The sequence below is a fragment of the Hibiscus syriacus genome, unplaced genomic scaffold (assembly GCF_006381635.1).
Source record: "Hibiscus syriacus cultivar Baekdansim isolate YM2019G1 unplaced genomic scaffold, ASM638163v2 tig00113548_pilon, whole genome shotgun sequence".
In the NCBI taxonomy this organism is placed as follows: Eukaryota; Viridiplantae; Streptophyta; class Magnoliopsida; order Malvales; family Malvaceae; genus Hibiscus; species Hibiscus syriacus.
Window position 1 is genome coordinate 364,708 of NW_024063465.1, and position 115,159 is coordinate 479,866.

Consider the following 115,159-nt stretch of genomic DNA (forward strand, 5'->3'; position numbering starts at 1 on the left):
ACCGGGTTTGAATTTGGGGAAATGAATTTCGATTCAGAAATACGTCAAAAACATAAAATATGACTTTTAAAAAAGTTGACTTTTGGTCAAAGTCAACAATCAACCCTGGTAAAGTTAAAGTTAACAGTCTGGGTCAAAGTCAATAGGTCAGATTGGTTCGAGTTGACTCAGGCCGATTCAAGTTAACTCAGTTCGGTCCGAGTTAACTCAGTCCAATCCAAGTCTAGAACAATTTGACTAAAGGAGCTGCCTCACGTGTAGGAGGTGCGTGGCGGCACGTGCGGCGACGATGAGGTCCGATTCAGGCAGCCGATTACTCCACAACTTCTCATTTGATAATTTTAACTCAAATCAGATCAAAAATCAACCAATAGAATAAGAAATAATGGAGATAAACGAATGAAGGCTCACCCTTAACAACGATTGATGGAGGATCGACGATGGGGCGACAAAGCCGATTGGGTTTTGATTGAGAAGACTCAAGGAACTTAATGTGAGGGGCAGTGTGGCCAACAGACGCTTATTTCGGCTTGAAATCGATGAAACCCAAGAGAGAGCATGGGTTTTCTGACAAACCTTCAACATAATCTCCATGGCATACGACGACGAGTCTCAACGGATGATCACCAGGGTTTCGATCGCTACGTGCTAACAAGTACGCTAGTGTAGACTGTGCACGACAATGTCGGACGATGACCGAGATCGAAGACGGGCTCTCGAACAAGCTTTTCATAATTTATGAACAACGACTGTGAGTTTGGGTGGCTGGTTGACGGGGTTGGTGTCACGGCATGGTGGCAGAGGTGTACGCCACCACTGGTCAGAGGGTGGCGGTCGACACTCGTCGATGAAGGATGGGTATAGTTGGGCTATTTTGTGAGCATTTGAAGTTATTGGGTGTTTAATATCTAACAAATGTCGATGAAATAAAATAAATATTAATTTCTTACGAGTAATAATAACCTAGATTAGTGGTAGGGGAATGGGCTCTCAGGCCTTTGGTTACGTATTCAATCCCTAATGACCTCAACTTCTTCATTTTCCTCTTATTTTTTTCTTGGCTGAAAGGATATGGGAAAATGTAAGCTCAAGTCCTTGAACTTTCAGGATTTCAAAAATTATCCTTAAAATTGCAAATCCTCACAAAATAGTCCCCGAAATTTAGGTAATTGAATTTAAATTAAAAACAACTGCAAATTGGGGTGTTAAAGGTTCTTAGGCTGATACCAACTTGCTTATTGGCTTCGTAAGGACCAACTGACAATGTTACTATTTATTGCAATTGTAGGTTATATGCTCAGTGCTTCAACTTATTAATCAGATTGTGTGAGAAAATACTGATTTCCAGAAGAATGCTTGTCTTGTTGGCTTTGTAAGTTCTACGATCATTTAGCTTTATTTATTCACATATATAAGAGTGGGCAAGGTGTGCAGTTGCTACATATTCCCTCATTAGGTCGGGACCTGAAAAAAGAGTTCCATTTTATTTTCCTTTCCCCCCTTTTGGATAACAGTATCATGGCACTTTCAGGACATGTGCAGTCTTCTTGTTACACACTAATGCCTATTACCATTAGAACTTCTAAGGAGTTGGTGGAGAGAGTCAACTGTTAATGAGGTATCTCCATAGTTTTTAGAATCCTTTGGTTGTTGCAATTCATGTGCATAAATGTTGTTGTATATATGTTTCGGTTATGTTTCTATCACCTTTTGGATTCATCTTGAACTGAAATGAGATAGGGGAGGGGGAGAGTGATTATTGTAGTATTTATAGTTTATTCACTTTCAAGTTACCTTATAGATCCCTTTGGTTATGAGTTTTGCGGGGCCGGATCGTCCTCAGGAAATTAGGATGGAGGCAGCTTATTTCATGCAGCAGCTTTGCCAATCGAGGTGTTGAGTCATCTCTTTTATTTATTTCTGTGCTTGATATCATTTAACTGACAGAAAGGAATTATACTGACAATTGGTTCCTTCTCCATAGCTCATTGACTTTGCAGATGTTCATAGCTTGCCTTGGAATCCGGTTTTGGTTGGCTTTCTAGAGGTTGATTACGCAAAGAACGGGTTTGTGTGTTGTATATAGTTTCGGTTATGTGTTTCTATCACCTTTTGGATTCATCTTTTGAACTGAAATGAGATAGGGGAGGGGGAGAGTGATTCTATTGTAGTATTTATAGTTTATTCACTTTCAAGTTACCTTATAGATCCCTTTGGTTATGAGTTTTGCGGGGCCGGATCGTCCTCAGGAAATTAGGATGGAGGCAGCTTATTTCATGCAGCAGCTTTGCCAATCGAGGTGTTGAGTCATCTCTTTTATTTATTTCTGTTGCTTGATATCATTCTTAACTGACAGAAAGGAATTATACTGACCAAATTGGTTCCTTCTCCATAGCTCATTGACTTTGCAGATGTTCATAGCTTGCCTTGGAATCCCGGTTTTGGTTGGCTTTCTAGAGGTTGATTACGCAAAGAACGGGTTTGTGTGGAACTCTAAAACAAATTGCTGAAAATTCTTATTCTCAACTTTATGATGCACTCTACCCGTTTTTTTTTATTCTTCTACGCTTCTCCTTTTTGCATATTTATATTTTTAAATGCTCCAGTGTGTTTGCTTTCTATACTTGAAAAATTTGCTCATTCCCCGCTCCTTACACAGGGAAATGGTTCACCTAGCAATCGATGGCATGTGGCAGGTCTTCAAGCTTCAGCTATCAACCCCAAGGAATGATTTCTGTCGGATAGCTGCTAAGAGTGGGATATTACTGAGGCTTATTAATACTCTGTACAGTTTAAATGAGGCAACTCGACTTATAAATTTGGGAGCATTTAGTTTCACTTTGATAAACGTGTTTCCAGGACCTGAATTTGTGAAAATCAGCAATGTTTAAATTCTGTAATCTGTCGTTGTTATTTGATTAATTCCCTCATTGGTTATTTAATTCCATCAATCAAAATAATATTTACAACCTCAAATTGGAATTTCATTTTTTTGGGGGAAAATGAAATGCATGCGTGCATCTATTTACCATTGAAAAAGGTTAGATGTAGGGTAAATTAAAGGGATAAGGAACTTGGAATCTTTGAATTTGATACTCTTCTCGATTTAGTCCATTGGTCCTCTAACACTAAAATTTTGGTTCAACCATTCAAGGTTAAAACATTCACATCCTTGATATTCATTATGTTCGAACCTTAATCTTAAAGAATAACAACAATTCATTTACTATCGAGGTCGCTTGTTTACATATTCATTCCAAAACTATTGGTATATTATGGTAGGAAAAACATTCCAAAACACATGAAATTGCAATTTCATGTTGAGACAATGTATAAACCATTGTTACAGATTCATTCGACCAGTTCAAATTTATATATTTTATTGTATTTTACATTTTTAGTAGCGGAAACCCGTCAAAAGTTTATGGTTCGAGGACAGAATGCCCAGCTACTCAACAATCTCACTCTCACACACAACAATAAGTGAAAAAGCAATCGTAAAGATACCAGTAATAAGAACCAAGAACCAAACCACTAACATCCTTCGACTCATGCAACCGGAGGGCGAAGAACGTGATCCTGTGATGTGTCTACTGCAGCAGGCGGCATGAATTGCCACATTGCGACACTAGGAAATCCGATGACAGGCATCAACTTGTTTCCAGCAGCTTGCCCTTGAGCAGATACTGCAGGTAGCAAGCCTGGCCCTGCACTCATGGCTTTGAGTTGCTGTTCTAACTTCTCCTTGTCTGCTTTCAGCCTCTGCTTCTCGTCATGAAGCTCGTTCTTCTCTGCCTGTACAGATTAACAATCCACCAAGCATGCACATAAGCCATAACCAGAATCCCACACAACCATGTTCATGTTCATGGCGTATCATAAGAACAATCCACCAAGCATGCATATAAGCTATAACCCGAATCCCACACAACCATGTTCATGTTCATGATATATGCATAAGAAGAAGCATTTGATGAATTAAAAGTCTTATCTTCCATTCGATCTGGTTTTCGTTTCGATTTTCGAGAAATAAACTTTACCTTCAATTCTTTGATTTTCGCTTGCAACTCCTCATTAGATTCATTCAACCTCTGAGCTTCACTACGTAGTTGATGCACCATTCTTACAACATCACTCAAAATAGCAACCTTATCTGCTTTGAGTGGCCTTCCCGGCTCCAAAATGGAGCCCAATTCCAAGAACCTTGACAATTTTAACCAACTTTGAAGTGAGAAACAACAAGGAACAGGCCAAGAACATTGAAGAACATAACAGAAACAAATGATTGAAGAAAAGAATGGTCAAACCATACTTATCGTTCAGCCTATCCCTCCGCAATTTCTCCCGGCATGCTTTCGATCCAGATCTACCGCATGATTCAGATTTCAACCTGTGAAGAACAATAACTAGCAAAAATTAGTCAACAATCATCATCATAGAGTTTCAAAATCTCCAGGGAAACTGGAATTATCAACCTTTTCCTAGACGCAGCTTCCCTCAAGCTATCTGAATCAGCAAATGAGCAATCAACCGCAGCTCTGGGCAAATCAAAATAAATAGCAGTGGCGTATCAAGAGATATTTCATCATAAAAGAAAAAAAAACTTTATTACTAGCAATTCTCAGTGGAAAATATCTACTTTCAAATTGGAACTAACTAAGTCAAAATCTAAAGAGAGCGAAATCTATCGATCTTGAACGAATGAACAATTTACGCCGAAACTCATTCTCAAGAAAAACTAAAATAAAATTGCCGCCAAGACTAATTCCCTTCTCGGGAACCAAACAGAAAAGTTCGTACCGGACATTAGAGGGAGTATTGAGAGTAGATTGAGAGGACCAAGTGAAGGCGGCAGCTGGAGGCGGGAAATCAGGTATCCCATAATCCAGGAGCCAATTGGGGTTATCAGAGGAGTCCAATTCCATGGAATTTTCTTTCACTGCCAAAAAGAAAACTGAATTTGAATAAGGAGATTATATATAAAAAGCAAAATTCTAAAAAAATCACTGTTTTCTTCGGTGATTTTTCCGAAAAATCACTGTTTTTTATTATTTACATGTCAAATATCGTTAAATAAAATATTACGAATTTATCATCTTTAACAGAATGTGACGTCATGTATGAAAGTCGCGACCTATAAATCTCGTCTTATGTCAGCTGGATGTTAAATCTAAAAAAAAATTAAAATAATATCTAATAGATAATTAATTTCTGTTCGGATAATATTTTTGTAAAAACGTCAATTTTCTTTTATATATTTTTTTGTGTAAAAAACAACTTTATACATTAAAATCTTTAAATATGCTTTTGTAAATTATTTTATAACTCTACAAATTTTAGTTTTTACATGAAATTACACAATAGAATTATGTCTATCAATTACCACTTGGCATTTTCTAATATTTTTTTGACCCTTTCAAAATCTTATATGTATAGTCTAGTCTAGGAACATTTTTAGAGTAAGTAATTTAAAATATGAATAATTTTATAAAAGTTTTATAACTTGTATTTATTTTTCAAAATAATGATGATGATAATAAGAAATATTTTATAATTTAAAAAATTATAAATTTTATAAATTTTTGAAAAAAAATTTAACTTTTAAAATTAATTTTTTAAAAATATAAAAAATATTAAAATAAAATTTTAATTACATTTGAGGGATCAAATGAATTATTATTCATTTTTAAAATTAAATATTATGACCATAAATTATCAAAATTATTAATTGTTGTTAAAAAATAATAATTAATGAATAATAATTTATTTTATCCCTCAATTATAATTAAATATATAATTTTTTTTAAATTATAAAATATTTCTTATTATTATTATCATCATCATTTTGAAAAAGAAATTCTTAGTTATAAAACTTTTATAAAATTATTCATATTTTAAATTACTTACCCTAAAAGTGTTCCTAGACTAGACTATATGTATAAGATTTTGAAATGGTCAAAAAAACATTAGAAAGTGTCAAGTGATAATTGGTAAACATAATAATATTGTGTAATTTTATGTAAAAACTAAAATTTGTCGAGTTATAAAATAATTTGTAAAATCATATTTAAATATTATAATAGAGAAAGTTTTTGTAAAAAATAAATAAAAGAAAGTTGATATTTTTACATAAATGTCACTCTTACAAAAATTTATTACTTTTTGGGCACCATTTTAAAAAAATGTACGAATTTAGCACTCAGCTGACATAAGGCTCATTTATATTTTGTACATTTATGCAAATAGTGTTAAATTCGTAATATTTTTTTTAATAGTATCTAATACATAATTAATAAAAAAATCAGTGATTTTTGGAAAAAAATCTCCTTTTTCTTCTCGCAATAGAATAAAGATAAAAATAATAATTAAATGAAAAAGGAATGCGTTGAGTTGTGTATGACTGTGTGGCTCGTCAGGTTAAGATATTACTAAATAAGTTTGGAACTTTCAAATAAAAAGGCAGACTGATCTATTTAGTCCCTAACTTTTCCAATTTAATCATTTTATCCCTTCAATATTTATTGCATTCTTCTTCACCCTTGAACTTTTTTTTATCAAATTTACCCAAGTATAAATGTATCATCTTCAAACGTGAGAACAGCAATTTTAGGATTAGGAGGGAGACTATGCTGTATGTTTCACTTACACAACAACGTAGGCAAAAATACTTATAGATACTTCTATTATAGTGATTGTATCAATTTAGTATCTCTACTATTTAATGAATCAATTCAATACTTTTAATTAGTTCTTCTAGTATTGTATTGAGCAATTCAGTCCATATGCAACTAACAACAATCAAATAAGGTCAAATATTTCATTTGAAGAACCATGATAGTTATTTCAACTCTGTTAAAGAATAACCGATATTTTCTCAACAATAAATATTAATTTGAAATAAATTAGCTTTAATTAAATTTTTAATATTGTAAGAGGCTAAATTGATCAGTCTGATAGTAGAATGATTAATTTGAACTATTTTCTAAAATAAAGAACTAATTTAAACTCGTCCTTTTAACAAAATGACTAGATTGATTTTTTTTATGTTAGGGAGAGTAGATTGATATGCTCCCTATAATAGAGGGACTTGATAGATACTTCCTCAAACAAAATTAAAATAAGAAATGCTAAGCGGTATGTTTCATGCCCAAATTGGAATTCTTCCAATGACGAGCCTTCAATCGCACTGTTTATGTCAAAAATGACGCCATGAAAATTAATAGGAGTATTAATAAGTTTATTATTGAATGATCATCGTGATGATGACGTGCCCAAAGATTCCATTCTAGCTTAATGTTCCAGCGCAATTACGCAAGCCATTATTTTTTTAAGGCCTAATACCCTATCATCTTCCCGGTTATATGTCGTCGTAATTGTCATCGATTGGTCGTTAGAATTGTTTAGGATTTCGATTTTTATCCTAGGTTTCGCATGGTATAAAACTTCAATTCGTCATCGATCGATCACGATTTATATGGATTTTGGTCACCGGGGGAGGTGAGGTCGGGTGGGACTTCATTGACGGCAAAGGACGACATCCGGCATGGGTCTAGGGGTTGAAATGAAGGTTTTCAAAGTTTTGGGTTATTTCAAAATGTTTATGTTTTTTAAAATTTATATAATTTTAATTTTTTAATTTTAAATAAAATTATCAAATTATGATACATATCACTTAACTATGAAAATTAACACCGTTGATGGCCCATACACCTAAAGTTGTAATGTTTGTAATGTTAGGTACCGAGATGAGTAAAAAAATAGTTTAGGAACCTATTCATAAAAAGGATATAGTTTGAGCACTTATTTTGACATTTAGCCATTTTATAATAATTCTTTGGTTAAACAGTACTCGTGGTCCCTTATTTTTTTGGCCTATTATTTTGGTCACTGTTTTTAAAAGTTTGATTTTAGTTAATTTTGTTTTTAGATTAATGAAGTGATAGATAATGATAAGACAAGATTATAGGCAAATACAAAAGATGTTGAAAAATAATAGTTTTGAGCACAAAAAATAAATATAAAATATTTAATTTAGATAAATAATATGATAATTTCAGAATATCAAAGTGACATTTTTAAAAGTATGTTGATGATGATATAAAATGTTTAAATAGATTATGTTTAAATAGAATTAATATTATCAAATGTTTAAAAGTATTTTCACAACATATGTGTATTTATTAATTTAGGGTGAATACAATACAATATATGTTTTAAAAAATTAATTATTTAATAATAAACGTTCATGAACAAGAACGCTATACCTTTTTATGTCTCACCCTTTAATTTAGATATAATGTCGCGTGTATTAGTAAGTTTTATTCAAACTAATTAACAACAATTTACCGTCAGTTTTCTGTACTCTACCTTTTACTTAATCTTTTTTCCTGCTGATTAGTCATCTTTTTCACCCTTCTCTTGTTAATAATCTCCATTGATGAGTTAATGTTTGATGCCTATATTGATTGCATATCTTCACAACTTGAAAACTTCCAACTTCGTATTCATGTAGGAAATTGAAAAGATAAGATTGTGGAATGAAGGTGCCAAAGCTACAACCCAGACTATATATGCTTCGAGAACCGGAGCATCTGCAGCGAATACAATGCATAAAGCAATATGTAATCAATATTAAGTTGGACAATTGTGATAAATTGAAAACTTTGAGGCATATTTTCTAAGGGTAAAGATGAAGATTCAAATAATAAATTTACTGATTCATATTCTACTCTATATCTTTACAACTGTATCTCATATGTTAAAACGGTTAAATGATGAATGAGAAATTGAGGCTCAAAGCAGGGTACATACGAATTGTGTTGTGTAAGCAAACCGTGCAGCTACATGCCTCAATAAGTTTCTAGATCATTATTCTATCGACATTTGGGTTTTTATATTCGATTTTTCTTTTCGTTTTCGTCTCGGATTATTATACTTTCAACATATTATTTCCTTGTTACCTGAAAATTTGCTTTTGAGTTATTTTTTTCATTGATTTTATGCCTTGTACTGTCACTGCAATATTGCTGAAGTGCGTTCACTTGCTATTCTCCCCCTTTATCGAAAATGGCTTTCTTTACAGGAATCGAGATGATATTGACAAAACAATAGATGAGATCCAACTAACAAACTAATAACATAAAGCTTATTCATTAAGCATTTTCAGCTCCTATTGGAGTTGCTGCTAGTTTCGACGAGGTTAATATTTTTTGAGTAATGTTTTTTTTCTTACTTCATTGCCTGCTGTAATATATGTTTACACCTATCAATCATCATGACTAACAGATATATGAATCTAAACAGGACTTGAAAACTTTTGACACTACAGGATGAATTGGAACCAAATTTGAAAACTTGGAGTAGCGGATTCTCTAGTCTACAACCGTACGTCTGGCCGGATATGAGTTTGCCGGTTGACGACGCCGTAGGATTAGAAAATGAGCCATAACCTTAACGAATCAAAAGCTTGACGTACAGTTGGGGAAGATAACATTTAAGAAAAAGGGTAAATTAGAACTTTCTCCTTAAATTACTTTGAATTTATAAAATGGTCCCTAATCAGTATTTTATATAAAATTCAGGGGTTAAAGTGAAAATTAAACCCTTTCACAAAGGTACCACATCATCAAACAAACTAACGGAAGCAAACGTTTCAGTGGCCACATCTTTATTAACACAAAACGAAAGTGATCGCGAATTAAATTTTTTTGAATCGAGTGACCATATGCTTAAAAAAATAAAACAAAAGTGAACAATATGTAGTTTACCCATATTTATGTTATTAACATTATGGAAGCCGTGACTTTTACCCTGCTTAGAAGAACGGCAATATTCCAGTCATTGTCTTCTATATAATTAAAAGGTACGATGTTGAACTAGGGTTATATTATTTGTCAGGGTTAATCATACACCATTCAATTGCTTTACTTAAAATCTAATGCTCCTGAGTTTTTTTGTATTAGTTTTTAGGGTCATATAATTTTAGGGTTAATTACACTATACATTTTTAAATTAATCTCAAATTTTAAAATATTTTATTATAATTTTAAAATACTACCTATTATATTAATAAAATATTTCCATCAATTAAATCATTAAATGGTAATTCAGATTTAATATTAGATATATTTAAAAAAAAATGATTAAGAATTTAAATTTAACATACCAAAACAATAAACTTTATAGATAATGCTTAATTGTGTGGTCTAACATCATCATAAACTTAAACCCTAAATCCTACAACGATAAATATTTTATATGCAAATAAACAACTTCGAGTATTAAATTGATGTGAAAATATGATAGAGATGAAGATAATAAATTAGTTCTACTGCAGGAGTAAAAATAACCTTCAAACCAAAATGTTAATTTCATTTAAATTTTGTTTAAATAGATACAATCATAGTAATTAACTCACAAGCAACGAATATAAAAAATATAAGATTTGGATAACTTCAAAGTTAGTTTGGTACCACTAGCAGGGTTTTGTTTTATATGTTATGTTTTCACTAGTGGCAATAAAATAAAGTGAAATGAAATAGCTATAAATAGCGAGGTTGTGGTAAGCAAAGCACGGCAGCAAGAGAGCAAATCACTTGGCAGAGATCATCATCCATTCAAAAAACAAAGCCTAGCGAAATGGCATCTGTCGTGCCGAGGTTTATAGTCATCGAATCTTATCAGGATGTGGGTTACCTAAGTTATATTCATGAAGGCGGAGATGCTGATGGGTTTATGAGATTCATGAAACTTGAGGTTACGAGCCCTTATGCAAAGTTCGAAGTGGAGAGTTCGAACACAGAGGGCTTGGTGCATATAAGAAGTTGTCAAAGCAACAAGTATTGGCAACGAACCTCTCTTCCCTCCTTCCCTGCGGGAGCCTGGACCGCGACAACGTCAAAGGAGAAGGAGGAAGATGAATCAAAGGAGTCATGCACATTGCTCAAGTTTATCTCCGTAGACCCTGCTGCAAACAAGTTCAGAATCATGCATGTGCAATCGGGATGCTATGTATGCAAATGGGGATCGGAGGATCAAAAGTTTGATCAGGGCATGTTAATTAGCTACAAGGAGACCGATTGGCAAGGCGCTGATGTCTTCACAATTATTGATTGGACTTCGTTAGTGATTCTACCCAGGCATGTTGCCTTCAAGGGATGCAATGACAAGTATCTGTGCCTTTACAAAGTCACATCTCCGTATTTCGGAAGTGATGACATCGGCGAATCGACCGTCGCATGCGAGATTATCCCTGTCAAGGACGGAAATATTCGCATCAAGTCCTCAAGTACCGGGCAATTCTTTAGGTGTGACGCCAAGTGGATCTGGGCAGATACCTACGACACCGCCACCGACCATGTCGACAGCTTGTTTCGCCCCGTCAAAATCGACAATGACAAGATAGCCCTAATCAGCTTGTGCACCAATAAATTCTGCAGGATGCTATCAGAAGATGGATTCGGTGATGCTCTTGCTGCGGTTGAGCCCTCCGTTATCAAAGAAGCCCAAATCACGGTGGACGAGCCTGTCATGACGAGGAAAATTTATGATGTCAAATATGATCTCGATAATTCCAGGATTTACGACAATGCAGTGATCGTCGTGGCCCAGAATTCCGCTAGCAACTTGACCGAGGAGCCCTCCACTCTGGACGTCAAGCTTACATATACAGATACCAAGAGTAGTTCTTGGAAGTCTGCATTTTCACTAACGTTGGGCATGAAGACATCGATTAACCTCGATGTTCCGGAAATTTTCGATGGGAACATCGAATTTTCCACTCAAGTTCAATCAGGAGTCGAGTGGGGAAAGGTCTTCGAATCGACCACTGATCTCGAAGTCTCGCACAGCATCGTCGTACCACCGATGAGTAAGGTAACGGTTAATCTAGTAGCAACCAAAGGTATGTGCAATGTTCCTTTCTCATACAGGCAGAGCGACACTCTCTATGATGGGAGCACTGTCTTGACTGAAGTACAAGGTGGCACGTACTATGGTTCTAATTACTACGGCATGAAATTTGAGGACAATCAGAGGAGATACCTCCAGGGACCAAAAAGTAATCTGATATATATACTCCAACAAGAAAGATGGGTGTGTCTGCATGTGTTGTCTTTGCTGGGGTTTGGTTTATAACTGTTGTTGAGGTGTAAAGTGTGTTTTCTCCTTGGGTTGTTTTGCTTGATTGTGTATTGACATGTAGTACTCTTTTTCCTCCGTTTATGTATAAGGAGGTTTTTTAACGAGGCTCATGTCAATGTCGTGTTTTGTTGTATGTCCTTTTGATATTAATCATACATCCATCTTTCAAAAAAAAAAAAAGTAATCCGATATCAATTATGTTAGAAAACAATTAAAATTGATTTCAACCAGGTCTTTTGGTATACCAATCAACTTGGACATCAAATCCAACTTAGATCTCAAGTTCGCTACAAAGTCCGCCTATGCTATGCGTTCAAATATTTTAATTTCGTTAGGAAAAGTTAATAATAACTATGAAAAGCATTGAAAGATTAAATTCATAGAATATAAGTATGTTTATAAATTATTTAATGAACGTTTAAGTGTAATTTTCTCTTATTAAAATCATTTGAATGATGATCCGATAGATTTTTTCAATGAAATATTTCTTATTTTTAAAGTTTCTTTTGAAAGAGGTAGTTTTGTATGATATTATTCGAGTAAAACCCTACAAAATGAAACCTTACAAATCATCAAATTTATACCCAAAACCTTGAATATACCTTCTCCGAAAAATAATTACAAATTTATTAAAGAAAAGGAAAGTCTCACTTAGACAAATTTATTTTTTAAGTGAAAAAAAAGATTGTGAATGAATTTGAAAAGGTTCAGTTAAATTTAAAAAATATTTAATAAGTATTTTTCAGATTCACTTCAATTTTAAATTGTATTTAATATACTTAATTAAGTTTAATTTGAAAAAAAAAAGAGACGACTAAGGTTTTTTCCGTTGAAATTAAAGAATGTAAACTAAATCTAATATATAAAAACTAATAGTGTATATTAACTTTATAAATTGGATGATTACTGTTTGTGTGAAGATGAAAATTTTAAAGATTAAAAAACACAATAACTAAAAAATGATTACACAATCTACACATAGAATAAGACTAATAGCAAAATTGTCCTATAAATTTCGACTGGGAATCTAGTGAAGAAAGGTCTTCGAATCGAACACCTATCGAGAAGTCCTACACAAAGTCGTCTTGCCCTAAGCTAATACATGAAACTTTACTTGAGGACTATACAAACACTATGAAAGGAGGCATAGCATATAGATATGATGGATCATTCATCATTAAGTCTAAATCATAAATTATCTAATATTTAATAAAAATAGATAAATAATATAAGTTTTAGGCATAAGAAAACAAATTTCAACACTTTTAACATGTCGGTTTTTTATAAAAAAAAAACATGCATGTTATGGGTTTTTTTTTAATAATTAAAATTATTTTAGAATTTATATTTACATAATTCTTTTACCGTAAGTTTTAATTATGAAATAAATACTTAAGATGTAATAACACGATAAATTGTACTATAAATGCATCTCCCAACTATACATTTAGTTATTTAACCTCATCTTTATTTTGGGTTAGGGATGATTACCCCAGTCGGCCAAGACATACTTAATACCTAATTGGGTTTTACATAAGATTTTACAAATTGTCCACTAAAAGTGACGGTAATAAAAATAAAATTTAACATTAGAAGCTTAAATTCCCGAACTCCAATCAGATTTTACCAACACTAGGTTTGAAGTTCCATAATTTTGTCTCCTGCTTAACCAAACAATCCTACACCATTAGATATGCTCGTAATAAAACAATTTAAGAATATATTGATCCCAAAAAGGACTTTAAAAAAAGTAAAAGAAAATAAGTAGCAAAGTGGGTAGGAAACTAACTAAGAATGATACTTATAATAAAATAGGATAAAAGACAAGATTCGATCCAATAAACTATAACAAGCTTGGGTCCACGGATTACCTACTTTTTTACTTCTCTGCTTGGAATATAATTGGCAACCAAATCCATCTATGAGCAATTAAATAAAAATATATATTTACAGGTGTGTTAGCTTTCTAGGAATATCCACAATCTATTTTTAGATTTCATTATTTCGAAATACTGAAATTAGAAAAAATAAAAAAAATGGAAATATTTCTCTCATTTAAAAGGGGTAAATTACGCATATAGTACATAAACTATTAATTTTAGTCTATTCTAATACCTAAACTATTAGTTTTTATCCGTTTTAGTACCTAAACTTTCGATTTTAAAAAAAAAACATACCTAAGGTTTAGTTTTTATTTCATTTTATTACTCGTCGTTAAAAAATGTAGTTTTTATTTCATTTTAGTAACATGTTCAAAATTTAACGATAAGTTTTGAAAAATTTGAATGTTTAGGTACTAAAAAAACTAAAAATAATAATTTAGGTACTAAACATATTAAGTTTATAACGGAGGGATATTAAAATAAGAGAAAATCGTCTCAGTGACCAAAAATGCCTTATAATATACGATTTTAACCAACTTTTTTGGATTTGCCAAAATGACCAACAAAATCACAATGCGATCTCTAATTCGCAACTCGATCTCCAGTATCGCAAATTCGCGCTGTATTTCGCGTTGCGATAGTTGAAAATCGCGTTGCGATTTTCCATTTCGCGTTGCGATAGTTGATTGCGATAGTCTACAGTGTCGTTGCGATTTTCCATTTCGCGTTGCGATAGTGTACAGTGTCGTTGCGATTTTCTTTTCCCGTTGCGATAGTCGTTGCGATTTTCCATTTCGAGTTGCGATAGTCTACAGTAAATTAAAAAAAGATTTTGTTTCTTAAGAATTTTCTCTAAAAAGATGTACCCGCGAACGTGTCGAAGATATTTCGCGTTGCGATAGTTGAAAATCGCGTTGCGATTTTCCATTTCGCGTTGCGATTTGTTGCGTTGCGATGTGTTGCGATCATTGCGTTGCGATAGTGTACAGTGTCGTTGCGATTTTCTTTTCCCGTTGCGATAGTCGTTGCGATTTTCCATTTCGAGTTGCGATAGTCTACAGTAAATTAAAAAAAGATTTTGTTTCTTAAGAATTTTCTCTAAAAAGATAGTATCCGCGCGAACGTGTCGAAGACATGTATTACCACGACCACGACCCGGGACGAGACGACGGCGGCGGCGACGCGCGAGGTACCCCCTTATTCTTTTTCACTCAACAAGGAAATGGGAAATCCAAACCTTAAATACACTTCCATATAGTGTTTCCAATACTATGTGTGATTGAGCATTACTCAACACTTCAAAGAAAATATAGCAATTTTTGTAGCATGTTTCCTACTTAATCCATATCTAAAAATATTAAAACATTTTATCATATTAAAACTATATGCATAAAACATGCTAACATGACGTTAGCCATTCAAGAGATGAACATGAAACTGTGGGGCAGGGCATTTGAGGTCTGCCAAAATGAAAGCCTAACATTAAATGGAAAATTAAATGGAGTTTCACATGTGGAGATGCATGTAATTAGCCAATTTTCACATGTGGTATTGTACAGAAGATTTTGCAAAATTAAATGGAGTTTCACTAATGCATCCATCAATCATTCCGCTCCATGAAACAATATTCCTATCGGGCATCTGTTCGAACATGAAAACGTGCAAACTTAATCTCTCCTTGCTTAGCCGAGCCAGTGATCATCACATTCCAAGTAACATGATTCTTCTCAGGCATTTCGTCGAACACTTTCTTACACTCAACCAAACACTTCAAAGAAAATATAACAATTTTTGTAGCATGTTTCTCACTTAATTCATATCTAAAACATTTTATCATTTTATCAAAAGAATTAAAAGAGTTGTAGATATCTACATTTCAATTCAAACTTATACATATATTTTTAATATGATAAAATGTTTTAATATTTTTAGATATGGATCAAGTAGGAAATATGCTACAAAAATTGCTATATTTTCTTTGAAGTGTTGAGTAATGCTCAATCCCACATAGTATTGGAAAAACTATATGGAAGTGTATTTAAGGCTTGGATTTCCCATTTCCTTGTTGAGTGAAAGAGAACAAGGAGAACTCTCGCGCGTCGCCGCCGCCGTCTCGTCTCGGGTCGTGTGGTCGTGGTCGGGCTTGGATTTCCCATCTCCAGTATCGCTATCGCAACGCGAAATGGAAAATCGCAACGACACTGTAGACTATCGCAACGCGATTTTCAACTATCGCAACGCGAAATGAAAAATCGCAACGACACTGTATACTATCGCAACGCGATTTTCAAATATCGCAACGCGAAATGTAACGCGAATTTGCGATACTGAAAATCGCGTTGCGAATTAGAGATCGCATTGCGATTTTGTTGGTCATTTTGGCAAATCCAAAAAAAATTGGTTAAAATCGTATATTATAAGACATTTTTGGTCAATGAGACGATTTTCTCTTAAAATAAAATGAAATTTAAAAAATTTAAATATTAAAATAAATCAAAATTAATAATTTAATTATTAAATGCATAGTTTACCAAGTGATAATAATTGAGGTTTGGAGCCCTGGACAGGAAGATCACGTGATGGTCCAACCCTGTCACGAGTAGAGAGCAACACGTACCCATTTTTGTAGTAAACGGACAACAATGCCCCAGAGGCCAGAACAAAACCTAATAAATAAATAAATTAAAAATAATACTAGCAATAATGGTTCGGTAGGACCCGCATTGAATGGGTGAGTGGGCCCACGATACACCTATTGGCTGAATATTACTGGCTATCTTATTTGGTTCCATATAAGCATGCCATCTGTTACTTCCCCTTTGGGCTACACCTTATCAATTTCTCCTGCTATTTTCGTGATAAATAACGAACACTACATTATATATTTGCTTTTCGGATTGATTGAGAAACAGTTATTGCACAAAACTATAATTTTTACTTTAAATTAGTCCTTAAACTTTAAATTATTCTATATTACTCCTTAAAATTTTAGTGTTATTCCATTTTAAAGCAAATTCACCTTATATATAAAGCAAATCATATTTTAAACAAGTAAATCAAAATTTTAATTATTGTGCACATGCTTCATGATAACTTAAATTCGATGTATTAAAAATCAACCTTATTAAATTTTAATGACATGCTTATTTATTACATGAAATATCCAAAATTTTACACGTCAAATATAACTTTATCGCTTCATATGAGACCCTAATTTTCATTTAATGTTCAAGAAATTTCATATAGTAATAGAAGTACGTAGTTGAAATAATATTGATAGTTTAAGAGCTTCATTAGAATATTTTTCAAATTCGAGGATCAAGTTAAAATATTTGCATAATTTGGGGATACCTAGTGCAGTTAACTCTTTATTCTAGATAAGGTGAGAGAAAACTGCTTATGAACCGCGGGAAGTTGTTTCGTGATGAAAATCTCGTTTGGACACTAGCAATTATAAAACCACTCTTAAAAGGAACAGTATCCGGTTTTTTTAAAACCACTTATCCTTTACTCTTTATAAATAAAGTTCCCGTCTTCTTGCTGGTTTCCTTCATCTCATTCTCCATTTTGAAAACAGCTCATAAGCTTAGTGAAAAGAAGAAGAAGAAAAAAACGATCCGAAGCTGAAAGAGTGTAGAGAAGAAGAAGAAAATGAGTTACCTGAGCCGTGTTTGGATGGCTACGAGCGTGGCGGTGGTGCAAGGCCGAGGCGAAAACCAAGGTCAAAATTGGAAATCGGGCATCAAGTTTCTCCAACAGGGCCAACGCAGGCTCTTCGACGGGGAATCTTCGGATCTACGGCATATTTCCGGTAGGATCGGATCGGATCTTTCCGGGATGATCGGGAATCGAGAAGGTCAGGCCGATGAGTCGATCTGTAGAGTCATGTATCTTAATTGTTGGGGTCAAGGATAATGGATCCGACCTTTTCTCAGTTTCACAACCTTAAAAACAGAGGAAATTAGAGGGAAATGTTGTTTTTGGATCGATGGAAGAAATCATGAACATCAGATGAAACAAAAACATTGTAATCGTTTTTGGTTTCAATCGATTTGTGTACATATCTGATTATCCACCTGGGATTTGAATAAGATTTAAAATTCAGGCAAGAAGCTGTGATTTGCATGCGGCAGCTTAAACTAATCGATGTTCGTGATCCAAGTTGGAGATTGAATGAAGTTCCGAACAACACTGAATGTATTCAAGCAAACTAAGAGCAGAGAAATACTATTGCTAAGCTTTGAATACTTCAACGCGATCATCAGACTTTAAATATTGTATTAGGAACATTAAACAGAACAGTCATCTGTTGACTTTACCATTCATAAAATCAGGGAACATTTTGAGATGAGGATTATCTAAATATCGTATGTTCTATACTACTTTACGTGTAATAACATACAATACTTTTGATTTTATATAATTACAATTTTTTTTGAATTATAAAGATTCAAAAAAATACATTAAAGTCGTGTTAAATAATCGGGTAAAGAAAATAGAAAGACTCAAATTCAATGTATTAGGCGGTGTTAATTTTTTCATTCAATATCTCGTAAGTTTGAGTTACATCTCATTTTATAATAAATAAATCCTGATACATATTTAAAAAAATAACCTTGTAAGTAAAGCGAGTAAATTTGGCGGTGTGGAGGCAAACACAATCATATTAAGAGAGTTCGGGTGTGTGTTCTACAAAAACATCAGCTACCATGTTACTTTCATTGGGTTAAGGTTACCCAGCATTTTTGTCGTGGACTATAGATTGCCCGGACCAGTGAACATGAATTTGAAGCTCCATCTCCATCCTCTATCAGACGAATAGCATCAAGGCTATCTGATTGAATTATGATGCGTTCAAAGCCTTGATCCCATGCTAGCTTTAAGCAGAAATATACTTTAGTGAATCCAATTAACCAATTCCCTTCACAATCTCGTATAACTCCCCAAGCTGAACTGCCATGATTGTTCGGAGACGAGACTCCATCGTGTTTAGACAACACCAGCCTTGAGGGGGTTTTGCCCATGATATTAGATTGCCCATGCGAATGTTGAAATGTCAAAGCATGGGCGGCTGGAAATTAGTCCAAATTAGGCACCAAATATACAATGTCAAAATTAGGTGCAACAATAGTTGAAAATTAAATGAAAAAACTACAAACTTTAGTCACTAAATTTTAGGGTATTTATAAGAGAGAATTATCATTGTTTTCTCTTTGGTAGATCGAGAGGTTGTAATTCATATTTTCTCATAGTGAAATTCTTCTACCGTTGCCCTGGTTTTTATTCTATATTAATTAGGGGTTTTTCACGTAAATTTTGTATCTTCATTTTTATTTTTTCAAATTATCAGTTGCGATTTTGCTCTATCCGATAGTCGTATTCCGCAACATCGAGGACATTTCTGAGCATGGAGTGTGGAGTTGAAGCAAGCATTAAGATGCTCAGCACCTATGTTGCATTGATATGGATATGGGGATAGCGACGGGATGGGAAACGATAATTTCTAAAATTACAGGATACGGAGACGGCTAGAGCACCACATATAAAAAAATTAAAATATAAATAGATGTAAAAAATCATAAATAAAGTCAATACTTCATAGAAAATTAGTTTAACACCCTAATTTAGCACTAATTAAAAATCCTAACATTGGTGATTTTTCCCAAATCCAAAATTAATTTTGGCGGTCAATTTGAAAATACTACAAAAAACTTATTGCCCAATTCGAAAAACCTATAAAGTGTATGGATCAAATAAATAGTTAGACCAAAAATTCTTTAAAACCTATCGTAACTCTTTTTTCTCCCTACGCGGCCGCTTCCTAATTGTCGTTCATCCACTCCTCGACATGGCCGCCGTTTTTCTATTTTCGGGTAAGAAAGGTTGTCGGTGATAGTCCTACGTTCACGACCTTCTCTCTTTCTTTTCCCTTTGACCGTCGTTTAAGATCTAGTAAGGGAGGGTCGAAGCTTCTCTCGTCGCCATTCGCAGAGTCGCGATTGCCAAGTGCCTTCCCCGAAACGTTCCCAATAAGCATCAAACATCCCCAAATTCGTTCAGTCGTACCCCGCTACCATGACACGTCCCCGGGTACGTACCACAGCCATCCCTGTGCCAAGACCTGTCGAGTACTTGAAACGGGGTTATCTGCCTCCCCGTTATTCATAGCTGACCTCTGTCTCTGCCAATCTGGTTATTGCAGAGTTTAATAAAATTTTAATTTAATTGCATCAGTTTATGCATATAATCAAAATTATGAGAAAAGAAACATAAATAATCAGATTACACGGTCCACCTCCAGGCTGATTACATTAAAAAAAGAAAGGAAAAAATCAAAGTTGCAACACAAAAAGGAAAACAGAAGACAAAGGGCCATGGGAGGAAATGCAAACGATACGATAAAGAGAAAAACGAGAAGAATGGCAAAATGTCCTCAATCTTTAGTAGGCCATCTGTTTCCTTGAGAAATGGCATTGCCTTTCCTATATTCTCCCTTTTCCAGCTCAATAACATGCTTGGCAACCATCAGCCAAAGCTTCTTTCTCAAGTCTTCATCATCTTCAACCTTGTCAGCTTCAGCCATTGCTGGCTCTGGATCAGCCTCGCCTTCATCATTGCCGAACTTTTTTCAGTCTGCAGTTCACTTTACATACATGAACATGAACATGATGGTCAAACAAAATCTTGTTTATTGCTGACCTGACCATAAACAATGGGAAATAAGGCACATCCCAATGTTAGTCGTCCTTGAGAATCAACTATTCTTTAGCATGGGTTGAAGTAAATTCCTGCATTTTCAGCGGTTTGACTAACCCATTCATTGCCCTGCAGAATTTACTTCTCCAAGCAATCACTTTTCCATTAATAAATTAATCAAATTCTGCAATGATGATCAAAGGTTTAGCAAGTTGTTACAATAAATGATCAAAGGGGTATGTCATTCAACTGCTGCAATTCTACCTTAAAACCCAAGTTGTAAATAAAAAGGTTGAAAATCCATTTAATACCAATATTGCTACCACTCTCCATCATTAATTTAAATTGCCCACATCGTCAAGACCTCATTTTATAGCACTTAATTCAGCTAAGATTGAAGGACATTAACCAATAGATTTAGAGAACAACGTCAATATCAAGCCATCCCTATTACTTAACAAACCTCCAATCCCATCCTAACCCTTCGCTCCACGATAGTGGATCCAGAAATATTTTTTAAGGTGATCACATATATGTTAACATTATAAAACTTTTGAGGTAGAAACCATCAATCAAATGGGTCACTAATCAAAGAAAATTCAAATTTCATGGTGGACACAATAAAATTTTCTGGTGGACACCATCAATAAAATAAGTGACTAATCAAAGAAATTTCAAATTTCAAGATAGGCACGTGTCCACCCTCAGTCATAAGTACTTCCGCCACTGTCGCTCCATCGACATTCATTTTAAGAGAGCCACTAGGAGGAGGGGACCAAACTAATGGAGGTGACCGCTTACAAAAGTTAAGGGGATGCAAATCAACAATCATCGAATCAGCTACAATATCTAATAAGAAAGTCTGAAAATTTAGCTTTAAACCATGAAGTTAGCCCAAATTTGATCAACATGAAGAGTTATAACGTCAACTCATTTTAAACTTATATTTAATATAAACTTATATCATAAATAAGTAATTAAAGTATATTATTATTTTTGCTTATATTTAAAGTATATAATAAATATTTAAATTATTTTTTGATAAAAGAATAAGTCTATCAAATTGTTTTTCGCTCCAAATAAGTATCTAAAGTATTTAGTTTTTTTCATCCAATTGCCTAAAGTATTCTTTAAATAATGTCATGTGTCAATTTTTTTAAAAAAATTAGATGAAAAAGATTAAATATTTTATGTACTTATTTTGACCAAAAAATATTTTAGATACCTATTTTGATTAAAAAAATATAACTTTAAATACTTATTTTGACCAAAAAATAATTTTAAGTAATTTAATAAAAAATGATACACTTCAGATACTTGTTTTGTTTAGGATTTGGGGGAATTGTTTTTATTATAATATCAAAGACATCCCTATTTCTTAACAAACCTCCAATCCCACTGGCACTTCCATCCTAACACATTGCTCCATCAAAATTTATTTCAAGAAAACCACTCGGAGGAGGGGTCCAAACCAAACTATTGGAGGAGGGGACCAAACTAATGGAGGTGATTGCCTACAAAAGCCAAGGTGCTGCAAATCAACAATCATCGGATTAACAGCAATATCTTGCAGAGAGATAAGAACCCAGCGGTTAACATGTGACAAATTTATTTATTAGGCATGTGCAATGTTCCTTTCTCATACATGCAGAGGGACACTCTCTATGATGGGACCACTCTCATAACTCCACTTCAAGGTGGCACCTACTATGGCTCTAATTACTACAACCTCAAATTTGAGACCACACCAGAGGAGATACCTCCGATGAGCTAAATCTAATCCATATTGGCCTCCGACAAGAAAGATAGTGTGTGTGCTTTTGTTGTTTTTCTCTTGTATTGTTGTCCCCTCTTTTGCTTCTTGTTATTCTCAGTTGTTTAATTGTGCCCCTCGTTCTTCTTCTTTATCCTCACTGTGGTTGGTTTATTCCGATTGTACTCTATATGCAGCACAGTACCTCTATGTTTTATGATTTTGAATAAATCTTATCTTTCTAATAAAAAATCGTCATCCATAACTATTCTCCTTTATATTTTATTATAAAAGTATTTGAACTTTTTGCTTCAATCAATTTGTGTGTGTATATATATATATATATTTATGATCAGTGACGGAACTTATGCTAGAGTTTGGAAGATAAAACTTTAAAAAAAATCAGAGGTTTAAATTAAGATTTTTAAATTTTTTGAAGGATTTAGTTTATATTTTTCTCAAAAAAAAATTAAGATCTAACTAAAATGTTGATAGGCTTAATGAGAATTTCTAAAAATATGGGAGGGAACTTAATTAAGAACATTAAAAAAATTTAAAATTTAATATGAATTTCTAAAATTTTGGGGGCAAATTAATTTTTTTTTAAAATTTAAGGGTTTAATTTAAAATTTCTAAAATTTGGGTGTGGGGGGGGGGCATGGCCCCCTCTAGTCTTGCTTTAGTTCCGCCGTTGGATATGATTATCCACCTGCGATTTGAATAAGATTTTAGCTTGTTTACCGCTTAGATTCATGCAAGAAGCTTAAACCTACAGTAATTTGCAAGAGGCAGCTTAACTCAACCGATGTTCATGATCCAAATTGCAGATAAATGTTCAGATCAACATTGCATTTAATTATATATCAATATAATGTGTCAATTTTTGCATATATATATACACATGACATACTAATCACAATTATGACACACACAAAAGCATAAATAATCAGATCACACGATCCATCTCCAAGTAACAAAAGATTGGTTGATTACATAAAAAAAATCCCAAACTTGCAACACAAAAAGAAAAACAGAAAACAAAGGGCCATGGGAGGAAATGCAAACAATACAATAAATACGAAAAACGAAAGGGGGAAAAACATAAGTACGAATAAATTACATGAGATAAGCAACCATTGCGGCTCAAGTGATGCTGAGAAGACTCGAAAACTACATAACCGGCCCTAGGATGGCTCAGGGCGGATGGACCAGAACGTGTCGGTGGACATACATAATCCAATCATACAGGCAAAGAAAAGCTTCTTTGGTTTCCGAGGTTCTGCGGTTTTATCTCCCCATGTATTAACCTGCTGGGCTTCCTCCGGCATGATGAAAGGCAAAGAGATTTCACAGATCATTAACTCGCCACAAAATGGGCATTCACTGGCCACTGCATCATCTAACTGGGATCGTAGCTGCCCACGGATCAAACAGAGATCTCAACTAAACTGCCGAGTTTGGTCTACTACTACAGCAATTCGGAGGATAGAAACAATCTATAGATTCAAGGCAAGTGATGTCTGTATACCTTATCGGTAGCGCTGACGCTAGTAACGGCTTCGTTTGCCATACCACCATTTGATTCCCTTCGGACTTCGCCGCTAAGTAAGGTTAGTTGCTTATGCAAACTCAGTATGTATTCCGCCTGCCATACAAATTTTACTCGTAAAAGGTTAAACAAGGCCCCGAAGAAAGAAACTATCCAGAACCAGATATTGTGATATTTTGGCCAACATGCAAAACATGAACATATGAGAACTGAAAGAATGTTAGGGAAACAACTTACTTGAGATTCGTTGGTGCAACGTGTCACGTGCGAAATCAGGCAGTGGGCATGAAATGCATGTCCACAAGGAAAGACATAAAAAGGAGCCATCGTTCCTACAGCTGTATACCCGCTAGCCATTCTGTAGTCCCCGCCAACGGCCAAAATTTTACGCCTACAGACCTGATAATTCAGATGAAGTCGACTAATCAAGCGGTATTTGATTCATAGGCTGAGGAATACGAGTATTCCAATAAATTATAATATTTCCAACATGAAAGTAAATTAAAATATCAGCCAAGGTACTGTCAATAAAATTAATATTTTTTGGCACTCAAAGTAAAAGCAAACCCTCTCAATGTGCGTAACATTACAAGGACTTCTTGTAAAATAATGCAGAATGCTAGAGCAGACTGAATGAAGTACGGAAGGCTTTACTTCCATAATCCAGTTAAGATATGGAAAAAATAAATCTTAGAATGCCATCAACTTCTCAATGGAAACTAAGAATTAGGAAGATCAATTACCCCACAATCCTCATCGCGGTCAACCACAACATATCTCTGAGCTAATGCACTAATATCATTTCTAATGTTGTCTGCACCGTGTGTTGCATCATTCATCTCCTGCTTCAGTTGCTCAATTTGCTTGTTGTAATCATCCAGTGAGGAGCAAATTGCCTCCTACATACATGCATAAAAGAAAAATTATTTGACAGGTACATAAGAAAATGTTAAATGGTATTATCCTACATCTATTAAATCTTGGGTTTCCTACGGTCTTATATTCAAGTTGAACCCCTTCACCTATTACCGATTGGTTTTAGCCTTTTAGGTCACATGCTTAACATGGCATTAAAGTTCATGAGTTATTTTGCGCCTAACTAACCCCATTTGAGGTGAGAGAGTGATATATGCACCAATATAATTAAAATGCCAAAATCCCACCTTGAAGTCATCGATTAAGGCAAAGTCGGGAAAGAATGGCAATATGTCCTCAATCTTTAGTAGGCCATCTGTTTCCTTGAGAAATGCTATTGCCTTTCTTATATTCTCCCTTTTAGTTCCCTTTTCCTGCTCAATAACATGCTTGGCAACCATTAGCCAAAGCTTCTTTCTCAAGTCTTCGTCATCTTCAACCTTGTCAGCTTCAGCCATTGCTAGCTCTGGATCAATCTAGAGAACCAAAAATAGAATAAATACCGATGTGATGTAAAATCCAGATGAACTATTTTTGATCAAATATCCCACCATTATACATCACACATATAAATAACATGTATAAGCTACAAACATTTATTTTGGAAATAGCAAATTAAATGACAGTAGTAATAATAATAACAAATCCATACCTAACTTGTCTGAGTGCATGCTATAATTTCTAACTCAAATTCTCATAGTAATAATACAATTTCCAATGTATATGGTATGAGAAAAATTGTTATGAAGGAACTATCAGACGCATTGACAGAAATATTACCTGCAGAGCAAGAGCAACAGCTTCCTCATGCATTGCCATCATGCTATATATATGAACGCAGGCACGCATCCGTTTTTCCTTGAGACAGAGGCGCAGGGCGTACTTAGGGTCATAAAAGAAATCAGGCCCGTTCTCTTGCCCTTTTCCAAATTTGCATTGTAGGAAACGTAAAAGGGAACTATCATCTTCCTGCATAAAATATAAAAGAAAACTAAATATTAAAAAAGACAAGGTAAACCCATGGAACTATCATCTTTTAATTATTAACATGCCACCTTATGCACGTGCCATTATAAACTTAAAAGGAAGCTTCTAAATTCTAAACCAACTCCGCCTGCTTAGCATACAGAGAGAGCAACAAGTTGTGGATTCCTGGATCCTCATTATGCAAATGATGAACACAGAATTCCAAGTATTTAATTACTTCGTGGGTTTCATTCCTGCATGTTGCACAAAGTTGCTATAAGAAGTCATTCAAGATCCATGTAAGACATGGAAGATTAAATAAGCAAATATAAGAAGACCATTACTTTGCATGTGGTTCACTTGAATAACGCATCATTGCAGGAATAAGTTTCCTTGGGTTCAGGTTGTTTGAGGCCATCCACGACTCGACAGTCTCATAAGCATCAAGAGTAATAAGATCTGGGGCAAACTTGTACTGCAGTGCCCAATATTGTTACTTTTTTCAATAAGAATGAACTAGAACTGAGAGGTGATGCTATCACAAAAGAACAGCTAGCTTGTATAGGATAAAACTGAATGAGGAATCCAATCAGATGAAAAAATGAAGAAAATAATATACGAGTAGTCAGTACCTGCTGACCAACCAGCAGAATGTGACGGAAAGGATGTTAATGACATGATTGTTTACCTGAAGATCTACTGGAACAGCAGGTTTTCGAAGAACTTCCAATGCCTTCTTTGCTTCCCCTTGCTAGAGGTAAAAAATAACAGCTTTAAGGTTCAAATAGAAAGACAGAATAAAAAAGTAAAAATATCAAATTAAATATCACATAAAAAGTAAATAAAAGTGTAGTTTCTTTCTAATCTTAATAAATGACATGTTACAGCTCCTTTGTTCTGTTACTTAATAAGCCACTAATAGAAGGGGGAGGGGGGAGCAAGAAGGAAATAAGTCTATCATCCATCGGATTGATGAAGACTAAATGAAAAGGTTCCGTATCAGAATTATACACCCTATAATACACTTAAGGTTTGGACAAGCAAACCCAAAAGCATTATACCCCCCCCCCCCCCACAAACACACACACAAATCAGAAATAAATAAATAAAATGGAAGCATAAGGAAAGAATGTCCTAAAACCTGAATATGGTAATGAATAACAATTTCATGCTGTTCCTTCAGACTAGCAAAAAATACTAATTCTTCAACCCTCCCATAGCTGCAGAAGTTTGCAAAAGAAAATTATTGATGTTGGTAATGTTTCAATACAAAAAGGGTTAATAGATAAAAGGAAACAAATACAAAGTCAACATAAGCACGGTAATGCTTATAGAAACTGCAGCAAGTAAGCAGACATTTACAGATGATACTGAAGCAAATGACAGGGCTTCTAGCCCAAACAATTGAAAATTATGGGTCTAACCACGAGAGTCCAAGAAAAGCAGCCAACTCTTGAGGACAAATGTTAGTTTTCTGTTGTTCATTTTGCACATTTGGCAATAAAAACATCAATCATTTGTTCATGTGAGAGTATGCAAGAAGTAATCCAATGTTATTATTGACTTAATATGGTAATTAACTTAGGATGTGCTTTGAAGGAGTCAATGTTCTTTTTTATATTCACACTAAAAGAATATCACCAGTGACATATTTTCACACAAGATAAACCTTAATTGTTGAATGGAGGCCCAAACAATGAGCTCTGCTTCTAATTTTCGACCTTAAGCTAATGTGAGAGGTCCTTTATCTTCCCAAGGCAAAACTCTTGAAAAGTAAAAGTACATAACCATTAAGACAGAGCAAACATAATACATAATATTGTTGAACCATGAAAGATTAGTTAAATGATAATGTAGAGACTAAGAAATGATTGTTTGGCCCCAAAAAAAAGGTTCATAAATCACAGATTATTACCTCTCCAGAAGTCTCATTGCAGTCACCTCATCCAAGACATCTTTGCAGTCACTAAGGAAAGCACGAAACTCTTTAATGATCGACTGATATTCAGAATTACGATTCACCAAAGCTGTATCATCTTCTAAAAGAAGGCGATTTATCTAAAAATGTTGACATGCAAAACCAAGGATTAGAGCTGACTACTGGTTCTTGGTTTTCTTGCATCAAGGGAGAATTTTTTTCTCTTACAACAGTGCAATCCACAAGGCAAGTAAGGAAAAGTATTAATTTCCCAAAAAGTAGATGCATTTTCAAAGTTACTTTGCTCATTACTAATCAAGTTCAAAATCAGAAAAATAATAGATAGTACTGTTCATGACATAAAGGCGGAGCAAAATAGAAAATGCATATAATCGATTGAAAATGACAAATATGAAACATTTATATTGGGCACTTATCTCATGTAGCCTTTATTGTCATTAACGGAATGTTTGAGAAACCTAGCCTCTACACTTCTAACCTGATGCTAATCACACATTTCAGTTTTATAAAGCCACTAGCATATCAGAGTATATATATAAATATAAAAGCTAGATAGGTTATGCATCTAAATTCATGCATGGAAAAGGAAAACTGGAACCTTGTCCAGGTACAGTTCTGTCACCCATGTGGAAATCATTGTTATTTGGCATTTGTCGTCCTTTGAAAGATTGTCAAGCTTCCTTAACAAAAAAGTTCTCAAAGCATCCTGAAAACAGAGAACATACTAGTTTATCAATGAATGTCAAATGCAAATGCTTGACATGTGTGTGTATAATGGAGTAGTGTTGCCCAGTATATCGTATTAATACATAGAAACTTGAATCTACAGATGCTTTAGTTGGGTTTTGTTTTATGCAAAGGCATACAGACTGAAGATTATTGTTTGTTCAGCACTCTAAATTGTTACCATATTAAAGAATAAAAACCACTCAGCTCAGCAAGTTTACGCTTCTGCCCTCAAAAAATTTCAGTCTCAGGTTTCAGCAAAGTTAATATGGTATAAAAAATGTATAAATCAACTTGATTAAGTTTCTACAATGTCTTAACAAAGACAACAAATGTAAAGTTACCAGTTCAAAAACTAAAGGGGGAAAAGGGTAGATTTCTCAATTGTTTTCTTCAGCAAAAAGGATCAGAATAATAAAATGGGGCAATCCAATTTATCATGGCTATTCAATAATTTCAATCTTTGAATTGAAGTTAGTTCATAGAGTAAGATCTGATGTTTTCATCGTTAGAAATACTTTTCTTGAATAATTCGTGATTTTTTCAAGGACGGTGCTAAAGATCTTGTCAAAGGGTAAGAGGAAAAAGAGAACAAGGATTACAGGCATAAATTCTAAACTGGACTTAAAAATGTGCAGGACTCAAGCTATTTGGCAGATAAAAATTACTCAGAGAAAGGGAAAATTAAAATAGATACGAATCAAATTAAAGATACAGCACTTGCCTGTTCATTGACAGTGATAAACTTCAAAGTAATCTCCTCAAAGGATAATATATAGTTAATCTGCAAAACACAAGTGTTGGTCAAAAATTTCCTTCACATGGAAAATAAATAAAAACGCACACAACTATTCAGTGTTAGGATGTACAAGATCAGTGGGGAATAATTAAGGTAATATATAAGATACATGAAAAAAAGCAATATCAAGAAAGAAGGAATTCACTTTTGCATAAAAGGATGCTGCCCTGAGGAAGTCCCTGGAGCTGAATGCAGCTTCAGCCTGCTTAAACAATATCCCAATCATAGACAATTAGGATGATAACAAGATTCTCTACACAAAAGCTGCAACCTAGGAGTGGCTATTTATTTAAGCTTTGTGCTATGAAATTAAATGCCAACAACCAAAAGAGCCATTACTTCTAGACAGGACCTGAACTAAATAAACTTGGTCTTTCTGGAGAGGATCACGAGAATTGGCTAAAGCTGCAGCATACTCTTTCATATCTAGATAGACCTTCCACATATCTCGACCTTCATCATTCACAGAAACCTAGAAGATGTTTTCAATCCAGAGGTCAGACAGTTAGCCAGGTATAGCTTGGACTGAAAGATAAGATGAAGTCAAATGTAAGATACAAACCTGAAAGATAGAGTTCTGGTCATACGCATAGAACAACCCTGCAGTTGCATCACTACATAGTCCAATAATTCCTCTTGAAGAAGAGTCTGAAACCTGATCGAACTGAAGTTCCTCTATGATTTGCTCGCTAATTCTATTTACAACCTATGCAGCATTTAGGAACAAAGGTTACATTACTGTAAAAGCTAAAAGAACAGAGAAAAAAAAAGCAAATTAAACAATCCTAAATGAACACCAACAAATCTGATCCCAAGATCCTTCAGACATAACATATAGGGGGGCCTAAGTAAATCTCATACTCGTTAGAAAACTCATTACTGGGATGGATGTAACTGAATTCAGAACACTGCAAATGGACACCATCGGCATTAAAAACATAGCGTAAGTAATTATCAAAACACACCTTAACCTTATTCCCAATAAGAAGCAAAAAGTGAAATTCAGACACTGCCATGGAACTGGGTTTGACTACTTCTGCACCATTAGACAACTTTGCATAGTCCAGGAGAGCCTTGTTCTCCACAAAGTTTTCATCGCCATTTGGAGAGCTAGATCAAAATATATCACAATGGATGATAATGAGATCATGTCCATAAATATTTATCAGATATAACAAGTTCAAATGCATTATGGTTAGGTTTAGTGAAATGAAATGCATCCTAAAACATACTCAAAAAGTTAGCTGCAACTGAAGCATCAAACATGAAATAGATTTTGGAATAGAAATTAACAAATGAAGGAGTGTAAACAGATGGTTAAGAAAAAAAATAACAAGTCTTTAAATCTTTACCTACGCTGTGATCCAAAATTTAGGCTGCCATGGTAGATGCCAGCTCCAGAAAGCCATGCGAAATGAACAGCTCTTTTTTGCTTCATAAAGAAATGCAAATCACTGAAAGGATACAAAGGCAACAGAAAAATCTCATATTGAGAAAGCACCATAACCTTAATATATACACACACACATCAGAAAGGGTCAGTGGCGGATCCAGAAATAATTTTGAGGGTGGGCACATATGTGTTAACAATAAAATTTTTGAATGGTTGAGCGCAAATAAAATTTCAGGGTGAGCATCATCAATAAAATAGGTGACTAATCGAAAAAAATTCGGATTTCAAGGTGGGTACGTGCCCACCCTGAGTCATGAATGGATCCGCCACTGGAAAGGGTAGATAGTAATTCTCAACCAATAACAAAATGTAATTTTGTTAATCAGAAAGAATAAGCTTAATATGCTGTGCAATAAGTTCTGCAAACACAATATTCCATTCTATCTTCTGAGTATATGAAACAGTAAAACAATAAAATCATTAAAAGGAAAACTTGCCTGTTTGGTATTTCACCAGGAAGTTCCATGAAATGCACAGCCCGGTTCAAGTAACTGGCAAAAATTGCCTAGCAATGGAAAAACAAATTGAATAAACAAAAATTATATATCCACGATATATTGCACTAAGCTAGACAGAATTATATAAACCATTGCAAGAGAACCTCAAAGGAAGAACACATTTAGGAAAACAGAAGAAGTTATGAACATGGTAGGCATTTAAATGAGAAACCCATTTCACTTGCATTGCAAAAAAAAATTCGCATCTAAACAACTGTTTAGGAAGAAATAAAACCTATCTTTGATGGCATAATAGGTGGGTAGAAAAAACGGCATTTCTTGGGCTGAATAGAATCTGGCCCAATCATTAATGAATTAATAGAGTGGGAAAAAGGGATGTCCATCTATAGGTAGAAGTAGCAGCAGTACAACAGGGGGAAAGGCATTAGAGCTCAGCTTACTTCTAGTGATCCAACTCCAGTGAAAGAATAAAGTCTTGTGGGAGTAACAGCCATCACATAGTATCTAGATACATTGCTCAAGATAGCTGTTTCCATCTGTATACAGCAACAATGTCAGTTTAAGGAGAAGGTTGTACGAATGCCAGTCTCCGTGGCAGTTTCTCAATTCCTTTGACATTATCAAGTGATGGTACCCAATCTTAAGCAGCAACCTGTTTCAGCTAGTTCACTATAAATTGTCTAGCAGAAAATAGCATTTCCACCCAAACCAACTAAAGATTTAAGATGCACATTTGCAGACAAATAAGAACATCATTAGAACTTTGACCATCCAAAATGCAATGTCTAGTTGCTTTCAAAATGCCATGTTCAAGCAGAACAACTATATCAGAAGAAAGGATTCTCAAAATGAAGAAAGAACAGATAATTAAAGTCCATTCCTGATTTAAAGATGCAAAATAGTGTACCTGCAAACCGATGATAGCTTCGGGAAGTTCTGCTAATTCAAATAAAGGCTTTATATACTTTTCCTTTTTTTCCTTCTCATCTACAGCAATTTCATACAGTTGACCATTCTCTGTACCAAGAATGACTTCCTTTGTAGAAGCTGCATTAGAAAACATGAAGAACAGAATTGTATAACTAAATCAATATGTGCAAAGCTTGGTTCCCTCAAAGAAGCAATGACCGAGAAATAAAATTACCTTCAGTTATCTGTTGCCTATTCCAGGCAACAGCATTTACAACTAGACCTTTCAATCTGCTTAATACACGAGGTTTGGTCCACTTTGCATGAGTGTAGAATGTATCAGCACCAACACTGCCCACCACAGTAGCAATACAGTGGCTGCCCCCAGGATCAACAAAAACTCTATGGATTGATTGCTCCCCAGGTCGGCCAGCAGAGAGATCGATTTCTAAAATTCCAAATGGACAAGGAAAAATTATAACATTCTTCCATCATTTACATATGCCACTAAATCAGTTCTTAACCTCTCATTCGACATGACTCAACTTAATGCCTTAAATGCCAAGCTGAATCAAATACCTTATATCAATGAGTTCCAGTTCAATTAACTTCAAGCTAATTAATTAACGAACAAGGAGTAAAAAGTAACTAGAAACTAGCCTAGAATATCAAAATTGGTTCATAAAAAAATTAAAATTATAATACTGAAAGTGCATTAATCAATAAAAGAGGATATCATACCACTAGAATCTCCGACGCCGAAATCATGTCTGATAATCCAACCTTTACTTGTTCCCAGCACAGTCACATCATTTCCAGCTGCCATACACGTAATCACGCCGCGGCCTTTAGCCGCATATCTCTCGAGAAGATCTACTGTGAACACTTGTCTCCCTTGATTCATCTGTCCGCGTCACCGTCCTTTCCCGCTGTTGATTTTTATCGCCGATAGCTGAAACTAACAGAAAATTTTCACTTCAAATTGATGATGGAGATGAATTGTCATAATGATCGATCAACTGAATTGCAAGTAAATCGAAGTAATGCTTCGTAAAAAAGCAATTAAGCCTAAAACATTACCTGAATTGTATAAAGAGATCGACTGGGGGACTTTCGTCTCCTATCGTAATCGTACTTTAGACAGAAAGAAAACTGAAATTGAGCCCAAATCAAAACTCCTTGAAAGGAGACGTTTTACTGTAACCCGGATCTCAACACTCGCTATTGACTCGGGTTTGGCTCCGTACAGCACTATGGGGTAAGTTGAAGGGTATTTTTAATGCACTTGTTATTGAGTTTTTTTATATAAAAAAACAATTAAGATATAATTTGTTACTAGAATAAATTGAATAATAAATTTAGGATGAGTAAAATTTAAATCGATTCAAAAAATTGATTTTTTCAACTCGACTTAAATTGACTTCAAGTTATAATTTTGACTAAAAAATCAAATGCAAACCGAGTTGTAAAATACAACTCGAATAACGCAAAATTTTTAGTAATCAATATATTGATTTTTGAGTTTGAGTTAAAGTTTTGAGTCAAGCCCCTCGACTTTGTATGGTATATGTAAATTACATATAAAAAATACGATATATATATATATATATATTGTATATGGTTATAAAATACTATTTAAATTAGAATCAAATAATGTAATGATATTATAAATATCTACAATTAAATTTAAATAGAAATTCAAAAATTTTACCCTACTCAACTCAAATTTTATAAACTTGACTCAACTAAAAAAAATTTCTAGTCAACTTCGAGTTATAATATAGGATTCATCAATTCGAATAACTCAATTTTTTGACTCTACTCAACTCTATCCGATCGAACGCTCACCCCTAAATAAATTAGTATAAACGTCCATTTATTAATGTTATTTCGCTTGAATTTTCGGTCCAAATTGAATTATAATTTTTTTAAAGTAAAAAAAATGCCATAGCATTAATTTATAACTATAACTATTGAGAGGATTAAATTATAGTTTTACTATTTTTTAGGACAAAAATGAAACCACCATTGCATTAACTTAAAACTTTGCAAATCTAAAGGACTTAAACTGCAATTTTGCCATCAATTACCAAGTCCCCGTGACTAAAGTAGTCGTATATCGAATATCCATCGTTGTATGCTTACAAACAAAATTCCAACTACGCATATATATAGCCATTTACACTTGGGAGATTATCTGATCCAACTCTATACCGCTATCACGAACACTGTTTTTTCCGAAATTCTTCGGACAATAGCGTGTTTACGAGTCGTTGCAGCCTCTCAGCGCCGGGGCCTGGCCTAAACACGGAATCATCACCACGTACGGCGCAAGGGTCAGCTCCACCCTCTGAACTACCTATACACCATGCTCCAGGTGCAAAACGGCCTGTGCGAGCAAGAAGCTCTTTGTCGATTTTATCCAAGACCGGATCATTCTTATGGAACTTCCGAGCAAAGGGCGCATTGCTTTTTACAATTTTGTCAAAGTCTTTCATCGACAACGAGATTGGATGTTGCTTCGGAGGAGTGTCCCAAGCAATGTAGTGGAGATCGTGGCTTAATGCGGTGCTGCGAAATTCGTTGGTGTTGCAAATAACAGTGTGGAAATAGCCTTCCGGAGAGGAAATGAAGTTTGTATAATACATGAGCATGGTTCTTGGGAAGTTATCCCAACCCCATATGCAATACTCAGCGAAGGTTCGAGTAAGTGCTACCCATGCAGAACCTGCACGAAAAACAAAAGCCGAAACAACCGTCTGAAAATTTCTTTATTCAAGCTTTGGAGTTCAATATAAATATAAAACGCAGTAGTATTGAGTTTATATGCATATCGAAAAGCAACAACAACTCGTCCGATAAGGCCAGGAAACACAAAGCAGAGTTGATTTAAAAGGTGCATATGAATTATGATGGAAAACAGACCTATATTGCTGGTCTCAGCTACTTAAGATTCAAATATCAGTATGTCACTCCTCTCAACACCGGCATCTGATGTAGGCGTTGGCACCAGGCAAAAATATTAGTTTATTCGGCACCCAATAACAAAATCAGCATAGGGAGGAACCCAAAAGATCAATTCCAAAATGCTAAAAAAAGTTTCCTACTCCAATACTTAAGACCTAGAATGATCCGATCAACGTAACTCCAAGTATCATTCCAGCATTTACTACTACGAAACAAGCTGCATCGTAAGTATAAATGATCCTTATTTAGTACATAAACTTCAGCTGATATTTCAACAGTCAACAAAAATGTCATTCGGGATTACAAGATAAAAGTGATCAACATAAAAGCATTACGACCTTTAAGAAAACAAAAAGTGGCAGAGGGCAAGCAAACTAGCAATGACTAGAGAAAGTGCAGGGTACAGTGTGCTCGATAAAGTAGGAAAAATAGCCAACCTGTATATAACTTGAAAGATGCGGGTAGTGATCGACGTTGTGTAGTCCAAGCAATGTCGGACTTTTTGGACAAGTAAAGGCCGGGATCAACAATGATTGGTCTTGCCCTCTGGTTCCTGCAAAAGCATGTAATTAGACAAAGAAACTGGGGACATTACAGCATAAGAAAAAGGAAATTTAGCTAGTACACTAGGTATTCAACTTACAACTTCCAACCAGTAATCTGCGTATGTTCAATGAAATTGAAATTTCTTGACAAATTGGAGAAAACATGCAACAAATCTGCATAATTGAAACATACATCAATTAGTCTTTCGCAAACCAGCCAGAGAACGCAAAATCTCATTCAGAAACACATCTAAGTTTCTGAAAACACTCCATAAATCAACAAGAAATGCATGTCATAATGTCCAAAAGAAAGATACCAATGGAGCTCTTTCAGATATTTTAACCATAAATTAACATAATAGTACAAAAGGCATTTATTGAATGTGTCTCAAATGTACCCGACTGCTTATGCGATGGCCAGGCAGCTAAAATTCACAACGATTCTCTTTCGTGAGAACCTGGAGTAGCAATTTAAAATACTATGATAGAACCCTTTTTCCTTTACAATTAGAAATGTGTTAAAAAGACAGCTCAATCTCTTGATTGAGCACCCTCAAAATAATTTGCGGTTAAGCTAAAAGTTTCCTATAGAAACCGGAAAACATGCTTGAGAGAGCGATGCAAATACCTAATCAACCATATTTACATTTGAATTTCCCTAAACTATACATATACATAACATATTGTGATAAAAATAAGTGGCAGAAAGCAAAGTCCCTGAACAAATTCAGCACTATTATTCGCTACAAGCATAGCAAATGTGCATTTACATTAAGCCTATCAAAAGCCCTCGAACAACGCCAAATATAAACTATAACCATAAGACCATAAGAGCAATATAGCATTGATAATGAAATGATAAAAAGGCCAAAATTTATTGAGACTAACCATCTTGAGTCACAAGTGGATAATCCGAGGCACTCAAGTTTAGAAACCAATCCCACTCCAAGCTCTCCTTCAACAGTATGGCAATCGCTTGAAGCGTAGAAGCGATCATCGTCGGACCTTTATACGTCACCAAGTTCGATTGCGCCATTACACGAATGTTTTTTACTTCGGCAAAAGTCGGATCATTCTTCACCGCATTCGCCAATTCCAACCTTTCCCTAGGTGGAGCCTCGAGGTCCAAATGTAAAACATACTGATTCCTAGGATGATAAACAGCCTGCAATGTCCTCATCATCCTATTACTATCTCCTTTAGTCCCTGAAATAAGATATGCTAACCTAGGCGCCTCGAGACTCGAAGAACCCATGGTGTTGAACAATTTGTTCAAATCAGATTCCACAAAGTACCCACTTGAATCCTCCGTTTTTGCAACGGAAACAACGTCAAGTGGCATTGGCAACTGATCTCCACCGTGAGGAGCATTGAAAACCCCAAAAATGGCAGAGAAAAACAAAGTAATCGACATTAATAAGCTTGCGAGAAATGGTATAATCCATTTCCTATCGTTGAACACTCTGCTCGAATGCCTTGACAACGGGTTTCTCATCAGAACCAGTTTCCTATAAAGCTTTTTCATTTTGGGTAATCAAAAGTTCAGCAATAAACACAAGATCCGTGAGGAACAAAGCAAAAACCCAGAAAAGTTACTAAGAAAAAAACATGGGTTTCAAGCAAAAAGATCATCACTTTGGAAGGGAATCGAAATTCAAATATAAATTTGATCAATATACAGCAGGAAACAGTAACCGACACAAACAAACAAAAAACATAGAGAAAAAACAAAATGATTTCGTTTTCGCCACTAGATCTAATCACTAATCAATTCCAGAAAACCGATAATGAAGAACCGGAAAATGATTGACTTAAAGTCTAAGTTTTTTGATACTTCGAGTACACGTCGTGAGAGGTAGAGGGGAAAAAAGCTTAATTTGAAACATAAATGGCTAAGAAAATGGAATATAAATGCTTAATGAGGGGAGTAATTGTTGGTTCAAAAGATTAAGCTTTGAGATCGACCATTGCGAAATGTAAATTAATATTTGGTAAACTACATAAATGACCACGTAATTATATGTTAGGTCGCGAAATGATCATCGTTTTTAAATTTACATCAATAACCACTAAACTATTAAAATATTAAAATATAATCAACTACTGTTAACACTTAACGGAAGTGTTAAAACTCATCTTGGGACCCAAGTTGGATATCCTTGGGCGTTAAAACTCATCTTTATTTATTTTCACTTTAATTCAAAAGGTGACATGTGTGATCTTTTGATTGGATTGAAAATTTATTAAATTAAAATTTAAAGAACCCTCTAATTAGATTGTAACATGTGTCACGATATGATTGGAGAAATAAATTTATTAAATTAAACTAAAATTAGGACCTAATTGAAAATTAAGAATTAAAGTTAACATTGGTGATCAAATTGATTAATTCTAAAATCTAAGGGATTTAGGGGTTGTTTGTGTACTTCAGAATGATTAAGCGCTGAATAATTCAAATGCTTAATGATTCATAGGCTCTATATGAATTAGATCTGAATGTGACATGTTGTTTGATAATGACTCTAAATCATTCAGAATGTACTTCTGTGCTGAATCATTCATCAATGTTTTGTTGAATCAGTCAGCACTGAATCATTCAGAGGTGAGAAACAAATAGTATGAATGCTGAACGGTTCAGCATTCAACGCTGAATGGTTCTATTCAGAGCCAAAACAAACAGCCCCTTAGTATATAAATTCAATATATGATTAGATTAAAAGATTTTTAAAGTTAATGCTCAAATTAATTCATTAGACAAATTAAAAACGGAATCATGATCAAATTTCATTAAATGAATATCCAAGGAAAGAAATCATACACAAGTAGTGACCAAAATGGAAAGCAGAGTTCCGTCGCAGTGAATACGTAACTTTACAATGATCTGTGCCCTAATTATATCAATTTTGTTAATTGTCACGTAGACACTTCCGTTAAACGTTAACGACATGTTACTATATTGAAACCATTTAAATAATTCAGTTTTCATATTAACGTAAATTTGAAAATACTGGTCATTTCGTGACCTAACTCATAGTTATGTGGCCATTTAAGTAGTTTACCCTTAATATTTTAATTCTCTTTTTAGTTTTTATTTAAACTTATTATACTCATTATTATTCCTTATAATCACACAAATGAAACTGATGAGATATTAAATAAAAAAAACTGATATATTTATTTAAAAAATTTAAATTGAGTTTAACTGATTTCTCAATTTTTCTTTGTTTTATTAACCGATAGGGATTCAATATTCATGCTGACGTATAACATTAAATTTTAAATTAAATGTGTAAAAATATTTTTTCCTTGTGCCTCTTGGGCGGAGTTGAGGGCATTGGAATTATGTGAGGCATGGCCCACGAAGAAAGCTTGACTGCACCAATCATCTCATCCTGTACACGTGTCGGTTTCCTATTTGCACTGATCTTCGCATGTTATATGAATCCAAATAAAGTATCTTCATCTATTGAATGTTTTAATTGTTATCCGAAAATGAAGAATATCAAATTTTTAAATAGTTAAATATGTCTTTAAAAAATATTAAAAGCTTTTTGAGAAAATATCAAATGAAACTTTTTGAGACGTGACGACCGCGACGGCAGCGGCGCGTGCGAGAGTTCCCCTTGTTCTCTATCACTTAATAAGGAAGTGGGAAAGCTAAGCCTTAAATACCATTCCCAATAGTGTTTCCAATACTATGTGGGATTGAACATTGTTTTCAATACAATGTGATTATTCAGGAAACAATTAACAATCATGCACCTTAAAACAACTAAATCAGCAACCAGTTACATTAGTATTATACGATTAAATATGTCATAATTAAAAGTCAATTTACAATCAATCGCGATTATTGCAATTTTAAGCAAAACATTCAAAAATAATATCACTATTTAAGGCTCAATCCCACATAGTATTGGGAACAAGTGTTAGTAATGCTCAATCCCACATAGTATTGGAAACACTATTAGGAATGATATTTAAGGCTTGGCTTTCCCACTTCCTTGTTGAGTGATAGAGAACAAGGGGGACTCTTGTGCGCCGCCGCCGTCGCCCCGTCTCGTCTCGTGGTCGTGGTCGTGGTCATACGTGTCTTCGACACGCCCGCGCGAATACTATCTTTTTAGAGAAAATTCTTAATAAACAAATACAATACTGTCGTTGCGATTTTGGACTATCGCAACGAATTTGGAATAAATCGTAACGCGAATTTGGAATAAATCGCAACGAATTTGGAATAAATCGCAACGCGAACTTCGACTATCGCAACGAACTTGGAATAAATCGCAACGCGAACTTGGACTATCGCAACGAATTTGGAATAAATCGCAACGAATTTGGAATAAATCGCAACGCGAACTTCGACTATCGCAACGAACTTGGAATAAATCGTAACGTGAACTTGGACTATCGCAACGAATTTGGAATAAATCGTAACGAATTTAGAATAAATCGCAACGCGAACTTCGACTATCGCAACACGAACTTGGACTATCGCAATGCGAATATGTAAATCGCAATGCGATAGTCAAAGTTCGCGTTGCGAATCTGGAAACTGATTTGCGATACCGGAGATCGCATTGCGAATTATGGATCGCATTGCGATTTAGTTGGTCATTTTGACAAATCCAAAAAAAATTGATTAAAATCGTATATTATAAGATATTTTTTGTCACTGAAGTTATTTTCTCTTTAAAAAATACACTAAATACATTAAATAAAGGTATTGTTTCATAATTATATTATAGCCTAAAATATATTTAATTATATTTTTTAATTAAAATGAGAGACTAACCATAATTGATTTAAGCTTTACCATTTTACATCCATCATGATTAAGGATAGGTATGGATAGAATCAGGTTTTTAGTAGATTCAAATCCAACTCGAGTATTCTATCTCTCCATCGTCATCTAATCCAACTGAGTATACGTATATATATATAATTCTCATTTTCATTATGTGGGCTATATAAAGATAAGTATTATTATAATATGATATTAGATTAAATTAAAATTTATTACTCTAAATTTAAACCCGATCAAATATAACTTTTTAAAAGTACTCGTCGAATCAAAATCTCACACCCGTGTTAGGTAAAGTGTGGCCAAGATTGATGGAACAAAAAAAGTAAGATGAGATTAAGGATGGACTTAAAAAGATATAGTCACATCTAAAATTTAAAATTATCATATATTTTAAATTTTTATATATTTTTAATTAAAAAATTAATTTCACTCTATTATATATATTTAAATTTATTTGTTAAAATTTTATAAATTTAAATTTATTTCTTTAATATAAAATATTGCGTGATAGAATTAATGTGTTGGAGATGGGACCTATTAATCCATTTGCCGCCGATTGAATTTGATGATACATAGATGGAACCGCTGCTGTCCTTTCTTTCAACACACTTGTGCAGCTTTATTAATTTATCATCTGACATGCAATAAAACCACACAAAGACACACATTAATTGATGTGCAGTTCCACCCATAGCATTTAAAACTTTTGTAAAAAAGTATAGGGTAAATTGCATGTTTAATAATTGAACTTTACTTTTTCTTTCATTTCACTCACTGTAGTTTATTCACTGAATTTTATAAAAAAAATATAAATTTTATAAATTTAAAAATTTTTAAAAAATATATAAATTAAGTATAATAAAATTATAGTAGAATTCAACTTTTTAAAAAATAAATATATAATAAAGATACTTTAATAAAATATACATTCTAATAATATTTTATTTCTTTAACCAAACAATATAATTTTACATTTCTACTAAACGAATGAAACACAACAATGCAACATTCCCAGTAATCTTATTATCACCGGTAATTTTACATTTCGTGAACGAAACACACCCTAAGTGTGTTTTTAGTGGTTCCGATTCACATCCTAAAAATGTATTTCAATTAATATTGGTCATATGATACTATATATTTATTTATGTCTAAAGATATAGGTTTGAATATTTGAAAATCTAACTTTTTATCACGAATCAAATTATTTCAGTGGTTAAAAGAATGATTGTTATTTCTAGAAATCTCAGGTTCAAATACTAACAACTACAACATAGATGATTGAACATTTATTGTCAAATAATTGAGAATGTTTAAAATAAATACAACTTTATAATTATCGTAGTAAAAAAAAAAAAAGGAGAAACCGGCTTTTCTCAATGCATTGAGCGAATATTATGTTATTTAATGAATAGGAAATGAAGGAACCGATGACTCGGGCAAAAAGATAAACAAATAAGTGAATGAAGCGATGGTAGAAGAAACTCAAGCCAACCTACAATGCCTGCTTCTGGTGATCGGAATCATCGCGCTGTCGCAACGGCTTTCTTTGCAGCCTCGTGCTTTATTTCCTCGGCTTTACCGCTACTTCGGAAGTGCCTTAAAACTTGCTGCGCAACCGAAAGAGATGAGCGAAGACGAGCGGTTTCAAATGAAAAGGTGATGAAAGAAAGGGGAGTACGGATTACCGGACCTGAATAACCCAGATACTAAACAACGATTCGAGGCAAAAGAATGCGAAACCGATGAAGTAGAATATCTGCAATGAAGCATGAACATGTCAAGCCTTACTCGGAGATGCAATGAACAAGTATCCCGGTATAATTCTACACATGGATACATCGTAAAATCGGGATCCTGAACATAAATCACGTCATCATAACATCGTAGCCGCATCGAACTTACCCCAGCTGATGCACTATAGCTGGAAAGGCTTATTGCAGGCATAACGCCCCTGCATGAAGAATTACACACCATAAAGACATCAGTCCACAAGTGTAGAACCGCGGAATACGGAATGTGGCCGAATGTTCCGACGAGCAAACTTTCATAGGAAGGGAAAAGGTTAACTTACGTTAAAGAGTTCCACTCGAACATAAATGGAGGAGCAACTGCAGCAAAGACACAAAAGGCGATATGGAACTGCAAGGCAAAACAGAAAAGTCAGAAACGAGGGGAGCTCCGACGTATTTTCAATTTCTACAAACAATTACAGTGAGAAAGCTGTAAGCTTACAGAGTAAAACAAGAAAAACCATCCAAAATTGAATGAACTATCAGTCCTGTAAAAGATCAGAAATATAATTATATAAAATCATACTAAAGGTTGAGTGAACCTAAATGTGTACTGCAAGAGGCGTGTCCAAAACATTGGCTGAAGAATAAGTGAAATCTTTGAAGAGTTCCAGGCTATAGACACTTAGAAGATTGCTGAAAAAATAGACTGATATTACAGATTTCTTTTTCCTCATTTTCTCTATAGTCTATAAATAGGATACATGTAATAGGCATTATCTGTGGGGATTCAAGTTAGAAAATAGAGATGGACGTAGAATTTTATGTTACGGGGGAGAATTTATAAAATTTTAGGACTGCGAAAACAGATCATCAATAGAAAATACAATGAAAAATCTAAAATATAAAGGAATTTGAAAATTTTTGGAACCACCCCCTCTCTCTCCCTGGTCCATCCTTTTTAGAAAACTTTCAGATACTATTGACATTGAATACTCATATTCCTGGTACTCATGATGCTCAAACCCAAAACCTCAAGGGATAACAACTCCTCTTTTACCACCTAGGTTGCTTGTCTCTTTATTTTTAGCGTATACAGATGCAACTTTAAATGTGAAACAATTATAGAATAACCAAGAAGTGGTACCTCATGGCACGATATAGAGGCCGATACCACACATAGTAGGCTCCGGGAACCCCAGTTATCAAATAAATGATGGCAAGTAACCATATTATTGGACCTGGAATGAATGAATATATGCATTTGTAATATGATTAGAAACACCAAATTAACAATAATGATTAAGTACTAAAGTGAGTGACTTTCAGGTTCCACCTTGTCCTTCGATCCAGGCTGTAGTAACAGCTATTACATTCCATGTAAGGCACAGAAGCAAACCTGTTGATGTAATAGAGCACCTTAACAATTTAGCATTCAGACATTTTAACTAAAAGGCTCACCTAAGGTTTATATGTTAAAAAAAAAGAGGCAGGGAGGAAAAACGTAGAACAGAGAACGATGGGCTGAATTAATAAAAGAATCCAAAACTAATTCCAAGCAAAGTCCCACTTAAACTATTGATTTCAGAACTTATTTGAGTTATTTCAAAGCAGAAAACCTTAGTTCACCTAACAATGTCGTGAAAGCAACATATTGCATATGTTGTAGGTGGATGGGTATTTCCTTTGCAATGTTGTGATGAATAATAGGAAAGAATGGCGGCCAATTTTTCTCCTCTATTTCTACTCCAGCTGCCAAGACAAAGGCAAGAATATATGGTGAACTCAGATTGGTAATGCACAATCACATTAAGTCTTCAATAATAAAGCAAAAGAAAAAACATACATCGTGCAAGTGCTTCCTCCTTCCTTCTCAGCTCCTGCGTGATAGAAAGATGACATTAAACTAAAATATTTTACAAGCATTCACATAGAAAGAAATAACTTAAACTAAAATATTGAATTAAATTGATATAAAAACATGGTTTTGAATTTTAATGCCAAGGTGCCAGTAATTAAATTATTTTGGAGAAGTGTCTTGCTCATGTATGAACAAATAACAAGAAATCACCTCTTCTCGCCTTTGCAGTTCAGCCTCTTTCTGTCGAAGTTCCTTCTCCTTTTCTTTTAAACTCTACAACCGATGAGACAAAAACGATGAAAGAAATTCTTTTGCTTAAAGAGAATGTTTAGAACCATCACGCACTGGAAAGTTTTAGGAAACCTTGGCAGAAGTATCAAGAGGAATATCTATTGGCGCACCACGTTCATACGATTCAGGAGGAAGGGGTGAAAGCCTTGACGTTGCGGGTGGAACGCCACCAAGAGTCTAGATTTTTTGTTTTTTAAAAAGCACAGGCAAGATAGTTAGCACTAGTAAGGGTCACCAAATCATGCATACATAAAAACAACTCAAGCAAAACTGTATATGCACAGATAAGAAAGGAAGCCACACCAGAAACAGCCAAACAATTACACAGCAAGAAACATCGCCAAAATAATTCCTTCGCGAAATATGAAAAGTGACAAGAATTTCGGTACTAGTACCATTACTATTAAGAGTAACAACCACCACTAAGAGTAAGACCACTAAAAGTTCGAGGCATTTCCATCACCAAATTCATTAGCATCAACTCAAAGCATGACCACCATCATGAGATAACCAACAATTGCCTTTAACCAGTCATCACAACCAACCTATGCATTGTAGTCTCATAAACAACTAAATAAGAGCTCAATATGTTAACCACACTTTATCTACCAGTATCAAACTTTTTGCAGATAGAACTCATAGAAGTAACCGGACAATTGTAGGGGAAATGTACTTACTGTACCATAATTGTCAGCTTCACTTTTCCTAACTGAGGGATTCTGCAAAAAATAAAATCAAACGCCCAGGTCACTGTGAGCCAAAAAAATCAAGACTCCACAAGGTAAATCACCATTTTCAGGAGATACCAGGGCAAAGTTCCTTGTAGTTAAGCCCAAGGGAAACAAGTTCAAGATATTCACAAAAAGATCCATGAAGCTTATCTATCTTGTTCTACTGAGGAAAAACTCAGTCATAAATTCATATTACACGACTATGTTTAAAACGAACAGCTCTGGAAACGGCAATACGAGATTCTTAACATTCAGTTTCTTTCAATTCTTAGCTTATCAATTCAAACAAAGAAAGCGAAACCAAACAAACACAGTCGCCACTAGAACTAGAACTACATTATGGAACACAATAAATTCCATTCTGAATGTAAGTAAATACTGGCATCGGAAATGAAACAGATCTAACACCTAGGCCAACCAATCATCTAAATCTCTCGAAAAAGGAAACAGATTAACACATTTTCAAATCCAGAAACAGTCGTTTCAATTTATAAAAAGTGAGATACATGGATACGTAAAGAATACATGAGATTACGGAACTTACTGAGAAAGGATTCACGTCGTCCTCATCGAAAGCACTCATTGAATCAAAAAGATGAAATTACTTACACTGGAAACAAAGTACACTAGATTAAACAACAAAAATAAAAAGTGAGAGATGGATTCGAAGGAATTGGTTGATGTTAAGTTTATTTTTGGAAATGAAGAGTGACTGTTTGTTTGTAGAGAAAATATGACGGAGAAAATTCGGCGGGCCTCAGCTGGGGTTTTTAAATTATAGTTGAGAAACGGACTTGATTTTTGGGCTAGTAATAGGGTAAACTACGCATTTAGTACCTAAACTATCAGTTTTTATTTGTTTCAGTAACTAAACTTTCAATTTTTTCAAACCATACCTGATGTTTTAGTTTTTGTTTATTTTTGTACCCATTGTTAAAAACTTAATGCGTTTAGTACTTAAGCTATCAGTTTTGGTTCATTTTAGTACCTAAATTTTCAATTTTTTCCAAAACTTAACGTTATATTTTGAACATGAATACTAAAATAAAACAAAATCAAAACTTTAAGTATGATAAAACGGATCAAAATAGATAGTTTTGATACTAAACACAGTGCAGCCCTAGTAATATGATGGTATTTGTTTGGTTTAATTATTCCACCAGTCCCTTAATCTTTGTGCTTTTGAAATTTATTCTCTATACTTCTAATTTAATTAATTTAGTCTTTAATTTTTTTATTTAAAAAATAAAGTCTAATTGATTCCAGGAATTTAGGAATATTAGAAATCACATCACTAACTAAATTTCTTATGTGCATACATTAAAATTTCAATATTTGATTTTATTTAAGAGATTCAGTGCCTCGTCTCACTAGCTCATATGGTTGTTGATTATTTTAATTTTTTTTCACACACTAAAAATTATCTCATTTCTCTTATATGTAGATTGTGCTACTTTATTCTTCTTAGGAGAGCAATTAATTTGAGTTTTATCTTTCTTATTAGGGTATATGAATATGAAAGTATTGGGTTAGTCCTGAGACGAAGTTCATCTCATAATTATACAAATAAAATAAAATTATTTATAAAATACTAATCAAAATAATTATTCAAATATAATTCAATAATTTTGGGATACTTTTACTAGAATAAAACTTGAATGAGATTTCCATGGACAAGACTTGAAACACATACATGAAATGAAAGCCTCAAATCTCTTGCCACTTTAGACATTGGTAAATCTATATGAGATCTCATTGAATCCTATTACAGCCATTAGGGCTCAAAATTTTGGATAAGGAGATAAGGCCACGTGGCACTAACCCATTTCTCTTTACAAACACCAAAACACAAATTTCCCACACACAGCAGCCCGGAAAGGAAAAAAACACACCATGTCGTCCCCAACACTACTAACACCAACTTCCAAGCTCAAACCCCTCCCCCCCATCAAACCCAAAACCACCTCCGCCGTTCCGCCGCCCTCCTCTCCTCTGCAGATCCACCACACTTCTCGGCGCCACTTCTTGTCCCTCGCCGCCGTAACTTCCACATTATCACTTTCATCGCTTCTGCCAGTGACACAACCGGCGTTAGCCGCAGACGACGAGGAGTACGTGAAAGAGACATCCGATGTCATCAACAAGGTGCGGAGCACCATAAGCATGGACAAGAACGACCCCAAAGTGGCGACTGCGGTGGCTGAGCTTAGAGATACGTCGAACAGCTGGGTGGCGAAGTACAGAAGGGAGAAATCTTTGCTGGGGAGAGCTTCGTTCCGTGAGATTTACTCGGCGTTGAACGCAGTTTCCGGACATTATATCAGCTTCGGGCCGACGGCGCCGATCCCGGCGAAGAGAAAGGCGAGGATCCTCGAAGAGATGGACACTGCCGAGAAAGCTTTGTCGCGAGGAAGATGAACAAATAACCAGTACTGCTTGAAATTTCGACGTTTAAACGGCTGTAGTGTTTAAATTTATCGAGCTTTTATTAAGATTTAGACTCAGTTTGTGAATTATGGGAAAGCAAATTTCAGAGTCAATTATTTGGGTAAATTACACTTTTAGTACCTAAATTGCCCGTTTTAGTTTTTCCAGAGTACCTAAACTTTTAGTTTTTTAAAACTATACCTAAAGTTTATTTTTTATTTCATTTTAGTACTATCGTTCAAAATTTAATGTTAAATTTTTAACGGCAGGTACTAAATAAAATTAAAACTAAACGTCATGTATGTTTTTGAAAAAAAAAAAGAAAATTTAGGTACTAAAACGAATCAAAATTAATAGTTTATATACTAAATGCATAGTTTACCCTTTTCTTTTCTCTGAAAATTAGCGTTTATTACTCTAATAGGTCAAATTCTGCTATCTAACCTTATATTTTGCATAAATTATAAATTTAATCGCTATACTCTAATAGGTCAATTTTAATCTCTAATTTTCAATTTTTTTTGTTATTTTCTTCCAATGCTGTTAGTTTTGATCAATTGAATAAAAACAATATGAACCAAAATCACAATAACTGGAAAAATTAAATAACACTTTAAACTCGATTATAACAAAAAAATTATACAAACACAAAAATCCACAAATTACAATTGACCACGTGTCATCATCCCACTGGAATTTGATAACCAAGAATATCTTAATTCATATCTACAAACAAACGACCAAATATACTTATGTCAAATGCATCTACCAGAACTTCAATGATGCTCTGCAGATTATTTCTGTAACTTGAGGCCATAACTATCACAGGCTTGATGGTGCATAACAAATGAAAACCGAGTATGTGTGCCAAATGGTTGCGTCCGAGGCGTCGTTGGTTTAATATTCGGCGGCGATTTAGGGTGTGAATCTCGGTCGTGAATCATCGGAAACCGTAGCCTAGAATATGAATTACATATTTTTCAAGTCCTTTTTAACAAGTCAGTTACTAGCCATCAGATTTGAAACATCCCCATCGTTCGGGAAACATATACAAGAACGACGATGGCTCTTGTCGGAGAACTGTCGAGACCGGAGGCTACTGATATAACAAGTTGTATGCCGGTAGATCCTGTATCCTACGCACAGTATCCAAACACAGGTCTCTCTCCAGCTGGGAGCCCGTTGCTTGTAAAACCTTCTGCAGGAATGAGCATCATAGTAGTAATTGATATCGGAATAAAAAACCGGGCCGGAGGCGAAGAGATCCAGCAAAAATTCGGGATGTAATGTGGTTTTTTCATCTACTTGTCACATGTCAAAGGAAGATCAAAAAAGACAGGCAGGATACATACTGCCAATTCTCAATAAAACAAGATCATTCGATATGCTCAAAATAAATGGACGATTTTTGTGGTTCAAGTGCATGTAATGCAGCATCTGATCGGAATTTTTATCGAAACAAGAATGCGGGAATGCAGATTCGAGAGAGAGAGAGAGAGAGAGAGAGAGAGAGGGTACATTGAACTCCATGTAGGAAGCGCGCATAGCAAGCCACTGAGCATCGACCATTTCAAAAGCTATACAATATAGTACATCGAAGGCTTGTTCGTCTTCTGCAATTTCTAATGTTTAGATCAAGAGATTGAATACAGAGAACAACGAGGCTCGAGAGGAAAGTACTCAAATCGACAGTTTCGTTACCTCCTAATAGTTTCAGGAAGTTCAATCCGGGGAGATTACTCGGTTTCTCTGCAAAAGAACAATAGAGCATGAGATTATGGAAGAGCTAACACGGATCCTCTGAACATTCAGAAACTTGGACTCTACGAAAAGAAATCCAACAAACCTGATAATAAACCCAACATTTGAATCAACATAAAGATATATTGATGCCGGCGACGGCAAAAGGGTATTCCCAAGTTGCTCGAGTTCCGTCTTGCTTAAGTAATAACCTACGAAACGATGCCTTCATTTTGTATTTTATACATTAGTAAATAATCCAATCTTCCTGTAGAAATCTAGACATGTAAAGAACAGAAACGAGACCGAAGGCTCACCGGGTATGTTCGGCCATAGAACAGCAAGTTTTCCAGAGATATGAAACCGCAAGCCCTGAGAGAAGCTCACTTTTAGACAACAGAAGGTAGATTCTATGTTAAGAAACTAGAAAAGAATCAAATGAAAGAATCGTACCGAAAATCGGTTGATGGATTAGGGCCTTGCCACCCCATTTCTTTCCACTGTTGGGAGACCAATCCTTTCAGAGCAACATCAGGAAATGCAATGTGCCACAACTCTCTGAGAGCTTCCTGTCACAACAGAGGATTATAAGGAATAACCAAAGTCGATATTTATGATGCATAACCAAGTCCGATCAAAATACCTGATGATCAGGATGAGACTCGTCGAAAGGTATCCGTATTCGTTCTCGAAGCTTTTGAAGTCTTTGTTCCTATTACATCAACATTACAGGGAATCAGGTAACTTGTGATGCAAGATACAAATACATTTTCAATTACCTGAATAGGTGTCAAGGGGTACTCGATGAACTTCTCGTGGCGCTTATTGCTTAAACGATGAAAAACCCCTTCTATCCAAGATCGTGATCCGGCCATAGCATTAGCTACAACAATGAAAGACCGATCAGATGTCGAAATGGTCGACAAAGCCTAAAACATTGCAGTTAGACGCATTTAAACATATGCTATGCCATAACGATCGCTTAAACATCGAATATCGATCGAGCAAACATATAGCTTCAAGGCGAACATACAAAGACAATCAGGAACAAAAACCTTGAGTCGACTGCAATTACATGCGTCGAATCGGCTGTCCATTCCAACTCTCACCTTGCCCTTCTTTTGTCTCCGGTAAACTTGGTCCTCATCAACCTACATTTAGAGGCTAAATCATTGTAGATTAAGCTTTGCAACATAGAATGCCACAAAAGATCATTAAGCTTGCCACAATGGCGAAAACTTTACAACAACATTAGGCAGAGGCAAGCACAGAAAAGCAGGCATTAACATATCATAATGATCAGCTAGTTCACATGTTACTCGGATTCTTCATTTTTCTCTCGAAATATCCGTATCGGACACTCGTGTCGAACACATGAATCTTCAACATGAAAACCTTGGGAAAGTCTAGCCATAACCTTATTCGACACACCCAAATCCGAGTAACATAGGCTGATTCAATCAAAACGTACGAATTACAGAAATGGATTCAAGAACAAACTCAGATTAAGCCTGACAGGCACCATTCAATTAACAGCCTTGCAATGGCAACATTGATTCAACCCCTCATCCCTTTCATCTCCCTATACAATGATCACACAAATACAAAGAAACCCAGAAAAAAGGAAGAAAGAGATGAACGCTTTGACAAGCAGAAGGCAAATCAAGAAGAAAGATGAAAACTTTGGAAAATGGTATTTGGCTGGATGAAAATGGCTGCATGTTGTGTTTTCATGGTGTCCGTCACTTTGATCTGCCATGATATGGCAATTTGAAAGCCATTCAGTTCCCTGGTTACTTGCCTTCATCGTAGCATACATGAATATAATTAGTATATATCAAAATATTTCATCAAGAGAATTCGTTTTGCTTCGTTTTACGTTAGGAAGCCAACTTTGGTACATAAGAGGGTCGGTCCAATATGTGACTGCCATTAACGTTTGATCCAAACCAAAAGATAAATGTGTATTTTATATGGGTTAGAATTAGGACGGTTATGGCTCAGGTTGGGTTCTTGTTCTATCCGAACCTTATTCGAATATAACACCCATCCGTCCGTCATTCAATTCGAATTTAGAGAAGTTCCACCCGACTAGATTTTAAGGGTAAAATACTGCACTCAACCTGAAACAAATATATAATATATAATATATAATTCTTATTTTTCTAATATAAAATATGGACATAATTGAAAAAATATATAGAGAGAGGGGTATTATAGTGACTATATCTAAATATATAAAGGTCAATTATAGTATTATTCTGAGTCGAATTGATATTTTTCACCATAAATTGAACTTATCCTGACCTTATCCTTCAAAAAACCCTGAATTGAACTCAAATTTTCAAAAAGAAAAAATAAACTTAATCTTATAAAATTAGATCAAATCAAAACCTGTCGAGTTCAGATCAAATCAAATCTGCCAAGTTCAGATCAAATGACCAACTCTAACTAAAATTTGTTATCGGTTATATTATACTCAAGTTGAGGATTCAATCTTTATTTTCTATCTCAATCTAAGTTTTGTACTTCTAAAAATTTAAGATACCAACCCAAACCTAAATCTTAAATTTTCTAAGCCAAATTGAGCTATTAATAGTCTTTATACAACCAATAAGCTATTGCTTCAGTTCATATTTTTAATTTAGACATTTTTAGTCCTTGTAGTTTAGTTATATTTTAAAATTCAAAAACATTTTGTAAAATTTAATTAAATAAGAGTAAAGACTAAATTCATAATTTGCGCATAGTATAATGGTTAATGACAAAATTTGACCTAGTTTTTTCTTCTTCAAACTTATGAACTTGGCATGCTAATTAGGATGCATCATGTGGTGATAAAATATGAACAATCATAAGAGAGTAGCCTCATCGACATTTCAAGATCAACTTACCAACAATTGAACTAAGATATCCAAATAAAAATAGAAGGATCTAGTTTCACTTTTGAAATACAGGGATTATATATCAAGTTTTGTAAAAGTATAAGGGCTGATGGTATGTTTTATACATTTTATGAATTATTGAAGAGTGAAGCTAAAATACAAAAGATGCACACATTAACTTTTAATATATGGTTTATTCCAAAAGATCAAATGGACCTCCCAAGTATAATATATTTTTTTAATTAATTATGTTTACAATTAGTAATATATGTTATAAAGACTTTCAATCATTTGATAATGAACGGTCAAATACCTTGCGTTGTTGATGCTCGAACCCTGAACATCTAATAATAACAACGATCTTTTTAACTACTAAGATAATTTAATTCCTAAACTTCCCAAGTAAAATATATATACAAAATTGAGAGTCAAACACTTTGATTTGTCATGTCTTGCTTTTAATAAATCAATAATGTTTAATAAGATGTAATCACTTTATTAATCAATTATAATGAGAAAAATATTTTACTTAGGATTGGGTGTAGACTCGAGACTTGTATGAAAGAGGTGTAAGGCCTAATCACTCCACCAAATTGGTTAATTATCACAAAATTAATAAGTTAATATTTAGATTAAACTATGGTTGAAATTAATCATATTTATCTATAAAATATATTAATTTTACAAAAAGAATATATAATTAGGTTACAAAACTAAAGGATTAATGAAGAGGATGAGTTAAATGCAAGATTTAAAGTTATTTTAAAAACATCAAAGTTATTTTTGGTATTGATATTTGGGGTGAGTATCGATACCCAAAGGTCAATATCGATACTGCTGACACAGTATCGATATCATTGTCTTGTTTTTAGGCAGTTTAGTTCATTTGGGTTGAGGGTTCCGACTTAGGTGTTTTGAGATCACACAAGCTTTAAGTACTAAATACAAGTGAAAACATCAAGTTAATTGAAATCACACCTAGAAACCAAGCAAGTTAGGATAACATAAGATTGGTCTCGTATGATGCTCGAGAAACGGTCAAGACACCCTAGTTACTCTAGCATTATAACGATCGTCCTTTGTTTGTGAAATATCTAGATATTATTGACCAAGTACGCATCCGATGCACGTAAAATTTTGGATCGTACCCAACACTCGAGAGTCGATATGTGGGTTCGAGATGTGAGCTTCTGATGCATTTAAAATTCTGGTCCTCACCCCGAAACTCTCGAGTAGGCGAGATAGGATAGGGAAATAAGTTCTGATGCACGTACAATTCCAGTTCTTACCCCGAGACTATTCTGTCTCAAGATAGGCTGGAGTATTGTCTGAGATGCACATAAAATTCCTCCGACCACATCGCTAGGCGTATCTCATCTATGTGATGTACTTTCGCATATTCATGACTTTACGCACCAACATGTTCATATAATGAATGCATGTAGTATTGCATAGTTATTTTCATGGCACTGAGCTTGTGAGCTCAGCGTATGAAATGTGTTTCCGTGCGCAAATTAGTAGAGGATCGACGAGGAGCCTATCGTATAGATACATTCCAGATAACCGTATCATAATATGTCTTAAGTCTGTTAGAGGGCATGTATTTTATGTGGACATTGTATCTATTTTAGTCATAACTCTATTTGATTTAAAACTTAATGGTTGTATTTGTACTTATTGGGAGACTCCCGTATTTGTAAACTTTGATTATGACTTCATTTTATGTTGATGATTATTTTTGATGTTTTACAAATGTTTTAAAAGAATTTTGGGTTGACCATTTCGGTGGTTCCTTGTGACATCGTAATATGGATCTTCGGGTCTGACTAGATTAGGGTGTTACATTTTTCATGTAACCCCCTCATACCGATGTGGATGACCTGATCCAATCCAAAGTGTCACATAAGAGTCATAGGAGATATCCACTATAAAAAACATGGTTATAATATTAAAACCCAATAATATTGCAAGTTAAATAAAATATCAGTAACTAATGTTAATATAGTCCATACATCGGAGGTGGTAAAAAAATGTGTCATAAAACCAGTATACCAAAATAATAGGCATATGTCACCAAAAAAGTATATCAGAATATTGAAATTACAACAAAATTTCTATACGGAAAGTTCGGTCCTCCAAGTGTCTGGTCTAATATGTCTATCCAAAAGTATCTAAAAAGGGGAAAGTTTAAGAGAGTGAGCTAGGGAGCTCAATGTATTCCATCTGTGCAGAATAAAACATGCTAATACTTTTTCAGAATCAGATTTCAGAAATCATAAAGTAAAGATGACAATAAAGTTTTATTTAGAACATATAACTACCCTCCACCCATACACCAAATGTAATTCCCCATAACAGGTATTCAAAAGATTTACCCTAGACCCATAGAATCTAGAAATCCAATATGAATGATCAGATCATAAATTACTGCAGGTTGGATGGCCTTGATATCTCAGAGAACTTTTTTTGGAGTTCTTGCTTATCCTTTGTCAGACTCTCAATTTCCTGCTCCATCATCTGACACTTCTTGCAGTATGCACCTCTTCCCATTTCTCTGAGAATTTTTCTTGCATTGGCTTACATTTCCATAAAATATATTAAATTTACAAAATAATATTTAATTAGGTTACAAAACTAAAGGATTAATGAGAGTAGGAGTTAAATTATTGATTTAAAAGTTTAGTGATTAAAGTGAAAGTACCCTAAATATTTAGGCACCAATAGTGTAGTTTTACCCAAGAATCATATAAAATAGAAGTTTATGGTATTGCTATTGTTGCCATCTAAGACAAACACTTTCACTACCCATTTGTGAGTTGACTTTCATTTTATATATTTTTAATTGAAAATATCCAAAAGCCTATGAATATTGTAATATATAAGTTCCACTAACTCATTTTTTTTGTATAATTACGTGTTGTTTGATCTATAGATTGATTAATCTAGATCGAGTACTGTAGAAAGAAGCGATCCTCTCAACCCAATTTACTCCATTCGCAATCACCAAGATTCAAACTCTGACTTTACTTAGGAGATCTAATGTCTCATCCACTAAATCAACTTATTGTTGATACTCCCTCTCTTTTATTATGTCTAAATTTAGTATCGAATTAAATCGAACTTTATTTTGAAATATGAATTTAAAGATAAAGATAAACCATTTGAATTCAGTTAATTACTTGAATTTTAATTTACTCATATATACATTATCTATAATTATAACTGTTTCTTGCAATTAAAATTTATAAAAATATATTGACCGAGATAAAGCTTTATTCACATGTCTTTCATTGGCCAAGGTTGAGGCACTGAAGTAGCAGTGGCCAAGCTTTATACTCCACTACTTTTTACATGGAATCTCAATCTCTACTTTCTTTGTGTATAATATTATACAAACTAAAGGTTTAATTTACATTGGACCTTCATGTATGCTCGTGTTTTCCATATGTATCTTAATTTAGGGTAAACTACGTATTTAGTTCATAAACTATCAATTTTGATCTGTTTTAATACTTAAACTTTCATTTTTTTCAAAACCATACATAATATTTAGCTTTTGTTCAGTTTAGTGCCCTACTGTTAAAACTAACTCATTTAATACCTAAACTATCAATTTTGGTTTGTTTTAGTACCTAAAGTTTCAAAAAAAAATTCAAAACTCACGTTAAATTTGAGCATGGGTACTAAATGAAACAAAAACAAACTCTATATATGATTAAAAAAGTTAAAAGTTTAAGTACTAAAACCACAAAAATTGATCATTTAAATACTAACCATAGTTTATCATAAATTTATTTATTCATGTTGACCCTTAAAGTATACTATTTCCATTTTGTACATTAGAGATTGGCTGGTCTAAATTGTATCATGATACAAAGTGAAAAAAATAGTATAATTTAAAGGTCAAGTGGGATATTTTTTATCCGTTCTTATGATATATTATTTTCTTCTTTAAAAGATTAAATTTGGGGGTTATTGATATTTATTTGGTATTTTTTAGTAAATTATAAAAATTAAAAATAATCATAAGCTTTTGCATGATATGGAAATTATTATTATTGGTTATATAATTATTTTTGGGTAAAGCACCCAAATTGTCCCCGACTATAAGGTACTGCTTTATTAAGCCCCTAGATTGTTAAAAGTTACAAAATGATTCTCAGACTATAGAGTGTTGCTTTGTTGAGTCACTTGACTATTAAAAGTTACAAATAGGACCCAACTATCATTATGTTCCAAACTCGTCTCTTTCCGTTAAAACTTGACGGTTGTTTAAGCTAGATGTTAAACAACTGCCAAGTTTTTAATGGGAAATTACGGGTTTAGAACTTAATGAATAGTCATATGACTATTTTGTAATTTTTAATAGTCGATTGACTCAACAAAGCAACAATCTATAGTGTCGGGACTATTTTTTAACTTTTAACAGTCGATCAACTTAATAAAGCAGTACCATATAGTTGGTGGATCATTTGTGTACTTTACCCTATTTTTTAGGGATGAATTGAAAGGGTGTTAGAAGTGAGGTCACACCACTAAAAATTTTAAATTATAATTTATATATTTTATTTATATTTGATGATCTAATTTTATATCCCGTATAAAAAGAAAAAATTAAAATTTTACACCCTTTAAATTTTAATATATTTTCTTAAGTTCATATATCCTTACATAAAAATTTATATCAATTCTCATATCTCTCACTGAATAATTAACTAACATGTACTCAAATGAGTAAAAGGTAAAATGGTGGATCTGAAAATTATTATAGGAGGATTTTTGTCCTCCGTTCAAGGGTTCAACTTAGTTCGATTTTAAATATAGAATTCTCATGCATTAGACATCGAATCTAATCATAAGATAAATTAAAAATATCACAATATCTTAACTTTTAGTATAATCATCGATATCTGATCTATTAAACGATTAATATGGATCGTGTACTACATAGATTTATTATGTGAGCGATCTTTATAATCTAATTATTCCATTTACAACGCTAAAATTCAAATCCCTGACTTTGATCGAAAATTTATAACTTAATCTTATTAGACTAATTAATTATCAATTTAATTCATGTAAGATGAAACCTTGCGAGATTAAGGGATAATCATGAATTAATTTGGGCATGAATGGTGAGTCAATGAGTATGCCCTTTGTGGAATAAGCTTGGCCTCAAAGTAAATGAAGAAATAAAAAGTAGGGTAAGATATTTATTGTTAGCCAAGGGGAAACAATATAAAAAGAGAAAAGAGGAAGAGAATGATGACGCGGCAACTCGTGATTGGTTGGACCACCGACACTTGCCGATCCGCACCGACTTTCGTAGACACCCGTTATATTCACGACATAACGAGACGACTTTCACCATTGCCATTCATTCATTTAATAAATATATTTTTACTATTTATGATATCGCTAGGATCAAATTATTATTTTTAAATATTTAAATTAAATTGTCTTTAAATTATTGGTTCAAGTAATTGTATATATAGAAAATCTCCATTGTGAGACTCATCTATCAAAGTCACATGAGTAACGTAGATCTGTCCGGATTAATCAGAGTAAAACCTAGAATCGAGAGAGAAAAAACTTAAACTATGCTATTTTTTGCTTTAGATACCTAAATTATTTTCTGGTCAAACTATATATTTAAATTGTCTTTAAATTATTGGTTCAAGTAATTGTATATATAGAAAATCTCCATTGTGAGACTCATCTATCAAAGTCACATGAGTAACGTAGATCTGTCCGAATTAGTCAGAGTAAAACCTAGAATCGGGAGAGAAAAAACTTAAACTATGCTATTTTTTGCTTTAGATACCTAAATTATTTTCTGGTCAAACTATTTATTTAAATTATTATATGTAGTCGGTATCTTAACTATTTTTTTTTATCAAAATAGGTCCCCTAAACTATATCCGTTTTTGCTTTGAGCCTCTAATTTTTTTTTTTTCAAAATAAGTACTTAATTTTATATGACATGTAAACATTTTATTGACCATGAAATAATTTTCTAACTAAAAAAATATTAAGACTTAAAATAATTAGATATGATAGTTTAAATACTTAATTTAACCAAAAAGTAATTCAAGTATCTAAAGTAAAAAAATAATATAATTTAGATACTTATTTTTACTTTAAACATAATTTATATTGCCGATGTTTATTTAACCTGTAAAAGTAAATTAAATATTCAATGAACAAATGTATATTGATTGGTTAAAAATCAATGATTTAATTTGTTTGGTCATCAATGTTATAAGACATCAATTTAAATTAAATTTGATGAATTGTGCGAATGTATAGATTGGAGTTCGAATCTTGGCGTTTGCGTATGGAACAAATTAGATTGAAAGGATCGCCCCATAATAGGTCTTTATAAAATTCGATCTGAATTAGTCGATCAATAGATCAGATACAAATGATCAATATATATATATATATATATCTTGAAACTTCTGTAAAAGACATAGAAGACGAAATTCATAAGGAAAATTTAAGATTGGTCGGTTTTGATTGGTAAAAGCAAGTAGACTAAGTGCCACCCTACCTCTAAATAATTAAAATCATGGTAATTGGTAGGACCAACCAAATGTATTAACCCTTTAATTGTCAAAATTAACCAAACCCTATACAGTAAATCAATTACTGATATAATATTTAGGAGAAAATATAAGGTTGAGTGAATTTAAACGTGTCATATTTTTTCCCTTATAGTTCCAAGCTTATTAACTCTAATCAATTCATGTCGCATACTTGATTTTGGTGGGTGGATCTCTCGGTTGAAATTTTCTGCATACATAATAAATTGAACCCAAAACCTACCACTTGAACCAACCTCTATTGATAAATGTATTATGTTTTATGATTTAAAGGTTTGAAGAGAGTTTAATAATTTAAATATTATATAAAAAAATAAAATGAATAAACTTTATTGGAAGGTTTTTTAATAAAATTTAAAAAGTTGAATTTTTATTTTTTATTTTTTATTTTTTGACGGAATAGATATAGATTTGTCTTCGATAAGTTAAAAGGAGATGAACCCGAATGGTAACGGTGGTCTATGATAACCTGTGGTCAAAACCTAAGAAAATCGACGATATTGATTGCTGGCGATCAGTGACTTGAACTTTGATTGGATTTAGGTGTTAATATTGTGAATAAATGGGGCTGTTTCAATAATCGCGGACTAAAATCGGAATTTCACCGATAAAAAATTGCATCTTTGGAAGCTGGTGCCGTGGGATTACATTTCACATGCCGCAATTTGGCTTTGACTTCTTGAAAGTGGTGTTTCAAACCAAAAGGCAAGAGTCAATCATAGGAAGAATGGCCAAAATTTTCAAAAAGGCAGCGGCGCGATGCGACGCCGTGGTGCTCCATAAGTCGTCTCAACCCACCGCCCACAACCTACTTTTAACCATTGCCTGCCACGCCACCGTACGGCGAGACGCACATATTGTGCGTATCTACTTTCGTGTCTAATATTCCAATACTATCACCATTTAAAATATATAAATTTAATTATTCATTTAATAAATACATTATATATGAATTGACATCCACTACATAAACTAACGATTAGAATGTTTAGTTCAAATTGTAAGTAGTTTGATATTATTTGAGTATGTTTTAAGTTCGAGCCTTTGTGTATTCATAAATTTTTTATTTGGAGACTCATCCATCAAAATCAGGTGTACAACTTGGATCAATCCGGATTAATTAAAACGAAACCATGAAAACCGGAAGGACAATCCAAAAAGATTAATAGAAATATATGAAAGATATAAGATTGATATTTTAAAGATTAATTCAGACACTAAATGATAATTTAAGGACATTTAGTGTTGTTAACTAATTTTTTAATACTATTAAGTGATTATAAGATAGTATTTGTTCAGAATTTTTTTAGATCATCCACAACGCATACATCTTACGAATGTCATTATTTGAACCTAAAATATTTAAGTAAAATAGTATTCACTTTTATTTATGGTATCACTTTCTTCATGTACAAATTAGAATGATTAAATTGTTCATAATGTTCACCTCTAAGTAGAAAAAAATACTTAAATACGTTCAAGCTTACGAATTTTTAAATATTACAATAACATTGATCATAACCGAATTAAATTTTAAAGATAATATTATCGCGAGGAGCGGTAACATGAAAGGTATAAAAAATTACAGAGACCAAATACTGAATTTAAAAATAGTTGAAAGACCAAAACAATAGTTTTACCAAAATATAGGGCAAAGAGAGAAAATTGGAGTGAAAGCAACGTCACCGGAAAGGACCAAGCCAACCCCGTGTAGGGGCCGACAATGGAAGGATTCTCCACTTCTCTATGTTATTTAAGCCACCTTCACCTTCCCTGCATTTTTCTTCTAAATTTCTCTTTTGAAAAAACAGAGCCTCCCCTGTTTTTTCTCTTTTATTTTACAATTTTCTCTTTAAATTCATAGCTTTCTCCCACTCCCCGCTCCAAAAATCTCTCGAATTCAATTCAGAAAGCAACGAAGTTCAACGCCTTTCAGCACCCGTTTAGACTTTGATCGTTGCAAATCGAAGCAAAAAAAGCTCGCTCTCTCTGTTTTTCTTTGATTTCAAATCCAGTTTTTGGGATGGGGTCAATGATCATGAATTTTCAGCTGATTCTTTTCGATATATTTCATTGGATTAGCTATTAAATTCGTTTCTCAGATTGTGGATTTGGTTCTCTCTGTTTTTTTATCTTCTGGGTTCTGACCACATTTGAATTTGGGGTACCTTTTGATTTTGAACCGTTCCAGTTGTTATTTTTATCATTTTGGATTTGTATTTTTTTTTTTGAAGTTTTTGATTTCCATAGAGAGAGCGAGCGATTTTTCAGGGGTTTATTGAAGTATTTTATCAATGGCTGCTGCAAAATATAGTGACGAGTCCAAGAAAGGTTTTAGTGATGGAACAGAGGAGACGGGGATCGGGCAAGATTCGGAGATTGGTAAGGGGAACGAGCTCGATTTTGGGTTCGAAAAACGGCAATGGAAGCCAGTTTTTGGTGAAGCTTCCATGTCACAAAGACCTCACAAGAAGATTCGTAGTCCTCAACGACGCCAGGAATCTGTTCGATCATTTGCTTCAATGGCGGACCAGTCGTCTTCTATTTCGCCTTCTCTAACGCTTTCTTTACCGTCTCCTTCTTCTTCTTCGACGAACGCTTCTTTGGCATCTTCGAGACTGGTTTTCCCTTTCGCTTTCGATGCATCCCAGCAGCCGGTTTACCTTACTCAGACAATGCTCCGCCCGTCGCTGCAAAATCAGCAACAGATGATTTCGTTTAGTCCTCAACAGCAGCAGCAGCAACACGGGTTCGTTTATCGACCCTTTTTTGCCGGAGAATCGTCACCGGTACCGCCTCCGCAACTGCCGTCGCATCAGCAGCAGCAGTTTCTTCAATATTGGAGTGATACATTGAGTCCAAGAAGGAGGATGGCGATGATGAACCGCTTGGGACAAGACGGTCACCAATTGTATAGACCGCCATTGCAGCCTATAAACACAACAAAGCTTTACCGAGGCGTGAGACAGAGGCATTGGGGAAAATGGGTAGCTGAAATCCGTCTTCCTCGAAACCGGACTCGCCTTTGGCTAGGCACGTTCGACACCGCGGAAGACGCTGCATTAGCCTACGATCGCGAGGCGTTCAAGTTGAGAGGAGAGAATGCAAGGCTCAATTTCCCTGAGCTTTTCCTCAACAAAGACAAAGATAAAGATGATTCACCAGGGCCAAGTTCTGTCCCACAAGAAGAACGGGAAGGGCCTAATTCTCAGCCAACCGAAGTCGAAATGGTGCCACCATTGACTCAGTCTCAGCTCGACAACCCCAACAACGATTCGGGGTTCAAATCCAGTGAGGCTACAACCAGCGACAATGTACAAATGGCAGCCGAGTGCTCGGGTTTGGGCGAAGGCAGGGGTTCGGGTCCTCAGGAACTCGTGTGGGGAGATATGTCGATGTCCGAAGCTTGGTTCAGTGCATTCCCAGCAGGCTGGGGTCCAGGGAGTCCAGTCTGGGATGATTTAGACACCACAAACAATCTCATTTTACCTTCAAATCTCCCTTTCCACGACCAAAATCAACAAGAAGAATTTGGTGACACTACTTCTTCCACTTCTTGTCCAATGAAACCCTTCTTTTGGAAAGATGAAGATTCTTAAAAAAGAACTCGTCTTCTCGGTCCGAAAATCTCACGGTTTTGTCTGCATCTTTTATTGTCAATTGTCATCATTTTCCTTTCATCGGCTGCAGATTTTTAGATGAAACCAGCCACTGATTTCAACAGATTTCTCCACCCATTTTCATCAAACCTGCAAAAAAAGTTTACATATTTTCAAACTTTTTTAGCAGTGGTTTGCGCTCGTGTGTTCCCTTACAGCATGTTTTTTAGTGTCAATAAACAACCTTTTCAGCATCGTCTTGTTGATGTAATGTTTGGTTCCGTAGCTCCATTCAATAGATTTGAGTGTGAGGAGACAGTTTGGTGATCTCCTTTCTCATTTGGTACCAAAATCCATCTTCGAGCTTTTATTTGTCTGCTCGAAAAAACATGGATTTTCTGCACATTTTAGCGTTCGTTATATGTAATTTTACCGAACTTTAAGCACATTTACAGCATTGCCTTTTTGTTATTCAATCATTTTACTCTGCTATTAGTTTCTATAATAACAACAATAAATTTACAGAATTACCTGTTACTGGATCAAGCGATAAGAAGTTTTAGATCTTCGGATTTTTTTTTCCTCGACAATAAATTTTATTGAATAAGACGGACTAAATTATGTTACGAGCCTCGTTAAAAATTTCCTTAAACCAATGAAAGCTGCACAAAATTGTTTAATTTTGATAAAGTTGTGTTACATAATAAGTGTTTTTTTTTAAAGGTGTGATTTATAAGATATATTTTTATCAATGTTATAGACTTCGCCTTCGACATTAGTTTTATTCATAGTCAAAAAAAAAATAACGATACTTAGTCGGACTACTACATTGACCTAAATCCGAAAGACACTCCTTTTTTTTAAATAATTATTTTCTAATATCATCTTACTAAATAAATATAAAATACTTAGGGCATTGGAGGAGAAAAAACCCCTCCAGCCCATCGCCACATCTCTCGTTACAGTAGCGAAACGCTACAGTCCGCGCCACATCTGGCGCGGTACTGTAGCATGCGCTACAATTTTTTTTAATTCAAATAAATTAAATTACAAGATAAAAAAATACTTTAAAATTATATATATATAAATACTAATTGTTTTGTAATTTTTTGTATTTTTTTTGTATTTTTTCTGATTTTTTATATTTTTTATGATTTTTTTTAAATTCAAGTAGATTAATTTGTAAGATAGATAAAAATACATTGAAATTAGATAAATAAACATACTAATTTTTTGAAACATAAAAACTACAACAAACATAAAAACATAGAAAATACTAATAAAACTCGAACAACATTTTAACCAACAACTCAAACACAACAATTTAACTAATAATCAGACAAACCCCCTCCACTCCCTCCAAGATCATCAAAGTTCATTCCAAACACATTAAAAGTAGTAGAGGTTGACTGTTCTTCTTCTTTTCGTTTCCGAAGAATTTTTTGTTGTTCGTTTCGAAAATAGTGGCGTCCTTCGGGGTCAGAAATGGTATCTAGATCCATCGCAAGATAGATAAAAATACATTGAATGTTTTATTTATATTTTTTATCTTGATATTTATTAGAAATATATATGTTTTATTTTATATTTTTAAAATTAATATTATAATAGTTAAATATTATGAATAAAGTAGATTTAGTAGTAATGTAGAGATAGCGCTGGAGATGAATTACTGTTTCATCTCTACAGTAGAGATAGAGATACATTAGAGTAGAGATGCATTGAACATGGCCTTATTACACTATCTCAAGCTGTCCTAATTTATTATTATTAATAAAAGATTAAAAATTAATTGATATTTAAATATTTTTTTAGTTAGATTTAAAGATAAGCCGACTTTTAGTTAGATTGGTGATCAAGGAATCTGTTTTCTTGCCGTGAAATGTCAAACTCGGACTATAAAAATGCTTCAAACCAATGGAAAGAGGGATTTAGATTTATAGCCCTATTTAAAATATTCCAATACTTAATTAACGGGTTTTGGTGAGGTGTCTACGTCGTCATCCGTTAGGCACATCAGCAACTGTCGACCACGTCATCGTGTCGTTAACGATTTAACGGTTCGGTAGTATAATTGAAACGAAAATCAAAGTTTAGTATTGTAATTAGCAAAATTGAAAGTTTAGTGGTATAAACGATACATCGCCTAAAGTACGGTGGTATCCGATGTAGTTTACCCTTAATTAATTTATATTAATAAACTCGAAAACTGTAAACTAATCAGCCGAAAGATTTAACGATGAATTAAAGAAGTGAGAAATGCTTATAAGCATAACCCATGTTTATCATATCCTAATCTTCATGCTTAACATTGACTAATTAATTAATTAAACATTCAAATATGATGGAGAAAGGTGGGACCAGTCATGAAATCATCTTTATTATTTGGCACGATAATGATCAACCCACACACACTCATATGACAAACAAATTTTAACTAGAAACCTACAAAAAAGTTTTTGTTTTTCTGGGTTTTATTATACACAAATCAAGAATTAATGGACGTGTCATAATTTTAGTATAACCACTGGTATCAGATTTATTGATAGATTAATCCAGATATGATACTGTAGAGATAAGAGTGATCCTCTAAATTTAGTTTGTTCTATTCACAATCGTCAAGATTCAAATCTCGGACCTTACTTAAGGGATCTAGTGCCTAGACCAATTGGTTGTTGGTTGGATTGTAAGCATCTAAAAAGTTAAAATATAATTTTATTATTTTTTATAATTACATAAATTTATAATTGAGTTACTTTTGTACCTGTAGTAGGTTTAATTTATCATTTTATCTCTTATGATTTTTTGCATCAATTTAACCCTCGACGTTGTTTAGAGACATTACCCTAACCCTCGAAGTCATCTTTGACAAACGAATTGTTAATCTTCTGTGTTTATCGACGCCACTAATTTCCACGCCAATAATGACGTGACATTTATTAATAAATAAATAATAAAATATTTACTAAATAGAATGGTTAAGAAAAATCTCCAAAATTTTGACATGATCCCACATAAATAAATAAAAAAAAATTAGAATTTTTTTCTAACAGTCATGTTTAGTAAATATTTCAACAAAATCCCTTAATTACACACATAGAAGATTCAGAATTATGTCAATCAAAACGGTTAATGAACTTCAAGTATTAGGATAATATCACTAACAACTTTGATGACTAAATTGATAAAAAAAAATTACAAGAGTAAAAAAATTAAGTACTTTAGAGATAAAAATAATCTTTTAAGCCTAAAATTTTATATTCTAGGGACCGAAGAGAAAGTTTTTTTTTGGACAGACAGAGACATCGAAGTATTGCATCATTTAAATGATTAGAATTAATTATTTTAATCAAATTTAAAGACTAATGCATATAAAACAAAAAATAAAGATTAAAAATTATCAAGTTTGAAGACTAAATATTACTTTATCCTATGTTAAAATGGAGGTTTGTTTCATTAATCTATTTTTTAATAAAATATCTGTGTTAAAATATTATATTTGATTTGTGGTTTTGCTTTAGGTACATTTGTACATCATTTAACAATAAGATAATGTATATTATTGCCGGTTCTTCAATTTTTATTGTATTATTATTGTCTTATCTTTTCACATTCTTGCACATTTTTATATATATATATTTTTTAATGCATATTAAAATTTAAACGAAGAAGCTTATTAGATTAATTAATATTTTTATTGTATTTACAACTAATAAAATTTAAAATTTTAATAATTTATAAAACTATAAAATTTCTGGCTTCTAAAAAAACCTTTAGGTCATTAAACAGAGACTCCTAATTATATCTAATTTAATATAGTTTTTAAATTATAATAATTATTCGAACACGTTATAATCATATAATTAAATTAATTACATCTTAATTCAATTCCCCTTCCATATTCTAAAGTATTTTTAAATTTGGATAAAAGCAATTAATCTTATCATCTCAGGTATTTAAATATAGAATATTGGGTTCAATAAATTTATACAATGAGCCGAAAGACTCAGCAACTAACTGTTTTGTAAATAATAATAATAATAAAAACATATAGGGTAAAGTATACAAATGACTATGGACTATAGGATGTTGTTTTATTAAGTAATTTGATTATTAAATATTACAAAATAGCCTAATGAACATAAAATATTGCTTTGTTAAGTCCTTCAATTATCAAAAGTTACAAAATATTACCCGACTATTCATTATATTATAAACTCACCATTTTCTGTTAAAAAGTTAGTGGTTGTCTAAGTTGAACGTTAACATGATGACTGTGGTATGATAGTCATTTAAGATTATGTGATTAAATTTTATCATATCACTGTTAGTATATTAGCTTTCAGCTCAGAATACAGTCAATTGTTTAACGAAAAAGGACGGGTTTAGATCATAATAAATAATTTGGTGACCATTTTATAACTTTTAATAGTGAAATCCAATCCACATCTAAATCTAAATCTAAATCTCATTGGAAATAGAAGCTGACGTGGCTTATTTTGCCAACATGCTGGGAAAACCAATTTTATCCCCGACTCAATGCATGTAATAATTCCCGCTCGACAGACTCAATCACGCGAAGGAGAAACAAGGGTAAAACTATTGAATTGGACACTTTTGTTTCATAAGTAATCTTTTTTAGTCAACGAATTTAATAAAATAACATTTTGATCATTTACTTAATCATTTATAACTTTTTAGTCATTTACTTTATCAATTTATAATATTATGATCATTGAGACATTAAATATTCTAGTTTGATGACATGGAATAGTATTTAACTAGGTCTTTAGACAATGTCAGAAGATAATGGAGGCTAGTGGGGGCCATGGCCCCCCAAAAAATTTGAAAATTATAGTTTAGACCTTTAAAATTTTTAATTTGGTCCTCACAATTTTTTTTTAAAAATCATATTAATTTTTAAAGTTTTTAAATATTTTTAATTAAATCCCTCCCATAATTTTTAAAAATTCTCATTAAATCTCTCAAAATATAAAAAAAATGTTAGTAGGGTATTCAAATGGTTAATTCGAGCACCGACCGAACCGAATTACCATTAACCGAGTTAACTGAACTTTTTTTTTCTTTAACTGTTAACTGAATCGAATTTTTCTTTGAAAATATTAACCGAATCAAACAAAGTTTGGTTATTTTGGCCGGTTAACCGAATTAATCGATTTTTTAATAATTTTTTTATAATTAGATTAATTTAAATATAATATATATATATTATTTGCGTTACAAATTAATTAGGTATTAATAATTTAATGAATCTAGTGTGATTAAAAAATAATCGGGTAATTAATTTTTAATGGGTTTGAGCTTAAAATAGGTTTATAATATATATAATATTTAATAATTTTGGTTAATTAATTAATTTCAAACCGAATTAACTATTAATCGAATATTAAAAAAACATTAACCGTTCCCCAATCGAACTAATTTGGTGGCCGACCGAATTAACCGAACTAATTTAGTTTGATCGGTTAATTTAGTTAAAACCGAATAGTGAACACCCCTAGAAAATAGGTGGAGACATTTAAAATTTTAGTGACCAAAATATTATAGATACATATTGTGAGTGACTAAAATGTTATAGGGTAAAGTACACAAATGGTCTCCAATTATAGGATATTGCTTTATTAAGTTACTCGACTATTAAAAGTTACAAAATGATCATCCGACTATTCATTATGTTCTAAACTCGTCATTTTCCATTGAAAATAGTAAAAACATTCAACAAATTATTGCATGGTTTTCACGGCAATCCGAGCCAAGCTAACTCAGTCTTCAATAGGGATGGCAAAAAAACCCGAACCCGACGGGGAAAACCGAAAACCGAATTAAACGGGTCGGGTTCGGGGATGATAAACGGGGACGGGGACGGAAACGGGGAAAACCCATTTATTTTAAACGGGGACGGGGACGGGGACGGGTTTGGTAATCCCCGCCCCGATTACCCGATTACCCGCCCCGATACCCGACCCGATAAATATTAAAAATAATTATCTATATATATATATAATAATATTAATAAATTTAATTTAACTAAAAAATATATATTTATATATTTAATTTAAATATATATATATATACCCGACCCGATTCTCGGCCCAATACCCGACCCAATACCCGGCCCAATACCCGTTTAAATAACCGTTTATGCTAAACGGGGATACCCGTTTCCCCGCGGTTTTCCCCGATTACCCGACGGGGATCCCCGTTTAAATCCCCGCGGTTTTTTAAACGGGGACGGATACCGGTTTTTTAAACGGGGACGGGGGACCAATACCCGGCCCGAACCCGGCCCGTTGCCATCCCTAGTCTTCAAAAGAGGTTATTGATTCATGGTGTCGTTTTTATATTTGATTTCATATGTAGACATGTTTTTTTTCAATTGACAATTCTTTATCTCAAGGAGACGAGTTTTTTTGGTGTTTCGTTATCAACCCATTCTCGGAACTCGACTCAGTTAACCTCTTGTAGTGAGTCGCATGACAAATAAATATCTTCGTGTCTCAGATCTCCAGAAATTATGGCTTTTGTTCGTTGAGAGCGACACCGAGAGATTGAAATTATTTCCGACATTGATGATAAAATCAAGCTCACTGTTGAGAGACAAGTTTATTTAATTACCCTATTTTTGCAGACAATTCGAAGGTGGCAAGAACGAGAATTAAATTTATAATTTATATATAGTATGAGTACTAATCACATAATTTGACCTTTTATTAAATGGTATCGTGGTTGCTAAAGAAAATGCTTTTTTTCTACGTAACTGATATGTGGTCCTAATTAGTTTTTGACAATTAATTTTCTTTTCAATAATCTATGTTTGTAGGGGTGAAAATGAAATAAGATTTTTTTAATTAGTCTGAGTAAGTACAAGGCGATATATGTTCATATATAGCTTTTCACCAATCGACATTGAACGCTCACACCCCTGATATTTTTTGTGCTTAAATATGGGACCTCAATGAATAACAACAATTCATTTACCATCGAAGTCGCTTGGTTGATGCATAAAATAAGATTTAAACATATAAGAAAATATCTTGTATACATTTTTCTAAGTTTCATGAAGTTGTTATAAATTAATAGTTTAATTGATTTAATTTTATAAAAAAATATCAACAATTTAATTTTATCTAACCTAAACTTAGAAATGATCGGTTTGAGAATACTTAAGCAGATTTCAATAATCTATTAAGTGATTTTAGTGATAAAAGAGGATGTCATTCTCTCTAAAAAAAATTGAAATCAAACAATTACAGCTATAAGATGTGTATACGTTATCAATAAACTAAAAAAAAATCTTAACATATACTATTGGAATTAACCATACACATGATTTAGGGTAAACTTTACTCACCAACTTAAATAAACCTAATATGCCTTTTATTTCAACGTAAAGAAATAAGCTCATCCATTATGAATAAGTTTGATAAAATGTCTTAGTTTATTGCCAATAATGTTATTTTGGAAGTATTAATCAACAATATTATGTCATATAGTTATCTTATTTAATTTTGTATTTAGATTTATTCAAAAAAAAAATCAAATTATTCATTTTAATTCGAAGGTCCATTGATAATTAGGAAGTTTAGACAGAAACGTTAGACCCAACAAATAGGCAGCGGACCAAAATGCTTTACAAAAATGGGTGTTTCCTTCACTTATTTTCATTCCAAATATCAAGCAATCCAAATAAGCTTATTGTATTAGAATACAATCCAAGTTTATATGTAATTAATTATTTCAATTAAATAATCAAATTTGTGCTGATATTTTTCAATAATACGTCTTAAAAATTTGAGTATGAATTCTTGCTTTAAGAATATAATATATTTTATTTTCGGTTAAATACTTATTTAATAATTTTATTTTTCAAAATGAGATCATATTTTTTTTTTAATTGTGGCTTTGTTAAGGAGCTGCGGGAGGGCATCCAGGCTTTGTGTGCTCTTTCTCGTAGAACTAGCTGATGGGAGCATGAACTTGCTTGGACTCTTTTCTATCTTAAGGGTGTGTTTGGTTGGGGGAATGTGAGATTCCCAAGGGAATGAAATCTACATTCTCCCGTTTGGTTGGTAGGGAATGTCATTCCCAGTAATTTTACATTACCAATAGTGAATTTTTTGGGTATATTACCGGGAATGTCATTACCTCCTTTTCTTTAGGTATTGTTGGATTACCGACGTTTTGGACTAAAATGTCCTTAATTTTTTTTTTCAAAAATATCCTTATTCTGTCATTGAATAATAAAAATTCTACGAATGTTAAATTATAAATTTATCCTTAAACTATTTTAGATTTACAAAAAAAAAAGTGTATAATTAAATTTTTATATGAAGTTCATGGGTTAAAATAAAATTTTACCCTTTCATTAAATCTTTTTATATTTTAAATTTTGTAAAAAAAATATATAAATTTTATGAATTTAAATTTTTTAAATAAAATATATAAATATTTTCCAACTTGTTAAAAAAACAAATATATAATAAGGATAATTTGGTCAAATATACATTCCAATAATCTTTTATTCCTTTAACCAAACACAGTAATCTTACATTCCTGTTAAACCAACCAAACACAAAATACAACATTCCCAGTAATCCTATTCTCTGATAATCTTTTATTCCCACTGGTAATCTTACATTCCGTGAACCAAACGCACCCTAAGGGTAAGTCCCTTCTCACCGTGATTTTTAAACTTGCTTGGGGATGTCACATTTATAACATCTGGAAGGAGAGAAATCGTAGGCTCTTCAGGGGTACATTTCGCTCGATTGATGCTGTGTTACAGGTATAAAGGAGATGATTCAGATTCGACCCAGGGGATGAAAAATTACTAAGCTCGACTCTGTAAATGCTCGTCTTTGTGAGGTTTCTTTTTTATTATCGGAGACTCAATTATATTTTTTATTTTTATTCATATGTAAAAAGATGGCCTATTCTTCTCCATAGATTGATCAATATTGACCCTTTACAGTTATGAATGCAACCTTTAGCAGCCTTTACCTAATCCCACCGCCATTTTTTTCCACCAACTCTCCCAACTTGGTAGTCGATAACAAACCTATGGAACAGTAAACTGAAAACATGTTTGTATTTACATGTCGAGGGTTAACTTTGAAAAAAAAATCATTTAACTATGGGTTAAAAAGGATTAAATTGAATTATTAATGTTTAGGAGAGCCTAAAAAAAGATAATTATACCATTTAACCAGTGTATTAAAATGAGTGATTTTAAATCTAGAAGAAAAACACAATATATTTAATCAAGCTCGTAATTATATATTACATTATCACTTCATGGGAAATGTTGGTATCTCTTAAGCTATGAGTACATCAGGCTGAATTCGTATTTACAGAGATAGGGGTGTGCAAAAGGTCGGTTTAAAAATAAATCGTACATATTTAACCGGATATTTTGGTTTAATCGGTTTGAAAGTGAGAGATCAGAACAAAAGAAGACATATAATTAAGCAACAGAAGATGAAAATGCTTAATCTGCTCAGTGACTTATCAGCTTGCATTATGTGCCTTCTGATCCTAGGGCTAGGGCTCCCAGCAAAATTGTGGGTATTCGGATGGGAATATAAGTTTGTAGCCGAATCTCCGGATACCCGTGCGTGTACCATTTCACCGACAAACCGCATCACCGGATCGACTACACTCATTGTCGTGCCTCCGGGACTAAGCATAGGCGAAGACGGATAGTCGTACACTTGCCGTTGATACGAGTAACCGTGGCGATTGTGATGTATTTGATGTGCAAATTGTGGAGTACTTGGAGTATTAGGTGTTCTTGGTGTGCCAAGATCAGGACCGAGAGGTCTCTTTGGGATGACTATGCCGAGTTGGGGAGCCTTGCTTTTCGATGCCTTGCTTGTCCGGCCTCGACCGTAAAGCGGCACAAGCGTCGAATCGGAAACTTCGGCCTTGCATACAGGGCATTGTGGCGGCTTCTGGTCTTGGTTTTCGGTGGAGTTGGACTGAAATTGAAGCCATTTGTACATGCAGGGCCAGCAATATATGTGACCGCATAGCGTCACTACAGGATCATGCACAGTATCGAGGCAGATGTTGCAGTCGAAACCGGCCGAGGAATTATCATCAGGATCCGTGATTGCTTCCGGCGACGTCATCCACTTCTCCATCGATCTTTTACCTTCTAGTAAACGGTTTTGAACTCCGGCTTCCCCGACGTACTGCTCGATGGCCATGATCTACAGTCAAAATCTGCAATATGTGTGGAAAGGAAATCAGATTAGAATCATAAGAACATAATCGCCTCAACTGAAAGTATCATATATCTTATGATTAATGTCTCATGTCGAACGCCCCGGAGGTTGTTCCGATGTTGGCTCTCATTTAGCTTTTGCTCAACGCTCAACTCGTGTACATACCGACTTGAACATCGGAGAGCCAATAAAGGAACAATGTCCGACCTCGATTAACGAAGAACTTGTAAAAAATAAATTATTATTAGACTTTTCTTCGAGTAGGTGGTGGTATTTAGAAAATCTAGCCTAGTGCATAAATTCTTGAAACACATGCCTAACTTAGTTGACTTAAATGATAAGTTTTAATAGAATATTTTCATGGAAAGCACAACAACCAAGCATATCATATCAAGTTGACGGCTCAGATTTTCGTGGATATATCTAAACATAACAAACATGCAACTCTATATGATGTACTAAGGCTTTGAATTTTCTCTATTTGGCTGCTACAAATTGTGTAATCGATTTTCTTCATTGTTTAATTCAAAAATTTGATCTCACTTGTAAATCCATTCTCTCATTTTTAATTTTTATTTGAATCAACTCGAATTATTAAGTATTAACAAATCAATTCAATAAAATTAACGATTCAATTAACGCACAAGTTTTGAAATTAAGTGTTTACAATGAAAACAAAAATTATATAAGTTAAAAGACCATTTCATGTTCTTATATATATAAGTTAAAAATTATATTTCAATTTTTGTTACTCATACCGGATCGTAAAACAAACAAACAAGAATAAACAAAATTTCCTTCGGTTTTTGCAGATCAAAAGCAATTGAGATTAGAAAATTCAGAAAAAGAAACGAAAGCAGAGAAGATCATCAGCAGCAGAGCAACAATTTTCCTAAAGCTATTGAGATTTGATCAAACAAGCTTAAAGAAGACTCGGAAATCAATCACGATACAGAAATCAACCAGAAAAAACAAAAAACCTTCGAAAATTCAAGAACAAATCATACTCGAAAAACAAAACAGAATCAAATCACGGTAACATACCAGCTGGTTTTGAGTAACAAGAGAGCAGATTTTTTGGATTTTCTTTCCTCAGAGGAGAATCTGATTAACTTGATTGAAAGCTTAATGGAAAAAATAAACGAGAGAATCTATGGAGAGGAAAGAGCGGCTCTGCCTTTATATAGAGACGAGCAACAAAAAAACGCTTCAAAATATTAAAATAAAATAATGATTTATGTTAGATTATATTTATAAATAAGCTGATGTCCACTCATTAACTCGCATTAGTACTTCAAAAAATATCTTTTTGCTCAAATAATAAAATAAATATTATTTGTTTTTATTTAATTTCATCAAAATCTTCTAGAGAATTTTTTTTACCTCTTTTAGATGTATACAAAGTATCATTCATTATATCATCATTCTCTGACCCTTGATGATTATTTTGACAGAAGCGTTAGAATAAAGTAGTGTAAAATTTTAAAATCATCCTATAAATATCATAATCGTAAACTACACTAAATATCATGGTGCTTTAGGTGTCCACTGAACTTTGATTTTCGTTTTAATTATATCACTGGGCGTTAGATCGTCAACAGTCAGATAAAAACGATATTATTTGGTGAAGTGTCTACGTCGATGGCCGTCAGTCACGTCCGTAGCCATCAGGCACATCATCGTTCCACTAACGATTTAACGGTCTAGTGGTGTAATTGAAATGAAAATCAAAAATCAATGTTGTAATTGACGAAATTAAAAGTTTAATGATATAAATAATATAAAGTTTAGAGTTCGATGATATCTAAGGTGGTTTACCCATTTCATAAATACCATAGACTTGGGTCTAGATTAAATCCCACTAAGCACAAGTTATTTAATTTTAGTGGTAAATTTGTCTTTTCAAGTAATCTAAAACACTCTCAATCATAACATCTTGCCATATGTCCTCGATAGAATTTGAGACCTAAAATCCTACAAATACTTTTCAACATCGGTTCTCTTTTAAAATATTAAATTAATAATTTTTTAAGTTTAATTAAGGATAAAGTAAAAAAATAATCCCGACTATAGGATATTACTTTATTAAGTACATTGATTATTAAAAGTTATAAAATAATCTTCTGACTATATAATATTATTTTATTAAGTCGTTTAACTATTAAAAGTTACAAAATAGTCATCTGACTATTCATTATGTTCCAAATTCGTCATTTTCCGTTAAAAATTGACGGTTGTTTAAGATGGGCGTTAACATGATGACTGACATATATAGTCGTTTGAGATTTTGAGATCATATTTTATTATATCACAGTCAATAGGTTAACGTTCAGCTCAGAATAATATCTATTTTTAACGGAAAATGACGAGTTTGGTGCATAGTGAATAGTCTGATGATCATTTTGTAACTTTTAATACGACGAGTGACTCAACAGAGCAACACTCTATAATTAGATAACCATTTTATAACTTTTAATAGTCGATGGACTTAACAAAATAGTATTCTATAGTCGGGGACCATTTGTGTACTTTACCAAATAACAATTTTAAAAAGTTATAAACTTTATTTTTGTAATTATTATTATTATTAAAACTCAAATACTTTTCAACATCGCTTCTCTTTTTACTTCTCTAGAAGAAATTTAAGTGTGTTTTTCATTTGTTTTTATTAAGAACAGATTAATCAGTCAAAATTTTGACTGGGAACTTTCCTTTGTCTATGCCTTCCCCCAGTTGATGCATTTTCAAAAGAAGGAAAAGACCATTTACCCTTAATTTGGCATATATTTATATAACTTTTATACATAAAATTTAATCATATTAAGAAATTTTTGTTAAGAATATTTCTTAGTCATTAATAGTACACACTCTATATATACAATTATTCAAATCCGAATTCTCTAGAATACAATATTTTTTTATTATTGATATTATTAAATAAATTTAATATATTATCTTTCTTTCTTTTTTTTTTGAATACAAAGCTGGCCTAGAGCCAATATCACAACTATTCCACCTCAACAAATACTCCATACAGCCTCCGGTATATCTTCATAGAGAACAAAGTCCCTGTCATTCGTCCAAGCCATACGTGCTAGTTCAGCCGCGGTCCTGTTCGCTTCCCGTGGTGCAAAATGAAAATCCAGCTGCCAATCACGCGTGCACAACGCTTGAACGTGCGCCAGCATCGGCGAACAGCACCCCTTATTAGAATTTTTTTATTATTATAGAAATTGGAGGTCTCATTAAAAACTCTATTCATATTCGTCCACATACAAAGAAATATGTCAACGAAAATTGGAAGGAAAAAATAGTACCTCATAGTTTATTAATAATGATACCCAATACATATGAAAATACGGAATATCCTCATATGGTGAAATACGTCATCACAACAAATCAGAAACACCTAAAACTCTCACATTCTCAATAAAAAAATGCCATCGACAATCATCCTATTTCTAAGTTACACCTCCAGTAAAATAATAAAAAACAACGCAAAAGAACATAACACAAAAGAAAACCAACACCTGCAACCATTTAAACTAAATCAAAACCCCTATTGAAGAAACGCGATCTAATGAATATCGACTTCGTCAGAGACCCAAGAATTTAATTTGAATGAGGCTCTATTCGACCCCTTTGAAGCATCTCTATAAGTTCCTTATTATCGCTTTCAGCAATAAGTTGACGGATATTCCAATCCATTGCTATACATAGACCCAAATACATTCCCCATAATTCAGCATCCACGACTTAAAGAATATCAAAATATTTTGATAAAGAATATACAACTATTCTTTAATTTAATATAATATAATATAATGACACATTTTAATATTAAAAGTTTATTATATTACAATAATATATTCTTTAATATAATATATTGTCACCTTTCAATAAAAGATGACTTAAAGACTTTTCCAAATTCCAATAAATTAATGAACATTATATTGACAAGTGGCATAAACTATTCACTTAATCAATTTGTTTTTGATATTTTCCACTAGTTTACTAATCAGTGGCCCATAATGAAAAATTATGTCAACGTCTCAATGATGGTTAAAAACATAGAAAAATTTTAATATTATGATCAAATAATAAAATGACAATCAAAACAAAACAAACATAAGTTTCCATTGGGTTAATTTATTTATTTATTTTTTAAATTTGAGATGATTATAATTTATTGGTAATGTATACATATTATATAAAAGTAGTTGTTCGAATCTAATTTTTTTTTAAAGAGAATATACTCATTATCATGAAGTAACAATTGCTTTTCTTTAATTGATTTATTAAGAAATCAATGATAAATGTATGTTTTATTACATAGAGCTAAAATATAAAAACTATATCTTCTTTAACGTTAGTTTTTTAAAATAATTTAAAATAAATTTAAAGTTATATCAGATTGATAAATCAATATTTAAATTACGTTAAAATAATATACCATAATACTAAAAGGTATTATTCAAATGGTAAGTAGTTTGATATTACTCAGGCAAGATTTCGGGTTTGAATCATTATGTATACAAAAAATCCTCATTTGGAGACTCACCCATCAAAATCAGGTGTGCGATGAGATCGGTTCAAATTAATCAGAACAAAACTTTAAAACTCGAGATAACAAAAATACATACAATAATGATTTAATATTCATATAAAATGAAACAAGAGGCGAAGTTGAATTCAACTAGTGATTTTCTCTAGAAGGATTTAATTTGAATAAAAAAACTAAAATTTGGTACAATAATTTAGGCACTGTGTAAGTAATGGGTACGAAATTTTAGAAGGCGGAGAGATGTTTATCAAGCGAGTTAATTGCAATTTAATAAGTGTTTGACTTGTGTTCGATAAAATATTTTATTGTTTGACTGAATTTGTTTGCTCGTTAAGCTTATTAAAATTGTGCTCGACTCGTGCTCATTAAAAAAAATTGATGCTCAGCTCAACTCGTACTCGTTAAAAAAAATTGATGTTCGACTCGACTCGACTCGTTGTTTATTAAACTCGACTCGTTGCTCGTTAAACTCACTAAAAAATTACTTTATTTTTTAACTAAAAATAAATTTAATAATACCATATGAAGCTTAATATTAATATAAATTAACAAATTTAACAAAAAAAAATCAAAAGAGTGTATAAAGCACTCTCACAGTCTAAATTTTAAATTAACAATCCACAAATACACTAAACTAACATATTAGAACTAATGTAACAATCTACAAATTCACCAAACTAAATCCACAAAGTCACCAAACTAACATATTAAATCTACATTAACAATCTACAAATACATCAAACTAACATATTAAAAGTATTCTTAATCAATTAATAAGCTTAATCTTAAATAGTCTTATTTCATTCTTTCTCTTCACTCCATAGAGAGTTCGACACCAATCTCCACTACAAAAAAATATTTACACGTATATAGAGATAATGAAGTCCTATAAGACTCAATCACGCGGCTCTCAACACTAAATGTAGCCTCAAAATCTACAGTTACTATCGGAATTGCTAAGACATCAATAGCCAATCTTGACAAAATATAAAACTTCAAAGATTGATCCTTCCACCAACTTATAGGTTCAAAGTGGTCACCTTTATCTTTACTTATCCACTTATCCATCCTCAAGATACAAATAAAATAATTTTTCCCTTTATAAAATTATTAAATAATATAAAATAATTTTTCCTAGCACCCAACCCCATTGACCCGTGTCTCAGAACCGCCGCCGAAAGTCGGTTTTCGAGTGTTTTCTTTTTCCATTTTCTTCCATAAGTCATTGCCGTTTCTTTTTAAAATTCCTACCTTTCATGGATTACGACATTATTGAACATTAAATTAAACTATTTAAATAAAATAAGAAGAATGACGAGATAGGTAAACTAACCTGTCATCGCTGTCAAATTAGGGATAAAACTGAGATTCAATGCTTTGTGATTTCTAGATTTGAAATTTCAACGATGAAAGATAAGAAAAAGTGTGAGGAGGCGCAGGAGAGGGGTGAAGACTGAACTGAAGCGTTAATTAGGATTAAGGTTGGGTTGGGTTGGGCTAGGTTTGTTTTGTTTGTATTAAAAAATATGATCAATTAATAATATTTTATTATTTTTAAAAAAATTAATAGATTAGTTAATTTATATTTTTTAAAAATTAATTTATTATTTATTAATAAATTAATAATTATTATTTAGATTTATTTTTTTCAATGAAATAAATTTAAAGTAATTATTAAAAAATAATTTTGAAAAATTAAAGAATTACTCGCGAACTTATCGAGTCGAGTTAGACTTTATCCAATTATCAAATTTTGATTGAGTCGAGTTTAAACAATTCAACTCAACTCGTTAAACACCGCTAAGCTCCACCCGAGTGTTTGATGGCCTGAACGCATTAAACTGTGCGTTGCCACTTGGCGTTTAATAATATTAAATTCTAGAACCTTCATGATACAAAAATTTGGATTATTACTCTATCACACCTTGTAGATTTAATTGTTAAAATCTGATACTTATAAGAAGAATAAAATATCTTTTCATATTTAGATCAGTTTTATTGAGGTTAATACAAATTTAAACTAAAGATTCGAGTTTTTGATTTTTATAATTAAATCAAGTTATATCGAATTCAGATTCGAGCTTCGGATCTTATTTTTTCGCATTGGATCAAAATTTGGCCTCGGAAGAAATGATGAGATCTTGCATCATACAACACTGTGGTATGTTTATATCTAATCCAATTAGCAAATACAATGTCCACAATATGAGTTCAAAAATTGTACATGTTACACAAATGGAATCTGAAAAAAAAATGTCAGTTAATGGTAGCTGCCTTGAGTTGTTCCACAAAGGGGTTCAAAAGTTCTTGAACAACCCCTTCGGGTGGTGGCGGCAGCGCTGCCTGCCCGGGATGGTATTTCCAGAAACCGTAATCATGAATCACCTCATAAGAGTGGCCGGACTGGAAGTCGGAGCGTTGAGCGAACCGAACCTTTTCTTCCTTTCGATTCTTTGGAGAACTCGTAGACGTGGCGGTTTCGGTTTTGTTGTCTCCTTGGAAGACCTGACCAAATCCATACACCATCAAGACATGAACACATCACGGTTTACACTAACATCCCAAAGCATATTTTGTTCTTACTTTTGAGGGCAGAAAGGATGATCGAACTTGGGAAGAGGCCTAGCATGGGGAACCATTGTCCTTCTCAGTTGCTTCAATGCCTTCTCTTCCTCGATCTGGCAATGGAGTTCCATAACATTATGTTTTAACTCTCAACATCATGCTAAATCGAGAACTCGAATTGACAACACAAGTTTAGGACAAAGACTAGATGTGCATACCATTCTAGCAGCCTCACTCTCCTCTCTGTATCTCTTGTAAATCATTTCCTTCTCTTTAATCTGTTAGAACAAAAAACAAAATCATTAATTGAATGGAAATATAATACACTTCACAAGTGAGAGAGAAGGACTAGAATTTACTTTTTGATCGAATTCTGCTCTCTCCACTGCTCTATGATTGACATGGAGGTCAAATTCTTGCACTTGTGTTAGGGGCTTGCGAGCTTTTTCTGGAACTGGAATTGGATCCCTGCATAAGATTGCAAGAAAAGAGAAAGGATTGTTAGAGCATCAAGCTGACAACAACGACAAGGTATAAAATGATGCTTGCACTTGTGGATGAATAATTACTCTTTTAGAACCGGCTGAGCCTTGAAGACCCTCATCAGAGCTTCTTCTTTCTCCTTTCTCTTTCTTTCTTCCATCTCTCTTTTCATCTCCTCCTCGTGCCTCACCAGACTCTCCAATTGGAAGGGTTCTGGTTTTGTACATTGCTTCGGGTCGGGTTTCGGAGGAATCTGCATCAGAAAAAACACCACATTAAAACCATCAGTAACCCATGCTTGACTATAAACATTAAAATGAAAGCATTAAATTAACATACCACAGGGTAGTCAGTGGTGTATGGATATGGATTAGCCTTCGGGACTCTGATTCTTTCCTCTTCAAACTGCTTCTCTATAACTTCCATCACAAACTTCTGTTCTTTTTCAGCTCCTCTTTCCTGAAGTCAGAACATTTACGACTCGATAAAATACTGAACTCTACATATCTTTTCCTGGTCTTGTACCATTCATGAAGAACATAAGAAATTAAATGTACCTCTGTGTGGAGATGGAATGGATTGGGAATGGTTTTTCTTGGAATTGGATCATGGCCAGATTCTGAATTCAGAGAAAGCTGTAAAAGGAACAAACATGTTCTCTTAAAATTTATATACTCAAGAATCAGTTGTGTAATATAACTAGTTGGTGCATTTGTACAAGTACCTCGTCAAATAAATCAAAAACTGATGCTTGTGGTGGTATCCTCTCATGTGTTGCAAAATGGAACTCTTGAGGTATAGTCACCTGTTTTTTTGCATTACAGAAGATTCCCCATTCTCCTTTGCTCTCAAAAATCTACACAAGGCAACTAGAGTTACTTTCACAAGGGATGGTTACCATATTGTGTAATGCAGACATGACATGATGGAGAAGGGTACCTTTTTATTCAATGGTCTTGCTTTAAATTTAGGTGCTTTTTCAAGTTCCTCTTGCTCGAGTTCAATAGAACTTTTGACCTTTGTAGGCCTTGCCCTCAGAGAAGTTTGAAGCACAGGGGTTTTAGGTTCTGTGAGATGAGGTTTCCATTGATTATTCTGTTACAGGGAAAAAGATAGAGAAGGTAAGGCAAGCTATTCAAGGTTCCAAATGAAAAGTGAATCAAATATATGGCGGGTATTCCCCGAACCTGACGGGACACTTCTGTTGAAGCTACTGAAGAGGTCTCTGCATTCTTAGTTGCTCTAGCCATTGTCTCCAAATGAAATTCCTGAAACAGGGCAATTTTTTTAGTCTGATGCCAAGTTTTGTCTTCATTTCCATCTCATACCATCACTAATATACTTGGCCTAGTTTACCTGAAATTCCGGAGGCTTTGGAGTACTTTTTGGTATTGAGGGTAGTGGTGGAGCTTCAAAAATCTGCATCGAAGAGAAAATTGGACAACAAATTAAAGAATGGAGAAAAATCTTGATCAGTAAAGAACAGAGAGGGATCAGTTTGATACACATAAACCAGATATAAGCAATACCTTCTTGTTCAATGGTCTTGCTCTGAACTTCGGAATTTTAGCCATCATTTCTTCCTCTAGCTCTGCAGTGCTCTTCACTCTAACTGGGCGCATTCTCTGTGCTGTTTCGAATTCAGGCTCTTTAGGCCTTGTCAATTTCAGCGGTGGCATCTGGATAGTGACAGCATTATTATCCTGATTAGTTAGAAGGAATTTAGTGAAAGAATAAAGGAAACAAGGACGTGCTAGGAACCGAATCCTTGTTGGAGCCAAAATGAAGCGATTCTGTTTATTTACATTTGATGATGAACTGTGAGGGAGTGACAAATCTCTGGTAGATGATTGGAACTTTTTCATCATTTCTGCCATTGAAACAAGCGGTGCTGCTTGTTCTCGAACATAAATCTTCAAGGAAAGCACAAACGAAGTTTCAATATTGATTCACAATTGTTAGTGAAAATATGCAAGACGGAACTTAGCACAGAGAAACAAACCTTTCTATCCAATTTCCCAACAGTTTTAGCAGTAGAAGAGCTCATGTTGGAACTACCACCGGTAAGACCAAGCTTTGACTTGTGGAGCAAGTTATGGGGTTTCACATTTAGGATCTGAGGTGCAGGGGGAAGAAACAAATAGACAAACGTTCAGATAAAAGTTACAAATAATAGTAGATAACACATGCAAAGGGGAGGAAGCGTATAAGCACCTGTCTAGATCTTCCTTCATCTAGTTTCTGACGTTTAATGGCTTGGTTTTCTAGAGCCAGATTAGGAGTTCCAGCATTTCTGGTTTTCGGCTTCAACGCTGACGGGTTCCTTATCATACTAGCTATCTTTTTAGCTGTCTGATGCTTCTTATCGCTCACCAGTTTTTTCTGAGAAACCATCAATGGTTTAGGAGTGCAAGCTTCAGTTTCTACTTGCACAGAGGATTCGCTCTTCTCTTCATCACCGGGAACATTTAAATTCGTTTTTTCACTCAGGACACTGAAAATCCAATAGAAAGGAACCAAAGACATGACAATGAGAATCAAAGTATTCGTTAACTCAATTAATGTTGGAAACAAAGTTCAAACCCTTAAGAACAAACCTTCTATTTTCTTTAGCGCACATAGTCCCAATGTTTTCCTTGTCTTTATCATCACCATTAACAATCTGCAAAGCATTTAAATCATGTGAATACATGATGAAAACTAATCAATAACCAAAATGAATGAAAAACAAAAATTCCACTAATCACCTCAGTGACCATTTGATTGTATTCAACCATTGCCTCAGCTGGTTTAACTTCATCCTTTACTTTACCAGGCACTAGCTCGTCTTGAATCTTATCTTCTAAGTTACTGTTAGGAGCTGTTGCATCCGATGATTCCGAATTCTGCAACAATAATATATATATATATATATATTCATCATGATTGAAATGAGAGAAATTGCTGCATGACATAATGAAATTTGGCAAGGGTATATATTTAAGTAATTCGAACCTTCTGCATTTGATCTTCTTCACTAAAATTGCAGAGACTCTCCACATGAACGGATCTACTACCAGCCTTGATTCTATCCATAAAAGCTGCATTATGATTGAAAAAAGAATGAAATGAAAATCTCCACCTTGTTCCCTTATTAACAATGCAACAGTTATACTCTATTAAGTATAATTTTTAATATCATTGAAAACTAGCCTAATTCGGTTAAGCATAATTCATTTAACTAAATATCTTGAGAAAAAAGGTTATTTTTAAATTACATCACAATTAAAATTCAGATCTAAGCAACTAACTCGAGCCCTAGAATTCTCCAAATATTAATTCAGTTACAGACAATTAAAGATCAATCAAGTTAAAATCGAAAGTAACTAATACCTAAATCAAAACTCTGAAAAATCCAAAAAACAAATGAAGAACCACTGCTCAACGATACCGTAACAGAGATAAAGAATAATTCAAAAGAAAGAAATACGGGGGAGAGAGAACATACGAGAAGGAGCGTAGGTCAAGGCGGTTTCAAACCAGAGCTCGGCAGTGCGCGCTTCATCTTCGGACTCTCCTCTGATGAAATCAAAGAAACACGGCGCCGAGAATTCATATAACTCGTCGATCACCGTTGCCGTCGTAATGCTTGATCCGTCCATCAGGTTCGGGGAGGGGGTTAAAGGAATTTTTCTTCCGTCTCCGATTATGGAATTGTTGGGAATTTGTTATGGTAGTAATAAAAATTAAAGATGGGAGAGCGAGCAACGGTCGATTATTTTTTTATTTTTGAATTTTGGGGAAGGTGTTCTAACGGTCGGGTTCTGTGACCAATTTGGTTACATGTAAAATCTAATGAGGTGTGTTTCTAACGGCTACTTTCGCACGCTCCAAAGGCTGTAGTTTCATTTTCCTTTGGCAAAAATGCATCAGAGGTACCTGTACTTTCGGAATAAACCAATGTGGCCCTCGTATGATTTTTCTGTCTCAATGTGGCCCTTCAACTTAGAAAACAAATCTAATGTGGTCTTTTGACCAACATTTTCCATCGTGGATTGTTACGGTGCTGACGTGGTGGTCAACGATAGATTGTCATGTTTGAGTTACCAATTTAACTCATCTGTCATGTCATCCACCATATTATCAACCACCATAAATTGTCACGTCAGCATGAATCACCACATCATCATCATGAACTGACACGTCAGCACTGTAACGAATAACGACAAAAAACGTTGGTCAAATGGTCACATTGGATTTATTTTCTGAGTTAGAGGGTCACATTGAGAGAAAAAATAATACAATGGCCACATTAATTTTTTTAAAAGTACAAGGACCTATGATGATTTTTACCTTTTTCATTTTATTTATTTTTTATTTGATACACCGTGGGACTGAAAAGACATGCGTCTTTTTTAAGGAAATCGCCAAACTTCAAGTTAATTCAGATTTAAATTCTTTTAAATTACTTTTTAGATTGTTTTTTAAAATCCAATTTTTATTTTGAATTAATTTGAGATCTAAGGGTCCAAAGCATATAACCCGAAGAACGAGACGAGAAATAAATCTGACACTTTTTATGTTCGTGTTTAAATAAAATGTGTTTAAATGGTCAAATGCATATATTTTCATTCCAAGTAGAAGAACATACGTTTTTTGGTGTCTAAATGAAAGGAATTTACAACAAAAGAATGATTTGGAGTCTAATTTCTTTGCTTTTTAACAAAAAGTGTACATGCATAGTCACGGTTAACGGTGGTTGGTCTCGAGTTGTTTCCCAAGGGGGGGGGGGGTTCAAAAGTCCTTGAACAGCCCCACCAGTGACTGCCTGACTCAAATCACCTGAAACCGAAATCATCTCATAGGAGTGGCCGGACTGGAAGTTGGTGTGTCAGCGAACTGATCGTTTTCTTCCTTTCTATTCTTTCGAGAACTGGTAGATGTGGTGATTTCGGTTTAGTTGTTTCCTTGGAAGACCTGGCCAAATCATACACCATCAACACACGAATATACGAACGTCTCCGAGTGAATCATTAATGTATCAACTCAAACACACTAGTACTGCGATAGACGTACAAGAACACGGTACGATACACTAATTGCCAAGTAATTTTCTTACTTTTGAGGGCAGAAAGGATGATCAAACTTTGGAACAGGCCTAGCATGGGGAACCGTTGTCCTCCTTAGCTGCTTCAATTCTTTCTCTGCCTCAATCTGGCAATAGAGTTTTGGAACATCATGTTTTAATTCTCACAAGTCTAGGACAAAGAGGAAATGTGCATACCATTCGAGCAGCCTTGACGTCCTCTTTGTATCTCTTGTAAATCATTTCTTTCTCGTTAATCTGTAAAAAAAGATTCATTATAGGAGTGCTGATTGAATGGAAATCTTCCACGAGTGAGAAACTAAAATTTAATTTTTGATCGAATTCGGCTCTGTCAACTGCTCTATGATTGACTTGGAGGTCGAATTCTTGCACTTGTATTAGAGGCTTGCGAACTTTTTCAGGAACAAGAATGGGATCCCTGCATATAAGAAAGGTACGATTGCATCGTACTGACAACCGGATGTATTGTCCTCTTCAAGTGTCGTTACCAAAACCAAGATAAAAATTGGATGAATCTTACTCTTTTAGAACCGGCTGAGCCTTGAAGACCCTCATCTGAGATTCTTCTTTCTCCTTTTTCTTTCTTTCTTCCATCTCCTCTTCGTGACTCACCAGACTCTCCGATTGGAAGGGTTCTGGTTTCGTACACTGCTTTGGTTCGGGTTTCGGAGGGATCTAAGTAAGAAAAACATACGTTTAAACCCTCAGCAACACATGGTCAACTCATTAAAATGAAAGAACAAAGAATTTAACATACCACAGGATAGTCGGTGGTGTATGGATATGGGTTAGCTTTGGGGACCCTGGCTCTCTCCTCATCTAACTGCTTCTCTATAATCTCCATCATGAACTTCTGTTCTTTTCTAGAGCCTCTTTCCTGAAGATCATTCAAGACTCGATAAAATACTGAACTCTATATATATCTTTCCAGGTATTATACCATTAAAAAAGGAATTTTACCTCTGTGTGGAGATGGAATGGATTCGGAACGGTGTTTCTTGGAATGAGATCATGGCTAGATTCTTAATTCAGAGAAAGTTGTGAAAGGAACAAACATGTAAAGAGTGTTTCTCTCAAAATCCATTTGTATGATGACTAGCTGGTGCACTAGTATAATTACCTTATCAAATAAATCAAAAACTGCTACAGGTGGTGGTATCCTTTCATGTGTTGCAAAATGGAATTCTTCAGGTATAGTCAGCTGTTTCTTTGCATTACCGTAGCTTCCCAGTTCTCCTTTGCTCTAGAATATCTACACAAGGCAACAACTAGAGTTACTTTCTCATGTAAGGACGGTGGTTATCTGCTGCTGTATTATACAATGGAGAATAGAAATGTTGGAGAAAGTACCTTTTTATTCAATGGCCTTGCTTTAAATTTAGGTGCCTTTTCAAGTTCCTCCCGCTCAAGTTCAATAGAACTTTTGGCCTTTGGAGGCTTTGTCCTCAAAGATGTTTAAAGCACAGGGGATTTAGGTTCTGTGAGATGAGGTTTCCACTGATTATTCAGTTGCAGGGAAAAAGAGAGAAGTAAGTGAGCTATTCAAGGTTCCTAACGAAAATGAATCAAATATATGGGATATAGTTCTCTGAACCTGGCGAGACACTTCTGTTGAAGCTACTAAAGACATCTCCACATTCTTACTTGCTCTAGCCATTGTCTCCAAATGAAATTCCTGAAACAGGACAATTATTTTATTCTGATACTAAGAACAGTCTTCATTTTCATCCATACCACCACTCATATACTTAGCCTAGTTTACCTGAAATTCCGGAGGCTTTGAAGGTAGAGGTGAAGCTTAAAAAATCTGCACCAGAGATGAATATGAAAAACAAGTCAAAGAAAACTTACTGGAGAAAAATCTTAAGCAGTAAAGAACAAAGAAATATCAATTTGATACACATAAACCAGATGGTATAAGCATTAGACCTTCTTGTTCAACGGTCTCGCTTTGAACTTTGGAATTTTAGCCATCATTTCTTCCTCAAGCTCGGCAGTGCTCTTCACTGTAACTGGGCACACTCTCTGTGCCGTTTCAAATTCAGGTGCAGTAGGCCTTGTCAATTTGAGTGTTGGCAACTGTACAGTTGTAGCATTATCTCTATTAGTTGGAAGGAATTTGGTGAAAGAAAAAAGGAAACAAGGAGATGTTGGAGCCAAAATGATGTGATTCTGTTTATTTATATTTGACAAAGAACTGTGAGGAAGTGACAAATCTCTGGTACATGATTGGAATTTGTTCATCATTTCTGCCATTGAAATGAATGGTGCTGCTTGTTCTCGAACGTACACCTTCAAGGAAAAAACAAACCAAATTTCAATACTAGTTTACAATTTTTTTTTTGAAAGTAATACTAGTTAACAATTGTTTGTGAGAATATGGGATGGTGGAACTTATCACATTGAAAACAAACCTTTCTTTCTGATTTGCTAAAAGTTTTAGCTTCGGAGTTCAAGTTGGAACTCCCACCTGTAAGACCAAGTTTTGACTTGTGGGGCAATATGTGGGGCTTCACATTGAGAATCCGAGATTCAGAGAGGGAAAAAACAAAATTACAAAACTTAAAAGTTGCAAGAAGACAGTAGTTAAAACATGCAAAGGGGAAGGGAATATATAAGCACCTGTCTAGATCTTCCACCATCTAGTTTTTGACGTTTAACGGCTTGGTTTTCTAGACCCAACTTAGAAGTTCCAGCACTGCCGGTCTTTGGCTTCAACACTGACAGATTCCGTATATCACTGGCTATCTTTTTAGCTGTCTGATGCTTCTTGTCGCACGACAGTTTCTTCGGAGAATCCATCAATGGTTTAGGGGTGCAAGCTTCAGTTTGTACTTGCACAGTATATTTGCTTTTCTCTTCATCACAGGGAACATTTAAATGTGATTTTTCAGTTATGGAACTGAAAATTCAACGGAAAGGAACCAAAGACACGATAATGAGAATCAAAGTATCCATACAGAACTTGGTTAGTGTTGAATTTTATTTTTTCAGACACCCTATGAAACTAACCTTCCATTTTCTTGAGAACATACAGTCCCTATGTTCTCCTTATTTTTATCATCATTAGCAATCTGCATGAGAATACATGAAAACTAATCAATAACCAAAATGGATGAAAAACAAAAGGTCCACTAATAACCTAAGTAACAATCTGATTTATTTCAACCTTTGCCTCTGAGAGTTTAACTTCTTCCTTTACTTTATCAGGCACAAGCATGGCTTGGGGCTTATCTTCTGAATTACTGATAGAAGTAGTTGCATCCGATGATTCAGATGCCTGCAACAGTAAATATAAATATATATATATATATGATCGTGATTGAAATGAGAGAAGTTGCTTTATAAGATATTGAAAATTCAGTAAGGGCATGGGCATATATAAAAATAATATCATAGCACCAGCGGCTTAGTTAACTAGTAAAAGCATACAAGGTAATTTGTACCTTCTGCATTCGATCTTCTTCACTAAAAATGCAGACCCTCCACGTGAAAGGATCTACTAGCAGCCTTGATTCTATCCATAAAAGCTTCATTATGATAAAAAAGAAAAGCCAGAAGGAAATTAAAAATCTCCAGTTTTCTCCTCGATAAGAATGCAACAATGAGTGAAGGATGATTCGACTCTGTTAATTTAACGGTTAATACAGAGAAAGAAACACTAGTAAAGACTAATGAGAGAGAAAGAACATACGAGTAGGAGAGTAGCTTAAGGCGGTTTCGAACCAGAGCTCGGCATTACGCCTTTCTTCCTCCGATTCTCCTCTCATGAAATCGAAAAAGCACGGTGCCAGAACTCGAATGACTCGTCGATTGAGGCCGTTGTTGCCGTCGATTCATCCATCGGATTCCGAGACGGAAAGGCTTCTCACTGTGCTCGTGCAGTTGTTTGCGGGGAGGGATTGAAATTTGTAGAAAGTTCAGTGTCCGAATTTTGGAAATTTTGAAAATCTGTTACGGTCGTTAAATTTAGATAAATCGATTGGTTTTCTTTTTTGGCAATACAGAAATGACATCAAGGCTCAAACGAGCTGGGTACGATCGTTAGCCACTAGGGGTTCCACCTCTCTCGGGATCGCTCTATGCATGACAGCTCCAATTGGACAGCCTCTAGCCATGGCAGTCAGCTTATCCGCCACTTTGTTTGCTTCATGATAAATGTATATAACTTGACCTCCAGCCTATGTTGATAACTGTCGGGGATAAGAGATATAAATGCTCTACTATCATTTAATTGGACAGACCTATTGATGAAGTCAACAGCAATAACGTTGTCTGTTTCTACAACTATATTATTATTCTTGAAACTAAGGTCCCAAGCATGCAGGAGAACATCGTATATAGCCCATATTTCAGCATTCAAAGCCGAGCAAATACCAATGCTTCGTAAAAATCCAAAATTCCACTCCCTTGAGAGTCCCGAATAGCACCACTTACAGTAGCCATATTCTCTGGCCCTCCGACGGCCCGTCGGTGTCCGCCTTAACCCGGCCAGCAGTAGGACACCGCCAACAAGAAGCTTCCCTTCTGTATTGTCGATCCCTTTGGTAGGTTGCCTCAGATGCCACGATCTCATCCCGAAAACGAAGACTCTGAGCAATCAAGTCTTCATGCTTGTTGAAACCCGATTGAAATAGTACCATGCAACGTCGTTTTCAAATCTTCCAACAGAGGACAGCAAAAAGTTTCTCCCAGTGCATATCATTGATCGCAAGATCACCTAATCTCTTCAAATTTGTGAGGAACCATACTTCGGTGGGCATCGTCATGAAGTTTTGGAAATTTTCCGCCTTTATCAATCTTCTCCAAACATTTGAAGCGGCAGGACATCTCCGAAAAATGTGGACCATATCCTCCATCTCAATATGTGCAAAGAGTGCAGTGGCCATTCATGGTGAGGTGCCGACGCTGTCATTCTTCGTTCGTCATTAATCTACCATGTAAAGCTAGCCAAAGGATTGTTCTGATTCTTTGTGGGATCTTTAACTGCCAAACGACTCTCCACGGTTCAGTTGCTTCACTCTGCGTCGTTTGGGAGAGCACCACATACGCAGATTTCGTGGTGAACCCCTTAGAAGGATCCCAACGCCACCCGGGTTTGTCTTCACCAAGGTCTGGAACGGGTGGGTAAACAGCTGCGATCCTTTTGCACACAATTCGCTTGTAACAGCGTTCGAAATCCTATTCCAATCCCAACGGCTTGTATTTGTGACCATTGAGCAAACCGGAGTTGGTTGTGGATGGGAACCGAGCAAGCAGTGAGTGGCTAACGGCTAGGGGATGTCGAACCAATTGTCATACCAAAAGTCAGTCTCAAAGCCATTTCTAACATTCCAACTGATACTTTTTTGCATATCATCCCAGACACAGATTAGCCCTAGCCAAAGCCTTGAGCACCTCGGTCGTTTCAAAGTTACCGGAACTACACTATCCCATCGATATTTGTTCTTGATAACCTTGACCCACAGCTTGTCAACGTCTTCCACAAGTTGCATTCCTATTTTCATGAGGAACGCGTGACTTTGTCGGCCCATGTATTTAGTTTTATTAAGTTACTCGACTATTAAAAGTTATAAAATGATACTTCGACTATAAAATTTTATTTTGTTGAATCCCTCGACTATTAAAAGATACAAAATGGTCATTTAACTATTCATTCTATTTTTAACTCCTCTTTTTCTATTGAAAAATTGACAGTTGTTTAAATTGAATGTTAACATGATGACTGTAGATACAACAACTGTTTGAGATTTTAAGATCAAATTTTATCATATCACAATCAGTAGTTTAATATTCAGCTTAGAATATCATCAAATTATTAACAGAAAATGACAAGTTTGAAATATAAAAAATAGTCGAATGACCATTTAATAATTTTTAATAATCAATGAACTCAACAAACCAATACTCTATAATTGGATGATCATTTTATAACTTTTAATAATCAAGGGACTTAATAAAACAATATCTTATAATCGTGGACATGATTATTGTTCATTAGATAAGGGGTAAGACTTGGATAAAAAAAATTAGGAGTAAGTTTATATAAATTGATTTGGAGGTGACAAAGCAATTAGAAAAGTAGAAGATAAATAACGCATTTGACTATTCAACTTTCATTTTATTTCTATTTTAATTATTTAAATTTTTATATTTTATAACCCAATTATTAATTGTTTAATATCAACATCAAAAAATACGTTTAAGATTGTTTTCATTTATAAAATTAACTTAATATTTTATCCTTCATATGGTCAAGATCCTTCACCGTCATTCAACAGTCATTCACGATTATTTTAGAGGCTTTTTAATAAATCTACCAATAAAATTTAGGATAAATTACGCATTTAATACTTAAATTATAAATTTTAATATTTTTTAATACCTAAACTTTCAACCTTTTTAAAACCGTACCTAACATTTAGTTTTCATTTCATTTTTCTCCGATCCGACCCGACCCAAGAGTAATAATATAAATTTTTTAAATAAGATATGGATAATTGTTATAATACGATAATACCCTTTTTTTAATGAATTTTTTACTTAAATTTTTATTTTATATAGGATAGGGTCTAATCGAATTCATAGTCTGAAAATTTGAATCGAGTCGAATCAAAATCAGATTGAAGATATGTTTTTTCTTGGTCGAGTTAGATCGAACTTAAGTGGACGGTATATATATATATATTTTTGGAGAAAATCAACAGCCGGAAAAAAAAACGTCACAAAGAAAGGTCCTCAGCAAAACCCAAAGGCCGACCTCTAATTCCTTGCCTCGTCAACATGATTCATTGAATGAACCAGCAAAGAATAACAGAGCACACGATCGATCATAACACTAAATTTATCACACTAAAATTAAACCTCTAAGTTTACTTAAGAAACACATGATTTATTCCACTAAATCAATTAATAATAAATCCCTTCGGTTTAATATACCATCATCGATCATCAAACATCATAAATTTATTCTCATTGTTTAAATGCATAAACTTCAATAGTTGAAATTTCTTGTTCATTTTTAATTTATTTAACTGCTGGTTTCTACTGTTGAACCGTTTCCCAGGGTAGATTTTTTAATAATATGTGGATAAAACCATTGAGCTATACCCAAATCACCATTTTAGTCACCAAACTCTTAAAAGTTGGTACATAAAGCTCGAAACCAGTATAATCAAAAACCATAGAAGCAGCAACCAAATTCTAGCTTTTTTTTTAACTATCCTCCCTGTACTCTGGATTTTCTTTCAAAATAACGTGACCCTCCAGGATGGGTGAGAGGGGGATATACCTGCAAAAAGATGGGAGATCATTAGCCAAACCTGAGATCTCGGTTAAATCATGCAGCAGCATGCATACGACGAAGGGGGGCAACTTACTTTTCGGTAGCCAATTCTGCTCTATCACCAGCAGCAAGAAGAACCGGAGTGGAATGGGTTTGGAAGCCAGTGATAGTCTTGGGTCGACCAGCTTGCCCAACAACATCGACAGCTTGACCCACCCGGACGGGGACCGACAGAGGTTTGAGGTTTTCGTCGACAGTCATCAGCATCCTCGGCTGTAAAATATAGAAAACATTATTCGAAAATGAGAAAAACTGCATTGACAAACACACATACAGCGGAAAAGTAGCAAGACCAAAACCGACTACCGACCTGCATTGCCAAAACAATGAAGTAGAGAACGTAATGGTATTTCCCCAATACCATAGCTTTCATATCGAGACATGCATGCAGCATCGTAACCAAACCAGCAAGTGCAGTCCTGGAGTGGTCAAAGAGAAATTTTTGTAAGGTGAACCAAGATGGATAATTAAGTACATGATTTTGTTAAGCGCCACTTACGGTGAGAGTAAAAAGCGTTCAGAATGATACGGATTAAGGGTCAAAAGACCCTTCCCCAAATGTACTAAACCTTGAGCGATCCGCACCTGGACAAGCAAATGAACCTTAGTTGTCGCACAAAAAACATGGCATCATGAAAGAAACCATAAAGACTAGTACAAAGAAAAACATACACAAAATAGAAGGCTGGCATCCTTGTAGTAATAACTTGAAAGATTGCGAAGCATGCCAGCTATGCGAGCATTATTGGTTCCGGCACCTATTAAACCCAAGGAGATAACCGCAGCCTGTAGCATCCATACAAACAATTGAGTTAAGCTGATGGTAAAAACGACATAGAAAAAGAAGGGGGAAAATACCCTTTAATAGAATCCTCTTACCATAGCAACTTCTGAATCTGAATCATGACTCAGCCTGCTTAAAGTGTCCATCACATTAACCTGGATAATATGCACGTCAACCAATGAGATAACAAGAGAGATGAGAAGTATTGCAAGCCTAACTCTACAGCTTTCTTAACTAATATTTCTTGATCTTAAAAACTTTGGTTTAAGAACAGGGTCATTAATTTTAGTTGGCCTCTCAATTTTAGTCCACAATGACATATAGATCAATTGAATACCGTATAATTCATTTGCTATGATGAAAGCAAGTGGTGCCTTTAAGTCACCTTGAAAATGAGCAAACTATGTTGTTCAGCACTATTCTATGAGAATAATTTACCTTTGGGTTTGATATACAAAGAAGACCAAGAGCCAATGGAACTGCCCGTCGAATATTCTGCTCACCATACTGCAAAAGATGCTCTAGCGAACGAATTGACATGTCGAGACCCAGTTCTTCAGCCATTGCTACCATGGCGATTCCAAGCACAGCTGGACCCTGGTGGGTTTCGCCCTTTTCAAGATGCTGAGCACAATGACCCAGAAGGTTTTGGACCTGCATATGAAAAAGTTAAGCTAATATTAATGCCAATTCGAGTTTCCACAAGCATATTTATGAATCAAGAGCTTACCTTCAGAACATTCCCAGTTCCAGCATAAGCACAAGAAAGCAGTGTCATGTCACAGTATTTTCTTATTTTTTCATTAAACGTTTTTGAGACCTCTGCAGTGGCTTCCACGTTTTCCTGTTAGAGTGTTTGCAAAACAAGTTGGGATGAATAGATGCAAATTTGCATATATCAGACTACTCTTTCTCAGATTGAATTAAAAGATGCACAATCTAGGACCAAAAGAATATTTAATTAACCATAAGCTAAAAGCCCAAAATGTTTTGTACCTGCTTCCCCAAGTATAGAAGACCAAGAGCAAGAGGCAAAAACCGAGTGAGAGGCTCGCCCAATTCTGTCTCACTTCGGTCCATTAAAGCAAATATAATAGCCTGTGCAACCTCCTCGTTGCAGGACCCCACATATATAAAACCCAATGAAATAGCAGTAAATGCTATCACATCAAGGGGAGCTTTTGCATCATTAAGTATGGGAGTCAAGCTGCTACGGATCTGTAAATTAAAATTGGTAAATTTTCATTATAGCTAAACACTAAGTACTGAATTCAATAAAAAAATAGAAAATACCCAGCATTCATCACATAGAATATAATTGCAAATATCGTGAACTACAAGGTTCATTGACAGGAGAAAAAGAGAGATGTACACCTGCTCGTTTTGAGCACCAGCATATGCAATTCCCAAACCCATAATTGCACCAATTCGGACTGAAGAATCTTCTTTACTTATGTATTCACTCAATAGAGCCAGTGCCTGATAAAAGAAAATAAGACAAACATATGGTAAACATTATACACCGTGCCATGAACTAAGAGATGCAGAGGAGAAAAGAAGCTCACAGGATCGCAATCATTCTTAACACCACAGTTGACAATCCCAACTCCTAATAATGCTCCAGCAATCACATGGTTATCATTGCTATGGAAATACTTGTCAATCTGAGCAAGCCCAGAGTCGACATCCCACAATAGAATCATGCCCTGTTATGGGGAAGGCAAATATATATTTAAAATAGATTCCAAATAGAAACTGAATACCAGCTTATGAATACACACATTGGAGCAAAATTTAATAGGTAAACATACCAGGCTTGCTGCAGCACTGGTCTTCCCATGTTCTTTGTTTTTGAAAAGCCAATTTCCAGTCGAACCACCAATTGAAGAGTCTGCTGGTGCCGTCATTAGCTTATCCTGACCAAAACCTGCATTTACAAATGCATTGACGAATGTTGCAGCCAAGTTCTGTCTAGCTGAATCAACACTTGCACCAGCACTAGCACGGCCGTCAAGCAAGTGAGCCTGGCAAAACCCAAGCATGGAAGTCGTCAATTTCATGAAGAAAATTATCCAAAATAGGCAGTGCCAAAAAGAATCTCACTAAAAGCTGAGATAAATTCAAGCACAACACATCCAGTTAGGAAAGAACAAAAGTAAAATAGGGAGGGGGTCCCAGCCTCTGCCAGCCATTACATACAGCACCAGGTCATAACTACTACCTCAAAATGTTTAGCAAGTTTTGAAGTCCAAACCTTATAGATATCTTCTGGAGATTTAGGCTCCATAACCTCAATATCACGGGCAAGGGTGAGATAACTTTCACTTAATTTAGTATTGTTGATGATATCTTGTAAAGCCTCTCTGTCATCATCATCCGCAACCATCTCATCATCAAGCTCAAAAGTGATTCCCTGCAAAGAATAAATAAATAAGTAAAGCATAAAATGTCCCTATGTATCAAACGCATGCACATTCACTCCCATGCATACATGATTTGAAATCTAACAAGCCAATTTTGACCATGAAAAGTCAAGTGTACAGAATAAGGAGAAAAATATAAACCAAATAACATACTTGGCGACAAATTGTTACAGGAGCAATATAGCAAAGTAAGCCTGTGCACTTACATGTCGAGCAAGAATATAGCAAAATTGCATCTTCTTTAGCAGATTATCACAAGATGTAAACACCTGTCTCACATGCTGCAAAGCACACAATAAATTATTAGAAACAATAAAATACAAAAACCAATTCCATACCAACATCCCAAGAGGCCAAGACAGAGTTTCTCAGCAATGCAGCATGGCATGAAAGGAGAGAAACATAATATAAAACAAACCTGCAAGTTGTCAAGGGACAGTGCAATTTGAAGTGCACTTGCGAATTCCTCAAATTTCAGATATATCGTGTATGCAATATCCAAAACTAACATGTCATCCGGTCCAGGGAGGTATCTGCAAAAATATTGCAGCATAGAATGTCATCACAGGGAGGGCCAGAGAGCTCAAAATCCTTTGTCATGGGAACAATCATCAAACATTTTATAGTAAATTTTCGTTCAGCAATTTTATAGGTAAATTTTACAACATTATTATTTGTGATAAACAAGTAGTCCAAAGCTTTTAAACTCCATACCTAGCAGCACTGGTGAGGTATAGACAAGTTCTCTTGAAATTTGTTTTATCAACATGCTCAACTAAAAGATCAAGGTCCTCAACCTGCAGTTAGGCATAAGACACATGTTTCATGCTTGAGCAAGAGAAGGGAATTCAAAAAAGAAACAATGACAGAAAATGTCGTGGGGTACCTCCATCAGAAGATCAACAGCTTCAGGTTCAGCATTGTGCTGCATCAAAAGTACAGAAGTATTAGAAACAGGAAACCAATGCAATTTTTTAAAAGAAAATTTCTTCTGCAAAAAACCAAATGCGTGTTATGTTACATGTGACAAGGAGAGAGAGCTAAACCTTCATGTGAAAAGAAACAATTTGTTGTACAAGCTCCATTAGATCTTCAATTGGAGCCTCTTCACTCTACGCAGCAAAAGAAATACGATTCAAAACCAGATTGAACTCATAGAAACTATTATATGTCTAAAGATTCCTAAAGACTTATAACCTGCCGCTTGATATACTCTTGTGAAATTTCTCCGGCCAAGTTCCTGACAACAAATGATAAAGTGAGCGTCAACCTATAGTGGAACATGAAACTAACATACCAACCAATAAAAATTAAAGCAAAAGACCATAATCTAAAATTGTTCACAGTTTTGACCATATATAGCTAACAAAGAACTGGTGATAAAAAATTCCAGGGAAAAATGAGTAAATCAGTATATTATCAAGCTGGACAACACTCACCTCACATATTCGTGACCCCATGAACCAATGTCACCTTCTGAACCCAACAATCGGTACTTCAAACTCTCCTGTAGGATTGTCAAATAAAAACTAGAGCTCAAACTAAGCAGGGAATAAAGAAAAAAGAACAGATAATAGATATGTAATTCCACATTTAACAGTGTTCTAAAAAAAACTTGATAGCTACCCGCTCGCCCTCTGCAGACATTGTCAGAGCCAACACAGACAGGATATCAGACAGGTATTTCTGCAAACAAGTTAAAATAATTTAGTGATGCAGAATATATGGAGACAAAGGAAATATTAGACTTTAAGTAAACTGAAATTCCTATTTTTGAAAGTATGATAATTGTAATCTGAACTATGAAGGAATATAAGCATCTAAAGGCTTCTTCCTAAACCTAAATAATAAGCAATAATCAAGACAGCCCAAAAAAATTATATAAATTTCTATTTATCCAAAAACATGTATAAAAAAAACCAATTCACAGCACCCCTATAGAAAGCAATGCCTCCATCTAGATCATCCTTCCCAGCACTGCTTGGCCCAAATAGATTGCATTCATAAAAGATGTAATGGAAAAGAAAAAACAATAAATACCTTCAAATCAGAATCTGGCATTGTCTCGTAAAAAGCCTTTAGGGTTCCATAATGAGGACGGAGAAACTTCAATGGTTTCGGAACAGAAGTCATTGAGCTCGTTGAGGTGCGGATTTCATGCCTGCAAATGATGTCAAATCAAACCATATAAAGTAAGCTTCATTCAGTCATTACAAATAAACCTATCAATGGATACTCCCACTAACTGTAAAACCAATAAAGAAAGAAAAACTAATCAGATTCAGTCACCTCATGCTCTCGAGAGCCACTTTCTGGAGTCCGGGATCAGAATCTTGAACTCTCTCGACATATAACTCCAACTGTTGTTTCAAAGCCAAATCCTCCTCCGACTGCGTATTCCAGTTAAAAAAACACTAACTTAGAAAGAAAACGAAACTTTAAACAATAACTCAAATCCAGAACGGAGACTCACCAGATCCTCCTCCTCTTTCTTCTTTGGATCCTTGGCCGGAGCCTTCGGCTGGGAGGTGCCGGCGTCGTTTTTCGGATCCGACATCGTAAATTTAGGGTTGCTTTTCGGGTTATCGGGGAAAGGGCTTCGGAGAAAAGAACAGCAAATAATACGGGAGAATATATTTTACTATTATATATACCTTTTAAAATTTTAAATTAATTTCTCCCCAAGCAATCCAAGCTCTGTTTTTTAAACCGGTCCTTTTTCTTTTCACAAAAGCTGAAGGAGTACAGGTTATTCGGACCGGCCCCAACCGCACTTATGGGTTAAATGGTTTATCATTTTGAAGCCCGTTTAAAATATATGGATAGAAGCATTGGATCGATCTAGGCAACAAACTAGGCCCAAGAAAAAATCGGGTTTATTTTTCTGATGGTCCAATACTTATGGGTTAAATGAGTTATTTGAATTCGTCTCGGAAAAAAAATCAAATTCGAATTAACAATGAGAAATTTAAGTTGTTAAAGGAATCATTTTTGAATATACCAATGCTTGAATAGAGTAGAAAAGTTCGAGCTAGATCATATACGCCATTGAATTTTTTTGTCCTCCCGATTCTAAGGTTGAGTTCCGATTAATTTAGAATGATTTGCGTCAAACACCTGATTTTGATGGGTAAGTCTCCCAATAAGAATTTTTTGCATACACAATGAATCGAACTTGAAACCTGCTATTGAATTTTTTAGTGGAGAATTAAAATAAGTTCATGTTTAAAAAAAATGTATTCAAACTTAAACAAGTAAGCTCGAGACAATTCAAATTGTATCGTAAACTAAACTCAAATTTGAACAAGAAACTATGTTAATCTCTGTCTAAACTTTCAACATCAAATTTAAATCTTAGATTTTTATCAGTACAAGATAATTACAAGCTACTATTTATTCGAAAAATGTTCAATCATTTGATATTGAACATTTAAACACTCTTGTAAACGTCATGTTCGAACTCGAGATCTTTAAGAATAATAGTTATATCCTTAATCACTGAAATAACTTCATTCGTGTAATCAAAATTAAACTTATATATATCAATAATCAAATAAAATTAAAATTAACATAAAATATTAAAACAAAATGTAACATGCTCTGGAGTCCATGTTTGATGGTGTCAATGGTGAAAGGATAAATAAAAAAAATATGTAATCATAAAAAATGTCTCTAACGTTTGACTAAATATTTAATCAAACGTTAATAGTATTCTTTTAATATTGGGTAAACTACACGGGTGACCACCAAACTATGGTCATTAATCGATATTGCCACCGAATTATTTTTTGTCTCAATTCGACCACAAACTTTTTAATTGACTCAATCAGACCACTCTCCGTTAAAAAAAACGGAGAGTCCGACGTGGGCGTTAATTTGGTGACGTGTCCATTAATAAATTGGCATAATTATATAATTGGTCCTTAATATTTACATATTATAGCAATTTAGTCACTATTTTAATTTAATTAAATAATTTAACTATCTAATTAAAACATGACACGTGTCAATACATGATTGGAATGTTTAATTTATGAATTTTAAATTATTTAATTAATTGATTTTTTAACTAATCAGATGGTGACACGTGTCACCACCCTGATTGAAATGGAAAATTAAACAACAGAGTTGTGCCCAAGGAGTTTCAAACATGCATCCAAGGGGGAGAAAAGTCCCAAGCGCCCAAACCATTGGGCCAAAGCTCCCCAATGGTTCTAACTTACAACAATTTGTATTTAACTTGTACTGATAAACAAATTATTTAGTTAAATAAATTTCAGTTTGATTAATGGTTACAGAAAAAAAAATTCGGTTAATTTGATTCGGTTAATAATTTTCAAATAAATTTCGGTTCGATTAACGGTTAAGGAAAAAATAATTTATTTTATTCGGTTAATAATTTTCAAATAAATTTCGGTTCGATTAACGGTTAAAGAAAAAAAATATTTTATTCGGTTAATAATTTTGGGTGTGATTAACAGTCAAATAATTTCGGTTCGATTAATGGTTAAAGAAAAAAAATCGGTTAATAATTTTTAAATAAATTTCGGTTCGATTAACGGTCAAATAATTTCGGTTCGATTAATGTTAAAGAAAAAAATCGGTTACTAATTTTCAAATAAATTTCGGTTCAATTAACGGTCAAATAATTTCGGTTCGATTAATGTTAAAGAAAAAAATTTGTTAATAATTTTGAAATTAATTATTTTTTCCTTAACCGTTAATCGAACAAAAATTTATTTGAAAATTATTAACCGAATCGAATTAACCATTTTTTTCTGTAACCATTAATCGAACTGAAATTTATTTAAGCAAAAAATTTGATTAGAACCATTGGGGAGGTTTGGCCCAATGGTTTGGGCACTTGATTACTCTTCTCCCCCTTGGAAGCAGATTCGAAACTCTTTGGGCACAACTCAAATTGTTGTTTAATTTTCCATTTCAATCATGGTGGTAACACGTGTCACCACCTGATTGGTTAAAAAATCAATTAATTAAATAATTTAAAATTTATAAATAAAACCTTTCAATCATGTATTGATACGTGTCATGTTCTAATTGGATAGTTAAATTTATTTAATTAAATTAAAATAGTGACTAAATTGATAGAATATGTAAATATTAAGGGCCAATTATATAATTATGCCAATTTATTAACAGCCACGTCGGACTCTCCATTTTTTTAACGGAGAGTGGTCTGATTGAGTTAATTAAAAAGTTTGGTGGTAAGATCGCTTAATGACCATAGTTTGGTGGTAAGATCGCTTAATGACCATAGTTTGGTGGTCTCCCGCGTAGTTTACCCTTTAATATTATATAGTAAAAAATAAATAATTAGTAGATTAGAGTTCAAAAGAGTGAATATCGAAAGGTCAGCATCAGACATGTCAATTCGATACCCCAAAACGTTGGATTTTACGATACTTTCCATCCATGGATGGGTCCCCCTTGCCTTTTAGCCTTAAATCTCTCATAAACTTCATTTTAGCTAATATTTAATAGTTTAAATCTCTCATAATTAATTTATTTATATTTTTAATCAAAATATAGAGATTGCTATGAATGATTCTTTCGAATAGCGTATGTCGTAACCGTCTTTCGGTTGGGCCCCGGAATTGGGCTTCGACTTGGATTGATTGGGTTAGAGTCGCCACCGATTATTTAGTTAAAATAAATAGGTCAATCGGATACCTTATATCTTACCTGATCTGCGTCTTACCAAAGATATGTCGGATTCGGGAGTCGGTTACAGCTAAGGAAGGATTAGCACCCTTGAACTGCCCTTTCGGTACTATGTAATTTCCAGTTGTCTTTAATTAAGAAAGTTGTAAACTTAAATTAAAATGTAAAATGACGATCCAAATTACTTACCTTAGATCGCTTAAATTGTACCCTTAAAAGATCAAGACATATATTAGATAAGGAATGCAAATAAAACACCTAAGGTAAAATGGAAAACAAATAAGATGAGGAAAATATAGAATATAAAAAGAATATATATGATGGTAATAATAAAGATATAAACAATGGGAAAATAAGAAGATATATATAATAGTAATAAATAAATAAAAAACTAAAAAAACTAAAATAAATAAATAACTATAATCAAATATGTACATCTAAAATAAAAAGGAATAATGAAAATAAAATAATAAAAAATATAAAGTAGGATAAATGAAACGATAATGATGTTAAAAACACGAAAGCTACATATAAATATCAAATATATTTAAATAAAACAAATGAATAAAAATAAATATACAGATAATAATAAAAGGAAAAAAAATATATGTTTATATACGCTATCAGTAATACTTAAAATATAAAATTAACGATGGTTATGTATAGAGATAAATAAAAATAAATACTTACAGTAAAAAAATAAAAAATATAAAGATATACATATAATAAATAAAAGAAAAAAATATGTTTATATACGCTATCAATAATACTTAAAATAATAAAAATAACGATGATTATGTATACATATATATAAGTATAATAAAATAAAATAAAATTATACATAAAAATATATATATATATATATATAAATAAAGGAATAAAACGTAATAATAATGAAAATATAGTATAATAATGGTAGGGACTAAATTGAAACGAAATAAACTCAAGGGTCAATTTACAAGGTTTTTTGGGTTCAATACTCGATTCAGAGGACCGAATTAAGTGTTTTTGAAACTGGAGAACCAAAACGCGAATCTCTCGCTTCTTGAAAAAAGCACGCGGGTTCGAGGTTCATCGGGTCGGGCACGAGCTGGAACGGGTCTGATATGACTCAAACATATTCCTTTGTTTCATTTCTCTCCTCACAATCAGAATCTCTCTTCCCCTCTCTGAAGAACGCTCCCATGTTCTTCAGAAAATAAGAACACGGCCGGATTCTTCAAGAATCCAGAAACCGACGCCCTACGCCGCCTCGTCGCCGCCGTTGAACAGCGACGGCCGCCGTTCATCGGCGGCAAAAACCCGTTTTTTCCTCTGTTTTCCAAAGCTTTTTAAATCTAGTTTTCAAAAATCGAAATATTTTTTATAAAAAACGAGCCTCGGGGGCTAGATCTACAGAAGAAGATCCCGGCCAACCCCTCCGTTCATCGGCTAAAATGCTCTTTTGGGTTTCTTTCGAACCAAAGCTCAACAAAGACACCAGACAAGGAAGAAAATCACACAAAAGGTATGAACTTTTTACCTTTCTTTTCGAAATATTTGCACGAAACCCTCGAGAAAATCTGAATGCTTGGTATGTCTTGCTGGTAATTTTTGTTTGTAACTTTACTTGTATTCAGTACGAAAAAGAAAAAATCCCCCCTTTCCACTGGGTTCTGATTACATATTTATAGTATAAGAAAAAAAACTGTCCTTAGAGATTGAATCCGAGTAAGACTCGGTTTGGTTGTTTGGAATCCCACTAACACGCTGCTTTGCTTGGTGTCTCATGTGCTTACATTTGTTGGTGGTTATTTGGTGGCCGAGAGTCTTGCGCCGGAGAACTCGGATCCGTTGGAGAGAAGAAACGTGCAGCCATGGGGAGTTGAAGGAGAGAACGGCGCTAGGGTTTCTGGAAACCCTAGCCTATTGGTCACGTGCCTTGGGCTGCTGAGGCGTTGGATCTGGGTCACTTGTATTTGGGCCGTTTGTTATCATTTTATTTGTAAAGGGCCTGTGTAAAAAAAAAAAAGAATTTAAGTATGTATATTATGTAATGTGGTTAGAAATTATTATATGAAATAACATTATTTAAATCTGATGAAATTTAGTGTCTTCAGCTGCCCCTCTTTGCTCATTGTCGTGTAACGACAATAGAGCAAAGATTAGAAGACACGAATTTCGACCATATTGAATATCCTCTGTGGTTGAGGTCCAACGTTGAAACTGGTTTGTCACTCATGAAATGACATCCTCGTCGTGAAGTTGAACTGGTACTGTCTTGAGTCCAATATCCTTCGTTGTGAAGTTGAAATTGGGAAATTGTTTATTGACAACCAGCGGTCCCTTCGTCGTGAAGTTGAACTTGTGTTGTCTGGAGTCAAATATCCTTCGTTGTGACGTTGAAATTGGCTCTGAAATTGAGAAGTTGTTTGTTGACAACCAGCGGTCCCTTCGCCGTGAAGTTGAACTTGCGTTGTCTTGAGTCCAATATCCTTCGATGTGAAGTTGAAATTGGCTCTGAAATTGAGAAGTTGTTTGTTGACAACCAGCGGTCCCTTCGTCGTGAAGTTGAACTTGCGTTGTCTGGAGTCCAATATCCTTCGTTGTGAAGTTGAAATTGGCTCTGTATTTGAGAAATGTTTGTTGACAACCAGCGGTCCCTTCGTCGTGAAGTTGAACTTGCGTTGTCTGGAGTCCAATATCCTTCGTTGTGAAGTTGAAATTGGCTCTGAAATTGAGAAGTTGTTTATTGACAACCAGCGGTCCCTTCGTCGTGAAGTTGAACTTACGTTGTCTGGAGTCCAATATCCTTCGTTGTGAAGTTTGAATTGGCTCTGTATTTGAGAAATGTTTGTTGACAACCAGCGGTCCCTTCGTCGTGAAGTTGAACTTACGTTGTCTGGAGTCCAATATCCTTCGTTGTGAAGTTTGAAAATTCTGTATTTGAGAAATGTTTGTTGACAACCAGCGGTCCCTTCGTCGTGAAGTTGAACTTACGTTGTCTGGAGTCCAATATCCTTCGTTGTGAAGTTGAAATTGGCTCTGACATTGAGAAATATTTGTTGACAACCAGCGGTCCCTTCGTCGTGAAGTGAACTTGGTTGTCTGGAGTCCAATATCCTTCGTTGTGAAGTTGAAATTGGCTCTGATATTGGGAAATATTTGTTGACAACCAGCGGTCCCTTCGTCGTGAAGTTGAACTTGAGTTGTCTGGAGTCCAATATCCTTCGTTGTGAAGTTGAAATTGGCTCTGGAAAACCTGCAAAGATATGCATATAGTGATGTTATGATGTCATGCTCTTAGTATGCCTAAAAGCATAGCAACATATGTTATTCTGAGACCTGTACTTTTCAATGAATCTTTGTACAGCAATATGCGATTATCTTTCATAAAAATAAATAAACCATTAGGTTTAAATCTAATTCAAGTGCTCAAAAGGTATTGGAGGAAAGATGGTCTTTATTCATAAAGGCGGGAGAAAAACAAATAATACATGGCAAACTTAGAAAACGAATACACATGACGTGTAAATGAATGTCTTAGATCTCGATAACGTGGGCACATCTGAGTTGAAAGCCGTTTGGTGACTTTGAGTGCAGCCTTTGCCAAAGGATCTTTGAAAATGCGACAATGTTTGGGAGGGTGCAACATTTCTCCGATTTGTTGAGTTCGTAGAAGATTCATGTGCCGGGGATGTTTCCGCTGTTGATATAAATCACCCTTTCCGGGTTTTCACTTGGACCCATCCTTAGTTGCAAGACGCCCTTTGCGGGTTTTCATCTTGAACCCACCTTATTTTTCTTTCTTTTTTCTTTTTCCTTTTTTTAATTTTAGGGCGCCCTTCCGGGTTTTCACCCTAAACGTTTTTTTTTTTTTTTCAACTTAGGACGCCCTCTCGGGTTTTCATCCTAAGCGAAAGTATTTCTTGACTGCGTCGAGTTGATGGGATGTGGCAGTTCAGGTCCGTCCATTTCAGCCAGGACGAGGGCTCTCCGGAGAAAGCCTTTTCACGACATAAGGTCCTTCCCAATTTGGCGTCCATTTTCCTCGGACATCTTTATGGACCGGCCAAATTCTTTTAGCACTAGATCCCCTTCGCGGAATATTCTCGGGCGCACCCTTTTGTCATGTGCTCGGATCATTCGTTTCTGATAGATTCTACCATGATGAATGGCTTTCAGTCTTTTTTCATCTATCAGATTAAGCTGATCATATCTGGATTGTGCCCATTCTGCATCATTCAGTTCGACTTGACAAGACCCTAAGAGACGGAATTCGACTTCAATGGGTAGTACTGCTTCCATTCCATAGGTAGTGAGAATGGAGTTGCCCCAGTCGAAGTTCGTACCGAGGTTCGATAAGCGAACAAAGCAAAAGGCAACTTCTCATGCCAGCTTTGTAAGTTTCAGTGTTTTCTCCATTATTCTTAATATTTTTGTTTGCTGCTTCTACTGCTCCGTTCATCTTTGGTCTGTAGGCAGTGGAATTGTGATGTTTATGTTGAACTGTTCGCAGCAGCTCATCATCTTGTTGTTCAAGTTGTTGGCGTTATCGGTGATAATCCTTTCAGGTAGACCATAACCGACATATAATTTCTTCTTCAGAAACTTGCAAATAGTGGATGAGTGACACTGGCGTATGACGCGGCCTCTACCCATTTCGTGAAATAATCAATTGCTACGAGAATGAAACGGTGACCATTCGAAGCCTTCGGATGGATTTGCCCGATAACGTCCATGCCCACACGGAAAAAGGCCATGGTGACGTCATTACATGAAGTGGATGGGGTGGAAACATTTATCTTGTCTCCATAAATCTGACATTATGACATCTCCTAGCATAGTTGATGCAATCACTTTCCAGTGTGGACCAAAAATATCCGCATCTCATTATTTGTCTTGACATCATAGTCCATTTGCATGTGCTCCACAAACCCCATCATGTACTTTTCCACTATCATTTTTGCCTCTTCAGTATCGACGCACCTTAACAGAACTTGGTTATGGCTTTTCTGTATAAAACCTCTCTGTCAAGGACATATCAGCTGCCAACCTTCTAAGGGTTCTCTTATCGGTTTCAGTGGCTTTTTCTGGGACATATCCAGCTGCCAACCTTCTAAGGGTTTCTTATCGGTTTCAGTGGCTTTTCTGGATAACTCCGATGCTTGATATACTGCAGAATGTCGTAGTACCAAGGCTTAGTATCTTTCACTCTTGATGTGGCAGCCAAGGTAGCTAAGCGTCAGCCATTTGATTTTCTTCTCTAGGCACGTAGTGGAAGGTGACTTCGTCGACTCTTCGAGCAGATCCAACACTAGTTTTCGGTACTCTAACAGCTTTATATCTTTGGTTTCCCACTCTCCTCGGAGCTGGTAGATTATTAAGGAGTCTCCATACACCCGCAAAGTCTTTATATTTTGCCCAGTGCAGCCCGAATTCCCAAGACACAGGCTTCATATTCTGCCATGTTATTGGTACAATCAAAGTTCAGTCTGCTGGTAAATGGGTAGTGACTCCCTTCTGGGGAGACTAGAATTGCCCCGATGCCATGTCCTAGTGCATTTGATGCCCCATCGAAGTGCATTCTCCAGGAACCGTCCGTTGAAATGCTTGCTTCCTCTAAAGTATGGCCATTAAGTCCTCGTCTTGGAAATCAAAGTCCAGCGGCTCATAGCTCTCATCAGTTCTGCTTGCCAAAAATCGGATATGACACTGCCTTTTACGGCTTTTTTGGCTCACGTATTCGATGTCAAATTCAGACAAAAGCATCTGCCATCGGGCTAACCTTCCGGATAGAGCAGGTACACCCATCATGTATTTTAGAGGGTCTAACTTGGAAATCAGCCAAGTGGTGTGATACAACATGTATTGTCGAAGTCTTTTTGTAGCCCATACCAGGGCACAACAGACCTTCTCAATAGGAGGATATCGGACAGACTGGCATGCTGACCCAGACACACCCCATGGAGCTTTCGAATATGGAGAGATACAGGAACGAGGTTTTCCTGGGATAGGGGACATCAGTATAGGAGCGTGGGACAGGTACTCTTTTACCTTCTCAAATGCAATTTGACAATTTTCATCCCATGTTCCAGGGCTATTCTTTCGGAGGAGACGAAAGATGGGGTCACATTTGTCGGTTAACTGAGAGATGAACCGAGCTATGTAGTTTAGTCTGCCCAAAAAACCTCGGACTTCTTTTTGGGTTCGTGGTGGGGGTAGATTCTGGATAGCCTTAACCTTATCTGGATCGACCTGTATGCCTCTCCTGCTGACTATAAAGCCTAGTAGTTTTCCAGATGTTACCCCGAAGGTACACTTGCTAGGGTTTAGTCTCAGTTGGAACTTTCTCAATCTCTGGAAGAGCTTCTTCAGATTCTTGACATGTTCATTCTCGGTTTGTGCCTTAACAATCATGTCGTCAACATAAACTTCGATCTCTTGGTGCATCATGTCGTGGAACAAGGTAACCATAGCCCTCTGATATGTTGCCCCAGCATTCTTTAATCCGAAAGGCATCACTTTGTAACAGAAAGTTCCCCACATTGTGACGAAAGTGGTCTTCTCCATGTCTTCGGGATGCATCTTGATCTGATTGTACCCCGAAAATCCATCCATGAATGAAAAGTAGGCGTTCCCGGCCGTATTGTCCACCAAAGTGTCTATGTGTGGCAGAGGAAAGTTGTCCTTGGGACTGGCCTTATTAAGGTCCCGGTAATCGACACACATGCGTACTTTCCCGTCCTTTTTCGGCACAGGCACTATGTTGGCTACCCACTCAGGGTATTTGGCCACTTGGAGAAAACCGGCATCAAATTGCTTTTTAACTTCTTCCTTGATCTTAAGGAGCATTTCTGGTCGCATTCTTCTCAGTTTTTGCTGCACTGTTTGAATTCTGGTTTGATTGGTAGTTTGTGAACTACCATATCTGTGTCTAGTCCCGCATGTCTTGATACGACCAAGCAAACACATCTTCGTACTCCTGAAGTAAGACTATCAGGTTTTTTCTTGCTTCAGTCGAAAGAGTTGTGCCGATTTTAACCTCCTTTCGATCTTCCTCAGTGCCCAGATTTAAGATTTCGATCGCCTCCTCATGCGGGCAGTATTTGCTTTTCTTCTTTTCTATCATTCTCAACAATTCGGTAGGTATTGTACTCTTCTTCATTATCGCATTCTTCAAATTCCCCAAGACAAATGGTTGATTCAAAATCCACCTCCGGATCAGGGTCATTAGTGCCCACATTACGTTATCTGGGAACCTGAAAGGAAGATGTTATGTGTGAGAGGATAATATCCCACACGGAATGGTCAAGAACTAACTTTGAGAGTAACTGGAAATGAAATACTGAAGGAGATAGATAATGAATAAAGAAACTTTGTTTGCCATGGAAAAGAAAAAAACGCATCCTTTATTAAACTTAAACAAACATTTATTCACCCTTACAAAAGATCACCTATTGCCCCGGGTATAGGCAAATAGGGATAGTTCGAATATTACTCTGAAAGATTCTTGTAAACCACAGGTATTCTTCCACCGACCACTGCTAGGCACGAACCCATGTGGCAGAAGGCATATCCCGGATCTATCTCCGTTGTCAACATCTTCTGTGGTCACGGCATTAACGTTCAGATCTTCCAGAGCCGTTTCTAACGCGGATGTGGTGGTCTCAAACACATAACCACCTGACTTGAATGTTCTGAAGAGCGGCGGGAATGTCATAGGCTTCCATTGGAGTTCGTTTCCGGTTAATCTGGCTAACCTTCTCTCCCGGTTCTTTTGGATTTCCTTTCTCTTTTCATGATAACCGGGCTGAAATCCGAGCCCAAATTGGTCTAATTTTGGGATAGGACGGACAGATTTGATCATTCCTTGCAAATATTTCCCAAAACCTCTCCCGGTTCTGGCGCCTCGGCCTAGGGTTTGCTTGATCTCCATCCTTGTGCATTTGGAGAGTCGAGGTCTTGGGATTCTCTTTCCTTCCGCCACAAATGTGGCATTCACAAACTAAGGAGCGGAACGAACATTCTATCGCTTCTTCGTCTACTTCGATGTATGGAGCCTCCGTGGTCACGCTTGCCACGATATCTTCCTCAGCGTTGATAGTTACTAAGGCTCCGTCGATAACAAATTTAACTTTCTGGTGCAACGTGGAGGGTACTGCACCTGCTTGATGAATCCATGGCCTTCCCAAAAGACAGCTATAGGACGGCATGATATCCATCACAAGGAACTCAACATCATAGGTGGCTGGTCCGATGGTCAATGGTACCTCAATCTTTCCGATTACCTCTCTTTTGGTCCCATCAAATGCTCGGACCACATTCTGACAAGCTCTCATATGAGAGGTATCTATTGGTAGCCTTTTCAATGTAATCAAAGGCATCACGTTCAAGGCTGAACCATTATCGATTAAGACACTTGGTAAAGCGTGCCCCTTACAGTAGGTAGTAATGTGTAACGCCTTCGTTCGGCCTCTTCCTCCTGATGGAATCTCATCATCTGAAACGAGATGAGATTATCAGCTTGAATATTGTTCACCATCGATCCATCTTGCTGACTGGTATGTCTTGTGGCACGAACGTTTGATTAAGGACATTCAACAACGCTTCTCGGTGTGCTTCCGAGCTTAAAAATATGCTAGCATTGAAGTACGTGTAGGTAAGTTATGGAGCTGTTCTACAATGTTGTACTCGCTGTGCTTCAAGATCTTGAGGAACTCTTTAGCTTCTTCCTCCTTTATAGGTTCATTGACGACTAGCACATCTTCTTTGAATGGCTCCAGTGGTCTTTGCCCCACTTTACTATTACCTCCTCTGGAAGTACTCACCTGACATTCGTACTTCCATGGCACTTGCCGATTGTCCTTATATTGAAAGGCCGCGGTGCGGTGATTACCACCTTGGCTGGTGTTGTCACTGTCATACTTGCCTTAGGGGTAATTATCAAAGGACTACCCCTACCAAATTTTCTATCTGGTGATTCTCCGGTGGCACAAACATCTGCTTCCCAAGAATCTTGAATTTCTTCGTAAAATTCCAACTCCTTTCGATCCATCATGAGCTGGACTAACAATCTGAACTCTGGGCAATCTTGCACCTTATGCCCTTCTTTGTTGTGGTAACCACAATGGTTACCATCTTCGTTTTCTATCGTATCTGAATATGGTGCAAGAAATCCTGCCTTTACCATTTGGCTCCATACACAAGCCAAAGGAGATTTAACCTCTGAAACACTCAATTTAACTTCCCTGCCCCCTTCGGTAGTAACGGCATTGATTCCTGCTTCCTGATGATTGGGCAAGGGATTCTGGGCGACGTTTGGTGCTCCGGAGTTGAAAGTGATCCAATTCTTGTTTCTCATCCGTTGCACAAGTCTCTTGAATGCGAGACAACTTTCAATCGAATGCCCCTGCACACCACCATGGTATTCGCAGTGAGCGCTCTCGTCGTACCATTTCGGGTAAGGGGGATTTATTGGATTCATAGGATAAGGCGACACTGCATGAGTGTCGAAGAGCTGTTGGTATAATTCTTTATACGTCATGGGAATGGGGTCAAACTGTTCCCTTTCCCTTTCTCTTCTTGGTTCTCTCTGGTTCTGTCTAGAAGTACCGGATGGTACAGCTGCTGTGGAATTTGAGCTCGAGATCGTAACCCCCTTGTTGACACTGTAGGTGTTTACATTGTTGATCTCTCGCTCCTTGTTTTTCGTGGGAGGCTTTTTACTGGAGTCTCCTCCCTCAATCTTTCCTTGTTTAATGGCCAACTCGATCATTTCGCCGGCCATGACTAAATCTGAAAAACTCCCCGACGTGATTGCTACCAAATGCCCGAAGTAAGGTGCCCTCAGGTCTGTACAAACAGCTTTCTAGTTTCCTTTTCATCCAAAGGTGGATGAACTTGCACAGATAAATCCCTCCATCTCTGTGCGTACTGTCGGAAACTCTCATTGTGTTTCTTCTCCAGGCTTTGTAACATGACCCGGTCTGGTCTCATATCGTTGATATGCTTATACTGCTCCAGGAAAGACTTGGCTAAGTCTTTCCACGTCTTGATATGAGTTCGGCTAAGCTGGTTGTACCACCGAATAGCTGAACCGACAGGCTCTCCTGAAAACAATGAATCAGGAGTTGATCATTCCCTCCATATCCTGTCATCTTTCGACAGAACATAGTGATAGGGCTGAAGGGCAGCTGTTCCCGTCGAACTTCTCAAACTCAGGAATTTTAAATTTTGGTGGAAGTACCAAGTCTGGAACTAGGCTTAGCTCCATTGCGTCCACTCCATAATAATCGTCTCCCTGGACCATCTTTATTTGATCTTCTAATATTTTATCTTTTCTTCCATCTTTTTGGCTTTATCTTCCTCGTCAAAGTCTGGGACTTATAATCATCCGGATGATCATCAGGGATGATTGTAGAAGTTTGTATCTTCACAGCAGTGCAACTTTCGCTTTGGTAGCGAATGAGTCCCCGGGTATGCTGCTTTCCCTTTAGTAGCAGATGCGTCCCCGGGTAATATTCCGGGTGAGAGAACCACTTGCGGGGTTGGTGGTATGGCCACCCCCTCGGAAGAGATGCCCCCTGATGCACTAGCTTGCTGTAGACCTGACAACTTGGCTACGATTTGGTCGACCAAGGACTCCTGATTTTTCTTGATGGACTCAAGAGTACTTTCACTGTTCTGAGCCATCTTATCTTCTAGCTCCTTTTGAAGTCTTGCCATGTGTTCTTCGATCTTCTCCATTCTGGCTTCCATTTGTCTCTTTTTTTGCTCGAGTATTGTGCGGTGATGTGTATCTGATGCTTGCGGTGGTAAGCTCGGTGTCTGAGACATGTTCTGTTAGTTAATATGAATGTAAAAACATGGAAAATATAAAATAAACAAACATGAAATATAAATGCAAGGAATGTAATGTATGATGTATGCAATTGGAGGCATTGATCCAGAAAAGTGTTCATTATTATAATAATCCTTATTCAGACAAAAATGTTTTATCTTTTTAGAGACATAAAGACAAATTAAAGGTACATTCGGACTAAATCCTCTAGACCCCGAACAGCTTCCAGTAGGTTGACAAGTCTTCTGCCTTCATCTGTCACTGGTTGAATGCCTTGTCGAACCACACCAGCTTCCCTTGCTAGGCCGTGAAGATGACGGGCTGCTTTTTGCACTTGATCCAGGAAATCTCTGATGGTTGCGTCTCGGGCCCTCACCCTTCGTTGTGCTTGTTCCCAACGAAACGCCATTGTAGTCCTCCGTCGAAGGGCACCATCTGAAGCTCGTTTGCTTGCCTGTTGAACCCATCTATAATAGCTTCTAACTCAGCTATCGTCTTGCCATCTTTCTCATGCTGTTTCTCTAAGTCAGCTACCCGAACTCTCAAGCGTTGGTTCTGATATTGACTATCTGCCAAGCGTCTTTGGGCAGTCTTGTTTGTTCTTTCCAAGCTCTCTCATCAGGCCCCTCGAACTTCCTTTTCAGGCTATGAGCTTCGTCTTTCCAGTATTCAGAGGTTACCTTCAACTTGGAGTTATCCTTGACCTTATCTTGATACCCCTTTCTCAAGTCTTCGAGCTCAAAACAGACTCTTTTTTGTTCTTTTTCCAGTTTTTCTGCCCGATCTTTCTGAGAGTCAGCATCAAGCTTCCACTGATAACGTTCAGCTTCAAGTTCCTTTATCCTTTGCTTCAACTCATTATTCACGGCTTCAAACTCGGTCTTAGCTATCTCTAGTTCAGAAGGGACATGCCTGAGATGTTCCTCCATGGTCCGGGTGTCATCACAGTCTGGCACAGGGATATTGTCATTCTTTCTCAATCTTCGCCACTCACATAATCCGGAGTGAGCATACTTCTGGCAGCTACAACATCCATCCGGAATACTTTCCTCCACGAATCGACTGCTTCTTTGATCATCTTCTTATAGCTGTCGCCGTGATACTCAAACTCTGACTTAGCCAACCCGCATGTTGCTGGGACAAACTGACGTGCTCCGTACTGTCTAAGTGCTAATAGCGGAGCATACCCGACTGCTCCCCAAAGTCCAAGTAAGGTCACAGTGTCGGAGTCACCACACCGAAAAAGAACATCACTGAGGAATAACCAAGGGGCTCTCCAGACAATATCTCGGTCTTGAAGATGCGTAAAGACTTTCATCCATTTTTCTTTCGAGGCGCCTTCATGCCATTTTAAGGTAATAAATTCACCTAGAGGTGAATAGGCGGTGCTGAAACGGCGGTAGGCAACTCCGTTAGTCTTCCAGAAGTGGCTGTGAATCCAGACCTGAAGGAGCTGAATACACCCGGTAAATCTTCCTCCGCCAGTTCTTCGGCAATGGTTGAGCGATCGAAAGGTCTCGGCCAAGATGGCCGGTGTTGGTTAACTCGTTTAGAAAGTTGCTCAAATAGTTCCACCACGGCAGCGTCAATGCACCCCAAAGCTTTCGGAAAGATAATCAAACCGTACAGACCCAGTGCAAAAAGGTCTATGGTCTTCCACTCATCAGGGTGGTTTTTCATTAGTTGCTTTATGTGGATCCATTCAATTCCTTCTCCACTGCCTCTACGCTGAGTCCGATCGATTACCCATTTCTCATCTACTCCTGCAACTTTGGCCAGTGCATTCTTGAAGGCTGGCTTTTGATGTGTTTAATGTAGGCTCGCTCAAGCTTGATGCTTTCACAATGCAGCAGTGTAGTGTATTCTTCGATGGTAGGCACCATGTCCTCTTGGTTAAAAGTGAAGCAACTATATCCCGGGTTCCAGAATTGAATTAATGCTCGGAGTAAGGGTTCATCAGTCTTGACATGGAGCAAGAGGGCGATATCACCATATCGTTGGCTGAACTTCTGCTTTCTGTCATTCTTCCAACTGTCCCAAATGTTTCGCAGCTCCTGGACATTATTCTGTTTCAGGCTGACAGCGGCATAACTAACCAGTTCTGACACATAGTTTCCCTGAAGACTGTCTCCCTTCTCTTTCTGAGCCTTCTCGGACCATAGTCGTGCCTCAGCGTTTTCAATCTCTTGTATTACAACACCTTTGTCCATTAACTCGAATTATTTTTTGTATAACAAACGTTTTTTAGGGATCAATAGCCTCTTGTAATGATGCAAATGCTAGAAAACAAACACAAAGGAAAAAGCGTTAGTAAAATAGAAATAGATAAAAATAAATAAGAATAAATGGTAAATGAAAAAAATAAAAAGGTTAGGAAAGAAATGTCCTAGGTTTTGAAATGTGGTTTTGGGGTAGGCTCTACTTATTCAAAGCCTCCCGGTTTGGGTTCTAAAAACGGTACTCGAGTTCTCCTTGCTGGCGCCCCCTTGGACCGACCAGACCCTTAGTCCGAAACCCATCACAGGCTTGTGTGGACTAAGTTAAACTCGAGAGGACACATTCCCTTATGCCCATACGGAGAATAAATTCACACGAAGGCATAAGGTATATGAATCCCGAAGGCTACTTGCTAGGCCCATACGGTGAATAAATTCACACGAAGGCGTCGCTTTCACCCCCACTTAAAACGGGTTCGGAGCTCGGGTTTAGAGCCTTAGATGAAAAATGTTTGGAAAGCTGAAATCATGAGAAAACGATTAGTACAACTATTTACTCGAAAA

The 115,159-nt window shown here is 35.0% G+C and overlaps 10 protein-coding genes, 1 long non-coding RNA gene and 2 pseudogenes across 12 annotated transcripts; 4 read left to right on the forward strand and 9 right to left on the reverse strand.

Annotated features, from left to right (window-relative positions):
- Positions 1 to 1,214: 1,214 nt before the first annotated feature.
- Positions 1,215 to 2,021, forward strand: LOC120186501. Its single transcript, XR_005522206.1, has 3 exons — positions 1,215 to 1,372; positions 1,802 to 1,893; positions 1,985 to 2,021. It is a non-coding gene; the product is annotated as an uncharacterized LOC120186501 (long non-coding RNA).
- A 1,245-nt stretch (positions 2,022 to 3,266) lies between these two features.
- LOC120186489 (transcription factor ILR3-like) lies at positions 3,267 to 4,934 on the reverse strand. Of its 2 annotated transcripts, none has more exons than XM_039190392.1 (5): positions 4,801 to 4,934; positions 4,476 to 4,506; positions 4,313 to 4,390; positions 4,041 to 4,203; positions 3,267 to 3,795 (listed from the first exon to the last, which is right to left on the reverse strand). In XM_039190392.1, the coding sequence occupies exons 1-5, from the start codon at positions 4,880 to 4,882 to the stop codon at positions 3,550 to 3,552; spliced, it is 600 nt and encodes a 199-aa protein (XP_039046323.1). In that variant the 5' UTR covers positions 4,883 to 4,934; the 3' UTR covers positions 3,267 to 3,549. The 2 variants fall into 2 exon arrangements, with proteins under 2 accessions (XP_039046323.1, XP_039046322.1); XM_039190391.1 differs by having other exon boundaries at positions 4,476 to 4,538.
- A 5,704-nt stretch (positions 4,935 to 10,638) lies between these two features.
- LOC120186474 lies at positions 10,639 to 12,135 on the forward strand. The gene has a single exon (XM_039190378.1). It carries the CDS (start codon positions 10,639 to 10,641, stop codon positions 12,133 to 12,135), a length of 1,497 nt encoding a protein of 498 aa, XP_039046309.1.
- Positions 12,136 to 23,489: 11,354 nt separating this feature from the next.
- Positions 23,490 to 33,091, reverse strand: LOC120186525 (vacuolar sorting protein 18-like). The gene is given in 24 exon segments (XM_039190422.1): positions 23,490 to 23,756; positions 23,758 to 23,888; positions 24,002 to 24,118; positions 24,260 to 24,421; positions 24,766 to 24,921; positions 25,186 to 25,413; positions 25,718 to 25,906; positions 26,052 to 26,157; positions 26,248 to 26,378; positions 26,592 to 26,654; positions 27,045 to 27,123; positions 27,819 to 27,961; positions 28,441 to 28,548; positions 29,293 to 29,352; positions 29,513 to 29,569; positions 29,720 to 29,839; positions 29,930 to 30,073; positions 30,333 to 30,477; positions 30,720 to 30,821; positions 31,258 to 31,325; positions 31,719 to 31,814; positions 32,186 to 32,325; positions 32,423 to 32,635; positions 32,929 to 33,091. Coding segments are annotated over 24 exon segments (2,964 nt in total). The 3' UTR covers positions 23,490 to 23,713.
- Positions 33,092 to 34,287: 1,196 nt separating this feature from the next.
- On the reverse strand, positions 34,288 to 37,374 carry LOC120186495 (beta-glucuronosyltransferase GlcAT14A-like). Its single transcript, XM_039190401.1, has 4 exons — positions 36,588 to 37,374; positions 35,798 to 35,873; positions 35,592 to 35,707; positions 34,288 to 34,915 (listed from the first exon to the last, which is right to left on the reverse strand). The coding sequence occupies exons 1-4, from the start codon at positions 37,222 to 37,224 to the stop codon at positions 34,407 to 34,409; spliced, it is 1,338 nt and encodes a 445-aa protein (XP_039046332.1). The 5' UTR covers positions 37,225 to 37,374; the 3' UTR covers positions 34,288 to 34,406.
- Positions 37,375 to 42,029: 4,655 nt separating this feature from the next.
- Positions 42,030 to 45,705, reverse strand: LOC120186475 (secretory carrier-associated membrane protein 1-like). Its single transcript, XM_039190380.1, has 12 exons — positions 45,667 to 45,705; positions 44,464 to 44,568; positions 44,311 to 44,373; positions 44,086 to 44,119; positions 43,869 to 43,991; positions 43,576 to 43,638; positions 43,387 to 43,480; positions 42,742 to 42,787; positions 42,581 to 42,648; positions 42,412 to 42,460; positions 42,200 to 42,265; positions 42,030 to 42,116 (listed from the first exon to the last, which is right to left on the reverse strand). The coding sequence occupies exons 1-12, from the start codon at positions 45,703 to 45,705 to the stop codon at positions 42,030 to 42,032; spliced, it is 837 nt and encodes a 278-aa protein (XP_039046311.1).
- Positions 45,706 to 46,994: 1,289 nt separating this feature from the next.
- LOC120186446 (photosystem II repair protein PSB27-H1, chloroplastic-like) lies at positions 46,995 to 47,631 on the forward strand. The gene has a single exon (XM_039190367.1). It carries the CDS (start codon positions 47,016 to 47,018, stop codon positions 47,538 to 47,540), a length of 525 nt encoding a protein of 174 aa, XP_039046298.1. The 5' UTR covers positions 46,995 to 47,015; the 3' UTR covers positions 47,541 to 47,631.
- A 765-nt stretch (positions 47,632 to 48,396) lies between these two features.
- On the reverse strand, positions 48,397 to 50,176 carry LOC120186502 (annotated as a pseudogene).
- Positions 50,177 to 60,959: 10,783 nt separating this feature from the next.
- LOC120186529 (ethylene-responsive transcription factor ERF054-like) lies at positions 60,960 to 62,766 on the forward strand. The gene has a single exon (XM_039190425.1). The coding sequence runs from the start codon at positions 61,074 to 61,076 to the stop codon at positions 62,376 to 62,378; it is 1,305 nt and encodes a 434-aa protein (XP_039046356.1). The 5' UTR covers positions 60,960 to 61,073; the 3' UTR covers positions 62,379 to 62,766.
- Positions 62,767 to 71,784: 9,018 nt separating this feature from the next.
- Positions 71,785 to 73,774, reverse strand: LOC120186530 (E3 ubiquitin-protein ligase RMA1H1-like). The gene is made up of 2 exons (XM_039190426.1): positions 73,670 to 73,774; positions 71,785 to 72,623 (listed from the first exon to the last, which is right to left on the reverse strand). Exon 2 carries the CDS (start codon positions 72,605 to 72,607, stop codon positions 71,840 to 71,842), a length of 768 nt encoding a protein of 255 aa, XP_039046357.1. The 5' UTR covers positions 72,608 to 72,623; positions 73,670 to 73,774; the 3' UTR covers positions 71,785 to 71,839.
- Positions 73,775 to 79,393: 5,619 nt separating this feature from the next.
- On the reverse strand, positions 79,394 to 83,879 carry LOC120186506 (protein TPX2-like). Its single transcript, XM_039190409.1, has 19 exons — positions 83,725 to 83,879; positions 83,232 to 83,317; positions 82,985 to 83,122; positions 82,835 to 82,899; positions 82,452 to 82,731; positions 82,240 to 82,353; positions 82,043 to 82,150; positions 81,767 to 81,916; positions 81,594 to 81,656; positions 81,425 to 81,505; positions 81,177 to 81,332; positions 80,962 to 81,093; positions 80,795 to 80,872; positions 80,577 to 80,696; positions 80,324 to 80,490; positions 80,114 to 80,222; positions 79,973 to 80,032; positions 79,773 to 79,867; positions 79,394 to 79,694 (listed from the first exon to the last, which is right to left on the reverse strand). The coding sequence occupies exons 1-19, from the start codon at positions 83,876 to 83,878 to the stop codon at positions 79,571 to 79,573; spliced, it is 2,280 nt and encodes a 759-aa protein (XP_039046340.1). The 5' UTR covers position 83,879; the 3' UTR covers positions 79,394 to 79,570.
- Positions 83,880 to 85,070: 1,191 nt separating this feature from the next.
- On the reverse strand, positions 85,071 to 89,167 carry LOC120186505 (annotated as a pseudogene).
- Positions 89,168 to 92,393: 3,226 nt separating this feature from the next.
- On the reverse strand, positions 92,394 to 98,432 carry LOC120186528 (26S proteasome non-ATPase regulatory subunit 2 homolog A). Its single transcript, XM_039190424.1, has 24 exons — positions 98,349 to 98,432; positions 98,165 to 98,265; positions 97,916 to 98,036; positions 97,502 to 97,561; positions 97,315 to 97,382; positions 97,073 to 97,115; positions 96,922 to 96,987; positions 96,762 to 96,800; positions 96,590 to 96,672; positions 96,294 to 96,408; positions 96,082 to 96,156; positions 95,707 to 95,865; positions 95,264 to 95,476; positions 95,018 to 95,158; positions 94,827 to 94,931; positions 94,449 to 94,670; positions 94,183 to 94,296; positions 93,891 to 94,106; positions 93,548 to 93,607; positions 93,341 to 93,454; positions 93,168 to 93,253; positions 92,979 to 93,087; positions 92,703 to 92,881; positions 92,394 to 92,614 (listed from the first exon to the last, which is right to left on the reverse strand). The coding sequence occupies exons 1-24, from the start codon at positions 98,430 to 98,432 to the stop codon at positions 92,539 to 92,541; spliced, it is 2,649 nt and encodes an 882-aa protein (XP_039046355.1). The 3' UTR covers positions 92,394 to 92,538.
- Positions 98,433 to 115,159: the final 16,727 nt, after the last annotated feature.

Coding starts and splice junctions, on each gene's coding strand:
- LOC120186489 (XM_039190391.1), bottom strand. CDS start 4,925: ATGGAATTGGACTCCTCTGATAACCCCAATTGGCTCCTGGATTATGGG. Junction 4,391..4,475: donor GAAGCTGCGTCTAGGAAAAG/GTTGATAATTCC, acceptor TGTTCTTCACAG/GTTGAAATCTGAATCATGCG. Junction 4,204..4,312: donor AGGGATAGGCTGAACGATAA/GTATGGTTTGAC, acceptor AAAATTGTCAAG/GTTCTTGGAATTGGGCTCCA.
- LOC120186506 (XM_039190409.1), bottom strand. CDS start 83,878: ATGGACGGATCAAGCATTACGACGGCAACGGTGATCGACGAGTTATAT. Junction 82,900..82,984: donor ACAATCAAATGGTCACTGAG/GTGATTAGTGGA, acceptor AATGCTTTGCAG/ATTGTTAATGGTGATGATAA. Junction 80,491..80,576: donor ACACCACTGACTACCCTGTG/GTATGTTAATTT, acceptor TTTCTGATGCAG/ATTCCTCCGAAACCCGACCC.
- LOC120186495 (XM_039190401.1), bottom strand. CDS start 37,224: ATGAAAAAGCTTTATAGGAAACTGGTTCTGATGAGAAACCCGTTGTCA. Junction 35,708..35,797: donor CAGATTACTGGTTGGAAGTT/GTAAGTTGAATA, acceptor ATGCTTTTGCAG/GAACCAGAGGGCAAGACCAA. Junction 34,916..35,591: donor ATCTTTCAAGTTATATACAG/GTTGGCTATTTT, acceptor TTTTTCGTGCAG/GTTCTGCATGGGTAGCACTT.
- LOC120186528 (XM_039190424.1), bottom strand. CDS start 98,432: ATGTCGGATCCGAAAAACGACGCCGGCACCTCCCAGCCGAAGGCTCCG. Junction 96,988..97,072: donor AAGAGTATATCAAGCGGCAG/GTTATAAGTCTT, acceptor TTTGCTGCGTAG/AGTGAAGAGGCTCCAATTGA. Junction 93,088..93,167: donor GAACGCTTTTTACTCTCACC/GTAAGTGGCGCT, acceptor TGACCACTCCAG/GACTGCACTTGCTGGTTTGG.
- LOC120186474 (XM_039190378.1), top strand. CDS start 10,639: ATGGCATCTGTCGTGCCGAGGTTTATAGTCATCGAATCTTATCAGGAT.
- LOC120186446 (XM_039190367.1), top strand. CDS start 47,016: ATGTCGTCCCCAACACTACTAACACCAACTTCCAAGCTCAAACCCCTC.
- LOC120186529 (XM_039190425.1), top strand. CDS start 61,074: ATGGCTGCTGCAAAATATAGTGACGAGTCCAAGAAAGGTTTTAGTGAT.
- LOC120186530 (XM_039190426.1), bottom strand. CDS start 72,607: ATGGCCATCGAGCAGTACGTCGGGGAAGCCGGAGTTCAAAACCGTTTA.
- LOC120186475 (XM_039190380.1), bottom strand. CDS start 45,705: ATGAGTGCTTTCGATGAGGACGACGTGAATCCTTTCTCA. Junction 43,992..44,085: donor GGAGGAAGCACTTGCACGAT/GTATGTTTTTTC, acceptor TTGTCTTGGCAG/CTGGAGTAGAAATAGAGGAG. Junction 42,117..42,199: donor TTAGTATCTGGGTTATTCAG/GTCCGGTAATCC, acceptor TCGGTTGCGCAG/CAAGTTTTAAGGCACTTCCG.